We start from the raw sequence: 144,179 nt of genomic DNA, 5'->3' as shown, positions 1-144,179 counted from the left end.
TATGTATATTATGATTTTTCAACACTATTAAGGTAAATACATTGTTTGTTCTCTATTAAAATCTTTCATTTGCTAACTATGCCTATCAGTAGTTAGTGCCTTCCGTAGTTTGAATCTTTTATTTAGCTGGCAGCAGTGGCGCTCGCTGTGTTGCAGTAGTTCGAGTAACCAAGATTTTTGTGAGGTAAGTGATTTGTGAAAGGTATAGGTTAATGTTAGTCAGGGCCATTCTTTTGTAGGGATTTTTGAAAGTCAGATTGCGTTGCGCTAAAAATATTGTGTGTCAGTTTAAGCACAGTCATGTTTAATTTTTCTAAGGGGACGTTTCATATGTCGACCCTTAGCCGAGGATACCTCACTGGAATCTTCTGATTTTTTTCTTGTAGTTTGTGTAATTAGTGTAGCTATTGTTTATTGCTAGCGCGTAATTGTAGAGAGAATCTCCTTTGTAGTTGCGCCAAGTATTTCGCAGCTGCGCTTCCAATTAACTAGATATTATTTTCAGTGCTATGTCAATGTGTTTTCTTATTTTGTTTTTTAAATTGTGGTTTTCTATGTTATTGTGACAATAATGGCGTGTGGAAAACGTAATACTAGGCTCCAAAGTAAACTGAGAAATGACAGTCCAGACGAAAGCAGTGTGTTAGCGCCACCGAGTAATGAATTAACTAATGTTCAAAGTAGTAATTTGGTAATTGTGCATAGGGAAATGGAGCGGGCGGCAAATAATGGTGTAGACAGTGAAACAATTAGTGAACAGGGAAGCATTATCGATCGATCGGTCAGCAACAGTTCGCCTCAGGAATCCGAAATGACAGGACACAATCTTGCAAATACTGTAGATTCAGGTTTTGGGTCCTCACCGTTTTCTCAAATAAGTCAAGATACATTTTCTGCTTGTCAAAATGTGAATGTTGCCGGTGCAACTTCACTGCCGAAAAGCACTGAGGAAATTGTTTCAGACACGAGTGCATTGTTATTACAGTTAATGCAACAAATGGGACAAAGGCTACAAAAGTTAGACACAACGCTTGAACAAAATCAGAAACAAATGGGACAAAATCTTCAAAAGTTAGACACAATGGAACAACATCAGAGACAAACACAGCAACAGTTAGACGCAATGGAACAAAATCTTCACACCACGCATGAACAAACAAGTGAAGATTTAACTACTGAGTTACATAAAATCGAATCTAAATGTCAAAAAGTCTGTAATGACGTAAATACACAAATTTGTGAGCATTTCCAACCTATTTTTTGGCGGCATGAAAATGCATTACAGAATCACGAAGCAGCCATAAAAGAACTGCAAACTATTGTTCATGAAAATCATGAGACCTTGCAAGCTAAAATTGACTCAGTTGCATCTACCGATTCGGTTACGCAACTTGCAAAAACTCAGGAAAACTTAAAGGACACAGTAGATACTCTGAAAATGGTTCAGAAAGACACATGGAGGAAATTAGTTCATTATCAGAGAAAGTAGTTGAACTTTCGGATGAGCTAAATAATTTATCTACGAAGGTAGATGATAATCTGAATGACACAAAACCGGTAGTCTTTAATGACACAGAACAGTGCGAACAAATTAAGAAATTCAAACAAAATCAGAATCAAATTAATACGCAACACCAAAGAGAAATCCGGGAAGTACAAGATCAGCTGACACAGGTAATACAAGAATTACGTATTTCAGAGGACACTCGCGCCCCAATACGGGAAGAGGACATAGAAATACGGAACAGCTACAATATAATAACACAGCGCACCTCGGAAATTATGAAAGAAATTGGCAAGGTGCACCGAATTTTGAAATGGAACCGCCGAAACGGCGTAACAATGACCGATATGTGACTCGCTGACATGATGATTTTGACTAAAAGCTGTTCATTACTACACGTAAATTTAAAACATTTAAGAATTCTGGCAACGACATTCATCCACAAGCGTGGCTTCATCAATTTTCTCATTGTTTTCCTCCCAACTGGTCATTAGAGCACAGATTAGAATTTATGTGTGGCTGTTTAGAGAATGAACCAGCTGTAAGTATGCGATCGGTCATTCACGATTGTCACAGTGAAGGAGAATTTTACCATGCCTTCCTCTCAGCATATTGGCCTCAAGCTACACAAGACCGAGTAAAACATAGCATCATAATGATGAAACATTTCGAACAATCTGAATTTTCCAGTCTTGTGAAATATTTTGAAGACATGTTGCACAAGAATCAGTACCTGTCAAACCCATACAGCCCCTCAGAACTCATCCACATTTGCTTAATCAAATTACCTGAACATTTACGACATATTATTTTGGCAGGACGTTGCAAAGACGACATTGAAGCATTTCAGGGACTCTCACCAGAATTAGAAATTGACACTGACAATCGCGGAACGCGAAAACAGGAACACAACAATTACAGGTCACATCCGTCGCAATTCCGTGATGAAAGAAATAATAACTGGACACGACAAGGCTATTCTCACAACACAAATCATGACCAAAACAGACACCACCCGTATGACAACCGTTGCTAAAGTAGTAATAACTACAGGGAAAGATCACCTCTCCACGGTAGTGACTATCACAGAGACAATCAGGGAAACAGACAATTTGGGAACCAAAATAATTATTATCAAGGGCGACACAATAACTTTAGACGCAACGGTCCAGCGCGCAGTTAGGATTCAGGAAGAAATTCTCCACCACGTGTCTGACAAGGAAGAAACTATATAATCTACCGACATGACGACAGACGATATGATCGTAACGACAGAGCTGAATTGCATCAGAACTGGCGGGATTCAAACAGAGCAGGGCCCTCTCGACAAGGTGAATTTGTAGAAGTTAGGTCTCCAAATCCCAATAACGATGCGCACCAACAAAGACACAATAGGCAATGACTCATACCGCTGGCAGCCACAAAACGTACTTATGAAACTGACGACGCAGCTGCCGTAGCTAGTAATTACGTAAAAATGGAAGACATTAGGGACATCTTACTCCAGGAGCACGACGTAAAACATAACAACATTGCATATCCTGTGATTCACATTACAGTAAATGACGTAAAATTTACGGCAGTACTTGACTCTGGCAGTCCCATTTCAGTAATTAGTGAAACAGCCTTTAGCAAATGCAACAAATCGAACGATTGTCCCACACTTCCGTTACGTAAGATTAAATTACAAGGTGCAATCTTTGGAAAAAGTGTAGATGTACGCCAACAAACCAACTTAGAATTCTTTTGTCAAAGCCACAGCTTCTCTATGAACTTTCTTATTGTTCCATTATTGTCGACGGAAATTATATTGGGAGTAGACTTTTTGAATGAATACTAAGCAATCTTAAACTTTCACGATGCTGAAATAAGTTTAGAGAAAGAAGGTAAGTCAATTGGTTTGAAATTTGAAGATTGGCTCTCAAACCATGACGAGGAAATTAATCGGCTTTAGCTTCTGCTAGACAACAGTTCGGAATTTTCGACGAAACTTGACACTAACAATCACTCTGCAAGTACTGAGAGGGATGATATCGACGGCGTATTTGATACTGATGAGTTAATTCAGAATAAAATTCGAACAATTGAGAACTGTAATGACATTGATAGGCAGGACCTTTTTGAGACCGTAATTCCAGCACGTTATAGGGACCGTGTTCGAACAGAAATACAATCTATGCTCGAGGAAGGCATTATTGAGCCTGCAGTAAGCTCATACAACAATCCATTACATGTTGTTGAGAAGAAAAATGGATCGATCAGGCTTGTCTTAGATTCGAGACAAATCAATACTATCATCAGTCCTGAAACAGACAGGCCGCAAACGATGGAAGAACTTCTTCAAAATTTTAATGGCATAAAAGTTTTGTCTTCTATTGATCTCAAATCCAGCTTTTATCAGATCGAACTTCATCCAGAATGTAGAAAATACACAGATTTCCTTTGTTTCGGCGTTTTTTATCAGTTTCGGAAACTTCCTTTTGGTTTGAACGTTTCTTCGGCAGCACTCATTCGCGGGCTAAATTCCATATTACCTGAGTTCTTAAAACGTCACATCACCTTATATGTGGACGATATTCTGATAGCAGAAGCCTCATGGGAACAACATAATCGCATCCTCAACAGCGTGTTACATATTTTTGCAGAATCTGGAATTACAGTTAACTTGGAAAAATCTGAGTTCGGTAGGACAAAGGTGAAGTTTTTGGTAGATATTATTTCTTCTGAAGGCATTCAGCCGGATCCTGAAAAGTTAGAAGCAATCAGAGCCATTCCAGTTCCATCCACAAAAAAACAAGTCCGCAGTTTTCTAGGATTCGTAAATTTTTACCGTCGTTTTCTGAATATGCAAATTCTTGTTACACCAAAACTTTGTTCTCTCACTGGAAAAAATACTATTTGGAACTGGGACGAACAAGCACAGTTGGAATTCAATTCCTTAAAATAATCGCTACTTAACGCTCCAATACTAGCTCATCCAGATCTGTCACAAGATTTCTGCCTTATTACGGATTCTTCTAAAGTCGGGCTTGGTGCCCATTTATTTCAAGAAGCCATAGAAAATGACACTACTGTTCAGAAAACCATTGCTTTTGCTAGCCGAGTGCTAAAAAAATCTGAAAAAAATTATTCCGTTACTGAAGTAGAAGCTTTAGCTATCGTTTGGGCATTTAACAAATTCCGTTTCTTTCTTACTGGTAAGCACGTAAAAGTATACAGTGATCATCGTGCATTACAATTTCTTATGTCTTCAAAATTAAATCATGACAGGTTAAAACGTTGGGCATTATTTCCGCAAGAATTCCACTTCACCATAGTCTACATTCCCGGCAAGGAAAACATTGTTGCGGACGCACTGTCACGCGCACCGGCTGGGCTTGAGACAAGTAACACAGAAGGCAACCTCGAGAAAAATTTTAGTATTCTTTACATTCAGAAAGTCGCCTTTGAAAACTTCATCTCCACATCTTTAAAGGACATTGCTCATGAACAAGATAAAGATCCGATTTGGAAAGACATCAAAAGTAAATGGCATGAAAAGACACACACTCAGATTCGGCACTATTACCTGGTTAGAAACAACATACTCTTCAAACGCTGCACTGTTGATGACAAGCTATGGGTACTTTGCATTCCAGACGATTTTGTTAATAAGCTGATTTGGTACATTCATTTCAGCTACGCACATTTTGGACCACGAAAATGTTATCATATTCTTCGAACGACTTCTTATTTTAACAATATGGAAAAGAGAATTCGAAGAGTCTTGTCTATTTGTAAACTTCTAATGGATTTTCGTACGTTCTAGTCGCTGTTGAACTTACTTCAAAATTTGTTTCTTTCACACCGTTACGTAATCCCACTGGACGGTCTGTATCCAACGCCTTTGTTAAAAATTTTTTACGTGAAGTTGGACACGTTAGTAAAGTCATTTCAGATAACGGACCGCAATTCAGATCTGCTGTTTGGTCACGCATGCTTCGGAATCATAAAATGAAACCTGTTTTTATTTCATTGTACTCACCACATTGTAACCCGTCTGAACGGATTATGAAAGAAATCAATTAGCTTTGCAGACTTTATTGTCACAGAAAGCATCAGCATTGGGACAGATATTTGCACTTATTTCAAAATGTGCTGAATGAAATGCCTCATGATTCCACTGCTTTACCACCTACTCTTGTACTGAAGAATGAAGAACCACCGAACAGAATCAAAGAGCTTGTACCTTTCCCGAATACACGTAAACTTCGACACAAAGACATAATTGATTTGGCTCTTAAAAATATAAAATCTGCAGCAGACAAAAGGAGAAAACTACACGGTAAAGCAAATGCAAAGAAATTATATATTGGTCAGAAAGTTCTCATTGAAGCTCATTCATTGTCACGTAAGAAGAAACACTTGAGTCACAAACTCTTTCGAGTTTACAATGGACCTTACAGAATCCGACGTATACCACATGATAATTGCGTTGAAGTTGAAACTCTGTGTACTAGGAAGAGTATAGGTTTACACCACATTTCACATGTAAAACAGTTTATTGAAAGAGAATCTACTTTTTAACTTTGTCGTTGCCATAAAACTTTTCACTTCACATTTCTAGTATGCATTGTCAGACTTAGAAACTGTTACCATACAACAATGTTTGAAGTTAAATATCCAATCAAGAACCAAGAGAACTTATTTAAACAGAAATTACTCATACATTGTAATAGTGAACAGAAGTCACAGTGTTATTGTGTGCGTACAGTCTTGCTTGCTAGTTGCACGATTACGTAACGACTATAAGGCTTACATACTTAGAACATATACTGGTACTGCTAATGAGATTTTAATGCAACATTTTGGTTTACATGAAAATACATTTTGGATTTAAAGTACTTTCTGTGAGATACCAGATGACACAGTGGTTAGTTTATGTGACAGCTACACAATTGTATCACGACGCTACTAATGAGTGACAATTTACAATGTTGCTTTTGCGGTGTTTCTGTTTCATATCTGCACAGTTTTTCTGAATTATTCTGGAAAGTAAAACATGTTTCAGTAGTAACTTTTGTGGTATAGCTACAATGACACAGCCTTTTCCGTAGCACAACAATACATTACAGCGCAGTACTTTCTTCATCACGGGAATAAGCGTAATAACTAAGATATCTACACGCAAAGCATTTCACCTTGGTTTATCATTAGGTAAGTACACTGACTTTTGCAGAACTTAGCTTTCGGAGGACGATAACTATGACACTTCCACACAGATGGCTCTGAGCAGTATGGGACTTAACATCTGTGGTCATCAGTCCCCTAGAACTTAGAACTACTTAAACCTAACTAACCTAAGGACATCACACACATCCATGCCCAAGGCAGGACTCGAACCTGCGACCGCAGCAGTCGCGCTGTTCCGGACTGAGCGCCTTAACCGTGAAACCACCGCGGCCGGCTCCACAGAGATTATCTTACAACAAGACGCTCAGTTTAGCGCTACAGTACACGTATTTGAGTGATTAATTTTGTACTTAAAACATTTTTTTTTAAAGATATTTGAAGTACAATGATACAAAGGTTTTCCGTGATACATTTCATTACATTGCTGTAATCTGTAACACCTGAGGGTATAATTACATTAATCCTCAGGGGGGTACACGTTTACTTTGTGTACCATGTGTTTGGCAAGCACAAGGAGCCCTAGCTAATATGGTATTTGCTTATACAACTTTACACATCGGTACCATATTTCTCTAACACACAAATTACACAGCTATTTGATCATTTAACTGAGAGATAAACATTTTTTTACTACATCAGTGACACATGTTTACACAATTACACAGTTGGATAACTTCACACTTATGAAACTGTATTTTGTCTGTACTTTGTGAAAAGTTCATATTTTTTTGGAACCATTGTAAAACTGTGAGAGCTTTGAATGATGTATTTGGTATGGGATCATGGTTTTTAAAGTACGTTTGAGGTAGATGACACTACTGAAATGAGCAGAGAGTTTTTTTTAGGTTTTGACATTATTGGAGGAAGCTACGACGATTTTGAGATTTGGCTGAGTTTTTATGATATTATTATGATGACAATGTGTATTATGCTGTTGAGGTATGTTTATGATCAATAAGCTGATGATATATGAGGAATTTGATTATGCTATGTATTTATTATGATGAAATATTGAAGAAGTGTCGTCGAATATGTATATGTGTAATAAGGTAAGGAATAATGAGTAGTTGTTAGGGACTCTGGTTTGTGAAAAAGGATGTTGGAAACCAAGAATCGTACTTTAAGAGTTATGAAATGTGTGTAAATGCGTGATTGTACCACAATGCTGACGCAAATTTGTTGGACACTGTTATATTTACAAGATTTTGTTTCTACAGATTTGTAACGCAAATATTTCGAGCTGTGAAATTTTATTTGTATCCAACTGTCACTGTAGCGGAAACCGACGTCGTAAATATTTCGGTAGGTCACTGTAAGCACCCAGCTGCGTGACAGTCGCCTGGAAAAAAGCCATTAATGTGTGCCTTTCAGAGGCACAGGTGGAGAAAAAAAAGAGGCCATTATCCTCGCTATTGACATTTCTTTGTAGAAAGCATCGCAAATACGACACACCCAAACTTGAAAAGATATGATTACACTGTGGAGCTCTTAATTTATGATATTTACTAAAATGCCTAGTGAAACGATGAGAAACATTTCATGGCTATTGTCTTGCTAGTTGAGAGAAATGTCATATGGCTTGGTTTGTGTATTTATTTACTCATTTTGTTTAATATCTAGTTTCTAGCTGCACTGCAGCATTGGTTAAAATAAAATTTAATAGATGTACTAATATAGTTATTTTATGCCTACAGATCCAGTCAATAAGAAATTTATGATCTACTTCCAAGAAAACGAGGGCACATAAATAGACATTTCCCTTCACAGGAACTTCATAAATATTTTTTTTACGATTTGGTAACTTTTCTGCTAGTGTAAGTTCTCATGATGCATCACTCTAGTGTTAAGATGTGACATAGGTATTAGACATGGCCATTTTTAGTGTAATATTCTTTCTGCTTGAGCTTTGTCATATTTAGATATAAGTTATTGCATTTGCTGCTGCTGTTTGCCAGGCATAGTGCTCCTGAATTTCACTATGTATTACTCTGTTAAGCCAGTTTTACTACAGATTTATTTTTCGTGTTTGCTGTGCATTGCCTTATATTAGTTGTAATATTGCATTTGCTTTGCTAATTTATGCTGCTTGCTTTGCCAATTTGAATTTTTTTCATTGCTGTTTGTATTAATTGTTTTGTGCAGCTGCATTGCCTCATCCCTTAGTTTAGCATCTGAGCTCAGTAGATTTAATTTAGCTTAAGATGTGGTAGGCTATATAAGAGAACGAGTTGTGATGAATTGGAAGAAATGCATTGAGAAGCTATAAGAAAATGGTTTGGCCAAAAAAGTGTGTTGAAAGAGGATATGAACAAAAAAAGTAGGGTTTAAGGATAACAGGTTTAGGTAGGATTTTCTTGGAAATAAATGATGTAAGATCATGGAAAATAAATAATGAGGTAAGAAATATGTGAACATACAAATACAGGAGGCATGCTTGGATAGGATGGTTTGGTGAAAACAAATGTTGAAATAAGATGAAAGATCTATGGAATGAAGCTTTGGGTTGGACTGCAGTACCAAATGTTACACTGAAAACGAACCCTGTCCTTTCCATTGTGTTATCCCCCTATGTGTTTGTGTACTCTTGTATATTTGTGTTTTTCCTATCTTTATGTGTTTAGCTAATAAGATTTATGTTGTAGAATTTTTCTAATAATATGTTATTTACTTTATAAAGATGTTTAAACATTATTTGTTCTGCTTTGTTTTAATCCTCATGTGTGAAGTTCAGGTTTCGAAAGTTATTCTGATCTTTTATGTATGTACTCATGTCATAATTCCTGTAACACTGATGTATATGTTATTTCGATTCTTTTGTAAAGCCTGTACTACAAATGTTATCTGTATTGTTATGTTCTTTAATGATGTATTTTGTACCTTTGTAATTGTATTCTTATGTTATAAAATTGTAATTGACACCAGTTCATCATATTATTAACTTGTAAGTTCCATTTCACTGCACACGTTTCTGTTGGTCATAGTATATGGACAATATGTGAGAAGTAGGGACTGTTAGTGTTTGCACGTGTGTTAATAATTCAGCGAGGGACTTGATAACAGCATTGCTGGTTCTAAGGACAATTCCAAAAACTTTGTGAGTGCACAAGTGGTGGTTATGGACTTGCTATATTATCTGCAAGACTCTTCAATGGTGATTGTGCACCTGCACAGTCACGACAGATGGCTGCTGGCTATCTCTACAGTGGGTTGGCATCTTTGATGACCCACCAATACCATTATTTCTACAAGGACTGCAGTGGGTCTGCACCTCTGGTGGCCCACCAATACCACAATCTCTACCAGGACTACAGTGGGTCTGCATTTCTGGTGCCTCACCAATACCGTAATCTCTACCAGGACTACAGTGGGTCTACTCTGTGATGACCTGCCTACCAATATTCTTCAAAATTTCGAATGACTCTGCTGTGGGTTTGCTCTGTTGTGACCCATTACTCGTCTGCATGTCGAGAGTCAGTACTGTCTTTCCGTTGGAAGGACAACACTACTTCTTCAAGACTGCATGGAAATCCACTACTTCCATGTGCATTTTCTTTTACTGCTCAGACTTTGAGAAAAACACTGCAATTTTACTGTGATGAATGATCAGGACTGTCTTTATGATGGACTGTGAGAAAATTTTAGCTTTTGACCAACATTGTATCAATAAGTGTGTGCATTTGATATCTTTGTTATTGTAATTACGAAAAATTTTATCAAATCATTATTGGCCACTGCCCGAAACAATTTGTAAAATTTTTTGTGGGGTGCATGGGGACTATGTAAGTAGGCTGTTTATGTTTTCTTATTGGCAACGTTACGTAGCGCTCTGTATGAAAATCACTGACTGTGCTGTGTGCAGTCTGTGGCTAGTTTGCATTGTTGTCTGCCATTGTAGTGTTGGGCAGTGGCAGCTGGATGTGAACAGCGCGTAGCGTTGCGCAGTCGGAGGTGAGCCGCCAGCAGAGGTGGATGTGGGGAGCGAGATGGCGGAGTTTTGAAATTTGTAAGACTGGATGTCATGAACTGCTATGTATATTATGATTTTTCAACACTATTAAGGTAAATACATTGTTTGTTCTCTATTAAAATCTTTCATTTGCTAACTATGCCTATCAGTAGTTAGTGCCTTCCGTAGTTTGAATCTTTTATTTAGCTGGCAGTAGTGGCGCTCGCTGTATTGCAGTAGTTCGAGTAACCAAGATTTTTGTGAGGTGAGTGATTTGTGAAAGGTATAGGTTAATTTTAGTCAGGGCCATTCTTTTGTAGGGATTTTTGAAAGTCAGATTGCGCTGCGCTGAAAATATTGTATAATTGTTCAAAGGGGACGTTTCAAGAGGGAAAAACGACTGCCTGCACCCCTCCGTATGAGCCCTAATTTCTTGTATCGTACCTCTGTGGTCCCTACGCGCAATGTATATTGGCGGAAGCAGAATCGTTCGGCACTCAACTACAAATGGCGGTTCTCTGAATTTTCTCAATGGTGTTTCCCGAAAAGAACGCCGCCTTCCCTGTAGGGATTCCCATTTGTGTTCCGGAAGCATCTCCGTAACACTTATGTGTTGTTCGAACCTAACAGTAGCAAAGTTAGCAGCCCTCCGCTAAATTGCTTTGAAGTCTTCCTCCGATCCGACCTGGTAGGCAAGCCAAACACTCGAGCAGTACTCAAGAATAGGTCGCACGAGCGTCCTATATGCGGTCTCCTCTACAGGTGAACCACACTTTCCCAAAATTCTTCCAATAAACCGAAGTCGACCATTTGCCTTCCCAACCACAGTTTTCACATGCTTGTTCCATCTCATACCGCTTTGCAACGTTTCACCAGATATTTAAACGACCTGAAAGTGTCAAGCAGGACACTAGTAATACTATGCAAGAACATTACATGTTTGTTCCTCCTACTCACCCGCATTAACCTTCATTTTTCCACATTTAGGGCTAACTGCCATTCATCACACCAACTGAAAATTGTGTCTAAGTCGTCTTGTATCTTCCTACAGTTACTCAACTTCGACACCTTACCGTACACCACGGCATCATCAGCAAACAACCGCAGACTGCTTCCCACCATATCTGCCAAATCATTGGTGTACATAGAGAACAACAGCGATCCTATCACATTTCCCTGGAGCACTCCTGACGATACCCTTGTCTATGATGAACACTCGCCGTCGAGGACAACGTACTGGGTTCTATTATTTAAGAAATTTTCGAGCCACTCACATATTTGTGAACTTATTCCATATCCTCGTACCTTCGTAAACAGCCTTCAGTGGGGCCAACTGTCAAATGCTTTCCGGAAATCTAGAAATATGGAATCTGCCTGTTGCCCTTCATCCATAAGTCTCAGTATGTAAGAAAAGAGCAAGCTGAGTTTCGCAAGAGCGATTTTTTCTAAAACCATGCTGATTCGTGGACAAAAGCTTCTTAGCCTCAAGAAAATTTATTATATTCGAAATGAGAATGTGTTCAAGGATTCTGCAGCAAACAGAAGATTGGGATATTGGTCTGTAATTTTGCGGGCCCTTTCTTTACCTTTCTTCTGTACTGGAGTCACCTGCGCTTTTTTCCAGTCGCTTGGGAGTTTGTGCTTGGCGAGAGATTCACGATAAATGCAAGCTAGATAAGGAGCCAATGCCGTAGAGTAGCCTACTCTTTGCAAAATCGAACTGGGACTCCATCCGAAACTGGTGATTTATTTGTTTTCTAATCTTTAAGTTGCTTGTCTACTCCAAATATGCTTATTTCTATGTCGTCCATACGGGAATATGTCCGATGGTCAAATGACGGTATGTTTGTATGCCTGTCCTGCGTGAATGATTTCTCGAAAGTGAAATTTATGACTTCGACTTTTGTTTTACTATCTTCAACTGGTACACCAGACTGGTTAACAAGGGATCGAATGGAAGCCTTAGACCCGCTAAGCATTTTATATACGACCAGAATTGTTTCACATTTTTTTCAACTTTAATCTTCTTTGGTGCTCCAAAAATGTGACAGTGATGTTCGTCTTTTGTTTGCCGTTTCCTTCCCAGAACTGTCATTTAGTGATTTGTAGGTCTTCTAGCACTCCTGTACCAAAAGAGAAAATAAACATTTAAAAAACCACGCAATTACACATTTAAACAAAAGAACAGTAAGCATCTAAAACGGAAAATGAACAATAAAAGCCCTTAAAAACTCAAAATCCTACCAAAACACTTGTAAATATATCACATCCCAGGTACACAGTAGCTGTTCAGTTGTGTAATAAGTAATTGAAAGCATATTAAGGAGTATTATCAAAAACTGGTTATGAGTTAAAAACTTTCTGAAATAGAAACTAGTGGCAAAATTTCCATTTTCGAGACAGAGAAAAGTGTTGAGACGTTAAAGAAACTCAGTTCTTTTGCAAATTTCATACGTTCCGTGGAACGTTTCTTGGCACAAGACGGTGCACGGCCGACGCAGCATGACGTAACCGCATGCACGCTATTTGACTAGTTCTAGAAAATATATAGTAGTTTGTTCACCATAAAATTCTGTAAATTAGTAATTAACAATATGTTGCAAATAGCCTTGATAGACTGAACAGCGCTTAAATATGTAGAACACAAAATATTTGCAGATGCTACACGAAACACAACCTCATGTCTAAAAACAACAAAAATTCTGGAAACTGCTTATTGGGGTTCCTAGTGCGCTTTCCTTCGTGTCATTCTAAAATCACTGGATCGAAATACAGACAAGGAAACATTATGAGTTCTTAGGTACATTATCCCCCAGGAATAACATGCTCTCCTATGTAAGTTGTGCATGTGCGTGTGTACGTGTACGTTACTGAACGGAATGATGTGGTATAATGATGTTTTGCCATTCGTGCACCCAGGTTCATCGCTGAGTAGCCTACACCATCGCAGGCGCTCCGGTCTGTGGTGCAGCGTCAAGGGTAACCGCAGCCATGGTCTCCGAGCTGATAGTCCATGCTGCTGCAAACGTCGTCGAACTGTTCGTGCAGATGGTTGTTGTCTTGCAAACGTCCCCATCTGTTGACTCAGGGATCGAGACGTGGCTGCACGATCCGTTACAGCCATGCGGATAAGATGCCTGTCATCTCGACTGCTAGTGATACGAGGCCGTTGGGATCCAGTACAGCGTTCCGTATTACCCTCTTGAACCCACCGATTCCATATTCTGCTAATAGTCATTGGATCTCGACCAACGCGAGCACCAAATCGCGATAGGCTACAATCCGACCTTTATCAAAGTCGGAAACGAGATGTTACTCATTTCTCCTCCTTACACGAGGCATCACAACAACGTTTCACCAGGGAACGTTCGGTCAACTGCTGTTTGTATATGAGAAATCGGTTCGAGACTTTCCTCATGTCAGTACGTTGTAGGTGTCGCCACCAGCGCCAACCTTGTGTGAATGCTCTGAAAAGCTAATCATTTCAACTTCTTCCTTTCGATAAAATTTCGCGTCTGTAGCACGTCATCTTCGTAGTGTATTAATTTTAATGGCCAGTAGTGAACAACATTTCGCATGCGGCTCCAAGCTCGTCCTCGCTTCCGCAGCAAATTTTTAGTCCGCAGTAGGAAAACTCCATCGCAATTGTATGCAGATATCCTTACCTCGACCTGCTTCTGTCCTTATGGACACTTGAGACCTCCAGGTGAACAATGAAATGCCGCGCATTGTTCTGCGGTGGGAGAGGTTCAACCCTGGGGAAGGGGAGTGTTTTAATGTCGGTGAAGGGCTCAGCAACCGTGTACGTTGCAGTCACACTCATCCGTTGCACCAGCGATCCCAAATTATAGACCTCCCGACACGGGCGCTGGTATTTATTTTGCCGGCTGCCACTCGCCGGGTTTAATGACTCTGAATACGCACGTTGCGGCCATCAGCGCTCCCGTAATGGACGCAGCAGCGACGCAATGCGATCGGATCCACTCTGGTGGCCGTGGCACCGTTTGCTTTTTGCACCGACTGCAATCTGCCCAGGGGCTCTGCCGATAGGCGGGGCTCCAGAATTGGCCAAACACATTTCTGCAAACATCACGATGAGTGAGCACTAAAAAAGAGGCCGCCAGTAGCCTCAGCGGATAAGGCATTTTCTCGGACCTTCAGACTTAGTGTTCTTAGTACATGTTGGACTCTGTGAGATAACAAACTGTGAATGCTCTGCATCTTGTATATAACTGTCACTCACCTTTTGCAGCTGAATATTGGTTTATTTCTTGACTATACAAGTTAAGCATAACATTTTTAGGCATATTGCTGGTTGAGTCATCTTGATGTGAAACAATTTGTTTTGAAATCATGCAGTAAGTCTGTGGCTGAAATGCTTGACAAGTATCAATGCCGTTGTTAAAATCCGCAACAGCCTTTTCTAAGGAAACACCAATGAAGCAGCTACTGGAGGGGAAAAGTTATGAAAGTTAATATAGAAACTGCCTGTTTGTTTGTACTACGTACAATACAGCACCGTAAACCGTGTGTACTTTCACCGGTTACTTTGACCACTCACACAAAGCTTTGCAGCTCTCTGCTAGCTCCCACTTGAGGGTATAGTTTATACTGTTCGGTGGTAAAGTTCCATCTTTGTAAACTAAATGGTGCCATGTAGTGACAATTTCCTTGTGCAACAGTTGGAAATCCTATTGCGACTTATAATTGGGTACCAATAAGAGTGTTAAAACTGGTTGTGCTAAATCCACCGATATCATTTAAATTCAAAGCGATCTTTTTTTCTCCAACCATATCATGTGTGTCACTTAATTCTCAAAGCAGATCACTGTTAAGGTTTCTGTTCACATAAAAATATCTACCACTATATTAGGAATTCTGAGGTCATCTGCATTATTTCAGCCGGCCGTGGTGGCCGAGAGGTTCTAGGTGCTTCAGTCCAGAACCGCTCGACTGCTACGGTCGCAGGTTCGAATCCTGCCTTGGGTATGGATAAGTGTAATGTTCTTAGGTTAGTTAGGTTTAAGTAGTTCTAAGTTTCAGGGGACAAATCACCTCATATGTGAAGTCCCATATAGTACTCAGAGCCATTTGAACCATTTTGCATGGTTTCTCGTGGTTACTTTGATAACTGGTAATTGTTACCCCTGGATAACAGATGCACAACTTATTCAACAATATTGATGCCAATGACAGTGTGCAACTAACCATCGGTATATTGACGAAGGCTCATTTGTAATTGATAATGCGGCTTACAACTAACAAAAATGAATGTCAGTCATGTAGTGGTAAAACTGCAAACTGTTGTGGTTCATGCAGTGATTCTGATGTAACATATAATGCGAAATGTCTCTGGAAATAAGGAAGAAGTTTGTTTGGCAACAAGTGCCAAATATTCTCTCGATAAGTGAAGAACAGATAACCTTAATACTAAGCTATGGATGTTTTGAAACGAAAACTTGTGTGTAAGATGGATGAAAGTGAAGGCATTATTCTCATCCAAATTTGGGGCTATGTGTGTTACCCCTCAATCCTAGTACCCTCCATTACATTTGCAATTTTGATGATGAACACACTGTTTGATTTATATTCCATACAAGGTTCATTCTTTTATGGGTCTTAGTATAGCACTTAAGCGAACTTTAGATCAATGTGTTTATATCTAAGTGATCAAAGATTCATTTTGTTGACCACAAATGGAATGGTAGCTAACAGTTGTGGTGGAATAATAGTCTGGCCAAAGTACCCCCAAACTCATGCTAACTTTGGCCACCTAAATTGTTCTCCATTACTTCCCCTGCGTTTAAAGAAGAACTTATGATACTAATTAGTATGTAATCCTTTCATACAATCCCCTAGATACTCTATGATAAATATCAGAGAAGCTAAAACACAGTCAGTACAACAACACTTGAATCTGTAAAATGGTCTAAATATACCCGAGTTACCTTATTAAATAATACGAAACAAATGTCTTTTATTTGTTTTAAAGTGGAAGATGCTCTGTATAAAAAATGTCGAGTCTGTGGCACAAGCCTGTCACAGGGCTATTGCCTGAGTATAGGCAGAGTACGCCTTTAGTCGCCAAGGCACTAGGAGTGGGAAACTTGAAGCCCACCCCCTCCAGCCCGTAAAGATCTCCGGTACTCAGTTGATACCAGGCTTACTGGACCTGCGACCGTCCTGATGGGTCTCGAATGAGGAAAACTCCCAGTTCCTGTCCAGTATCGAACCCACTTCCTTCAAGACCACAGTCTATTGCTCAACCCACTGGCCCACCACGGCTCCCCAAATGCTCTACGTAGTTATCAGAATCAAAAATGCTCCTATCATAGCACAAAAAGTCCAAATGTCATGGGCAGAGTTAGAGATGCGAAAGAAGGAAACTAGCTTTTCAACTTACTTGGCAGCTTCTAAGCCATTTAAGTCAAAACATCTTGACATATTCGCGCTTTTTTACGTGCTTTTTAGTACCGATATCATTTAATGCTCTGTGTCAAGTAAAGTAACATGTCGTTGCCGTCTCCCCCCCCCCCCCCTCCCTACGTACATGCTCTTCAATCACATGATATCATATATTGTTTACGGGACTGAATTTTGACCACAGGATCGAGGACCTAAGCCTATAAATTTCAGAATGCAGGTGTGCAAACAACTTGCAGCTAAGACAGCTCACTGCGCTGGAGATGAGGGTTAACTCGTAAAAAAGTGCGACTATATCAAAATCTTTTAATTTGAATGTCGTTGAAGTTTCTAGATAAGTCGAAAGCTAGTTCCATTTCTTTTTTTCTCCCTAACTCTGCCCAGGACGTATTCGTCTTTTTGTGCTATGACAGAAGCATTTTCATTCTGGTTCCCTACATTTACTCTGCCATAATTTTGACATTAGACCGCCATACCTTGATAACCGATGTAAATTTTTGTTGACACGATCGACAACTGAACCGATAAAGGTTCTTTTATTGTCTTTCGAACCATGTTCGTCATACCGTGACAATGGATGAAACTTTCAAAAATACAACAGAAGACTTTAACTACATTTATTTATTTATCTTATTACAAAATCTGAACCGGTTCGTACAAGTTTGAAGCATAGAAGTGGAGTGCGTCAAAACTCATAAAAACGTGTTTTTTGCACGTAAAATCCGAATGAAGCTAGATTTTTGAAAGCGAATTTTGACTTTTATTGCAAGAAAGCATTTGTTATCAATCTGTTTCACTTTAAATAGTTTCCACACATTCAGTTCATGTAAGAAGGAATTTTAAGAGCTACTTTTAGCTCTACTTTAAAACATCATATCTCAATAAAGGATAAATATCATTGGATAAAAAAATCTGAGTTTATCCTTTTATCTATCTTACTGCAAAGTTTGAACCGATCCGTACAAGTTTAAAGTACAGAAATAGAACTCTTCAAAAACCATCCAGAAAAATATATTTTGTACGTATTTGCAAGTAAAATCCGAAATGTGCGCATACAAATGGTGCTATTAGCTGAGCACTAATTTCAGCCCAGTTAACATCTTTTGCAAAACTCGTTTATAGATTAACACAATTTGCCTGGGCACCAGCACCTGTTCGTCGTTCGAATCTTGGTTAATACACTGTGACATACACTCCTGGAAATTGAAATAAGAACACCGTGAATTCATTGTCCCAGGAAGGGGAAACTTTATTGACACATTCCTGGGGTCAGATACATCACATGATCACACTGACAGAACCACAGGCACATAGACACAGGCAACAGAGCATGCACAATGTCGGCACTAGTACAGTGTATATCCACCTTTCGCAGCAATGCAGGCTGCTATTCTCCCATGGAGACGATCGTAGAGATGCTGGATGTAGTCCTGTGGAACGGCTTGCCATGCCATTTCCACCTGGCGCCTCAGTTGGACCAGCGTTCGTGCTGGACGTGCAGACCGCTTGAGACGACGCTTCATCCAGTCCCAAACATGCTCAATGGGGGACAGATCCGGAGATCTTGCTGGCCAGGGTAGTTGACTTACACCTTCTAGAGCACGTTGGGTGGCACGGGATACATGCGGACGTGCATTGTCCTGTTGGAACAGCAAGTTCCCTTGCCGGTCTAGGAATGGTAGAACGATGGGTTCGATGACGGTTTGGATGTACCGTGCACTATTCAGTGTCCCCTCGACGATCACCAGTGGTGTACGGCCAGTGTAGGAGATCGCTCCCCACACCATGATGCCGGGTGTTGGCCCTGTGTGCCTCGGTCGTATGCAGTCCTGATTGTGGCGCTCACCTGCACGGCGCCAAACACGCATTCGACCATCATTGGCACCAAGGCAGAAGCGACTCTCATCGCTGAAGACGGCACGTCTCCATTCGTCCCTCCATTCACGCCTGTCGCGACACCACTGGAGGCGGGCTGCACGATGTTGGGGCGTGAGCGGAAGACGGCCTAACGGTGTGCGGGACCGTAGCCCAGCTTCATGGAGACGGTTGCGAATGGTCCTCGCCGATACCCCAGGAGCAACAGTGTCCCTAATTTGCTGGGAAGTGGCGGTGCGGTCCCCTACGGCACTGCATAGGATCCTATGGTCTTGACGTGCATCCGTGCGTCGCTGCGGTCCGGTCCCAGGTCGACGGGCACGTGCACCTTCCGCCGACCACTGGCGACAACATCGATGTACTGTGGAGACCTCACGCCCCACGTGTTGAGCAATTCGGCGGTACGTCCACCCGGCCTCCCGCATGCCCACTATACGCCCTCGCTCAAAGTCCGTCAACTGCACATACGGTTCACGTCCACGCTGTCGCGGCATGCTACCAGTGTTAAAGACTGCGATGGAGCTCCGTATGCCACGGCAAACTGGCTGACACTGACGGCGGCGGTGCACAAATGCTGCGCAGCTAGCGCCATTCGACGGCCAACACCGCGGTTCCTGGTGTGTCCGCTGTGCCGTGCGTGTGATCATTGCTTGTACAGTGTCCGGAGCAAGTATGGTGGGTCTGACACACCGGTGTCAATGTGTTCTTTTTTCCATTTCCAGGAGTGTAGCTACACTAAGACAGATGTCCTAAAGGCTATACCAATGGCTCCTGGTCCGAGAAAAACCAAAAACATATTACCCCATGTTCCTAACTCAGATAGGAACTGAGTACCAAAATTCTCCGGGGGCCCCCAAATTACGATTTTGCACGCGGACTTTTGAAACAGTGGGTCATTGCTTATGTTTATCATCGTTCCAAAGGACTGTATTGTAAAACAACATCTGCAAGAATTATTTTACGAGTTATATTTATGTGTATTAAAATTACTGACCAAACGTCAGGAGATGAGTTGTCTCAAAGATGGGCAATGTATCACGGCCGAATATTTGACTACATGCAACGTATGGCAGGGTTTAAATATGATACCTGAACAGTCTGTTACAGACAACAGGCCAGCACGTCACTAGTTATCCGATTTTAAATGTGGGGTGCTAATAATCGGTGCAAGCAAGACACACGAGTCTTGAGCACAACGTATCAGAAATTACGTAACAAAGTAGACGTTTCCGAGGTTATCAGTTTCTAGGCTAGTGATACGCCTGGTTAAATCCGTAGGACAGAACAGGTAGTTGGAATTGTGGAAAGAGGCCCAAAAATGAGTGGCTGTCAGTTACGCTCGAACACATATAACTTTATTTAGTTGCCCAAACATTACAGCGCAAATTTCCGAGCTTAACTACCGACTGAATATGTCACACAATCTTATGGCCTAAGGGCCAACCTCTTTAATCTTTAAAACGGCTGAAGGCCCATGATTTAAAAACACAACTACAATAAATTCTCAAAAGCAGAAGGCCCAAAGTTTTATCCTTAAATAATTTTAAAAAAGGAGGCTGAAAGCCAAACAATCTAAGACGTAACAAGTAAGGAATTTTAATTTTAAGGCGGCTGAAAGCACATGATTGAAAAACACAATTCAAAAGGCAGAAGGCCCATTATTTAAAACCCAACTAAAAGCATACAAATTAAAACCATCAGTTATGAGCCATTAAAAACACAATCAAACACCAATAAGAAAAGGCAGTATAGGCAGTGGCGCTCAGATGTTTCTGGAGGTCGGTCTGCGCTTAAAATACTAACGTTCACTTAGGTGAGACAGGCAATCTGCCCAACCATCAACAGTCCGACAACAACCCAACCGACAGTCCGTCAACTGACCAATGCTCAAGGTGAGTTGGGCACCACACTTGCACCAAGGTTCCCCTCCGCACTTGCATCCAAATTCCACCAATGTTGACAGCAGATACTGTGGAACCAAACAAAAATGGATCCCAGACAACCCATAAGGGGTGGACGACTCCAAAACCCACGTCGTTTAATGAAACGACCACCTAACTCAAAGGCAGTACGCCGACAACACTTAGATAAACTTGTTTACACTACACACAGCCCCAAGAACATCTGCACGAGGACTACACGATGCCAACGACAGTAACTGTGCAATAACGAGGACGAACCACGAGTCGGCGCGCACTGCCAACCCATAAGCAATCGTCGGCCAAATATATGTCGTCTAACAACACGACCGACCGACGGTCAACCAAAGTCGTTCTCAGTCAAAACATGTGTGTCGGCAATCGTCCGGCAAGTGATGGCTATCCACACCTCCCTGACGCTGCATGCCCCGCTGGTGCTACGTCGCGAGTGGACCAACTGCTACACATGAGCACGGAAACAGCACTACAATTACTGGGTAGTCGACATCACAAGCTACACACAATATCACAAACACTTGGACGAAGAACGCGACCAATGGTAAAAACAATGGCTACGCAGAGACGAGGACGAACCACGAGTTGAGACACAGACATCTCCAACCCATAAACGACCTGCGAGCAGTCCGGTAAGACGACCAACCGACGATCAACCAAGACCGTCCCTATTGAAACCACGTGTGGCGGCAACGGTCGGGCGAGTCATGGCTATCCGAGCCTCACTGCCGCTCCAACCCGACCGCCTCCTGCCGCGTCCCAACTGTCCGACTGCCAGGTGCGAACTCCACTGCTGGCGCGTTGCAACTCACTGCCAGATACGAACTGACTTCAAACACACGACAACCGGGAAGTAATAGCAGTCCAGCAGAGATAGTACGCCAGGGCTTATATCGATAAACGCCGCTGCTGCCGCTCACGGGCAGGGAACGCGGCAACTCAGTGACACCAGTAATTGAAATTAACGTAATGAGGTGGTAGTCCAGTAAAACAGGATTTCAAATGAAATATGGCACGAACACGAGCCACGAACGGCTCAGCTAGATCTTCAGTATCGCAGAGACAATGTTTCCACGTCCGCTAACCGCAGTACATGACGACCAACATGTTTGACAGAGCTAGTTTCTCAGGATGGGGCAGGATAAGGTTACGGTTGTGGATGGGGCCGTAAGCAGTTACTCTGTTTTGCACAACAAATAAGTAACATTTATTTAAAGAAATTAAAATTTTAAAAAAATCTTTTAAAAGAACGCAATTGACTGTATGAAGGCTGAAGGCATTATCACAGAAAAAAAAATCCCACAATTTCTGGGGCCGAAGGCCACCAACAATAACCTCAAGCAACAAATGGCTGAACGCCTGAATTAGAAGTCAGAAGAACAATTCCAAATAGCACATATTAAGATAAATACTTCGTTTTTAAAACAAGCTGTAACACAAAAGAAGTGAAATTATTACTCGGCTTAAGGCCACAAACAATTTCCAATAACAAACAGCTGGAGGCCTGAATTAGAAATCAGGAAAACAATTCCAAATAGCACTTTTAAAATAAATAGCTTGCTTTTAAAACAAGTTTGCTAAAACATCTTACTGTAACACGGCTGAAGGCCTTATCACGAAAGAAGTGAAATTATTGCTCGGCTGAAGGCCACACCAACAATAATTTGAAAATTACAAATATCGTTAAAACAAACATCATCAAGACAAATCTACACAAAAGTCCAAACCCTTCATCTCGGAGGAAGAGAGGAAAAGAAGATCATAAGGAATGAAGAAATAATGGGCCCTAAGAAAAGAACAACGCGCAAAGAAATGATTGATCCAGCATATCCCAAAGAGGGTGAAACGAAAGAAGAATAAACATCACAATCTAAGGAATCAGGACAAGCAGTTCTCAGCAAGTGTTCCAAGGGTCGGCCTGGGAAGGTAAAACAAACATAAGGTAAGGTGAGACAGGCAGAGAAGAGTTGTACTCTCAACTCAAACAAGGGGCAGCTTAAGCGCCGACCGACCGACTAACCAATCCACTTAACGTCCGATCACCGATACAACGGTGGAATATTTTTAGGCAAGGGCGAAGAGACAGCCCATCAACTTCGTCTGACATTGCCATGGAAACAGAAATGGGCCCCAAAGCTCCAAAAAATTTCCCAACGTTTCCCACAACACGTTTTTGTCATTCCAAAAGATGATGCGAAAGCAAGGAGCGCAACAAAAAGAAAAATTCTTGTTGTGATTCTGACTTCGTGTCCCTAGAATAATTAACATAAGACAGAAGAAATAGTCAGGAGCATGATGAGAAAGCAAGAAAAGAGAAATTCATTCCTCATAAAAGGAAGGTGGCATATTAAAAACCACAGATGTCTGAAGTGGAGCAGCAGACGGGACTGACACTGAGTCTTTACTACAACCATTTATATTCAGGGTAGACTGGCTTTTGTTTGGGGTAGTACACGGGACACAGCTATTGTGCAGGCATCGATAGTGAAGTAGATGAAACTGAATTCATCTCTGGATTCTGTACAGAAAATCATTAACGTTCTGACTCTTGTAAACTCATATGCATAATGCTTTTTTGTACATTTTAGGAAATATGATTAGATTTTTATGTTAAACTTGAAAGGTAATATAGTAAAGTGCCTTAAACTACGATAGAGTTGTGAATGTGGTTCCATTCTGCCGCAGGGCTTGGGGGCCACGGATGTTGTCAGCCTTTTTTAATTTTTTTATCGTGTTCGTCTGTGTGCCTCTACATCACATTTCTTTGATTTGCCGTTTGAAGTACAGCGTGTACATTAAGTCCGGAATATTTTCAATTATTTATTACACAAGAAGTAAACATTGTACATATGCCATACATATTGCAACCATTCGATATGTGAACCATGAGTGACTCGGCAGATGTCAACTCGGTAATGGAATTCTTGCCATACCCGTCCCAGCATGGCATCGTCGACTGCGGGTGTCGCTTCCCGTATTCTCTCACGGAACTCTGCGACATCACGCGGTAGCGGGGGTACATGCACCAGATCCTACGTTAAATGAGTCCCTACAGAGAAAAGACACACGAAGTGAGATCTGGTGATCGGGGAGGCCATTTCATGAAACAGCTTTTCCCTCCTGTGGCACGGCCGATCCATCGATGTGGCAGCTCCGTGTTCAGGAACCCACAAATTTCACGATGAAAATGGGGTGGAGCCCCATCCTGCTGAAAGATGAACGGAGAGTCCGATTGCATTTGAGGCATCAGCCATTGTTGCAACATGTCAAAGTAGGAATCAGTGGCAGTGCTCTCGGCGAAGAAGAATGGCCCGTACAAAATGGTTCAAATGGCTCTGAGCACTATGGGACTTAACTTCTGAGGACATCAGACCCCTAGAACTTAGAACTACTTAAAACTAACTAACCTAAGGACATCACACACATCCATGCCCGAGGCAGGATTCGAACCTGCGACCGTAGCGGTCGCGTGGTTCCAGACTGTAGCGCCTAGAACCGCTCGGCCACTCCGGCCGGCTGGCCCGTACAGTTTGCGGCGTGACGAGGTACAGAAAACATTTACCTTTTGGGAATCACTTTCAAATTCAGTGCATTCGTGTGAATGCTTTGTACCCCAGGTTCGACAATTATGCCTGCTCACTTTCCCACTAGTATGAAAAGTGGCTTCCTCGCTAAAAATTAAGCGAGAAAAAATGCCATCCCCATCCTCATTCAATTGTTGCAACTGGGAACAAAACTCAAAATGCCTGTCTTTGTCATCGTCATTGAGCTTCTGCACTAACTCCAATTTGAATGGTTTCATAGACACCTTCTCTCGCAGGACTTTCCACACTGTCATTGGAGCCATTTCTAGTTCACTGCATGCACGACTCAGTTATTTCTTTGGACTCTTTATGAATGTCTCTCGTACGCGCTCCACATTCACTTCATTCACACCGGTACGTCCACTTCTCTTTGCCGGGCACAAGCAAACTGTCGTAACGAATTTGTTGTGCCAGTGGTAAATGGCCTTCCTTATTGGTGACTTCTTACCGTACTTCGTTCCAAACAGCTGTAGCATACTTGTTTTCGTCGAACTCCAACATACAGAAAGCTTGCTCCGCACTTGAACTCGCCATGTTTGTGACAAGCGCTGTCGGCAAATTGCCAAACTACGCTGTGGCGGTATCCATGAAAAAAAAAAAAAAAAAAAAGACTTTCAGGGTTTCTCTTCAAAATGACATATGTATTATATCTGTGCAATGTTTGGTTCTTGTGCAATAAATAATTGAATGTGTTCCCGGACTTTATGTACACACTGTATAGATCATGGGAAACGGAGAAGAGCTTCCAGCTTTTTCGTTGCCATTTTTATCGAAATGTGGTCATTTTAATTTTAGCATTATCGTCCTGCACCCGGTTCCCTTATTTAGTTGGAGTGCCAGCCTTTAGGCTTGTGTAACTTAACGTATAACCGAAATCTCACGGATTCCTTTTAGCACTCATGAGGAGGAGCTCGCACTTTACAGTATTTTGAGTCAATTACCACATTTCGCACTATACGGATATTTTATCCAAATCATTTTGCAATGGGTCTTGATTTTGACGGTAAATGACAGCTTCATCTGCAAACAATCTAAAAGGTCTGTACATACTGCGGAGAAACGATGTTTCTGAATCCATGGTATGTGTCAACAGATCGTTTTCTTTGAGAATTCAGAATGTGCAAACACAGTATATGTTCCAAAATCCGAATACATATCAACGTTACAGATGTGGGTTTGTAATTCAGTTGATTATTCCTATTTCCTTTCTCGAGTACTGACGTGATCTTTACAGTCTTTAGGGATGTTTTGTCTGGCGAGCAGTTGTAAACAGGATGTATGAAAAAGAATCATCCGACTTAGCACGTCTATATTTCTGAAACTAATAAACATAAATAATGAATTTTGTTTTTTGATGAACGGGAAACTCAAAAAAAATTTTCATACCTTTTCATATGTCTTCAATATGCCCCCCTTGAGATGCACGGCATGTGTCAATGCAGTATTCAAATTGTTCCCACAATGTAGAGAGCATGTCTTGGGTTAAAGCGTCCACAACTGCTGTTATGTGAGCTCTCAGTTCATTCATTCTTCTTCGTAATGGAGGCACATAAACAAGAGTCTTTTATGAACCACCACAAGAAACACTCACATACGCGTCAGGTCCGATGACTTGGAGGCCAGTAATGTAAGGCTGAATCATTTGGTCCAGTGCGGGATCCATCGTTCAGTAATCCTTTGATTTAAAAATTCCAACACTTCCAGATGCCAGTGTGGCGGTGCCCCATCCTATTGTTAAATGAAGTCGTTTGAATCAGTCTCCAACTGTGGGAAAAGAAAGTTCTCAATCATATCGAGATACGAGTATGTGCTTCCTGTAACAGTGTTCCCGGCAAAGAAAAATCGGCCATATTCCTTTTCCTGTGAAACTGCACAAAACACATTAAATTTTGGAGAGTCCCCCACATGTTGTACAACTTCATGTGGTTGTTCCACGCCCAAATTCTCACAATATGACAGTTCACCTTTCCATTTAAACTCAATGTTGCTTCGTCACTAAACACTTATAAAGGCACATTTGCATGCCGAGCGTGAGTTTCCGCGGAAACGCGAAATATTAATTAAATAAATAATCAGTGACAAATAAATAAAACCTATGGCACACAACTGCAGCGCTGTGTCGCTGATAAAACAAAAGCACAATTACGTTACTCTTATGTTTGATTAAAAAAAAAGGGGGAGCTCTGGTTGAAGTGGTGCGAGAAGCACGTATTTTATTTTATTGTCTGGCACACCGCCATATTTCATGTTATAGAAGAATACTGCGAGTTGCAACCACACTAGGCACTCGATTCTGTAAAGAATTTATATTTATAAAAGTAAGTAGGATTACGAACTGTAGGCTTATTCATTGAATATATCTGATTTAACTAACTGTGTAACTTTTTTATGTTTAGTAGACAATCACCTCTGTACGAAGTATTGGCATGGCTGGCAAATTATTGTAATATTGAGATTTAGATTATGAGTCCGCACCTACCGCAGCAGTCTTTGGAAACGATTTAATTACGAAGTCCGATTATTCAGTTTTATTTCACGGTCAACTACGAGTAACATTGCCTTTACGATAAAGCCATTGTCAAGCGTCTGATACCGAATAATTAAACGTCCACATTCCAGATAAGCAAATACAATTGCAATCACAATCACCATCGTACAGATAGAATAATCAATATCTAAATAACAATATATATTAATTAATTTATTTATTTTATACACTGAGCGTGGAAGAAAACTGTCATCCTCCATCTTGCCAAGAACGAAATTACAGAATTCCACACGCTGTTGTTTATTGCCTTCACGAGGAGCTTGACGTAGCTGAATTTTGTGTGGTTTCATGTGTAAACGTCGACGCAACACACGCCAGACGGACATCGGGGCCATGTTGAGCTGTCGAGCTGCACGGCGAACGGATTTCTGCGTACTCCTTGCGAAACTACGGCGGAAGCGTCCGAAGTCGTTCTCAGACACTCGCCGACAGCCGGGCGATTTGCCTTTACACAAACAACCTATTTTTCTGAACTGATCGTGTCATCGTCTAGTGCTCTGTGCTGTAGGAGGATGCGCACCATACCCAGTACGAAAGTCACGCTGAACAGTTATTACTGACCCACACTGCGCGAGAAGAAGAACATACGAGTAAAACACTTAAGGGGCTCCTCCGGAACGCCCTATACTTGCAATGTTAAAATAACGCTTATAAATTACATCTTTCCTCACAAAGTATTTGAAGTAGGAAGTTGAACTTTTTACAGATTATTTATTGGAATATGGGCTACAACTTAACACAGGGATTTTACAAAATTTTAGTTCAGTTATTAAATATTATTTTTTTTCAATTGTAATGAAAATTCACAACATTTTTTTGCAATTTTTTATTTATATATTCAAAATTATACAGTTTTTTGGAAAAAGGCTGTGTTAAATTATGCAGAAGGTACTGTGTAACATTTACTGAAAGTTTGAAACAAATATGTTTGGAAGCTCCTTAGAAAATATGTAATTAGTATGAGAAAATAAAAGTTTTGGGAATCGAGCGACAAAGATTGGATTAACTTTTTAGTGCATTCCCGGTCCATAGGATGGATTATCTTCATCCTCTGCAAACTCCTCCTCCAGCTTCCTCTTGTTCCTCCTCCTGTTTACTCTTGCTTGTATTTCTAGACTCTTTACAGCCCTGTCTGCAGCCCGAAGGCGTTCCTTGTCTAAAGCAAGCATCGCTCGTTGTTGTGTTCGTAGATTTTGCTTCCATTTTCTTCAGTTGCAGTTACTGCAACACTGTTCCAAAAGGCGATCATGTATGAACACTTATCACATTTCAGTTGTATTTCGCTAGCAAGTCCTACGTGCTTTATTATGGAGAGTTCCAGACCAACTTCACTACAATGAATACATCTTACACAGTTTGAAAAAATTCCTTTGAGAACCGACATATGAAATATTTCATTCACTTCCGATTCGCCAATAAAACATTCATAGTTTTCACTCATTGAACCAAGCTTCTTCTGTGAAGTATTTTCTTTCCCACTTTGACTGCTATGGGCAGGTGTACTTGAGAGGTTAGGTTCACTCACTTGGTTATCGTCTTTATTGTTTACAGTAATAACACATACCTCTGGCTTTCCAACATTTCTCCTTTTCTTAAAAGCCTTCAGAGGATTTCTCATAACTTTACTTTTACTCATTATTATACTTCAACAAAACAGAGACTCAAGAAACAGAATTAATTACGAATATTTTCGAGATAACGACAGAGTAAATAAACATGAAACAATCGACAATCACACCAGCGATATATATTGAACCACCACAGGTTAGCCACAACACATACTTTATCTCACATCACTAAAATGTACCTGATGAACACGGACGTTAATAATAACACCATTTGACAGCAGTTTAACAGCGCCACAGTGGGTCACGCCCATGTAGAACACATTTAAAAAAAAAATTTAAAAATAGTTGTAGTCTTCGGAATTGAATAAATTGTATATCTATTAAAAGGTAATAGTCTGCAGATTCAGAAAACGCAAAAAAGTAAAAATTGAACTTTTCATGATTTTGAGCCTTTCCGGAGCCCCTTAATGTTTTCCCGACACCATTTTTACTAGAACTTAAGTGTCCGCACACTGCTGCTACCTAGCGGGAACAATGTAAAACTTGAGAGTTTGCTCTTTCCAACAGTAAGTTGTTCACCCACATATCTCAAATAACATAATAGTTACTATTTTTTTAAAATCGGATGATTCTTTTTGATAAACCCTGTATAACTGCTAGCAATAAGTTTGTGACTATTGCAGCGCCATCTATCACAAAGCGAAAATAGTGGTCCAACTAAAACATTCATATTTCTTTACATACTACACCAATATGTAATAAAAATGGAGGTTCCTAATCAAAGAAACGCAATTGATATCCGCTTGACCTATGGCAGCGCCATCTAGCGGGCCAACCATAGCGCCATCAAGCTAGACGATGCATTATGTCATGGACTTAAAAAATATATGGCTGCACAACAGCTTTCGTTTTCAAGCAATGTCTACGAGACTTATATTTTTGAAGCTAAATCAAGGGTATTGCGTCATTATACTAACATAGCAATCATTATCCCTTGCCGGCCGCGGTGGTCTCGCGGTTCTAGGCGCGCAGTCCGGAACCGTGCGACTGCTACGGTCGCAGGTTCGAATCCTGCCTCGGGCATGGATGTGTGTGATGTCCTTAGGTTAGTTAGGTTTAAGTAGTTCTAAGCTCTAGGGGACTAATGACCACAGCAGTTGAGTCCCATAGTGCTCAGAGCCAAAAAAAAAGAGCCATTATCCCTTGCAATACAAAAGATGGATCTATACACTATTCAGTTGTTAAAACGCGAAACCATGTCTACTCAGCAGACAAACACTCAAGAAATTTAGTAATTATTCTAATAAGCACACAAGTAAATGAAAATAAGTGATTTCTGTTTGAAGCACGTACAAATAAACGACCAACGAACGCTGTATTCTCATGTGGTGATTCCGCCTTTCTGAGCTCTAACTGTTGAAACCAAAACAAACGCCTGCGGCGATACAGGCGATACAGCCTAGAGCGTTGTGCAAGCCTGTCATATGCGTCTGTCTGTAGTACCGCGTAATTCCCGCAGGTCAGCCACTACTTCGGTCTGCCGGACTCTGCAACGCGCCGCAGAAGGGAAATTGCAGTTATTGCTGAGTAAAATCGAAAGTAGCTCCGAAGCGGAAGACGCTATTGCGGTCGATTACCGGGATGTGTCTGGAGAGGTGAGCGTACGTCCGCCGGCAGACAAAAGAGGCGGCCGGACACACACAGAGCAACAAGACGGTAGGCGGGCAGCGAGCGGCGGCGGGCGCGCTTTCGCCGCCTGCGTGGCGGTCGGCTCCCGTCGGCAGCCTTCGCCAGCGTTACTCAGCAACGGACGGAACGGCACAGCACCGCGCGGCAGCAGGCAGTACGGACCGAGAAAGCGCGAGCGGCGCGCCGGGACCGCCAGTTGTCGGTAAAAGGCGGAAGGAAGCGCCGGCGAGGGGTCGCGCGAAAGGCGAGGACCGCCCGGTCGTGGAGCAAACGAGACGGCAGAACGCCGCCGCTTACATCCGGCCGCAACATACTCGAGGGGAACAACAATGTGGAGGAAATATCGGACTGGGAACTTAGACAGTGCTTCCCTGACGACTCTACAATTTATCGGGGATAATGGAGAAGGACAAACGTACCAGGTGTTTATGACTAAATTGCAGCTGCTCACAGAAGTCCGGTGTGGGCTTTTATTACATCATGGCAGCGAACCTTGTAGATATTCTAAAGGCGCGTATACACTACGCCAATGAAGGCCAACGAACGGCCACAAGCCGCTTCGTTGGCCGAGATTTGCTTAGCATGTACGACTGGCAAATGGGAGCCATCGAAACGATTGCCCTTGACCGCGGTTCGGTCCGCTGGAGGTAACATCAGAGCGCTTGCTTTTGGTTGGCCTCGGGCCCCACTACTAGGGTGGACACTGTGTCGAATGTCCGTTCGCTCAGTAGCGATTTTGGCGTCTGCATGACGGGTTTGTATTTAAGTTCGCCAGGACAGCTAGTAGTCGCACTAACGATTTTTCACTGACAGCTTTAGTTCTTTAATTTAACAAGAGAATCATCAGAAAATCTATAAGATACACTTCAAACTACAGTAGTTGTCTGCTAAATAAAGGAGCGAAACCAGTTGATAAAACGTATTGATTGTGAGGTCGACTTGTGGCTGCCATAAAAAAATTTCAACAGTCGCTGTTTCCCCTGCAGGCAATTACCGCTCTCGCTAAGGGTGTATATTTGTTGTGTTTAAAAATGCTGCAGTACTGAGTGGAATATGGAATGAGCATTAAAGCTGATAGTGTTTAATAATAAACGAGAATGTTTAAGGACCCCTACCAGCAGTTATTACAAAAATAAGTTGAAAAGATTACACTCTTGTAGCGAAATGAGTGAGCCATTTGGAAGAAATTTGCACGATGTGAAAAAGAAAACGGCGTCTTAATTGACATTTTTTCTCCGTGAGCGACGAAGAAAAACTAAATCTGCTGCATATATAGCTCCTACAAGCGGTGTCGTCTTTGCAAATTTTAGGGCCTACACAATTCAACGCCAGTTCGAAATCTGTAGCTTTCTTTCGGAAAAAATTATTTAGTAGCCCACACTCGAATTCAACTTTATAGTAGACATTAATATTGACCCATGACACTACTCCCTACTTTGTAAATGAGAGGTCTTCGGCCAGCGCCCTTTCTTCTTTCTATGATGATCAATTTCTGTAGTGAAGCAAACACTGCACGTGTGACGACTGCTAAATCCTGTTCTTCCCTCGTAATATCGGCCACTGAAATTGTAATTGAAAAGCTAAATTAAAACAATAACAAAACCGGAGCATCATCGGTGAGTTATCAGAGCCAACTGCGATTCCACATGGCCCAACACCTTGGCCCTAAGCCATTCGCTTGATGAGGATGAGAAGCCGAAATGTAGGAAGATACAAGATGACTTAGACAAAATTTTCAGCCCAAAATGTTGAAAAATGTAAGTTAATGAGAATGAGTAGGATGAGCAAACCTGTAATACTCGGATTCAGTGTTCCTAGTGTCCCGCTTGACACGGTCAAGTTGGACTGTGCGGCTGGTCCCGCTGGAGGTTCGAGTCCTCCCACGGGCATGGGTGTGTGTGGTGTGTGTGTTTGCCCTTAGGATAATTTAGGTTAAGTAGTGTGTAAGCTTAGGGACTGATGACCTTAGCAGTTAAGCTCCATAATATTTCACACACATTTGAATTAGACCACATATAGAACACTGGTGCGACGTATTCTTGAGTATTGCTCGAGTGTTTGGTGTCCGCACCAGGTCGGATTGAAAGACTAAATGGAAGCAATTCAGGGGCAGGTTGTTAGATCTGTTACCTGTAGCTTCGAACAACATGTGTTACGGAAATGGGAATCCCTGGAGGGAACGTTACGTTCTTTTCGAGAAACACTATTGAGAAAATTTAGAGAACTGGCAACTGAAGCTGACGCCGAACGATTCTATTGCCGCCAACATACAATGCGAGTAAGGACCACGAAGATAAGATACGGGAAATTAGGTCTTACATGGAAGCATAGAGAGAGTCGTTTCTCCCTCGCCCTATTTGCGAATGGAGCAGGAGGGGAAATGGTAAGTGATGGCACAGGGTACCGTACGCCACGCACTTTACGGTGGCTTGCAGAAAATCTATGTAGGTGCATTGGTGACCAACTTTCGGCCGAATCCACTGTCTGTTGTTCGTTGGCGTTTGTTGGCCTTATGTGTATCGCCTTAATGCGTTAACGTGAAACTGGTTTACGCTAGAAAAAATAGTTCCAGTTTTGGCCATCAGGTGCAAATATGGCGCAATGCAGTGAATTAGGAACCGGTCGTGGTCAGAAAAGATCAAACAAGTGAGAAAGGCGTAATGTTCATTTTTATTATTGATTTCCACTTTCACAATTTGTTCAGTATGAGTGTCGGAGACGTCGACGAGACGGTGCACAAGGCTAGATTTGCACCTGGTGGCCAAAATTGGATCCCACCATAAATCCATTCCACCTAAACGCATTAGCATATCTACCAAATTTCGTAACCATACTTTAACTACAGCCCACACTGGATCACCGTGAGTAACTGCACTTTAATTATAACCATCAGGTACTTACGCTGACTGGCATGGAGCAACTTGCTCATCTAATAAGGGGTATTAAATCAGTAAACCATCGTTTCATTCGAACCTTGTGTCCACGATCAATATCACGATGAGGTATTATCACACAACGGGAGTGATCGACCCTATTTAAATACGGTAAATTACTGTGTAATTGAGTGTTGACCTAATCTCGTTATATTGCATAGAAATAACATAAGTGTGCTAGACAAGGTGAAAAGAATGAAATTATATTTACTGTGTCCACTCAAAAACAATCAATCGCAGCTTGTTATACTTCCCCCTATACTTTTACTCGGACTTGCAAGAACTAGGATGAAGAAAATTAAACATAATTCTCTAGCACTAAGTACAATTTCCAAAAATATATACTCTTACATACTGACGGATGGTACCCTCTTTCACTTGTAGTCATTTCCTTTCCTGCTCCACTAGCAAATAGAGCGAGGGAGAAACTACTGTCTACATGCTTCCGGATGAGCCTCAGTTTCTGGTATCTTCATGGTACTTATTCGCACTGTATGTTGGCGGCAGTAGAATCGTTCGCCAGTCACCTTCAAACGACGGTCCTCTAAATTTTCTCAACAGTGTTTCTCGAAAAGAACATCGCCTTCCCTCCAGCGATTCACATTTGAGTTCCCGAAGCATCTCTGTAACACTTAGGTATTGTTCGAACCTACAGGTAACATATCCAGCAGCTCGCCTCTGGATTGCTTCGGTGTCTTCCTTCAATATGACCTGGTGCAGATCTCAAACAATCGACCAGTACTCAAGAACAGATCGCATCGGCTTGCTATATGCGGTCCCCTTTACAAGTGAACTACACTTTCCTAGAATTCACCCAATAAACCAAATTCGACCATTCACCTTCCCTACCACAGTTCTCGATGCTCGCAACATTTCGTATCGCTTTGCAACGTAATGCCCCGATATTTAAACGACATGGCTGTGTCAAGCAGGACACTAGTAATACTATATACGAACAATACAGGTTTGTTCTTCCTACTCATCCTCGTTAACTTACGTTTTTACACATTCAGAGCTAGCTACCATTCATCACACAAACTGGAAATTTTGTTTTAGTCGTTTTCTGTCTTCCTAGAGTCACTCAACTTCGACATCTTACCGTATACCACAGCATCCTCAGCAAATAACCACAGATTGCTGCACATCCTGCCCCCCCCCCCCCCCCCAAATCGTTTATAAAAAGAACAACAGCGGTCCCATCACCCTTCCCTGGGGGACTCCTGGCGATACCCTAGTCTCTGGCGAACACTCGCCGTCGAGGACAACATACGGCTTCTATTACTTAAGAAGTCTTCGAGCCACCCATATGTCTATGAACTCACATCGATTCAGCCTTAACGTATTAGCGTACGTACCAAGTTTCGTTGCCATACCATAATTACAGCCCACACTGCAACTCAGTGAGTAACTGCACTTAAATAAAAGCCCCCAGGTACCTGCACTGACTGACATAGAGCAATTTGTATGCATAAGAAGTGTGCACTGAGTTACTTCTTTACACTGACGCACGCAGTTCATGCAGCTTACTTAGTATTGTAAACAAACCAGCTCCACACACTATGCATCAGCTGTCACATTCAAATACTGCAAGGGCTGCGATTATCGACCAGCGAGAACTAAGCACATTTATCTGTTGTGAAGCGATCGTACAGCTGTCTCATGCATTAGTACTGAGAATTTTATGTTCTGGTTGTCGGATGTGCGATATATTTGCAACAACGTGTTCCGGAATTACGTTATCCCATTATTCAGTGGCATAAGACATGGAAACATATCAATGCATCGCAGTACTATACGTACTGACAACCCCGTAATTCTATGTATGTCTTTCTGTAATACAGCGTACCTTAGAGCTATTGTATCACTAGGCGCCGTCAAAAGTAAAAGCGCAGCAGCAAAAATGGATTGTCAAACATAAATCGTTGCGTTGAAATCACATGTTGGCGCTAACATCCTCACAGAACTCAGTTGTAAGGATGTAATGCGTCAACATGAGATTTCAAGGAAGAGTTTTATGCATGACAAGGTATCTTCGCTGCTTTTTTACTTTTAAAGGTACCTAATTTCATGCTAACTTTAAGATGTATTTTACTACAGGACAACAGAGAAAGAATTACATGGTTGCCAGTATTCATAGTATTGCAATGTATTTATTTGTGTTTCCATGTTTTATACCACTTGATAATGCCACAAATAGTCCCGAAACATGTTGTGGTGAATAAATATCCGACAAATGGGGGATAGCATCCTCAGTACTAACGCCCAATTGTTATAGGTTCACTCGCGTGCCGTATAGTGGCGGCTGACTACGCTGTTCGTTTCAGAAAAATATTTATTTACTTCATGAGAAATCACAATCCTCAAAACATGTGTAATGCTCTGAGTAACTGGTAGCATGAGTAACTATAATTTTACTGAATAGTGGAAAATTGTAGGGCGGGATGAGGAGCAAAAACTGCATTTATATGCTGGTACTATTACAAATACAGTGTTGTGGTACAACGACAAATTACAATATTACGACGGGTACTACACTTTGTTTTAAAGAGAAAACCGATACTACGTTACTTCTACAACTGTGAGCCTGGTCAGATTTCGATAATCCTTTCATCTTCCAGCAGGATTCCAAAATAGCGTGGCAAGGATGACGCACGATGGTGATAGCTGACGATTCTGCGTCGAAAACAATGTCTCCAGATGCAGGCTGACAGTTATTGAACTGTATGAAAATAAACGTAAATTAATTATAAACTACGGCGTGCACACACTTTATCCGACATGTAAACGTCACTGCAGATATTCGGATTTATGTTATGACATGTTGGACATGCCTGTCATCATTGGCGATGATGTGGCGCAGACGAATAGCGAAATTCTGCGTGACCAGCTGAAGTGTCGGAACATCGACCCTGTCGATGACCTTCTGAACGGCTTTTTCAGCTCAGAAATGGTTTTGGAGTTCTTGCTATACACCTTGACTTTAAAATAGCCCCACAAAAAGGAGTCTCATGCGTTCAGATCCGGAGAATATGGCGACCAATCAAGGCCCATGCCAGTGGCCTTTGGGTATCCCAGAGCCAGAATGCGGTCCCCAAAGCGCTCCTCCAGGAGATCAAACACTCTCCTGCTTCGATGGGGTCGATCTCCGTCTTGCATGAACCACATCTTGTCGAAATTAGGGTCACTTTGGATAATGGGAATGAAATCATCTTCCAAAACCTTTATGTTCCGTTCGGTAGTCACCGTGCCATCAAGGAATACCGCAATGATTATTCCTTGACTGGTTATTGCACACCACACAGTCACCAGTTGAGGGTGAAGAGACTTCCGACTACGAAATGCGGTTTCTCAGTCATCCAAATGCACCAATTTTGTTTACTGACGAACACATCCGAATGAATGAACTTGCATAGTTAACTGAACACTGCAGATGGGAAATGATTTGACAGTTCACTGCGGCTACGTGTTACTGGGAGGCCAGCTCTGTTGCTGCCTCTTGATTCTGATAGGAGTCCACCGCGCTGATTAGTTGTTTTTGAAGGGTTTGTTGACGGGCCTGACTGCCGACATTCACCGTAATTTTTTTTTGAGGTTGTACCTATTGCTACGATTAAAAAAACCAAACCATTTCTTAATATTTTGGTATTTTTCTTGTCTTTTGCTGTTGGTCCCATAGATGAGACAGAAACTGTAATTTCTCGGTGTGTCGAAAGTGACTGACGAAGTGAGCTGTGTGGACGACTATCCATATGGCGGCGCATCTTTTGCAGGCAGGGTATGGGTTAAAGTCTGCGGCCGTGACTATTGTTGCGGCGAAAAGGTTCGGAGGGGTTCTGTTTATCAAGCTGAGTATAAATTTACTGGTTTCCCGAACATCTGCGACCGTTCGACATGGAAATCTGTGTGCCGATGCGTCTAGTCACTCCACGTATCGCAGGGATGTGCCCTCATCAAGTGCATGCCTGCTAATTTTTCATTGGTCCATATCATCCTGTTAACAATCCTGTATGACGTGCTACAGACTTCTGGTGATGAAAAAACTCTCTGGGATATTTTGCCGTATGATGTTCCACGAGTATTGTGGAAATTTCGACTCAATGGCTTTCTTGAGTGGACTGTCTCTGACTCCGTCATATATTTTCATTGCCGTCTTGTCTCTGGGATTGTGGGTGGTTCCAATTATGTAGCTCTTCTGCATATAGTATTGTCACATGCAGCCGAGTGTAAATGGAATCCTTGTGTGGTCCATAAGAGCTGATTCGGACTCTCGTCTTCATTTGTCGAATAAGTGAGCTGTCGGACTGGCCGAGATGTTGTCTGTGATATTGGATGCCCTGTAGATCAGCAGAAAATGGCGCTTCGACAAGAAATCTATTACACAAAGGATCTACCGCCACCGCCCCTCCGCTCAGAAATTTTCCGTGCACAGTCATACACATGTGGCAAATCAATGAACAAGTAGGTGTAATTGTGATTTATACCTATGTATTTCAAGATGACGATGTTTGGGCCATGATATGCTCGAATACGAATGACATCTGACTTTTTGTAGCGACGTGGCAGATTTATCTATATCTGTTGCTATAAACGCTGGCGGAGGTTCGAGTCCTCCCTCGGGCATGGGCGTGTGTGTTTGTCCTTAGGATAATTTACGTTAAGTAGTGTGTAAACTTAGGGACTGATGACCTTAGCAGTTAAGTCCCATAAGATTTCACACACATTTGAACATTTTTTGCTATAAACGCACTTGAGAATGGGCCGTGCGCGAAACTGGTACTACATAACAAAGTAATTTGAAGTATCCTGGTGAAACTGTCCAGATTTCTTGACGATACGGCGCCCACCCAGTAACAAACAAGGACGTTAAGTAGGTGAATAAATTGAAACAGTTATCGAAAAATTTTAGCTGTGTAGACAGCATAGACAGTACATACCGGAGCAAGGCGGGGAGCGCATATTTATACACTCCTGGAAATTGAAATAAGAACACCGTGAATTCATTGTCCCAGGAAGGGGAAACTTTATTGACACATTCCTGGGGTCAGATACATCACATGATCACACTGACAGAACCACAGGCACATAGACACAGGCAACAGAGCATGCACAATGTCGGCACTAGTACAGTGTATATCCACCTTTCGCAGCAATGCAGGCTGCTATTCTCCCATGGAGACGATCGTAGAGATGCTGGATGTAGTCCTGTGGAACGGCTTGCCATGCCATTTCCACCTGGCGCCTCAGTTGGACCAGCGTTCGTGCTGGACGTGCAGACCGCGTGAGACGACGCTTCATCCAGTCCCAAACATGCTCAATGGGGGACAGATCCGGAGATCTTGCTGGCCAGGGTAGTTGACTTACACCTTCTAGAGCACGTTGGGTGGCACGGGATACATGCGGACGTGCATTGTCCTGTTGGAACAGCAAGTTCCCTTGCCGGTCTAGGAATGGTAGAACGATGGGTTCGATGACGGTTTGGATGTACCGTGCACTATTCAGTGTCCCCTCGACGATCACCAGTGGTGCACGGCCAGTGTAGGAGATCGCTCCCCACACCATGATGCCGGGTGTTGGCCCTGTGTGCCACGGTCGTATGCAGTCCTGATTGTGGCGCTCACCTGCACGGCGCCAAACACGCATACGACCATCATTGGCACCAAGGCAGAAGCGACTCTCATCGCTGAAGACGACACGTCTCCATTCGTCCCTCCATTCACGCCTGTCGCGACACCACTGGAGGCGGGCCGCACGATGTTGGGGCGTGAGCGGAAGACGGCCTAACGGTGTGCGGGACCGTAGCCCAGCTTCATGGAGACGGTTGCGAATGGTCCTCGCCGATACCCCAGGAGCAACAGTGTCCCTAATTTGCTGGGAAGTGGCAGTGCGGTCCCCTACGGCACTGCGTAGGATCCTACGGCCTTGGCGTGCATCCGTGCGTCGCTGCGGTCCGGTCCCAGGTCGACGGGCACGTGCACCTTCCGCCGACCACTGGCGACAACATCGATGTACTGTGGAGACCTCACGCCCCACGTGTTGAGCAATTCGGCGGTACGTCTACCCGGCCTCCCGCATGCCCACTATACGCCCTCGCTCAAAGTCCGTCAACTGCACATACGGTTCACGTCCACGCTGTCGCGGCATGCTACCAGTGTTAAAGACTGCGATGGAGCTCCGTATGCCACGGCAAACTGGCTGACACTGACGGCGGCGGTGCACAAATGCTGCGCAGCTAGCGCCATTCGACGGCCAACACCGCGGTTCCTGGTGTGTCCGCTGTGCCGTGCGTGTGATCATTGCTTGTACAGCCCTCTCGCAGTGTCCGGAGCAAGTATGGTGGGTCTGACACACCGGTGTCAATGTGTTCTTTTTTCCATTTCCAGGAGTGTATATCAAATAAAATTTAAAACGATTAGTGCTAGAGGCGTTAGTAAGATACATACAACTGAAAGTATGTATGTCTGAAAATATATTGTACACTAGAAGATGTTGAAAGAAATACTTTTTATATATTTCTGATACGAGGCAAAATCTGTAGATTGAAAAACAAATGGTTCCAAATGGCTCTGAGTACTATGGGATTTAACATCTGAGGTCATCAGTCCCCTAGAACTTAGAACTACTTAAACCTAACTAACCTAAGGACATCACACACATCCATGCCAGAGGCAGGATTCGAACCTGCGACGTAGCGGTCGCGCGGTTCCAGACTGAAGCGCCTAGAACCGCTCGGCCACACCGACCGGCCATTTAAAAACAGATATTAAATTTAATAAATGTAAAAGCTATAAATCAGATCATTCCACGCGCGGTAAAAGAACGTAGTACATTATAGAAGACAAAATTTAAAAGCATGAAAACAATTTCAAAAGCGCTTGTTGGCTGCATCGTTATAGCTGAATCGGAAAGGCATTACACGAAAAGTGATTCGTCGCATCGCAGCTACCACCAAACTTTATACGTAATACCATATACTGTCAGAACCTTACATAGAAATTAAAGATTAAACAAAAAGAGTGAAAGCATGAGATGTAAATGTGACTCGAATAAAAATTTAAGAAAATAAATAGTGGTACAAACGACGACTAAGCACGTAGGATTAGGCGATGCACTGTAGGTGACGTCAAAAGTTGGGTGAACTCAAGCTGACCATTGTCGGCAGTAGCGGCAGACCGGCCGGCGCGGCGGTGGAGGCGGTCCATTAGCTTGTGTTGACATCAGAGGGCCGCGAAGTTGTTATCGGCGTGAAGCAGAGTTTCCGGTGGAGGCAATTACGATGAGCGATCATGTGCATAAACAGCATCTATACGTGCTCTGACACACCAGATCCCTCCGTACGTCCAAACAAGTGATGAGACGGTACTATCACTGTTAACCCAGACAGTTAACGTGGTTATTTTTCCGTTTGGCATTTAATACACGTTTTTGTTTAGGAAAATCTATTGCTACACTGTTGTTTACATTTTCTCATTTTTAGACCTGATGTTGACTGGAAAGCGGAAACTGGTAATTAATGTTAATAAAATATTACCGGCCGGTGTGGCCGAGCGGTTCTAGGCGCTTCAGTCTGGAACCGAGCGCCCGCTAAGGTCGCAGGTTCGAATCCTGCTTCGGGCATGGATGTGTGTGATGTCCTTAGGTTAACAAACTGCCTATTGGCTTCTGTCTCGGGTTCTTCGGCCGACGTTCATCTAATGATTTTTCTGACATTTCGCCAGCACGAGTGGCTGGCATTGTCAAAGCTTCACCCTCCATTGCCAGTGGTAAACTGGAGCCGAGCTCGCGGCCGCCGACTATATGTACCTTAAGGCTTTCCTCTTTCTTGTTGAAACTGTTCGCGTGTTTTTGTATTTCTACAGCTTCTCTAAACAAGCGCGTGTGATAGTGCTTCTCTACAGCCAGACCTCAAGGTAAACGGATCCTGGCTTCCCGTACTGCAGCGAACGACCGTCGCATGTAGCAAGAGGAGAACCACACCGGAAATGACCGCGGAGAAGCCCTCGGAGTTTGGCGCGCCAGGTACATATAGTCTGCGGCCGCGAGCTCGGCTCCAGTTCACCACCTGCAATGGAGGGTGTAGCTTTGACAATGCCAGCCACTCGTGCTGGCGAAACGTCAGAAAAATCATTAGATGAACGTCGGCCGAAGAGCCCGAGACAGAAGCCAATACGCAGTTTGTCAACAAGTGGCCACGAAAGCCTTAACAATTTTGTGTCCTTAGGTTACTTAGGTTTAAGTAGTTCTAAGTTCTAGAGGACTGATGACCTCAGATGTTAAGTCCCATAGTGCTCAGAGCCGTTTGAACCATTTGAACTAATAAAATATTATGTGACCAAAAGACAGACTTTTATAATGTAATACAGATCTCTGTTGCCTCCGGCCTAATGTCATTAAAAACCATGCATAGCAACCCGAAATCTCAACCCAGCTTCTAATAATATGTTCTCGAGGGCTCGGGGTGCCATACTGTTTGTAACCCCTGCCCGTCTTTCAGCAGTTCTCATTTAACTACTCGTCAGAACCAGTCGAACAACCCCACTATCTTCTTGTGGTGTAATATTTCGTCTAGAGGGACCCACGTCTACATTTGTTACTACTGTAACGAATGAAACTATAGGAAAATTTGGAGCACAATCGTAGATCACGACTGCATCAGGTTCACAGCCAGATAGCAGGTGCTGGTCAATAAACAGCGTGATCAACTCCTGTGTCGTCAGACCACGAGCGCCGAAATCAGGCCGCAAGCCTCGGACATCGTCCGCAGCCGGCCGTCGCTTGATCAACACCCCTCAACAGCAACAACACTTGCGTGACAGTTCCCGGCGTCAGTTCCCTTGGGCCACCATTGGAGAAACCAGTTCGGCTGGATTGACTTCCAGGTGTCGACGTGTGCTGTCTATTATGCCGGACCCTGGTGGGTACCCTGTTCCAGACGGCTCCGAGTGACACCAAAAGTCACGCTTTCCGCAATCGTCAGCGCATGGAATCAGTATTTAACCACAGTCGTATCAGCCGGTCAGATGTTCGGCCAGTTGGGCAGCAAGTAACGCCCAGTCTGTATCCCTCTGCGCAGTCGCCTAACTCTACCACCACCTGGCTGTCATGGAGGGACCTCTGCCTCTTTGCCCAGCCCGCGCAGCCTACATTGCTCCAGCCGCTGCCTTCTCGGGGTCGCTCACCATCGCCAGAGTCAGGCAGCATTCCGGAGTCGACCCAAATCAACACCGTGACCTTCCGCCAAGGCGGCCGACGTCACCCGGTGCCCACTTCTCGCCACAGTCGGGTCACGTGAGGCGTCTGCTCCGTCGCCGAGTAGCGCGCCGTGTTCAAATGGTTCAAATGGCTCTGAGCACTATGGGACTTAACTGCTGAGGTCATCAGTCCCCTAGAACTTAGAACTACTTAAACCTAAGTAACCTAAGAACATCACACACATCCATGCCCGAGGCAGGATTCGAACTTGCGACCGTAGCGGTCACGCGGTTCCAGACTGTAGCGCTTAGAACCGCTCGGCCACTCCGGCCGGCAGCGCGCCGTGTCTTCGCTCCACTGTGTAAGCCACTCGCCTGTATGTCCCCGGCCGCTACAGCGTCGAATATTACGTGCAGAGAAGTATATAGAGAAGTTGCAGCACTAGAAAATTGTAGCGAAATGCAGGAAGATCTACTGCTGATAGGCACTTGGTGCAGGGAGTGGCAACTGACCCTTAACATAGACAAATGTAATGTATTGCGAATACATAGAAAGAAGGATCCTTTATTGTATGATTATATGATAGCGGAACAAACACTGGCAGCAGTTACTTCTGTAGAATATCTGGGAGTATGCGTACGGAACGATTTGAAATTGAATGGTCATATAAAATTAATTGTTGCTAAGGCGAGTGCCAGGTTGAGATTCATTCTTTAGAAAATGTAGTCCATCAACAAAGGAGATGGCTTACAAAACGCTCGTTCGACCTATACTTGAGTATCATCAGTGTGGGTTCCGTACCAGGTCGGGTTGACAGAGGAGATAGAGAAGATCCAATGAAGAGCGGCGCGTTTCGACACAGGGTTATTTGGTAAACGTGATAGCGTTACGGAGATGTTTAGCAAACTCAAGTGGCAGACTCTGGAAGAGAGGCGCTCTGGATCGCGGTGTAGCTTGCTGTCGAGGTTTCGAGAGGGTGCGTTTCTGGATGAGGTATCGAATATATTGCTTTCCCCTACTTATACTAGGAATAGTGAAAGACTCCGTATATCTCTTTTCAGAGATGGTTGCGACACCTTGGCCGTTCAGTACAGCACGTCAAATCAAACACGTTCCAATCGTCTAAATTTCCAAACTGTTATTCTAGTGGGCTACCAGTTTCGGCGGTATATTACGCCATCTTCAGGCCCCCTGACAGACGTGTAGGAAGATTTCTACCTTTGATCCAGTAGCCGTAGATTTTTGAGACAGCGATCACTTCAAACACTACTCTGATGTCTGAAATGATTGCTCTCTCAAAATCCTACGGATTCCAATCTTTGAATGCTAACCCCTCCTTTGTATGGACCAAAGGCGGGAATCTTCCTACATGCCGGTCAGAGGGCCTGATGATGGCTGGAAGTGGAATCAAAGCTGTATAAATTAGTGAGAAAGTAATAAAGAAGTACTGCATCCTCACACGGACCCGCCTTTGCTGTTGTCCACAACTCCCATCCTCGGCAGAGAACCCAAACCAGAAACAACCAAACATTTTTCGTATCACATCACAATGTTGTCCTGGTTATCCATCGGCACCAGTCGTTCTGCAGTCACTACACCCGAGCCAATAGTCTGTGTGGTCTGCCTGCATATTGCTCCTGCGACACTCACACCAATGTCTGCATGATGGCGTTAAGCTGCGCGTGAACATTCTCTTAGCATGGTGTTGGCAAATGGTTCAAATGGCTCTGAGCGCTATGGGACTTAACTTCTGAGGTCATCAGTGCTTTAGAATTTAGAACTACTTGAACCTAACTAAACTAAGAAATCACACACATCCATGCCCGAGGCAGGATTCGAACCTGAGACGGTAGCGGTCATGTGGTTCCAGACTGTAGCGCCTAGAATCACTCGGCCAACCCGGCCGGCCCTTAAACAGTTCACATTAAAGCAAAGTCGAGAATAGTTCCCTTGAAAAGTGCACACAAGACTCTCGAACCAATCATTTCACTATGTGCTCTGTCTCTAATGACCAGATCGACTGGACGACCCTGGATGACCCTGATCTTCCTCCTTCCCTCAGATAAGGAATCATCTTCAGTAAATAACAGAATATATTTGACTTGAATGTAATCTCGCACGGAAGTGAAACGTGGAAGACAAACTGTTCTTTACGATAAGATATTGCAGTGCCTGTGTTATTCTGATTACGATGCATGAATGTCCAAAGGAACGGGCACTGCAGCGACTGCAGTGGTTATGAAATACGTGAAATGAATTCGCAGTTACGGATAAGGACAACCATCAGCTGTAGAACGGAATGATGATAATGGAAATTTGTGTCGGACCGGAAGTCGAACCCCGACTTCCAGCTTGTCGCAATCGGTCGCCGGACCATTTCGCTATCCGTGCACGACTCATTTTAACACCCAAACTGCCATAAGTCGTCGACCAGATGTCTACGACCTGGACTCGTACATTCATTATGTATATTCCCGTACAGATCAAACGTTGTACTAAATGCAAATGTCTTGTGACTAGGGCCTCCCGTCGGGTAGACCGTTTGCCGGGTGCAATTCTTTCGATCTGACGACACTTCGCTGACTTGCGAGGCGATGGAGATAAAATGATGATTATTGGGACAACACAACACCCAGTCCCTGAGCGGAGAAAAATCTCCGACCTAGCCGGGAATCGAATCGGGGTCCTTAGAAGTGACAGTCTGTGGCGCTGAAGACTTTTTTTTTTCTTCTTCGTTGTTGATCGTTGGGTTTGGTCGTCACATGACATCCATTAAAGTTCGTTTGTTGGTCCACTCAGTTTTTTTTATTTTTTTATTATAGAGGCCAACCGGCTCTCTGACCGAACACGCTGAGCTACTGTGCCGGCTCAGCTACTGGGGGGTGGACAACGTTTTACTTGAAAGTCGCTTGCCTGGTATCGGCAGATAAATACGATGTCCCGAAACACGAACATGCATGCATGTCCGAAGGAACTTTTCATCGTAATCAGAATAACACAGGCACTAGAACATCGTATTTATCTGCCGATACCGGGCAAGCGAGTTTCAAGTACAATGTCTGGGAATGTATATAATGGATGTACGAGTACATGTCGTAGACGCATGGTTGACGACGTATGGAAGTTTGGATCTGGCCAGGAGTCGTGCACGTATAGCCAAATGATCAGCGACCCCTCGCGATAAGCGGGAAAAGCGTGTTCGAGTCCCGATCCTCCACAACCTTTCTTTGTCGTTATTCCATTCTACAGCTGATGATTGTCGTTATACGCAACTGCGAGGTCATTTAAAACAGTTCTTTGGTTGGAGAATAAAAGCAATCGGACTAGCAAATTAAAATTCCATGCATAGACTGCAGTTACACAACATCACAATGGCCGGTCGATGTGGCCGAGCGGTTCTAGGCGCTTCAGTTTGTAACCGCGCGACCGTTACGGTCGCAGGTTCGAATCCTGCCTCGGGCATCGATGTGTGTAATGTCCTTAGGTTAGTTGGGTTTAAGTAGTTCTAAGTACTAGGGGACTGATGACCTCAAGGCGCTGCAGTCTGGAACCGCAAGACCGCTACGGTCGCAGGTTCGAATCCTGCCTTGGGCATGGATGTTTGTGCTGTCCTTAGGTTAGTTAGGTTTAACTAGTTCTAAGTTCTAGGGGACTAATGACCTCAGTAGTTGAGTCCCATAGTGCTCAGAGCCATTTGAACCATTTTTGAACTGATGACCTCAGATGTTAAGTCCCATAGTGCTCAGAGCCATTTGAGCCTACATCACAAAGGGCCGTGCTGAAATAGAGCTGTGACTGGGAATTATGGACTTCTGATGAAAGCACTAACCCGGGTGATCATTGTCTGCTAAAAGGGTGGCGAGCTGGGGAGAGGACCTATTTTTCCGGTTTGGACTGGCACACCGATCGTATTTGTGTGGATTGGACAGGCACACCGATCGTACTCCTGGTTCATGGTGTGAGGAGCCATCGGGAATGATTTAAGGTCATCGCTGGTAATAACCGAGGGAATTCTGACGCACAACAGTGAGTCATACATTGCGTCCTCTTGTGTTTACTCTCAAGAAGCAGAATCGTGCAGGTATTTTTCAGTGTGACGATTCCCATCCATAATGTGGCACAGTCTCTATTAGTTGTTTGCGTGATGAAGTACTCCCGTGACCAGTAAGATCTGCACGTCTGAACCCGATAGACCATACATGGGACCATATCCAACGTCAGCTACGAACCAATGCCAGTGCTGACACGTCGCACCTTTATCAGAAGAGGAGACAACGGTTTTATGACACTTTCCAACTGAAAAAGTACCTGCATCCAGGACAGAGGGGAGCAGTGTCTTACTGATAAGTAAGAAAAGAGAGAAACACACTTATAAGTGAGTTGACTCTGCCAAGTTCTTTGTAAACTTTTCTCGATGTATTGATCACTGAAATAGCGTCACGTATCTTTCTACCCATGAAATCTCATTTAGTTTCCTCCTCACCATCTGGATAATTCAGTTTTTTTTAGATAGTGAACCCCGCTACTGCTTAAATTTTGAATAAAAGTCATCATCAATGGCGGCCCAGAGATTTCCGTCATAAGAAGTCATCCCCGTCCTGCCAAAGTGTTTGTGAAAGAGGGTGGAGGAGTAGGAAGAGATTCAGGGCACTCTCTTTCTCTTGGGGTGCTCAACTGCCTATACAAGGTGAGAAGGTCAGCAACAATCAAGGGTTTGAAGATGCTGAAGGCAATCTAAACCACAGTATTAAAGACACAGAGCAGTTGTTTTTTAATTTTTATTTCTGCGACAATGATTTTATATCAGCTGGCCTGCCTCATGTATCGTTATATCCAAATGATTTATACATGTTAAACTACACTCAGATCCGATGATGGCACCTTTAGTGTGTTGAAACCGGTCATCCAGTAAACAGTGTATAAGCGATCTTGGCTTTTGAATTATTTCTACAACATAGTGATCGCCCCACAACACACTATGTGTTCACTGCAAAAGACACACAACATGTATCCACAAGCCGTGTGGTCTGTAACTGAGAAAAGTGTCATGATGATCTCTCCATTGGCAAAAGATTCTGGACTAGTCCCCGTTCAGATCTCCGTGAGGTGACCGACAAGGAGACGAGGATGGAACAATGAACGACAGGATAACATTCTGCAAGTCAGGGCATGGAACTCGGAAGTTTGAACGTAGTAGGAAAGCTAGAAAATCTGAAAAAGGAAATGCAAAGGCTCAGTCTAGATACAGTGTGGGTCAGGGAAGTGAAAAGAAAAGAAAGTAAGCATTTCTAGTAAGACGAATAATGGACAACATCAACAGCAGCAGGAAAAGGTATCACAGGGGATGGATTTGTTATGAATAGGGAAGTAGGGCAGAAAGTAAATTACTGTAAACAGACCAGTGATAGGGTTGTTCTCATTAGATTCGGCAGCAAACCAGACAACGATAGTTCAGGTATGCATGCCAACGTCGAAAGCAGCAGATGAAGAGATAGAAATGAGAATATTGAACGGGGAATTCAGTACGTAAAGTGAGCTGAAAATCTAATAGTCGTAGGACACTCGAGTGAGGTTGTTAGGGGAAGGAGAAGAAGAAAGTGATACGGAAAAAAGTGTGCTTGGCAGCAGGAACGAGAGAGGAGAAAGGTTGAGATGCGCAATAAATTTCATATGGTAATAGCTGATAGTCTGTCCAAGAATCACAGGAGGAGGAGGTATTTTTGTAAAGGAGATTTTGAAATAAGATATTGGGTTGTAAAGCGTACCCAGACGCAAATATAGACTCAGATTACTATTTAATAATGATGAAAAGTAGACTGAATTTCAAGAGGGTCGTCCGAAAACAGTGTCGAAGGAAGCGGGATACTAAAATACTGTGAAACGACGAGAATCGTTTGAAGTTCGTTGAAGATGTGAAGACTGAGACAAGGAAGACTAGGAGTCGTCATCTCAGCTGAAGAGGAGTGGATGTCTCTGAAAAGGGCAATCACAGAGAGACACAGATACAAGGAAGGTAACTGTGAACAAACCTTGGATAACAGATGAAATACGTCGACTGATCGATGAAAGAAAAAGTACACAATCTTCAGGGAAAGAGGGAAATATAACAATGAAAATCCCTTAGGAATGAAATAAATAGCAAATGCTGGACAGCCACGGTGAAATGGCGGCAGGAAAGACGTGAAGAAAGCGAAAAAGAAATGACATTCGGGAGGAATGATTCAGCGTTTAGAAAAGTCAAAACATCCCCCGTTGAAACTAAAAGGAAAGGTGGTAATACGAACATTGTAATGGGAACCTCACTGTTAAACGCATGAGAGAGAGCATATACACTCCTGGAAATTGAAATAAGAACACCGTGAATTCATTGTCCCAGGAAGGGGAAACTTTATTGACACATTCCTGGGGTCAGATACATCACATGATCACACTGACAGAACCACAGGCACATAGACACAGGCAACAGAGCATGCACAATGTCGGCACTAGTACAGTGTATATCCACCTTTCGCAGCAATGCAGGCTGCTATTCTCCCATGGAGACGATCGTAGAGATGCTGGATGTAGTCCTGTGGAACGGCTTGCCATGCCATTTCCACCTGGCGCCTCAGTTGGACCAGCGTTCGTGCTGGGTGTGCAGACCGCGTGAGACGACGCTTCATCCAGTCCCAAACATGCTCAATGGGGGACAGATCCGGAGATCTTGCTGGCCAGGGTAGTTGACTTACACCATCTAGAGCACGTTGGGTGGCAAGGGATACATGCGGACGTGCATTGTCCTGTTGGAACAGCAAGTTCCCTTGCCGGTCTAGGAATGGTAGAACGATGGGTTCGATGACGGTTTGGATGTACCGTGCACTATTCAGTGTCCCCTCGACGATCACCAGTGGTGTACGGCCAGTGTAGGAGATCGCTCCCCACACCATGATGCCGGGTGTTGGCCCTGTGTGCCTCGGTCGTATGCAGTCCTGATTGTGGCGCTCACCTGCACGGCGCCAAACACGCATACGACCATCATTGGCACCAAGGCAGAAGCGACTCTCATCGCTGAAGACGACACGTCTCCATTCGTCCCTCCATTCACGCCTGTCGCGACACCACTGGAGGCGGGCTGCGCGATGTTGGGGCGTGAGTGGAAGACGGCCTAACGGTGTGCGGGACCGTAGCCCAGCTTCATGGAGACGGTTGCGAATGGTCCTCGCCTATACCCCAGGAGCAACAGTGTCCCTAATTTGCTGGGAAGTGGCGGTGCGGTCCCCTACGGCACTGCGTAGGATCCTACGGTCTTGGCGTGCATCCGTGCGTCGCTGCGGTCCGGTCCCAGGTCGACGGGCACGTGCATCTTCCGCCGACCACTGGCGACAACATCGATGTACTGTGGAGGCCTCACGCCCCACGTGTTGAGCAATTCGGCGGTACGTCCACCCGGCCTCCCGCATGCCCACTATACGCCCTCGCTCAAAGTCCGTCAACTGCACATACGGTTCACGTCCACGCTGTCGCGGCATGCTACCAGTGTTAAAGACTGCGATGGAGCTCCGTATGCCACGGCAAACTGGCTGACACTGACGGCGGCGGTGCACAAATGCTGCGCAGCTAGCGCCATTCGACGGCCAACACCGCGGTTCCTGGTGTGTCCGCTGTGCCGTGCGTGTGATCATTGCTTGTACAGCCCTCTCGCAGTGTCCGGAGCAAGTATGGTGGGTCTGACACACCGGTGTCAATGTGTTCTTTTTTCCATTTCCAGGAGTGTATGTGAAAGGGTACATTGAAGCGCTCTATGAGGCGAAGGACGTGTCTGACGACGTTTTAGAAGAAGTAGGAGACGTTAGGGATGAGATATGGATCCAGAATTAGGGTCAGATAACATTCCCACAGAACTTTTAAAATCATTGATGGAAGTGGCAACCACACGACTTTTTAGATTGGTGTTTAGAATCTATGAGACTGGTGACGTATCATGAGAGTCTCGAAGAAACATCAGTCACATAATTGCGAACATAGTAAGGGCAGTAAGTACAGAAACAATGGCACATCAACTTAACCCCTCAAGCATCTAAGCTGTCGACAAGAATAACAGACAGAAAAATGGAAAAGAAAATTGAGGAGTAGTTAGATGACGATCACTTTGGACTGAAGACATATAAAGGCAGCTGAGGGAGTTCTGACGTCGTGACTGACAATGGAAGCAAGAGTGAATAAAAAAAGCATGACACATTCATACGATTTGTCAACCTGGAGAAGACGTCCGACAATGTAAAAAGGTGCCAGATGTTCGAAATTCTATGAAAAATAGGGTAAGGTATACAGCTATAGTGAAAGACGGGTAATAAACAATATGTAGAAGAACCAGGAGGAAACAATAAGACTGGAAGACCAAGAACGAGGTCTAAGAGTGTAAGACAGTGATTTAGTCTTTTCCTCCCACTGTTCAATTTACACTCCAGAGAAGCAATGACGGAAATAGAGGAAAGGTTCGGAAGCAGAAATAAAACTGAAACTGCAATGATATCAATGATAACAGCATTGCAGTCCTCAGTGAATGTAACAAAGAACTGCAGGATCTCTTGAATGGTATGAACAGTATAATGAATACAGAATATGGATTGAAAGTAAATCGGAGAAAGACAAGTTAATGAGATGTAGGATAAATGAGGATAACGAGAAAGTTACCATCAAAATTAGCATTTACGCATTAGAGGAAGTTAAGGAATCGTGCTACCTTGCAAGCAAACCCACCCATGAAGGACGAAGTAAGAAGGAGATAAAAAACATACCAGCAAGGGCGAAGAGGGCATTCCTGGCTAAGAGAAGCCTACTGGTACCAAACATTGGGTTTGTTACGCTAGCGAATCACGGACAATGGGAAAACCGTAATGTGGACTGATAAGATAGGGAATGAGGAGTTGCTCCGCAGAATCGGCGAAGTGAGTAACACATGGAAGACAAAAAAGAAGATGGTACAGAATGATGGGACATTTGTTAAGTCATCAGAAAATAACCTCCATGGCAGTAGAGGAAACCGTGGGAGTAGACAGACATTTGAATACATCCAACAAATAATCAAATACTTAAGGTGCAGGTGCTATACTGAGACGAAGAAGTTACAGAAGGAATTCGTGGCCCGCTTATAACTGCAGAGAGTAGCATGTTCTCTGTGATTTTCGCACGGTTGGAGGACAGTTTTCTTTAGCTCGTTAACTCGGGTGAGATGCGACTTCCATTGCGATTTCTGTCCTGCCGTTAATGAATGTTGCTTTGCGATATTTTGAAAATCACTGAAGAAAATGACTGGAAGAAAGCGGCTAAGTGGGGCTCAGTATTGGTCCTTGGCAAAAGAAAAAATTAAAAGGTAAGAAGAAGCACTGATCAAAGATCCGCGCGTTGACGTTTCTATAAAATCCTCAAAGAACTTATGTAGAGAACAAACACTTTCCCCTAGCGAAATTCTAGAAGACCACACTGAAAAACTTACTCCAAATGACGAAAAAACATTTCCCAAAATGAAAATGTTGAGGAAAATTTCGCACTCAGTGCTGATCCCTTTTTTTGGACAAAAAATTGCTGATAAAACAATGTACTACATGGCAATGAACTGGATAAAACACGATAAAAACGGTGATGTTTCAAATTCAAAACATTTAGGGTGTTAGTACAATACTCTATCGTATGATCTTTTTTTTTTTTTCAGAGAAAACTACCAAACAATGAAATTATTAGTAGAGACGATTTAGTGTTTCAGAAAGTCGGGGAACATTATTTTGTGCACGAACTACTCTGCGGGAACATCTGACAAGGCAGAACTTCGTTTTTTCTCGTACTCGAAGCATACAGAGGTAATTGCAGCTCATGAAAACAGTTCAGGCTACTGAGACTTCGTTCCCCGTTTTAAAAACAGAAGCTGATAAGGACAGATGGAAAACCGTTCGCACAATTCGAAAATGAAGTTAGATACTGAAGTACTATGTTTCAAAGAGTTATTGGTTGTGATGAAACTTATTTTTCCCGAGGACTACCTTTCCGTGGTTTTGATGAAGCACTTGGAAGTGTTCATAATGGTAACTTTTTAATTTTCATGTAACTTATGGCTGAATTTGATCAATTTCTTGCTGACCACAACGTAGCAATACAAGAATTCTGGAAAGGGAAAAAAGTCATACCTGCCTTTTTCAACGTGTGAGGAAGTAAGCAAAATCATGGGGAAGAGAGTAGTTGAAGAAATAGTGGCGAAAATTATTGCATGTAAATATTACTCTGATATTGCACACCATAATCAAATAAGCTGTGTCTTACATTATATCAAGAAACTGCGATTATCAGAAGAGCGATTTGTTGCAATTATATCCAATCCAGAACATGGTGGCCAGGACCTGCCAGATGCATTAATCCATTTGCTTGAGAGACGTGGCTTCAACATACCCAAATCTAAACGACGCTACATCGAATACGTCAGGTATTTACTCTGGCGTGCAAGCTAGAATTAAAGTTGTGACTCCTTACACTTACTATACTCCTTGTACAGCGCACACACTTAATTTCGTGGTTTCAAGTGCAGATAACGTTGTAAACTTCAAACTTTTTCTTTCTCGACATTTATCAAGAAATATTTAATTCTTTCAGTGGTTCTAGCCAGCAATGGAACTATTTAAGCACATTTTTAGTAAAGACCACTTGACTGTTAAATCCATGTCCACAACTCGATTGTCTTCTAGAGAAAAATCGTACAGAAGCTTGATCAAAAATGGCTTGGCAGTCTCAGAGCACTGTTGTCAATCATTGCGAAAAAAAGTGAAAAGCCTTTGTTCAGATATGAAGCTAGATTTGTCATGAAGAAATTGTGTAGTTTTCAGACATCTTTTAGGACTGCAATTTGGGATTCAATTCTTGAAAGATCTACTGTTTTAAGTAAGCAATTGCTAGCAGTAGATACGGACGTACCCACTGTTCTGAAGTTGTACAGTTCCTTAGTTGGTTTCTTGGAAGGAATGAAAATGCGATATAAAGTTGTCAAGAATGTAGGTCAGAATTTTTTTTAATTTTGTGTAATATTGCTAAAATTCAACAAAGGGAAGTTCAGGGTAAGGAATACAATAGGGAAAAAAATAATGTTTTGATGTGTGTGATTCAGAGACTGAAGAATCTGATGAATCAGGTTAGAGGTAGACATCCTCCCTTTTGATTCTGGATAGATTGCCCGAAGAACTTATAAGGACTTCAATTAACCATTTATGTTTTTGTCAGGCCTGAAGAAGCTAAGTCAACTGGAAACCAGGAATTGTTGCCCAGGAACAGCATCTCTACAGCTCAGATCTTGAAAACTTAGTATTTGTACTTGAATGTTTTCACTTCAAAACCTACATCTGTTATATAAAGAATGAAAAGAATCATACCCTTTTCTAGAACTGTGCAAGATGCTAGCAGGTAGACAAAGTGTACTCAAATTAGGTATCACTTCTAATACGCTTCAGTAGGTGGTGGTGGTGGTGGTTAGTGTTTAACGTCCCGTCGACAACGAGGTCATTAGAGACGGAGCGCAAGCTCGGGTTAGGGAAGGATTGGGAAGGAAATCGGCCGTGCCCTTTCAAAGGAACCATCCCGGCATTTGCCTGAAACGATTTAGGGAAATCACGGAAAACCTAAATCAGGATGGCCGGAGACGGGATTGAACCATCGTCCTCCCGAATGCGAGTCCAGTGACACTTCAGTAATCCTGCTTCCAGTTGCTCAACAGAAAGATAATTTTCTGCTCTATGACATATAAATAATTATTTAAGGACATCACAAAAACAGGATCGTATCAGTTATACTGGTGTCCTTGATATCGAATTTGACATAACAGTGAAACAGAGGAATGAAGATATCATAAAATTGTTTGTAAATGAAAGGGAAGTGAAAGCTCCTTGTCATTTACTTCATCAGCGTGGTAACTTGCTAAATGTAATTTAAGTCGTTTGTATTGTTTCTATTTTATTTTAATGAAAGTGCATGCATAGTGCTTGCATTGATATTTATTTTGTGAAAATATATTAGCTTTTTATATTTGTAATATTTCTAAACGGATTGTTTTAGGTTTGCAACTCATAGTTAAGTATTACAGAGAAAAAAAATTTGCTCACATGTTAGGCCAACTTTAATAAATATCTGTATTTTAAGCGTGGCGAAGGGGCGGAAGAGTGCTTTCTTCTTTTTTCTTTCTGTCAACACATTAACATTTCCATCATCTCTAGACGTCTCCATTGTTATGGGTGGCACAGCACTTTTCGAAACATAAAGAGCTCCATTTTCCTGTACGTTAGGTCCTGATTATCTCAAACATACGTGGCAGCCTGAAAGGCGTGGATGAAGGCAAATAGGTGGATGCAGTGTTTCTGGATTTCTGAAAAGCATTTGACTCAGTACCACACCTGTGCTCATTTAGAAAAGTGTAATAATGCGGAGCAATGTGACTGAATTGACAATTTTTTGGTAGGAAGAAGACAGCATATTACTTTGAATAGAGAGCTATCGACATATGTAGAAGTTACTTCGCACGTGCCTCAGCTTGCTTTTCGTGTTCTATTTTAATGACCTGGCAGACAATACTATTTGCAACTCAATCTTTTTGGCTATAGTGTAGTTCTCTATAATGAAGCACTATCTACAAATAGCTGCAAAAATATACAGATTTTTATCATATTTTAGTGGGGCAAAAGTATGCAGCTTGCTTTAAATGTTCAGCGTTGTAAAATTGTGCATTTTACAAAACGCAGAACCGTAGTATGCTATAACAGCAATATGAGTGGGACAATTTGGATCAATACTTAAATGCGACAGTTTGTGAGAATATAAAATGGAATGATCACAAGAGCAGAATTATGGGCAGATCAGGTAGCAGACCTAACAGGAGATTGGAAAAATGCTGCAAGTCTTCAAAGGAGATCGTAAATGAAAAAATCGTGCAATCCATCCTGTGTGTGGACCCTACCAGACAGAATTAGCAGGGCTATTGAACGGGAACAAGGAAGAACAGCATAAAACAGGGTCAGAACAATCCCGTGGAATACCTGAAATGTATTCGCAGTTGCAAATACGGACAACCATCGACTGTATGACTGAATGACGGGAATGCATTTATGTCCAAAGGAACATTGCATATTACTTCTTAACAACATAGGCACTGCAATATCGTATTTATTCGCCGATACCAGACAGCGACTTTCACTTAAAATGTCCTCCACCTGTACGACAATTACATGATATGTGTTCGAGTACGGGTTGTGATGCAGGAATGACGACACATGGAAGTTTCGGTCCGACTGTGAACCGTGCACGGATAACCTTAGCGTTAAGGCGACGGTTCGCCTAAAGCGGGAAATCCGGGTTCGAGCCCCGATCCGGCACCAATTTTCACAGTCGTCATTTCGTTATACAACCGATGGTTATTCATATTCCCAGTGCGAATACATTTCATGTATTTCATGACGGCTATAGTCACCGTAAAGCCTTTTCTTTCGGACATGCAAGAGTGCTTAGCTTAGAGCACGGAGGAAGTAAGAGGCATGGTGACTGAAAGCCGACGGCGGTGCGTGTAATATGTCTCAGGTGGCCAGATACGTGAAGTGTTAACGTAGCTACTTCGTCAATGGTAAATCTGCAAAAGGTACTAATATCCGCAAAAGTTGTGGGCCCATCATCTCGGTCGAGCATTACCTTATTGTGCGTCAGTATGACATTTCTCATCTTTATGGATAAAGGCTTCTGTCCCTTAGACACTACAGCCTTTGACTTAGAGAGTAAATGGTTGCTTGACTGTGTTGTGCCAAATAGATGCAAGAAGTGGGTCTTGTCACTAATTACGGAGTTAATTGATGCACATTGGCGTCTGGTTATTGATTAATTATGCTGGAGTGTGGTGTCAAGTGGCTGCAGTCCAAGTTATTTTCATTCAACAAAATTGTTGTTATTTCTGGTCTCTGATATCAAACTGTTTGATACATCAGCTGACATTGCCTTGTATTTATGTGCACTGAGGTAGACGGATGGAGCTTATAGTTGGGCGAGATGTGTTATGGAGCAGTGGTAGTGACACAACCAGACGTTACAAAAAGTGAAGCAATCGTTCATTTATAACTGTAGCAAAACAACTGTTAGTGAACTTTAAGATCATTTGGTTACCATTGAGTCTTCCAGATGTCCTAAGTATATTCGTTTGTTTATTTCCGCAAGTTTAAAGATATGGATGTTGATTTTATTATGTTTATTTTGCTTTATGAGTAAGTACGGAAAGAAGACAACTGATTTCTGGTTTAGTAATATTTAGGTAACTGAAATTTTGTAAGGAAGAACAATGACTGAAAGACTTGTCTAGAGGGTACAGTGTTTAAGACGTCAAGTTGTAAATTTTATTATCAGTATTGTTGTGGTTGCAACATTACATTTTTTTAAATATTGACTCCCTTAAGGAAATAATTTCACTGGAAGTGTTTACACTGTATTAGGTAACTGAATTATTGAGTATTGCTGTTGGGTTATCAGTGGTCAAGTTTGGTGTGACTTTGTAATTTTAAAATAAATGTTTAAAGTGTTAAGGTTGTCCCTACTCAACAATCGCCCCATCCTTTTTCATTGCGGCCCAGATACCTCTAAACACAAAAATAGTTCTAAATTACTCAGAAAAAAAACAGACCAACTTTTCTGATGCCAAAGGGTACGTTGAACTGATAACGACGAAGTACAAAAAGAATCTTGCGAAAAGTAGGACTCACATACTGTTCGCACTTCAGCATGTAACTTTTCTAAGTGGACTGCAAGAGATGACTTAAACGACATATTCTTCAAGTGGGACTAAGGTACATGAAGTATCTTGCTATAGTCCTTCCTAGACTGTACAAGGAAGATGAAAATGAAAGGAGATGTCTTCTAATTTGCATCCTAGCAAGTTCGCCAGGAAAGACCAGTCCCCACATAGATAAACCTGCATGCACGCTACTGTAGAAAGTCTAGTCCGAGTGAATCGCACGGTACAGTACTTGCTATGCATGATTCACGACCAGCAGCTGCACGCAGAAAAATTGCGAGAAAGCTACACGAGCTCTAGAGCCAGAGAGGGTGACTGAACAAAACGCAGGCAGTTTTCTTATCGCGTTCCAACACTTTCACATCTCCATCGTCTCTCGTCATCTCATTTGTAGCTTGAAGAGCACTTTCCGAGAGCAAAATTTCCCTGCACCCTCGGTTCTAATTATCTGAAACATATGTGTCACAAAAATGTGGGTAAATCTAGGTTCGTAACACTCTTGTTATTGCTATGTAGTGGACCGCAAATTGTGGAAATTTCTAATATAGCATAGTCGATTCGAGACAGTCATTCCAAATTGCCTTTCAAAGCACACGACGCCTTTGGTTCTTAACAGACAGACAAGTTCAATCTGATCAAAAGTATTCGGAAATACGATGTAAAGCGCGACTGAGCACTAGATGTCAAAAGTGGCGGACGCGCCAATATAAAAGGCAGAATGGGTCGGAGAGCTCAGTGACTCCGAAAGTAGACTAGTCGTTGAATGTCGCCAGAGTAATAAATCCATCAAGGACATTCAAACCCTTCTAAAGCTACCCACATCGACTATTGGTGATGTGACTGTGAAGGGCAAAAGTGAAGTGACAACCTCAGCTGAACCAAAACCAGCAGACCTCGTGTACTGATGAACAGGTGCCATCGAACACTAGAAAGGTGGTTGTACATATTCGCATAAAATTAGGAGAAGGAATCCTTCGTAATTTCCAAAGCCCTGCCACTAGTACAACTATCACAGTGACGAAGCACAGGCAGTCAAAAAGAATAGGTTACAATGGAAGAACAGCTCCTAGTTAGTGGTACGTTTCTGCGTTCATTGTAAAGCGACAGTTGAGGTGGTGTAAAGAATGGGGCCACTGAGCAGTAGACGGCTGGTAACGGGTGATTTGGAGAGACTAATCTCATCTCACCCTGTGGGAGTCCGATAGAAAAGTCTCAATTTGGTGACTGCCTGGAGAACGCTACCTGCCTTGGTGTGTAGTAAAAATGAAATGTTCGTATGACATCGTTGGCCGGGAAGTCTTAGTCGGGTTTGGCTGCCAGGTTCAAGTCTTATTTCAATCGGTGCCACATTGGGCGACTTTCTGCCGATGATGAGGACAATACAACACCGAGTCCCATAGCAGAGTGGCAGGTTATATAGATTTACGTGAGTTTGAACGTGTTGTTACAGGCGGCGCACGAGCATCTCCGAGGTAGCGATGAAGTGGGAACTTTCCCGTACGACCACTTCATGAGTGCACCGTGAATATCAGGAATCCGGTAAAACATCAAATCTCCGACATAGCTGCGGCCGGAAAAAGATCCTGCAAGAACGGGATCAACGACGACTGGAGAGAATCGTTCAACGTGACAGAGTTGCGACCCTTCCGCCAATTGATGCAGATTTCAGTGTTGGGCCATCAACAACAGTCGACATCCGAACCACTCAACGAAACATCATCGATATGGGCTTTCTGAGCCGAAGGCCCACTCATGTACACTTGATGACTCACAACATAAAGCTTTACACCTCGCCTGGGCCTGTGAACAACGACACTGGACTGTTGACGACTGGAGGCATGTTTCCTGATCGAACGAGTTCCGTTTCAAATTCTATCGAGCGGATGGACGTGTCCGGGTATGGAGACAGCCTCATGAATTCCATGGACTCTGCATGTCAGCAAGGGATTGTTCAAGCCGTTGGAAACTCTGTAATGGTGTGGGACGTGTGCAGTTGGAGTGATATGGGACCCCTGATACGTCTAGATACGACCCCGACAGGTAACACGTATGTAAGCATCCTGTCTGATCACTTGCAACCATTCATGACCACTGCTCATTCAGACGGACTTGGGCATTTCCAGCAGGACAATGCGAGACTCCACACGTCCTGAATTGCTACAGAGTGGCTCCAGGAACGCTCTTCTGAGTTTAAACACTATCGCTGGCCACCAAACTCCCTAGACATGAACACTATTGAGCATATCAGGGATGCCTTGCGTCTGTTCAGAAGAGATCTCCATCCCCTCGTACTCTTTCGTTTTTATGGACAGCCCTGCAGGATTCACGGTGTCGGTTCCCTCTAGCACTACTTCAGACATTAGGCGAGTCCACGCCACGGCATGCTGCGGCACTTCTGCGAGCTCGCGAGTGTCCTACACGATATCAGGCAGGTGTACCAGTTTCTTTTACTCTTCAGTGTATAGGGTCATGCTAACGGGAAAAGTGCCAGCGAAGGCATGGATCATGTCCACAAGTTAGCCACGACCATGAATCCTGTACCACGCGGGTAACAGGCTCTTTTTAATGTAGTCTTATATGGTGATGTATTACCACCCGCCTGGTTAGCCAAGCGCGCTAACGCGCTGCTTCCTGGACTCGGGTAGGCGCGCCGGCCCGGGATCGAATACGCCCGGCGGATTAACGACGAGGGCCGGTGTGCCGGCCAGCCTGGATGTGGTTTTTAGGCGGTTTTCCACGTCGCCCTAGGTAAATACCGGGCTGGTCCCAACGTCCCGCCTCAGTTGCACCGCTCGCAGACATCTGAACACTTCTGCACTATTCCATGGATTACACTACTCGCAGACAGTTGGGGTGCACTAATTCCTTCCCGGGGGGTATGGGGTCGCGGTAGGAAGGGCATCTGGCCACCCCTTCAACTAACATTGCCACATCCGATTACACATGCCGACCCTGCGTCTCTGTGGGAAAAACGGCACAAGCAAAGGAAAGAAAGAAAAGAAAGATGGTGATGTATTACCGGTATTTGTACACTCCTGGAAATTGAAATAAGAACACCGTGAATTCATTGTCCCAGGAAGGGGAAACTTTATTGACACATTCCTGGAGTCAGATACATCACATGATCACACTGACAGAACCACAGGCACATCGACACAGGCAACAGAGCATGCACAATGTCGGCACTAGTACAGTGTATATCCACCTTTCGCAGCAATGCAGGCTGCTATTCTCCCATGGAGACGATCGTAGAGATGCTGGATGTAGTCCTGTGGAACGGCTTGCCATGCCATTTCCACCTGGCGCCTCAGTTGGACCAGCGTTCGTGCTGGACGTGCAGACCGCGTGAGACGACGCTTCATCCAGTCCCAAAAATGCTCAATGAGGGACAGATCCGGAGATCTTGCTGGCCAGGGTAGTTGACTTACACCTTCTAGAGCACGTTGGGTGGCACGGGATACATGCGGACGTGCATTGTCCTGTTGGAACAGCAAGTTCCCTTGCCGGTCTAGGAATGGTAGAACGATGGGTTCGATGACGGTTTGGATGTACCGTGCACTATTCAGTGTCCCCTCGACGATCACCAGTGGTGTACGGCCAGTGTAGGAGATCGCTCCCCACACCATGATGCCGGGTGTTGGCCCTGTGTGCCTCGGTCGTATGCAGTCCTGATTGTGGCGCTCACCTGCACGGCGCCAAACACGAATACGACCATCATTGGCAACAAGGCAGAAGCGACTCTCATCGCTGAAGACGACACGTCTCCATTCGTCCCTCCATTCACGCCTGTCGCGACACCACTGGAGGCGGGCTGCACGATGTTGGGGCGTGAGCGGAAGACGGCCTAACGGTGTGCGGGACCGTAGCCCAGCTTCATGGAGACGGTTGCGAATGGTCCTCGCCGATACCCCAGGAGCAACAGTGTCCCTAATTTGCTGGGAAGTGGCGGTGCGGTCTCCTACGGCACTGCGTAGGATCCTACGGTCTTGGCGTGCATCCGCGCGTCGCCGCGGTCCGGTCCCAGGTCGACGGGCACGTGCACCTTCCGCCGACCACTGGCGACAACATCGATGTACTGTGGAGACCTCACGCCCCACGTGTTGAGCAATTCGGCGGTACGTCCACCCGGCCTCCCGCATGCCCACTATACGCCCTCGCTCAAAGTCCGTCAACTGCACATACGGTTCACGTCCACGCTGTCGCGGCATGCTACCAGTGTTAAAGACTGCGATGGAGCTTCGTATGCCACGGCAAACTGGCTGACACTGACGGCGGCGGTGCACAAATGCTGCGCAGCTAGCGCCATTCGACGGCCAACACCGCGGTTCCTGATGTGTCCGCTGTGCCGTGCGTGTGATCATTGCTTGTACAGTCCTCTCGCAGTGTCTGGAGCAAGTAAGGTGGGTTTGACACACCGGTGTCAATGTGTTCTTTTTTCCATTTCCAGGAGTGTATCTACTTGCAATTTTATGCACATGTGATCAATGCAGAAATAAGGGTTTGACTTCGAATGCGTCACTCGCACCATGGATGATGATTCCATCGGATGACGCTCAGCATGCTGCTGTGAGTTTATTTATTGCGCAACTGTGGGTTTGTTACCAAAGGTTACACTAATAACGTAATACGAAAAAGATGTAACTCTTTTATGTCTTTCACCTTATTTTACTCTAGACAGTATGTGGATACCATACATTAAAAAATAACATATTTATGGTTTTACCATTGACTCCCTGTAGTTCTTGGTACTGTACCCTGCAATAAAAATACAGGGTAGTGTAGTGGAGAGCGCGCTACGTCATCATCTCCTGGTGTTGTAAGATTCATTTGGACGCTACGTTATTCTGTAACACAAAATTCTTAAGATTTCCTGTAGTATAAAATTATTTTCGTTTGGATACTACATTATTTTGTAAAAAAATTGTTAACTTTTCCTATAATGTAAAACAGATTTTTTTTATTTTTAAAAAGTTATGAGTCAATGACCATGCCTTCTTAGAAAACTAATGGGCAGCCATATGCACATGAGCGGTATGCATGACGGCGACACATACCAAGGTGACCTCTTGACTGCTGCAAGTAATATTTGTCAGTTTGTTTGTTTCACCCAGCTGCTACAATAGGCGCATAGGCTGAAACACGGTATTGCACATAAAACCGGTATGCCTCACGCCAAAGATTCAATGAACAATGAACCAATTAAAAAAGAATAGATAATGAAACGTTAAATAAAATCGTAGTTACCTGTTTATGAGAGACGCTGGGAGTGGAGTCCATGAGCACCCAAGCATAGCTAACTTCGTATAATGACGTTACCAACGTGTCACTGTAATTCTACTGGCGTGATGTTGATTTCTGTGTAATGTTCCGTTTAAGATCGTCTGTTGTGCGATGATTGTCGGCATACACGTTGCATTTTAGTGTACCCGAAAAAAAAGGCGCATGATGTTAAGTCCTGGGATCAAGGGCGCCAGAGGCCTCTGCTGACAAGTCTGTTTTCAGGCAACACGTTGGTGAGGTGTGCCATACTTTGGTTGGATGTGTGAGCGGTTGCTCCATCTTTTTGGAATATTACATACAGCTTCTGTGCGTCTGTTAATTGTGCATAGAAAGAGTCAAAGGACTCCAGATACCTAGAACTCTTTAAGGTATAATTGAATAGTATGGGGCCAATAATATGCATACCAGACAACGCATGTCAAACACCTATCTTCTCTGAGTGGAGATGTTCTTCATGCATAATATGTGAGTTGTCCTGCTACTAGCATCTGCAATTCTGGTAGTTTACATAACCTGACAAGTTAAATCTAACATGAAATAAGGCAAACGGTCCAAGTAACCGTTAGGAATTGATGTTAATAGCCAGTTACAATAACGAACTCTTTTTTTTCTGATCCTCTGCACATTCTGAACGGATCCTACAGGCCTCGATATCTAGTGCAGATCTTGAATAGTGGTGGACCTTGGGAGTCTCCTATGAGGACACTTCGCCTGAAATATTTCTTTACATTCTTTCATGGAACCTGTGTTTATGTAACACTCCACTTTATCATTTCGCTATTCTAATGCAGGCTGCCCAATTTCTGCAACAACTCAACAGTACAAGCTTCTCACAACAACTCCACCAAACTTTCCGATGAAATGCAGTGGAGCCACTTCAGAATCAGTTCGACTAGATATGATTAACCGGTACGTGAGGCGTGCCGTTTTTATGTGGTTCACCTCATACCAGTGGGAGCACTCGCTCCCCAGAATTTAACTTTCTGTACAGAAGCTATTCGTGCCTTTTCGCATCATATTGTATGACTACTTACGGTTAATAACAAGGTATTTATGTCTACAAGCATATAAGTACCTGTAATATGGACATGCATACTGTATGTAAACAATATTTTACGACAACTTGAAAATTTTAGGTGTGTCGTTTTAGGATGGGTGTGTCAGCCCGAAACTGGTAACCACTGCAGCAAAAATTGTACAGTCACGTTCAGAAAAAACCAGAACAGCTTGAACGACTAGAGATAAGACATTCGTATTCGAAGGACATGAACATTAGAATGTTCTGCAGAAATGATTAGCATTTGAACCATGTCGGACCACAGCTTCAAGCTCAACATTGATATCGCGGCGCAACACCACCTATCGGTAAAATTTGCCTGCAGCTCGCTATAAACCGAAGGTAATGGATCAGTGTAACTTGAACAGGCATGCAGGATGCCTCACAGATCGTATTGTGAAATCAGTGAATTTCAAAGACAGCGCATTATTGGAATGAGAGAATGTGATACATCCATCTTCGACATTGCTGCTCGTTTCGACGAATGTGCAGAAACATGCTAGACGGCATAAACATGCTAGACGGCAGTGCTATACGGAACAACGTCACTCTTTAAATGAATGGCATCAGATGGTGTTCTGGACAAATCCAGGCTCTGTTTGTATGAAAATAGTGACCGGGGGAGCGGCATCACAGTCACTGCATTCGCACGATACATACGGCACCAACTCAAGACCTTACACAACCACAAATCACAGTTGGTGCGTGTCCAGGGCACTAAGACCAGTGTGACCTTCGTGAATGAAATCCTGCCACCAGCAGCCATACCTTCCTACACAATATCCCAGACACTATTTTTCAGCAAGACAATGCACGACTACATGTTGTTGCACGAACACGTGGCTAGTTTTTGTCACAGTATGTCAGATTTTTGCCCTGGTCCGCCACATAACCAGACTCGTCGGAAATCTAAAACGTGTAAACTTGGAAATTGGTGGTAAGGACTATGGGACCAAACTGCTGAGGTCATCGGTCCATAGGTTTACGCACTATTCAATCTAACCTAAACTAACTTACGCTAAGGACAACACACATCCATGCTCGAGGGAGGACTCGAACCTCCGACGGGGAGAACCGCACGAACCGTGACAATACGCCCAAGACCGCACGGCCGAAAATGTGTGGGATACGGTGAATCGACGGGTGCAGTGGTGTGACCCAATGCCAACTGTCACACATTTTGGAATCAGATGAATGCAGCATCGATGGCTACACCACAGGACGCCATTCGTACCTTATGCCCGTGGATGCCATCACGCATGGAACAAGTTGAAGGGCACTTGGTGGGCGCTGTGCCTGCTAGGCAACAGGACACACGCTGAACCGAGGTGACTGAAATGCTAATCATTTCTGCGGAACATGTCCTGTGAATATGAACGTCCTATCTCTAGTCGTACAAGGCGTTCTGTTTCCTCTGAACGTGGCTCTAAGTCAGCGCGGCTGAGACAGACGAAATAAAAAAATTATCCAATTTCCTCAGTATTCAGTACTCGTCCTCTGCTGATATTTCGGGTGGGCGAACGGTCCAGCCACGTTCTGAACCATAAGACTCGTGTAATACTGATGGTTCAGCTTTTTTTTCTTCAGTGTTATTTCAGCCTCTTCGTCCTATGTGTTTGGAGAGTTGTTTGCCAGTGGTATGACATTTGATCTTCAACCAAAAGCTTTAAGATACACACAAAAACAAGATAAGTATGATTAAAACGTAAAATAATTTGAAACTGTTATTAAAGTAGATAAAAAGATGGATTTCGATCGTATTTACCATAACATTAAAACGTCGTTTTCCTTTGATTTTAAACTGAAATCGGAAGTCTGAAGGGAAAAGAGAGAAATGAAAATATATATTTAATCTTAAGAGATACTAGCATATATGGATATAGGAACACAGACTAAAGCTGGCGTGTCTATTTTGATAAACAACAGGTGGAAAGAAAAAATAAAGAACTGGGAGGAGTTTAATGAGAGGTTCTTCAAATTGAAGATTGAAATGTTTGGTAGTGAAGTGGCTATAATAGCAGCTTAGCAGTATGCTCCCTGTGACGAAGTTACATCGCTGTTTATTTTCGGGGAACTTGAACCATAGGGTTGGGTCTCCATTAAATAAGAATGTGGCTGGGAAAGAAAACACTGAATAGCAGTGGAAGTAGATTAACTGAATTATTTTATCAAGTGCAATGTCAAATTAAGAATGGTTCTTTCCGTTATTAGGAAATACATAAGTATACATTGCCTCAACCAACTAGGTATTTAAGGACAGTTATAAGTTTGGTAATTGCCAAGCGAGGTGTTAGAGTTTCGAGCGCAAGCAAGGTGAACACATATTGTGTTGGAAAAGCCACTATCCCCCTAAGATCTAAATATGTAGAGCGAGGACAGGACGAAAGACTCAGTATCAAAATTCCACGGGTAATGCACGGCTTTTGCAGCACTAGATTATATGAGATCTGTACTAGAGATTAATTGAGGAAACTCAACTTTTGCGTCATTATATGAGGATTTAAATAATGTGTACTGGGAGCTGCCTTGGAGGCTCTTGGAAGGGATGGAGGAAACCGGAGAGAGCCGAGTAGGTGACAGGCCTTAAGAGGAATTGTTATATCCTAGCCAGTAATGCCACCCGAGCCCGCTGCCAAAAAGGTTGGCAGCATCAAAGTCCGGACGCCGTCCGCATAAGCAGCGCCAGTGAGACAGGAAATCGCCGCAAGTCTGCGCGCGCCACCGCTGGCTTCTGGTTTCTTAAGCGCTCGAGTCGCGAGCGCTAGGACAGTTCTGTATTCGCCGCTCAGTTGGATACTCGCCACCGAATTGTGTACTTGCTAGTCAGTTGTGTGTTCATCGCAGCAGAGTTGTTGTTTGTCGTCAGCCGACGCTGACCTAGCCGCTCCGACTCGAACTAGACAGATTTCTGTAGACACGGAGTTCACTACTGTTTCTGTATCTTCGTTAATAAAGATAAGTACCGACTTTTATTTAATCAGAGTGTTTGGGTTTTCATCTTTCTGTTCACTGTTCCAGCGGACCGGTCGGCCCGCTATTAAAAGTGTGGCGGTGACTTCGTAAGCCGTTTCTACAGCGAATTGTTTGTCGCTACGAACACCGCCACAAAAGGAATAACTGTAGAAAAGAAGACCACTTACTGGCAATGGTTAATCTCTAAAAGGCTGGGAGATAGGAATCACTACAACACAATTAAGAGAGAAGTAAAAGAGCTAAAGAGGAATCGAGGGAGAGGAAATGTATCAATGTAGAACATTCAGTTGGATACAACAAGGCATCAGAAGTGAAGAAGAGTTATAGTTAATAGGATAAATAAATATCGGGACAGATTTTATCATCTTGGAGGGAGAGACGGTAGGAGTCTAAACTGTGCAGGGAGGGGGGGGAGGCTTGTGGGTGGGTGGGTGTGTGTCTAGATGCAGCGACAGTGGGAAGTGTTGGTATAGGCGAGGCGGCATAACAGTATTGGTAGTCGGAGGAGAAGTAATGAGGTGGTTGGACTATAGGGTTAGGAAAATGTAGGCTGTGTGGATGTGTTCGATCTGGGTGATGAGAGGCGCCATGCAGCCCTTCACGATCTTGCTACAGCGAATGCGGACGCACGTCATCACAGCTGCAGAAATGTCACTCGGCCGACAGAGGTACGAGCATGTAGTACTGACACTCTCTATAACGGACGTATAGACACATATTTCAGTTTATAAGCTCTAGGCGTTAGGGCCACGGGTACTGTGCCGTTGCGTATGAGAGCTGACTGTTTCAAGTACAGGATTCCACATTTTATACAAGTTAAAACGGTCATCGCGTAATGGTAAATCGTTCGCCAGACGGACTGCATTGGCGTTTTTAACACTTTCAACACTGCCCTCTTTACACCAGGCACTTGGCTGTGAACTGGCATATTTAATGGATGTTTGAAATTAGATTGCAAAGAACAGAAAAATGATAGGAATATTGTTCTTGCATCATTGAAAAGGAAAACGTAAGAGCTTTACATGAATGTGAGTTTATTTTACAATGTAAAATACAAATGGGTGTTATAATTAAAAAAAGAAAACACAAAAATGTCGTGTATAAAAAGTTTTACATGATCTCTCTCTTGAGTAATGCCATTATTACTGTATCTAAATTTAAAACAATATATCACTGGACTGTCTAACTGCAGATACCTGTAAACTAGAGTAATTTAATAGTTCAGATGTAGTTAGCCTTTGTGTGAAAATCCTGGATACATTGTGGGACGCAAAGGACAACGCCACAGTCATTGCACCACCATCTACTTTCCTTCCTGATGCGCTTACCCATCTCTTTCTACCCCTTGTCTGAACATACTTTGCAATACCTATTCACCTTGTTTGCAGTGGGTGGGATCTTCTCTGGAAAGTGCCTTGCAAATGTCCTCTCAATTTGTGAGGATGAAGCGGCTTGTTCCTGAAAAATACTCCCGCCCTTTTCAGCCAGTTTCTTCCCCACTTTGTGAATAAAGTCTACTAGGGATACATTCTTTCTAGTCTTCTCTTTATATACAATAAAACTGTTGACAGTTGACATGATAAGCAAGTGGAAAAACAGCTTTTTCCACCACTTCAAAGTTTTTCGGACAAACGGACGATAGCTGGAGAACTGATCTGCTCTGTCAACCTCAGCTTTATTCTTAGTGTAATCAATAATAACGTCTGGCTTTACAATTTATGCTATTCCACCTTTGGCGCTCCCTTGAACACTAGTGCTGGTAGACTTATGCTTTGTGGAAAGACAAAAAACATCTCGTTTTGACTTCCACTTCACTGCCAAGAGATGTTGTTTCCTTTGAAAAACTATCTTCTTTTTGTTAGTTTTAGTGTTTTGAATATTCGTCGCAAACCTTTCCTGTTTTTCATTACAGTTCCCACTCCAAGAGCTTTATTTTCCCAAAACATGTCCAAAAGGGATGGACTGGTGTAGTACTTATCCATATAAATGCAACGTCCTTTGCGAAAGTACTGTGAACACAACCTTTTTACAAGGCCCTCGATGCTATTGTCAACACTGCCTGCAGAACCTGTATATACATCACAGTTTAGCGTATAACCAGTTGATGAACCGCAGAGAGCATACAATTTTATTCCATATTTACTGGGTTTGTTTTTCATGTATGCTCTGAAGCTTGTTCTACCACGAAAGGGACACATTGCCTCATCTATTGTCAGATTCATACCTGGACGAAAACTGATTTTGCTTTTTTCACAAAGAAATCAAACACAGGCCTCACTTTGTGAAGTGGGTCGTGCTTTCCTACGCCTCTGCTAAAGAACGTAGCATTGTCATTCAAGTGTAACATCGACAATGTAGCGCAAAATCGATCGCGACTCAACAATTTACTCGCAAATCCTGTCTGCGAAAACGGGTCTGTTGACCAATAACCACTGATTTTCGGCAATTTGGCGACGCACATATGCAAAATAATACTGAGAGATAAGTAAATCTCTTTCAATATTACTGCAGGCCACTTACGCAAAAAACAGTTTATTTTCAGGCTACCTTTGCGTTTCATTGCCGTAATAACGTTACCAGCGTACCGATTCGTTTCACTTTTGATGAGCCGAATAAGGTCGTCATCAAAGAAATAACTAAAATATTGAAGCTCCTCAGTGGCATCTGAAAAATGCGATGCTACGCCGACTGCTTCCTGGAAATCCGGCAGTACTGGCTGATCGTCTAGTTCCGACCAATCTTGCTCTTTGTGCTCAGTGATTTTCGCCTGGAGAGTACGAATCCTCTTTGTCAGAATCGTCAATTTCAGATCCTGCATCTCCACAAAGAATATATAAGATCTCTGCCTCCGCCAACTCGCTGCGCAATATTTTCACGATCGTAAACACCTGTGAATGAACTGCAGGTAACTTCGTCTTTGCAGTGCTCACAACAGCTCCCAGGATGAGATAGCCGATAAGTTCTTGCCTTCTGCGGAAGAAGAATGAAATACCTTCACATTAGTTGACGAAACTGCTTCGGAGACCCGCTAAACGCGCTTACGGAGCCAAATAAAGGCTCGCCCGTACGGTATACGGGCGCCGTCGCCAACGTCAGGGCGGCCGCGCCCGTATGGCGTACGGGCACCGTGCTGTAAGTGTTAATAGATCAGTACCAGGTGGGTGGTGTAGGCGTTAGACAGTATGATATTTTCGCAGTCCATGGTGTGGCCTGGATCAGTGCAGTGTCGGCCACCACTGATTTGTCAGGTTGAAGCAGACGGGTGTAACGTCGACGTTTCACGCAACCGTCTCGAACGGTTCTTGTTCCGACCTAGGAAAGTACACACTGACGGAGAATATTGTACAGGGTTGAAGAAATAAAAATTTCACAGGTAATATTTACAATGGGACTGAGGCAGGACTGACCCTTGTTAATCAACATTACATAAAATGGTACAAATTGTGGCGTCACAACTAGTGCGCGATCGCCCATTTGTCTATTAAAAGTTTCACTTCAGAATGTATGTGGGCTGCAATGTAAGCCGGTAGAGTATGATACGGTCAGTAACGGACGAGTTGTTTCCTGTAGACTGACGTCACGATCATCTGTTGCAGCTGCGCATGTGAAACCAGTGGAGTAGCGCTGGCAGGCCACTTACTTTATACAAAACTAAAAATATTATTAATAACTAATAAAGGAATAACCTGAGGAACGTCATATTTCATATACATCCTTTGTTGTGAAAACAAACAATATGTCAAAGTCTGAGATCAAAAATAGTTGTATTTTGGAAGTTAGTAAAATTCCATAAAAAAACATAATTTTCCGACAGTCAAGAATTTAAATAAATACAGTGATGTAATAGTTCACCTTCAGTGACTATGTACGATGATCTGATAACACTTTCAGTGTTCATATATAAATTTGGAAAGATTTTAGTTTCAGAAAACCTCTGTGACTTTTCCATAATAATAATTATAAGAATTCAAAGTAAATATGTGTATTGTGTGTTAGGGAGCGTGTGAATGAGAATGCTTGCGTGAGAGTATGTGGGACGTTCGGCATTATTAAAAATCATTCATGCAATTCTCTAAAGGAACTGGCAAGTGTTCTGACTCTGTAACGTGGGAACGAATCCACTAGTGGTTCCCCTACTAGTGAATGTCGGATGTCCAAGCATGTATGCTTATGTATAAGACAGCCAGAACATTCGCGACTACATAATAAATTTCCAGATGTAGAGTAAAGCTTGTAGTTCATTTTGTTTTGTTTATTTAATTAGAGAGTTTTGTGTTACTTAATTTGATGACGTCAATGAGCCTAGAGAAGTGGTTGGTGCTTGCTAGATTTTGGCGCGAGCCGAGCCCTAGAAGTGAGTTCTCATTGGTCGTAAGTGCTGACAGTCAATGAGAAGCGAGACAGTTGGCCGCCTAGCGAGGAGATATAGTTTTGAGTGTGGGAGAGTGAGAGGGGAGCCGCGAGCTAGCTTTGATTGGAGGCAGTTATGCTGGATGTGACTTTTCGCATTATGTATAAGATGAAGTCTTGGGATGACTTCCGCGTTATGGTCCAGTGTTAATGGTATCTGGTAGTCACCAGAAACTGTTTATGAAAACTTTAGTGTGTTGTGATAATTCGTTCCGACGAAAATCACGAGTGAACTTTGAATTATATAGCGTGGCGGTACTGAGTAAATTCTTACTGAGTATTTTATGGCGAGCATAAACTTTTCCTAAAGACAACCACTGAATATCGTGTGCAGAAGTAATTGACCGATCATTGACTGTGTTACAAGTAATTGGTTTAGGAATTTGGGAAGGTAAAAGTTCTGGCTGTTTTAGGTATGGTGATAACTGTGAGCAGAAACTTTAGTAATTTTCGTAAATGTGGGCTGATGATCTTGCTTAACGGCAATAAAGATCTATTGAAGGTTTAAGTTTGAACTTCATGTTTAAAGTACGAGTGACATCCCCTTTCCGAATCATTTCTTTAAAGTACATAGAAAATTTTCAGCAAGTTTTACTTATAGCGGCCTCCGGCGTGTAGCTATGAGGTTACAGTATCCTCAACAATGCTTCTCTGTGATCTCGTAAGTAGCTGCAGTCAGGAGTTTACGTGGGAAGATCTACCGCTGTAAAGAGGTAGGTGAACAAAAATTATAAAAGAAATTGCATTGCGGTAGCAACGTATAATCTGTCGAAACTGGTGCATCGCACGCACGCGCGTAAAAAATCCGTCGCAAAATGGCCACCGTTGATGGCCGCGCAGCGCTACGCACGCTCTATCAAGCTGTGAAACACGTGAAGTTTCCCTGTCTGACGGATAGCAGCAACAATGCGTCCAGTATTCTACTGTAATTCCTCCATTGTGTGACCTTTGTTTGAGTACGCGTGACCCTCCAATGTGCCCCACAGGTGAAAATCAGGAGATCAGGTGCTCGAGATGGCCAGGAAATAGCACTGCTTCTGCTTACTGTCCTTTGCTCAGGAAATGTCTCACACATCCACGACAAGGTTTCAAAACGATATGTACCGTTGCTCTGTCTTGCTGAAAATATCCACTAATGGCACACGTAGCTCAGTCTTGCTCATAGAACACTATTAAGTTGCATAAAGGAAGTGAGTTGTATTTAACCTGATTACATCAGTGGATAACTGTCTCATTTAAAGACAATTGCCAACATAATAGTAATAACTTTTGGCTTTTCAATCTAAGTGACCTTGACTTTAGAATGTTTCTCTCAATCGTTCGATTCTCACTGCCCGCCTATTTCTCTTTTTCCGTATATTTATCTATTCATTCATCCCTCTAGCGATCACTGAGCAAGGTGGCGCAGCGATAAGGTATTCGGGAGGGCGGAGGTTAAAATCCCCGTCCGAGCATACAGATTTAGTTTTTCCGTTTGTTTACGTAAATAAACTGCGTAACAGAATCAAAGGATTACTTTTACGAGAACTTATAATTATTTCCCATTGTGCTGCTTAAGTTTGAAATGTAGCTCAAAAGTGCCTACAACCTTCCTCTGTAATGATGAGAATGTCCAGAGCCCTACGACATCACCCTCGAACTCGGCGCTGCTTCATGGAACAAGATGTCGATGTTGTGACTTGGCGAGACAGCCAAGCCACTACGATGTAGCCGAAAGGCACGCGTTTAAGCTCACGCAGGATGGCGTGAGGTCTGGAAAATGACAAGGTCTTTACAGTAGCAAAAATATTACGTAGCTTCTGGAATACTTTAATCCATAATTGGCGAACATCGGTCTGACGGTACATGCATCACAAGATAAATAGCAAACGATAATGGCGCCTTGCTAGGTCGGAGCAAATGACGTAGCTGAAGGCTATGCTAATTATCGTCTCGGCAAATGAGAGGGTAATTTGTCAGTGAACCATCCCTAGCAAAGTCGGCTGTACAACTGGGGCGAGTGCTAGGAAGTCTCTCTCGACCTGCCGTGTGTCGGCGCTCGGTCTGCAATCACTGACAGTGGCGACACGCGGGTCCGACGTATACTAACGGACCGCGGCCGATTTAAAGGCTACCACCTAGCAAGTGTGGTGTCTGGCGGTGACACCACAGTCGACGCTTGCGAAAAAAGAGTTCGAGTGAGAAGTAAGATGAGTTGATGGTGCCACATTGGCACCAAATTTCACCGCAGTTGTGCTCAACACCACCGTGTCATGTGATGTGGAGGTCGTCGTACCCCTTCTTAACCACACCACTCCTTTTGACGCCACCTCGATAGAAGTCAGAACCGCGAGCCCAAGCATTGAAATCACGCAGTTTTCTTATTTGCGGCTGAGGAAAACATTTCAGAAATGCCGCCGCTCAGAAATGACACGAAAAGGCCTCAGGGCGTGGCATAAAGGGCGTTAATGAAACTACCCCTTCCCTTGAGACGTTGATGCCCACTTATTTCGTGGTCGAAAACGACATTTAACAGTGCGATGAACAACAGGATGAAGTTCTTGAAAATCTTTGACATTGTTGACACCCCATGGACGCTTCAACCCTTCTCTGAGGACCTGGTGCGCAACCAACAAGGAGGAACGTAATCCTTTGGAGTATACTGCGACTGGTATAGCTATAAGGGACCGTTCAAAACCATTAAACGAAATTTGAATGTGATCTGAAGGAACAAATGGTGCTTATGCTTTTCCAGCACTCCTATTTTGCGCCCTTTGGTGGCGTGATAATGGAAGGGTATAACACTGACATATTGACACTTGCGTGAATAAAGCGGCAAAGGGTCCCTCCAAGACCCCCCATTTCGGTAACTCCCTCAGTGCCACCCGTCCACGTTTGTTGGGCACTTTAAAAAATGTATCCGTACAGAGAAATCCATTGCCGAGTCTCCTTGCCTGCAGGTAGGACACCAATCGACACCTCTCCGTTCCGGCATGCCTACTAGCAGGTAACCTAGGAATTTGTCACTTTTTTTTAGGTACAGGTGACAGTTATTGAGCTATATGAAATAAAATTGTCACAACTCCTGAACGGTTTGCGTTAATACTTTCAAACTGCATTGTTGGCCGCGGGGCATGATGGGAATTAATATGCGCATGCGTTGTTGGCTTAGCGACGAATTTCACTTTCGTTTGGATGGGGTCGTCAATAAGCAAAATTGGCGCATTTGGCTGAGAATCCACATTTCGCGGTCGAGAAGCTTCTTCACCCTCAATGGGCGACTGTGTGGTGTGCAAAGTGCAGTCACGGAATAATCGATGAAATATTCCTTGATGAAACGGTGACTACCGAATGGTACGTGAAGATTTTGGAAGATGATTTCATCCTCTGAAGTGACCCTAATTTTGACAAGATGTGGTTCATTCAACACGAAGCTAGATCCCATTCAGGAAGGAGGGTGTTTGATGTCCTGGAGGACCACTTTTGGGACCACACTCTAGCTCTGGGGTACCCAGAAGCCGCTAACATCGACCTCGATGGGCCGCCATATTCTCGGGATCTGAACACATGCGACTCCTTTTTGTGGGGCATTATTCAAGACAAGGTGTACAGGAAAACCCCAAAACCGTTGCTGAGCTGGAAACAGCCATTCAGGAAGTCATCGGCAGCATCGATGTTCCGACACTTCAGCGGGTCATGCAGAATTTCGCCATTCGTCTGCGCCACATCATCGCTAATGATGGCAGGCATATCGAACATTTAATAACCTAACTCCGAGTATCTGTAGTGACGTTTACACGTTGGCTAAAGTGAGTGCACGACGTAGTTCGCAAGAAATTTAAGTTTTCTTTGCCACATAGTTCAATAATTGTCGCCCTGCACATTTTTGAAGTTCTCAATAAAAGTGGCCAGGTTGCACTGACAGATGCGTCGATACCTCGCTGTCTGATGCGTCGCTGAGCCCGATGGTGAAGTTGAAGGGCGCCACTCTTTCGCTCCATTGCAGAGGGAGCTTTTAGGAACCTTTACGCTAAATTTCAAAGTTATACGTGGCAATGGGAAGTAATTATGTTGTTTCGAAAAGCTATCTTTTAATCGTGTTGATAAGAGTAGGCTAAGGCAAATGTCAGGATGGTCCGTTTGTAATGATCAGCTCCGATTCCCTTTCCCGTCCTCTTACTGGCCAGTACTTCTGCTAATAACAGCGTCGTCGACGGACACTATGCTGTAATCTTTTGTCTATTTGTCTCTCTCTCCACCATTTCTCTCTCCCTCTCTCTCTCTCAGTTTATATTGTTGGCATGAACGATGGGGAGATGTGTACACGCGATCATTAACGCAAGGAAATTCCTTGACGGCATACGCATAACGGAGTTACGGAGTTATTACTTGTTTAATAGCTTCTCGTAAGCTGTAACTTGCCTTGCTTGGTCGTTGCATCTGCTTTTAACGCCATCATGTGAAGACGTCCGACGGAGCGCGGCTCCAACATCAAAAGCAAGGCTTAATGGTTGCAATTTACAGGGATGCGTAAGTGCTTGAGCTTTTCTTTCTACGAGATAACAGCTATATACGGCATTTAGCAACTACTACGTGCTCCCAGTGTAACATTCTCCCTGCTCAGACATTGAAATCTTACACAAAGAATTACAGATCGTTTGCCTGGAAACGTAAGGATCCTGCGTTCCATTCCACTAAATGCAGTAAGTTTCATCTAAAGTAATATTAGCCACAATGGATGTCCTTCGACACTCTTGGACTGCAGTGTAAGAAAGAATTAATGAGTAGATGCAGCAGCCAATAATATTAAATTAATGGAACCTAATTTTCAATAACTGCTTCTTGTATTTAACCACCAATGTTCATTTATCGTGAGAAATTAAAATTTGTGTGAGACCAGACTCGAGATTGGACCTCCTGTTCATCGCCTGCAGTCAGCTGAATCCTCCGCCACTGTTACGTGCTCAGAGACTTTGCACGCAACACTAGCCCACAAATATCGGATAAACTGATTTGGATTTTACAGGAACGTGATTGCAAAATATTATAAACTTTTCGTAGTGCAACAACCACTTAGTTAATCACTGTACATCACTAACTTCCGGCTACTGAAAAATGTAATACTTGTGCACATCACTTCGCTGTATGGTGTCAACAACGCTACAATCAGCAGGGCTTACCTCCTGAATCCCCGATATCGCGAGCTCCAAGCAATCCACGAAATTGTTTCTACGTTGAGAGCTTTCTGCCAGTCAGCCATGAGGTGCAGGATTACTGGATTTTCGTTCAAACTTGGGTATTCTTTTAGGCATTACGTAGAAACATTTATCTGCTAAGTATTGCTATGTCGCACTACTTTTTGCATTGTTACACTACTGGTCATTATAATTGTTGCACCACGAAGATGACATGTTACAGACGCGAAATTTAACCGACACGAAGAAGATGCTGTGATATGCAGATGATTAGCTTTTCAGAGCATTCACACAAAGTTGTTGTGATGCTTCGTGTAAGGAGGAGAAATGCGTACCATCACGTTTCCGACTTTGATAAAGGTCGGATTGTAGCCTGTCGCGATTGTGGTTTATCGTATCGCGACATTGCTGCTCGCGTTGGTCGAGATCCGATGACTGTTAACAGAATATGGAATCGATAGGTTCAGGAGGGAAATACGGAACGCCGGGCTGGATCCCAACGGCATCGTAACACTAGCAGTCGAGATGACAGGTATCTTATCCGCATGACTGTAACGGATCGTGCAGCCACGCCTCGATCCCTGAGTCAACAGATGGGGACGTTTCCAAGACAACAACCACCTGCACGAACAGTTCGACGACGTTTGCAGCAGCCTGGACTATCAGCTCGGAAACCATGGCTGCGGTTACCCTTGACGCTGCATCACAGACAGGAGCGCCTGCGGTGAACCTGGGGGCACGAATGGCAAAACGTGATTTTTTCGGATGAATCCAGGTTCTGCTTACAGCATCATCATGGTCGCATCCGTGTTTGGCGACATCGCGGTGAATGCACATTGGAAATGTGTATTCGTCATCGCCATACTGGCGTATCACCCGGCGTGATGGTATAGGATGCCATTGGTAACACGTCTCGGTCACCTCTTGTTCGCACTGACGGCACTTTGAACAGTGGACGTTACATTTCAGATGTGTTACTACCCGTGGCTCTACCCTTCATTCGATCTCTGCGAAACCCTACATTTCAGTAGGATAATGCACGATCGCATATTGCAGGTCGTGTACAGGCCATTCTGGATACAGAAAATGTTCGTCCGACTGTTGCCCTAGCCAGCACATTCTCCAGATCTCTCACCAATTGAAAACGTCTGGTCAATGGTGGCCGAGCAACCGGCTCGTCACACTACGCCAGTGACTAGTCTTGTTGAACTGTGGTAACGTGTTGAAGCTACATGGGCAGCTGTACCTGTAGACGCCATCCAATCTCTGTTTGACTCAATGCCCAGGCGTATGAAGGCTGTTATTACAGCCAGAGGTTGTTCTTCTGGGTACTGGTTTCTCAGGATCTATGCACCCAAATTGCTTGAAAATGTAATCACTTGTCAGTTCTAGTATAATTTATTTGTCCAATGAATTTCCGTTTACCATCTGCATTTCTTCTTGGTGTAGCAATTTTAATGGCCAGTAGTGTATCTTCACCTAAATGTTACTAGGAGAATATCATGTCAGAGCAGCGTTTCAAACACTCTGGCAAGTCATGCAGTCTCCAATTTCAACGTTCAGAATGCATTATGAATCTACACAACAGCCCACTCCGAGTGGACTGGGATATACCGATGCCTGTAATTAAAGAGCAGCTGCTCCCAGAGGTCTTGTGTGCGATGTAATTATTGTATGGTAGCGAAACTTGGTAGTTATGTTAACACGTTAATCGTAACCGATTTACGCTGTAAAAAGAATTAGTTCCACTGTTGGCCACTAGGTACAAATCTGGGCCTATGAATGCAAGAAAGACGAATAGAAGCGTTTCACATGTAATGGCTTAGGAACGCAACGCGCACAGAAATCGTCAGACGAAGTTAGAAAGGCATAATGTTGATTTCCATAGCTTACAGAAAGATTCATACCTAAAGGCTGGAAAATTGCTCAAGTCACATCAATATCCAAAAATTAATCACCGCTTACACGACATGCTGCAGCCGTAAAATGACGTGATCAACCGTTGCTGGCAATTCCGGTGGAATTTGAGCAATGTATCCCTGTATGCTGGATTTTAAATGGGGTAGAACCAAATGTGTCCCTGGGAAATCCGTTCTTTTAGATATTTCCAGAGCCGAAACGCAAAGGACTCAGATCAGCTGATATTTCAGGTGATCCATCTGCTAAACCTTTGGGGATTACAAGTTCGTGGAATGCGGCATCAAGCAGATCTTTCACTGGGGAAGCGACATAAGGTGTTGTCCCGTCTTGCATTAAAACTGTGGTTTCCACACAGTTGAGCTCTTTCAAAGTAGGGATCTCATGCCTTACAAGGAGGTCTCGATAACTTGCAGGCGTCACGGCACTCCTGACAAATCCTCTGGCTGTATTCTCTTCAAAAAAGAACGGACCGAGGATAAAGGTGCTTGTGAGTCCACATCATACGGTTACATACGATCAGTGTAATGGCTCTTCGCGCCCAAGACACGATTTAACGGTACCCCGAGAGCAGCAGTTCTATGTATTCACTACATCGTGTAGTATAAACTGTGCTTCGTCATTCAGTAGACTATTGCCCGTCCACATGTCATCGATAAATGATAGAAACCGAAGACCAAATTCAGAACGTTGCTGCGGATCGTCAGGTTTCACATGCTGCACCGTCTGGGTCTTGTACGTGTACCAGTGTAAAAAAGAGCGCATACATACCAGTTCTGTTGATCGTGGCACGCACAATTCTCGTGACACTGCGCGGTCGATGGCACTACCCGAAGCATGTGCTAAGTGGCCAGTTACAGCAACACCAACTTCATGAATAACCATTAAAATTCATTTGGAAAACCTTCAGCTGTCTTTCATTTTGTACAGTGTTGCTAGTTTCGTTCATAGAAAATTTTCGAGCTACCATGCACAAATGCAGGGAATGTTAATATGGTATAACATTCCTGCCATTTGTTACTGCTAAGATTAAAAATGGTCTACAATCAAAACTAATAGCACTGTACAAAATAAAAGACAGCTGAATTTCACCATGAATTTTAAAGATTATTTAGCAGCTGACATTTCCCACCAATGTGCAGCAACAACAAATGTAGTGGGAATAGGTAGAAGGCACTATATTAAGACTCGACCAAGCCTTCCAAGTGATTTATTGTTTCCAACTACAGTGCCCCCATTTCTCTCGGTCTGCGTTACTGGGTCCCGCAATTCTGAGGTCACCACTTCATTGTCTGTAAAACGGTTTGGCGCGGAATGGCTGCCTCAGCGACCTATGCACGCACTGTGTGTCAGCCTTGCACACCAGTGGGGTTGTGGCATCGTCAGGATGCTGGCAGTTTACTCGGCGGTCTGCATCCCTGCTGACTCAGCGCCGCTTGGTGCGAGCCGTAGGCTGCCAGATGCGTGCTTCTCGTCAGCATGGCTGAGATTGTGGCGACAACAAGTGCTCACGATTCGGCATTCGAATCTGTGGCCCTCACCTCGGGATGCCTCCGGCGTGTGTTGGAAGCCAGGATGCCTGCCCGTGGTAGCGAGCAGTGGAGTGGCCCGCCGCTGGCTGGCTACGAACCCAGCGTCAGCCTCACGGGGTCGAACCAGTAACCCCCCATGGACTGGAACGCTGGCGCCCCATCTGCTGCTGCATGTAGCTGGTGGTATGACACGCCCTGCCGTCCTGGAGAGCTGCCACACTTGAATGAACCTCGTTAAAAACCCGCACCTATTTATACCCGGCTGGGAGCCTCTGTTTTGCCATATGCGCCACTTCACGTCACGTTCACATAACACACTAGCTTGGCCAGTGGGCCCCTTTTGCCTGTGATTTGCGACATGCAAAACTACTACGTACACTCTTTCAGCAATTTGACAGCACTGTGGCCTCTAATTCTACTTCGCAACTGTTGGTATGCGTAAGTCACTACAATCCATAGCGCACCTGGCTGTAAATTGTGTTCAGAATATTGCACAAAACGAACTTTCCCTATAACAGTGGTGCCGCTACAATACATATCGTCAGTATCTTCCACTGGTATAGGACGCCTGCCTCCTTCATTATCATCTTCTTTAAATTATTTAATGACATCGGGCCTCTCGTCAGACCTTTCAGTCGGTAATGTTCTCTCGGTGCATCGCTGTAGTTGCTGCCGTTCACACAAAACAGTTTCACTAACTGCACACGGTGTCTCTTCTCGATAACCATACTGTTCACTCACGCTATGACTTATTGAAGGACGCATGGATGCCATACCGTCAAACATACAGTGGTGACCATAAATGGAACTACCTTTTTTCCAGCGTAAATCGGTTCTGTATTAACTCATTAGCATCTCCCCCAAATTCTACCGCCATATGATAATTATATTAAAATCCATGGAAAAGAAATGAAAGCTGTGAGGTTCGCCGATAACATTGTAATTCTGTCAGAGACAGAAAAGGACTTGGAAGAGCAGCCGAACGGAATGGACAGTGTCTTGAAAGGAGTGTAAAAGATGAACATCAACAAAAGCAAAACGAGGATAATGGAATGTAGTCGAATTAAGTCGGGTGATGCTGAGGGAATTAGATTAGGAAATGAGACACTTAAAGTAGTAAAGGAGGTTTGCTATTTGGGGAACAAAATAACTGATGATGGTCGAAGTAGAGAGGATATAAAATGTAGACTGGCAATGGCAAGGAAAGCGTTTCTGAAGAAGAGAAATTTGTTAACATCGAGTATAGATTTAAACGTCAGGAAGTCATTTCTGAAAGTATTTGTATGGAGTGTACCCATGTATGGAAGTGAAACGTGGACGATAAATAGTTTAGACAAGAAGAGAATAGAAGCTTTCGAAAAGTGGTGCTACAGAAGAATGCTGAAGATTAGATGGGTAGATCACATAACTAATGAGGAGGTATTGAATAGAATTGGGGAGAAGAGGAGCTTGTGGCACAAGTTGACTAGAAGAAGGGATCGGTTGGTAGGACATGTTCTGAGAGATCGAGGGGTCACGAATTTAGTATTGGAGGGCAGCGTGGAGGGTAAAAATCGTAGAGGGAGACCAAGAGATGAATACACTAAGCAGATTCAGAAGGATGTAGGCTGCAGTAGGTACTGGGAGATGAAGAAGCTTGCACAGGATAGAGTGGCATGGAGAGCTGCATCAAACCAGTCTCAGGACTGAAGACCTCAACAACAACGATAATTACAGGCCTCAGTGGACCTCTGTGAGTAGCTACACATTAACTATAATCATCTGGTACAAGGCTACCAGATCACGAATACTCATATTTGCAAATAGGGATATTCAGCCGACAAATAATTGTTACAATTCATGGTGAACCTTCTGCTGCCCTCTATTTTGCAAAATTCGCTTCGCTACTAGTTTCGGTGAAAAGCTTGGTAATAGTTTGATAGTAGCGAAGCGAATTATGCAATATAAAGGACAGCTGAAGGTCCACCATGTATTTTAACTATCAGATCACGGTTCTACACAAAGATAAACGTTTCTAGGTCATGGGACCCCGATTCTATGCTCGTTAACAGCTAAGATTGTGAAACAAGAATCAGTCATCTGTTGCTTCGGATTTAAAAAAATCGTAAAATTACTGGACCAAATTAAATACAAACTGTATAATTGTACTTCCTGACACTGGTGCTACACAATGTTGCCACAGGCTGAGTGCTATGTTACAACATCGTCGAAACTAAGATACAAATGCTAACCTATTTTGGAACTTAAACGAATACTTGTTCTATAATTTATGTGATATCTGGATTGCAGGGCCCTAATGATTGTTAATGAGAAGTTTCAGTGCCTTGAATGGATCATCCACGCCAAAGATAACACACAGCCTGATAGTTAGATGAAAAGAAACTCTCAAACCAGATATCCACATCTACATCTACATCCATACTCCGCAAGCCACCTGACGGTGGCCTCTATCGGTTTTCCTTTCTATTCCAGTCTCGTATTATTCGTGGAAAGAAAGATTGTCGATATGCCTCTGTGTGGGCTCTAATCTCTCTGATTTTTTCCTCATGGTCTCTTCGCGAGATATATGTAGGAGGGAGCAATATACTGCTTGTCTCCTCGGTGAATGTATGTTCTCGAAACTTTAACAAAAGCCCGTGCCGAGCTACTGAGCGTCTCTTTTGCAGTCTTCCACTGGAGTTTATCTATCATCTCCTTTAGGCTTTTGCGACAACGAAATGATCCCGTAACGAAGCGCGCTGCTCTCCGTTGGACCGAGCGAGGTGACGCAGTGGTTAGCACACTGGACTCGCATTTGGGAGGACGACGGCTCAATCCCGTCTCCGACCATCCTGATTTAGGTTTTCCGTGATTCCCCTAAATCGCTTCAGGCAAATGCCGGGATGGTTCCTTTGAAAGGGCACGGCCGATTTCTTTCCCCATCCTTCCCTCACCCGAGCTTGCGCTCTGTCTCTAATGACCTCGTTGTCGGCGGGACGTTAAACACTAATCTCCTCCTTCGCCTCCTCTCCGTTGTATCTTCTCTCTCTCTTCTATCAACCCAGTCTGGTACGGATCCCACACCGGTGAGCAGTATTCAATCAGTGGGCGAACAAGTGTACTTCCTTTGTTTTCGGACTGCCTTTCCTTAGGATTCTTCCAATGAATCTCAGTCTGGCATCTGCTTCACCGACGATTAATTTTATATGGTCATTCCATTTTAATTCACTCCTAATGCCTACTCCAAGATAATTTATGGAATTAACTGCTTCCAGTTGCTGACCTGCTATATTGTAGCTAAATGATAAAGGATCTTTCTTTCTTTGTATTCGCAGCACATTACACTTGTCTACATCGAGATTCAATTGCCATTCCCTGCACCATGCGTCAATTCGTTGCAGATCCTCCTGCATTTAAGTACAATTTTAAATTGTTACAACCTCTCAATATACTACAGCATCATCCGCAAAAAGCCTCAGTGAACTTCTGATGTTATCCACAAGGTCATTTATATATATACTGTGAATAGCAACGGTCCGAGGACACTCCCCTGCGGCACACCTGAAATCACTCTTACTTCGGAAGACTTCTCTCCATTGAGAATGACGTGCTGCTTTCTGTTATCTAGGAACTCTTCAATCCAATCACACAATTGGTCTGATAGTCCATACGCTCTTATTTTGTTCGTTAAATGACCATCTTAACATAAGAAAGTGGTACAAGAACAGCATGAAGGAGACGGTCAGGATGTAATGCATCATTTAAAGGGCGAGTGAATCTCAAAGAGAACGCGGAAGTGTGGGCTTCCAGCGCTTATCTCGCAATTTTTTTTTCTTCATTGATTTTCAATTCCCCCCGAAGGGGGCGGGCTGGCAGCAGCTTACTACGCTGCTCTACAGCCTACAGACTTTTTTTAAAAAAAGGAAGAAGAAAGAAAGAAGAAAAAACAGGCGATAAAATGGTGACTGAAATCGGAAAATGGCGTAAAAATGCGGAAAGTTAAAACAGAACCTGGAGTAGGGGGAAAAACAAGGAGGGAGGAGAGGAAAAAACGAAAAGGGGGGGGGGAACCAAGGAGGGAGAGGACTAATAAAGGGGGAGAAGGGCAGACACGATACGGAATGAGAGGAGGCAGAGGAGGGAAATGTAAAAGGACTCGGGGGAGAGAAGGGGGCAAAGAGAGGGGAGGTGTGGAGGAAAGAGGATGGAAGGACGGTAGAGGGAGCCCAGGAAAAGGACAAAGGAAAGGAGGGGAGTGAGGATCAGAGTTGATATGATGGATAAATGGAGGGAGAGAGGGCATCATCCGGGAGGGGGAGTTGATGGAAGCCACCTTGGGAAAGGAGATGTAGGGTGTAGAGATGGAGGGTAGGGGGGACACAACGGTGAAGCGTGGCAGGGGGTGGGGATTAGAGAGGAGAGGAGCAACCAGGGGGTGAGGGGGTTTCATCTCGCAAGTCCTCTCTGCGGCCTCATATAAACTCCAAATCTCTAGAGCAATCGTGCACAGAGTCCTTCGCAAATGTTTACCGTTGTACCTACACCGACCGCAAATGTTGAAAGCATTTGAACCTACAACAAATGCAGTGCTGTAGATATTTATAACGCGGTATCGACGTCTTCTTAGTCGACCGCACTCGGTGCTATGGACGCCGCTGTCATCCCCCTCAGAAGACATTTACATCTGCAGTCTCGAGTCGCTGCTAGAGACCGCTTGCCAGACGTCACCAGGTAGCGAGCGCTACACACGCCGCGAGAGGGCGTGGTATTCGCGTCACCGCACGACCTGCAACTGCGCCGGCCGGAGTGGCCGAGCGGTTAAAGGCGCTACAGTCTGGAACCGCATGACTGCTACGGTCGCAGGTTCGAATCCTGCCTCGGGCATGGATGTGTGTGATATCCTTAGGTTAATTAGGTTTAAGTTGTTCTAAGTTCTAGGGGACTTATGACCACAGCAGTTGAGTCCCATAGTGCTCAGAGCCATTTGAACCATTTGAACCTGCAACTGCGGTTGCTGAGCCGTGCACGGCTGGTGTTCATTCCGTTTATTGTCATTTTCTTTTACGGTACTGCCACCTCGTTTTCTTATTACATTCACTGGCGTCACTGACGTCTGCCTTACTTGCCCGTGAGTGGCAGCAGCAGCGCTTATCGATAAGTGCACTGTCATACCATTTCTGGAGCGACTGATAATATGCGGGTCGTCGTGTGTTGGGAGGTCAGTTGGACCAGGAGGGCGGTCGGTATGCAGCAGCAGTGCAGTTGGGGACGGAGCCCCAGTAAGGTCCACACAGCCAGTACCAGTGGGGAAGACTGCTGGTTGATCGTTCGGTCGGTCGTCTCATCAGCCGACGTCTGTTTGGTCCTTTGACCGTTTCTGGCGTCGTGGCAGTCGGTCGGTTGGCGCAGAGCAGCGAGGAGGTCCCAGTCGCACGGCGGCGGGCTGGAGCCACTGGCGGCGTGCACGAGCGGTTGGAGTGGTTGTAAGCTCCCCCTCACTTATCGCCCTTAATGACAGTGAAAAATTAATCCGCGTGCACCTAACGGAAATTTGGGAAAAGCAATCGTCACCGAAGTTAATTTGTCGGTAAAGAGGGAGGAAAGGGTTACATCTAAATGAAAAGAAAAATGCAAATGAAACTGATGGAAATTAATTTTGAGAAAAGGGTAAAATTAATAAAGAAAGTAAATGTGTGGCCGTTACGTTAACAGTTAATTGGCCTTAATTAGATATTTGAGATTTGGGGAAAATTACGGTCGCCAGTCCTATGGACAACTACTATAATAACTGAAAATGAAAGATTAATGCACATATAATTAGCACTAAAAGCGTGGCAACTGAAGGTTGATACGTGCTGTGTGAAAACTGAATGTTTGTCAGAAGTAATAAATTTCGCTACACTCTGACTTCATTTATCAAAAGAATTAATAAAACCGGAAAATTCAAATTTAGGGACTGAAATTAATAGTGAACTTTGTTCCTGAAGCACTACGAAATTCAGTAAAATAAGGTTAGTCTTGGGCTACCTTAACAATCATTTCAAAAGCTACTTGAATCTACACAATTTAGAAATAAGAGATTTAACTTTGAACCTAAATTAAATGATTCTGAACAATTAACAATAGTAAAATTTAGTACATATCAAGCTGAGCTGCAGACACAGGTAAGCTAAAATATGGTAACAAAACTCGCACTCTTAATTTGTGCTTGTGTAATCTAAATATTGTAGCCAGCTATGAGTACTTTAACTGAACTTTGAAATTAACACAGTGAAATGAAATGATATTACTTTAATGCTGGCGTTTCAATTTCAACGACACTCGGGTTCATTCCGGAAAAGGAAGGGATCTTGCTTGGTAATGCAATTGGGACAATGAGCAACAAATGTTCATGCTAAGTTGCTGTAATTTTAGTTATGAAAATGGAACAGTTTCAAAAGCTGAGGTCTGCCATACAGTTCTAAAACTTTACGTGCTACCAGTCTTCCTTGTTGGTTGATTGAAGGTTTGAAGTCGTCGATCGAGGAGGTGGCGACAGTCACTCATTGTCGGCCGTCGCTGTTGCAGAAGCTGGATGTTGGCGCGCCTTCTTCTCGACACGGTCTCCAGCCGAAACGGGCTCTTGATGTGTGCCAGCTAACGCTTCCCGTCCGCGACACCATGTCAGAAACTAACATAGCAAGTCGAGCGCAATTACATGCTGCCAAACCCCGAAAGCGCGGCAACTCGCGGGAGCATCACACAACACACCTGCTCCACCGCCCTCCTCCAGCCAGACTCAGCTCTGCCCGCGCTCCACGCGGCAGAGTTCAAACTACCAAAAATCCTAAACACTCTGGTTCTCCACACGACCTATCGATGTATTCGTTCGATAGGATAGTTTTCCCTAGGCCAGACCCAGCGTAAAATACATATAATATTCACAAAACAAACCAATTATACATCGACATAAATGCATATATATATATATATATACAAATAGAAAAACAATTACAATACACAAAGATACAGAAATGTTATATCTTCAGGTAACAAAATAAGGAAAAATATTCGCAGTGCAATAGATGGAAATAGGAGGATATGCATTTCCGGCGTTACATGGTGAGGCGCTTCTTGCGAGGGTTACGAAGTTCGTCGCCCACCGTTGTTGGACTCTAAAGCTGAGTTCTCACTCAATTTACTGTCAAGCCTCAACTGCTATCACTTCTCTTCGTTTGATTCTGGTTGTTGCCTTCTGCGAGATTCGCGCAAGCAACAACGTAAGTGCATTGAAGCCAGCTAGAATTGCAGCTGTGTAGTTGGATGGAGTTTAACCTAATTTAATTCACTCCTTCGTTAGTGAAGTGTACCAGCGGCATCTTCTGCCTTGTGCCCATTAGGGTTCCGGTTACCTGCCTTGGGAGTTGACGTAAGTTTTGGCGGTGTATTTTCCTCGTCGTGTTGTTGCTGTCCAGCACGGCGTGTAGATCGACAGCTGAGGTGTGTTGGTAGTTTTGGGGTGTTTATTCTGACTTGGCTGGATTGGGCACCAGTATCCAGAACGTTGAGCTGTTGACGTCTTGTTGTCGTTTTGCTCGTCGAGTGGAGCAGAAATAATTTGGTTGGCTGGTTTGTCGGCTGGCCTTCGGATGAGTTACCTTCCGATTAAGAGGTTGTTGGTCTGGATGCCTGTCTCACCTAAATGTGCGTTAGTGCTACCTTCCCAGCCCGATCCTTGGAAACTTCTGAGTGCCGCTCTTTGTGTTTTACATAGTGATTTACTTGTAGTTTTAAGTACTCTGTGTGGCTTTCAGCCGAGTTTTGGCTTATTAAAATTGTACGCTTTTTTCTCTTTACGCCTTAAGCCGTGAAATTGTTTTCTCCATGATGTGTCGCCTTTAGCCGAGTTTTAATCTCTCTTAAATTAAAATTACAAAGTTTTTGTCATGCCCTTAGGTCATAAGATTGTTATTCTTTAGTATGTGGCCTTCAGCCGAGTTTAATCTCTCTTAAATTAAAAATTAAAAATTTTGTGTTGCCCTTAAGTCATAAGATTGTTATTCTTTAGTACGTAGTCTTCAGCCGAGTTTTAATCTCTCTTAAACTAAAAATTTAAAATCTTGGTCTTGCCTTAAGTTATAACATCGTTATTCATTAGTACGAGGCCGTCAGCCGAATTTGCATGGAATGTTTTAAGCTAAGGCCCGCAGTCTGTTAAATTGAAAGCCTTCTTCCTAGGCTTTAAGCCGTTAAATTGTTTGGTTGATATGCGGCCTTCAGCTGGGTTTCAGCCTATTTACAAGTAACACTGAAAAATCTTTGTTGTGTCCTTAAGCTGTAACACTGTTCTTCCTTAATGTGTGGCCTTCAGCCTATTTTTATTGAAGTAAAGAAAATTTTGAAAGATTGAAACTTGCAGAAGAGCTCCTGTACCTCAATTCCTTCCTTAGGCCTTAGGTCCTAGGTGTTCGTATGTGGCTTTCAGCCGATTTGAATCAAATCAAAGGAGTTCTTTCGTTAAAACCTTGAGAGTTTTTAATTCTTGCTTATGTTATTGTGGTTTTAACTAATAAAATTTATACGTTGAGTGTAACTGACAGCAACTTATTTTGGCCCCTTTCCACAAATATAACCTCACCCGCTCTGTCCTGCTAGTCCAGGGATTTCAGTTGCACCGCGCGTCGTTTTAATCCATCGCCTCATATTACCTCATATTTTCCTCAGATTAACTTCAGATGATCGTCAGACTATTCTCCGTCCACACCGAGCGCACGAACGACAGTGCAAAAAAAAAAAATGGTTCGAATCGCTCTGAGCACTATGGGACTTAACATCTGTGGTCATCACTCCCCTAGAACTTAGAACTACTTAAACCTAACCTAAGGACATCACACACATCCATGCCAGAGGCAGGATTCGAACCTTCGACGGTAGCAGTCGAACGACAGTGCAGTGAGATCATTCAAACGTAGGACGAAGTCAGTGAAACTACACGAATCCTGCTCGATGCTAGTGCTATTGCTGCTGGAGTGTTCATTGACAACCAGTGAAACGTCCCCTTTGAACAATTTTATACTCGAGACTTCCCCTTTAGAACAATTATACACGACTGTGCTTAACCTGACACACAATATTTTGTTAGCGCAACGCAATCTGACTTTCAAAATTCCCTACAAAAGAATGGCCCTGACTAACATTAAACTATACCTTTCACAAATCACTTACCTCACAAAAATCTTCGCTGCCCAAGCTACTGCAATACAGCGAGCGCCACTACTGCCAGCTAAATAAAAGATTCAAACTATGGAAGGCACTAACTACTGATAGGGATAGTTAGCAAATGAAAGATATTAGTAGAGAACAAACAATGTATTTACCTTGATATCATCATATATAAATATAGCAGTTCATGACAAATTACAAATCTCCGCCATCTCTCTCCCCACATCCACCACTGCTGGCGGCTCACCTCCAACTGCCCAACGCTACGCGCTGTTCACAGCCAGCTGCCTAACACTACAATGGCGAGTATTACAACAACGCAAAGCAGCCACAGACTGCACACAGCACAGCCAGTGATTTTCATACAGAGGTGGCGTTACCAATAAAAAACCTAAGCAGCCTACTTACATAGCCCCCATGTTCCCCACAAAAAATTTTACAAAATATTTTTGGGCAGTGGCCAATAATGATTTGATAAAATTTTTCATAAATACAATAACAAAGAAATCAAATGCACACACTTATTGATACAATGTTGGTCAAAAGCTAAAATTCCTGATCATTCATTACGGTAAAATATAGTGTTTTTCTCAAAGTCTGAGCAGTAGAAGAAAATGCACACGGAAGTAGTGGATTTCCATGCAGTCTTGAAGAAGTAGTGTTGTCCTTCCAACGGAAAGACAGTGCTGACTCTCGACATGCAGACAAGTAATGGGTCACAACAGAGCAAACCCACAGCAGAGTCATTCGAAGTTCTGAAGAATATTGGTAGGTAGGTCATCACAGAGCAGACCCACTGTAGTCCTGGTAGAGATTGTGGTATTGGTGGGCCACCAGAGGTGCAGACCCACTGTAGTCCTTGTAGAGATGGCCAGCAGCCATCTGTTGTGATTGTGCAGGTGCACATTCACCATCGAAGAGTCTTGCGGAGAATATAGCAAGTCCATAAACCACAACTTGTGCACTCACAAAGTTTCTGAAATTGTCCTTAGAACCAGCAATGCTGTTATCCAGTCCCTTGCTGAATCATTAACACACGTGCAAACACTATCAGTCCCTACTTCTCACATATTGTCCATATACTATGACCAACAGAAACGTGTGCAGTGAAATGGAACTTACAAGTTAATAATATCATGAACTGGTGACAATTACAATTTTATAACATAAGAATACAATAAAGGTACAAAATACATCATTAAAAAACATAACAATATAGATAACATTTGTAGTAAAACAGGCGTTACAAAAGAATAGAAATAGACATATATGTCAGTGTTACAGGAATTATGACATAAGTAGATACATAAAATATCAGAATAACTTTTGGAACATCAACTTTATACATGAGCACTTAAACAGAATGAATAATGTCTAACATCTTTACAAAGTAAATAACATATTATTAATGCCAATTATATTTGAGGATAACAGTATTCCTCATCATAGTGAATGTAGCTTAATATTAAAAGAAGAAAAAATTCTATGAAACTACACAGAGACAGGAAGAAAACAAATACACAAGGGTACACACACATATAGTGGGATAACACCAATAGGAAAGGACAGGGTTCGTTTTCAGTGTAACATTTGGTACTGCAGTCCAATCCAAAACTTCATATATCTTACCTCTTATTTCGTCCTTTGTTTCCACCAAAAAAATTCTATCTAAGCATGCTTTCTGTATTTATATGTTCACACACTTCTTACCTCAACATTTATTTCCAAGAAAATCCTACCTAAACCTGTTTTCTGTACTTTTTTTTTCGTATAACTTCTCAATGCATCTCTTCCAATTCATTGCAACTCATTCTCTTAGAGGCTACCCCCTCTTAAGCTAACTTAAATCTACTGAGCTCAGATGCTAAACTAAGGAACGAGGCAATGCAGCAGCACATAAAACAATTAATATAGACAGCAATGAAAAAAAATGGAAAATCGCAAAGCAAGCTACAGTATAAATTAGCAAAAGTCAAATTCAATAACACTATGCCTGGCAAACAGCAGCAACTTATACCTAAACATGACATAGCGCAAGCAGAAAAAATATTACACTAAAATGGCCATGTCTAATACCTATGTCACATCTTAACATTAGAGTGATGCATCACAATTTATTCTACAAAAGAAATTACCAAGTACTTGAAAAGAAAATTATGAATGCAGTTACTGGTATTAGTCCCTTCTTATTGTTCTCTCCATTCCAACAGCTCCTTTTTCGAAGAATGTGGATCAGAAAATAATTATTTAATAAATCTGTTGACAGAAAGTGTTCACATTAGCAAATGCATTTAATTTTATTTTATGAAACCAATGCTGCAACACAGCTGGAAAACAGATGTCAAATGAAATAAGCAATTATGCAAACCAAAGCATAAAAACATCATTCAATAGCTATGTGGCATTTCGTAAGTTAGTAGAAATTCTCTCAACTCTCTTAGAAAGACGCTTGTCATAATCAGGTGTGCAGATGTAAAAATATTTCTCGTCATTTCATTAGGCATTTCAGTAAATATCATAAATTACGAGCTCCACATTATACTTTCAACAAGGAAATGTCAATACCGAGGATAATGGCCTTCCCTTTTTTTTTCTACCTGTGCTTCCGGAAAGGCTAATGGCTTTTTTTTCGGGCGGCTGTCGTCCAGGTGGGTGCCCGCGACGCATTATGTGCAGGTGGTCACTTAACTTTCTTACGGAAATATTTACGACACCAGCTTCCGCTACGGTGACAGTCTCACATAAAAATATTTCACAGGTCAAGAATTAGCGTTGCAAATCTGTAGAAACAAAATGCTATTGATATAACAGTGTCCAAAAAATTTTCATCTGCATTGTAATACATTCACGAATATACACACACATTTCATAACTCTTAAAGTACGTTTCTTGGTTTCCAACATCCTTTTCATAAATCAGAGTCCCTAAACACTACTCATTATTCCTTACCTCATTATACATATACATATTCGTCGACACTTCTTCAATATTTCATCATGAGAAATACGTAGCATAATAAACATTCCTCAACAACATAATACACATCGTCGTCGTAATAATAACATCATAACACCTCAGTCAAATCTCAAAATCGTCGTAACTTCCTCCAATAATTTCTAAGCCTAAAAAAATTCTCTGCTCATGTCAAAAGTGTCAGCTGCCTCAAACGTACTTTAAAAATCATGATCTCATACCAAATACATCATTCAAAGCTCTCATAGTATCACAATGATTCCAAAAAAAATATGAACAGTTTTCAAAGTACAGACAAAATACAGTTTCATAAGTGTGAAGTTATCCAACTGTATAATTGCGTAAACATGTGTCACTGATGTAGTAAAATAAATGTTTGTCTCTCTCAGTTAAATAATCAGATAGCTGTGTAATTTGTGTGTTAGAGAAATAAGGTACCGATGTGCAAAGTTGTATAAGCAAATACCATATTAGCTAGGGTTCCTTGTGGTTGCCACACACATGGTACACAAAGTAGGCGTGTACCCCCCTGAGGATTTATGTAATTATACCCTCAGGTGTTACAGATTACAGCAATGAAATGAAATATATCACGGAAAACTTTCTTTGTAATTCAAAAATCTTTAAAATTAAATGTTTTAAGTATAAAATTGATCACTGAAATGCGTGTCCTGTAGCGCTAAATGTGCATCTTGTTGTAAGATAATCTCTGTGGAAGTGTCGTAGTTATTTTCCTCCGAAAGCTAAGTTCTGCAGAAGCCAATGTACTTACCTCATGATAAACAAAAGTGAAATGCTTTGCGTATAGATATCGTAGTTATTATGCTTATTGGCGTGATGAAGAAAGTACTGTACAGTAACGTATTGTTGTGCCACGAAAAAGCTGTCTCATTGTTGCTATACCACAAAAGTTACTACTAAAACATGTTTTTCTTTCCAGAAGAATTCAGAAAACTGTGCAGATATAAAACAGATACACCGCAAAAGTAACATTGTAAATTGTCACTCATTAGTAGCGTCGTGATAAAAATCGTGTAGCTGTCACATAAACTAACCTCTGTGTCATCTGGTATCTCTCAGAAAGCACTTTAAATACAGAATGTATTTTCAGGTAACCAAAATGTTGCATTAAAATCTCATTAGCAGTACTGGTAAATGTTCTAAGTATGTGAGCCTTATAGTCGTTACGTAATCGTACAACTAACAAGCAAGAATGTACACACACAATAACACTGTGACGTCTGTTCACTATAACAATGCATTCGTCATTTCTGTTTAAATAAGTTCTCTTGGTTCTGGATTGGATATTTAACTTCAAACATTGTTGAATGTTAACAGATTCTAAGTCTGACAAAGCATATTAGTAATGTGAAGCGAAAAATTTTATGACAAAGACTAAGTTAAAAAGCAGATTATCTTTCAATAAACGGTTTTACATGTGAAATGTGGTGTAAACCTTTACTCTTCCTAGTACGCAGAGTTTCAACTTCAACGCAATTATCATGTGGTATACGTCGGATTCTGTAAGGTCCATTGTAAACTAGAAAGAATTTGTGACTCAAGTGTTTCTTCTTATGTGACAATGAATGAGCTTTAATGAGAACTTTCTGACCAATATACAACTTCTTTGCATTTGCTTTACCGTGTAGTTTTCTCCTTTTGTCTGCTGCAGATTTTATATTTTTAAGAGCCAAATCAATTATGTCTTTGTGTCGAAGTTTACGTGTATTCGGGAAAGGTACAAGCTCTCTGATTCTGTTCGGTGGTTCTTCATTCTTCAGTACAAGAGTAGGTGGTAAAGCAGTGGAGTCGTGAGGCATTTCATTCATCACGTTTTGAAATAAGTGTAAATATCTGTCCCAATGCTGATGCTTTCTGTGACAATAAAGTCTACAAAGCTTATTGATTTCTTTCATAATCCGTTCGGAGGGGTTACAATGTGGTGAGTACAATGAAATAAAAACAGGTTTGATTTTATGGTTGCGAAGCATGCGTGACCAAACAGCAGATCTGAATTGCGGTCCGTTATCTGAAATGACTTTACTAACGTGTCCAACTTCACGTAAGAAATTTTTAACAAAGGCGTTGGATACAGACCGTCCAGTGGCTTTACGTAACGGTGTGAAAGAAACAAATTTTGAAGTAAGTTCAACAGCGACTAGAACGTACGAAAATCCATTAGATGTTCTGACAAGCGCTCCCAAGAGATCAACAGCCGCAAATTCTTTTAATTTAGAAGGAATAATAGGAAACAACGGAGCACGATGTGAGACAGTGGATGGTTTCGCCTTTTGACAAAGTTTACAAATAGACAAGACTCTTCGAATTCGCTTTTCCATATTGTTAAAATAACAAGTCGTTCGAAGAATATGATAACATTTTCGTGGGCCAAAATGTGCGTAGCTGAAATGAATGTACCAAATGAGCTTATTAACAAAATCGTCAGGAATGCAAAGTACCCATAGCTTGTCATCAACAGTGCAGCGTTTGAAGAGTATGTTGTTTCTAACCAGGTAATAATGCCGAATCTGTGTGTGTGTCTTTTCATGCCATTTGCTCTTGATGTCTTTCCAAATCGGATCTTTATCTTGTTCATGAGCAATGTCCTTTAAAGATGTGGTGATGAAGTTTTCAAAGGCGACTTTCTGAATGTAAAGAATACTGAAATTTTTCTCGAGGTTGCCTTCTGTGTTACTTTTCTCAAGCCCAGCCGGTGCGCGTGACAGTGCGTCCGCAACAATGTTCTCCTTACCGGGAATGTAGATTATTGTGAAGCGGAATTCTTGCAGAAACAATGCCCAACGTTTTAAGCTATCATGATTTAATTTTGAAGACATAAGAAATTGTAATGCACGATGATCACTGTATACTTTTACGTGCTTACCAGAAAGAAAGAAACGGAATTTGTTAAATGCCCAAACGATAGCTAAAGCTTCTAATTCAGTAATGGAATAATTTTTTTCAGATTTTGTTAGCACTCGGCTAGCAAAAGCAATGGTTTTCTGAATGGTAGTGTCATTTTCTGTGGCTTCTTGAAATAAATGGGCACCAAGACCGACTTTAGAAGAATCCGTGCTAAGGCAGAAATCTTGTGACAGATCTGGATGAGCTAAGATTGGCGCGTGAAGTAACGCTTCTTTCAAAGAATCGAATTCCAACTGTGCTTGTTCGTCCCAGTTCCAAATAGTATTTTTTCCAGTGAGAGAACAAAGTTTTGGTGTAACAAGAATTTGCATATTCAGAAAACGACGGTAAAAATTTACGAGACCTAGAAAACTGCGGACTTGTCTTTTTGTGGATGGAACTGGAATGGCTCTGATTGCTTCTAACTTTTCAGGATCCGGCTGAATGCCTTCAGAAGAAATAATATGTCCCAAAAACTTCACCTTTGTCCTACCGAATTCAGACTTTTCCAAGTTAACTGTAATTCCAGATTCTGCAAAAATACGTAACAAACTGTTGAGGATGCGATTATGTAGTTCCCATGAAGCTTCTGCTATTAGAATATCGTCCACATATAAGGTGATGTGACGTTTTAAGAACTCAGGTAATATCGAATTTAGCCCGTGAATGAATGCTGCTGAAGAAATGTTCAAACCAAAAGGAAGTTTCCGAAACTGATAACAAACGCCGAAACAAAGGAAAGCTGTGTATTTTCTACATTCTGGATGAAGTTCGATCTGATAAAAGCTGGATCTGAGATCAATGGAAGACAACACTTTTACACCATTAAAATTTTGAAGAAGTTCTTCCATCGTCTGCGGCCTGTCTGTTTCAGGAATAATGATAGTATTGATTTGTCTCGAATCTAAGACAAGCCTGATCGGTCCATTTTTCTTCTCAACAACATGTAATGGATTGTTGTATGAGCTTACTGCAGGCTCAATAATGCCCTCGTCGAGCATAGATTGTATTTCTGTTCTAACACGGTCCCTATAATGTGCTGGAATTACATATGGTCTAACACAAAATTTAGTATGCTCACGAATACGAAATTGGTATTGAAATCCCTTGATTGTTCCTGTTTTATGAGTAAAAACTGTGGAATGTGCTTGTAAAATCTCAAAAAGGTCCTGCCTATCAGTGTCATTACAATTCTCAATTGTTTGAATTTTATTCTGAATTAACTCATTAATTTCAAATATGCCGTCGATGTCATCCCTGTCAGTACTTGCAGAGTGATTGTTAGTGTCTAGTTCCGTAGAAAATTCCGAACTGTTGTCTAACAGAACGTAAAGCCGATTAATTTCCTCATCATGGTTTGAGAGCCAATCTTCAAATTTCAAAGCTATTGACTTACCTTCTTTTTCTAAAGTTATTTCAGCATCGTGAAAGTTTAAGATTGCTTTGAATTCATTCAAAAAGTCTACTCCCAATATAATTTCCGTCGACAATAATGGTACAATAAGAAAGTTCGTAGAGAAGCTGTGGCTTTGACAAAAGAATTCTAAGTTGGTTTGTTGGCGTACATCTACACTTTTTCCAAAGATTGCACCTTGTAATTTAATCTTACGTAACGGAAGTGTGGGGCAATCGTTCGATTTGTTGCATTTGCTAAAGGCTGTTTCACTGATTACTGAAATGGGACTGCCAGAGTCAAGTACTGCCATAAATTTTACGTCATTTACTGTAATGTGAATCACAGGATATGCAATGTTGTTATGTTTTATGTCGTGTTCCTGGAGTAAGATGTCCCTAATGTCTTCCATTTTTACGTAATTACTAGCTACGGCAGCTGCGTCGTCAGTTTCATAAGTATGTTTTGTGGCTGCCAGCGGTGTGAGTCATTGCCTATTGTCTCTTTGTTGGCGCGCGTCGTTATTGGGGTTTGGAGACCTAACTTCTACAAATTCGCCTTGACGAGAGGGCCCTGCTCTGTTTGAATCCCGCCAGTTCTGATGCAATTCAGGTCTGTCGTTACGATCATATCGTCTGTCGTCATGTCGGTAGATTCCATAGTTTCTTTCTTGTCGGTCACATGGTGGAGAATTTCTCCCTGAGTCGTAACTGCGCGCTGGTCCGTTGAGTCTAAAGTTATTCTGTCTCCTTTGATAGTATTTATTTTGGTTCCCGTATTGTCTGTTTATCTTATTATCTCTGTGATAGTCATTACCACGGAGAGGTGATCTTTCCCTGTAGTTATTACTACTCTGCCAACGGTTGTCATACGGGTGGTGTCTGTTTTGGTTACGATTTGTGTTGTGAGAATAGCCTTGTCGTGTAAAGTTATTACTTCTTTCATCGCGGAATTGCGACGGATGTGACCTGTAATTGCTGTGTTCCTGGTTTCGCGTTCCGCGATTGTCAGTGTCAATTTCTAATTCTTGTAAGAGTCCCTGAAATGCTTCAATGTCGTCTTTGCAACGTCCTGCCAAAATAATATGTCGTAAATGTGCAGGCAGTTTGATTAAGCAAATGCGGATGAGTTCTGAGGGGCTGTATGGGTTTGAAAGATACTGATTCTTATGCAACATGTCTTCAAAATATTTCATAAGACTGGAAAATTCAGATTGTTCGAAACGTTTCATCATTATGATGCTATGTTTTACACGGTCTTGTGTGGCTTGAGACCAATATGCTGAGAGGAAGGCATGGTAAAACTCTCCTTCACTGTGGCAATCGTGAATTACCGATCGCATTCTTACAGCTGGTTCATTCTCCAAGTAGCCACACATAAATTCTAATCTGTGTTCCAACGGCCAGTTGGGAGGAAAACAATGAGAGAATTGATGGAGCCACGCTTGTGGATGAATGTCGTTGGCAGAATTCTTAAACGTTTTGAATTTACGTGTAGTAATGAACAGTTTATAGTCAAAATCATCATGTCGGCGAGTCGCATATCGGTCATTGTTAGGTCGTGTCGGCCGTTCCATCTCAAAATTCGGTGCACATTGCCAATTTCTTTCATAACTTCCGAAATGCCCTGTGTTATTATTTTGCGGCTTTTCCGTATTTCTAAGTCCCTCTTCCGTGTTGGAGCGCGAGTGTCCTCTGAAATGCGTAATTCTTGTACTACTTGTGCCAACTGATCTTGTACTTCCCGGATTTCTCTTTTGTACTGTGTATTGATTTGATTTTGATTTTGTTTGAATTTTCTTATTTGTTCATACTCTTCTGTGTCAGTGAAGGCTACGGGTCTTGTGTCATTCAGATCATCATCTACCTTTGTAGATAAGTTAGTGACCTGATCCGAAAGTTCGGCTACTTTCTCCGATAGTGTACTTATTTCCTCCATGTGTCTTTCTGAACCAATTTTCAGGGTATCTACTGTGTCCTTTAAGTTTTCCTGAGTTCTTGCAAGTTGCGTAACCGAATCGGTAGATGCAACTGAGTCAATTTTAGCCCACAAGGTCTCATGATTTTCATGAACAATTCTTTGCAGTTCTTTTATGGCTGCTTCGTGATTCTGTAATGGATTTTCATGCCGCGAAAAAATAGGCTGAAAATGCTCACAAATTTGTGTTTTTACGTCATTACACACTTTTTGACATTTCGATTCAATGTTATGTAACTCAGTAGTTAAATCTTCACGTGTTTGTTCAAGTGTGGTGTCTAACTTCCGAAGATTTTGTTCCATTGTGTCTAACTGTTGCAGCTTTTGCTGTGTTTGTGTCTGATTTTGTTCCACTGTGTCTAACTGTTGCTGTGTTTGTCTCTGATTTTGTTCCATTTGTTGCATTAGTTGTAATAACAATGCATTAGTGTCTGGAATCTGTTCCTCTACTCTTTTCGGCAGTGCATTTGCACCGGCAACATTCACATTTTGACAAGCTGAAAATGTGTCTTGACTTATTTGAGAAAACGGTGAGGACGCAAAACCTGAATCTACAGTATTTGCAAAATTGTGTCTTGTCATTTCGGATTCCTGAGGCGAGCTGTTGCCGACCGATCGATCGATAATGCTTCCCTGTTCACTACCTGTTTCACTGTCTACACCATTATTTGACGCCTGCTCCATTTCCCTGTGCACAGTTACCAAATTACTACTTTGAACATTAGTTAATTCATTACTCGGCGGCGCCGATAAGCTACGCTCGTCGTCACTATTATTTCTCAATTTAGTTTGGAGCCTAGTGTTACGTTTTTCACACGCCATTATTGTCACAATATTTCACACGATAACACAGAAAATCACAATTTGAATAGCAAAAATAAGAGAACACATTAATATAGCACTGAAAATAATATCTAGTTAATTGCAGCTGCGAAATACTTGGTGCAAATCTACATGCATGCCACAACTGTTTTACAGTACAACAATGAAAGACTGCAACTACAAAGGAGATTCTCTCTACAGTTACGCACTAGCAATAAACAAAAGCTACACTAAATACACAAACTACAAGAAAAAATCAGAAGACTCCAGTGAGGTATCCTGGCAGGGTCGCCATATGAAACGTCCCCTTTGAACAATTTTATACTCGAGACTTCCCCTTTAGAACAATTATACACGACTGTGCTTAACCTGACACACAATATTTTGTTAGCGCAACGCAATCTGACTTTCAAAATTCCCTACAAAAGAATGGCCCTGACTAACATTAAACTATACCTTTCACAAATCACTTACCTCACAAAAATCTTCGCTGCCCAAGCTACTGCAATACAGCGAGCGCCACTACTGCCAGCTAAATAAAAGATTCAAACTATGGATGGCACTAACTACTGATAGGGATAGTTAGCAAATGAAAGATATTAGTAGAGAACAAACAATGTATTTACCTTGATATCATCATATATAAATATAGCAGTTCATGACAAATTAAAAATCTCCGCCATCTCTCTCCCCACATCCACCACTGCTGGCGGCTCACCTCCAACTGCCCAACGCTACGCGCTGTTCACAGCCAGCTGCCTAACACTACAATGGCGAGTATTACAACAATGCAAAGCAGCCACAGACTGCACACAGCACAGCCAGTGATTTTCATACAAAGGTGGCGTTACCAATAAAAAACCTAAGCAGCCTACTTACACCAGTACTAGTTGGACAGGGAGGGAGACGCCAAGAAAGTAAATCATACAAAGTTACGAACGTTTTCTATCGAATATAATGTACACTCCTGGAAATGGAAAAAAGAACACATTGACACCGGTGTGTCAGACCCACCATACTTGCTCCGGACACTGCGAGAGGGCTGTACAAGCAATGATCACACGCACGGCACAGCGGACACACCAGGAACCGCGGTGTTGGCCGTCGAATGGCGCTAGCTGCGCAGCATTTGTGCACCGCCGCCGTCAGTGTCAGCCAGTTTGCCGTGGCATACGGAGCTCCATCGCAGTCTTTAACACTGGTAGCATGCCGCGACAGCGTGGACGTGAACCGTATATGCAGTTGACAGACTTTGAGCGAGGGCGTATAGTGGGCATGTGGGAGGCCGGGTGGACGTACCGCCGAATTGCTCAACACGTGGGGCGTGAGGTCTCCACAGTACATCGATGTTGTCGCCAGTGGTCGGCGGAAGGTGCACGTGCCCGTCGACCTGGGACCGGACCGCAGCGACGCACGGATGCACGCCAAGACCGTAGGATCCTACGCAGTGCCGTAGGGGATCGCACCGCCACTTCCCAGCAAATTAGGGACACTGTTGCTCCTGGGGTATCGGCGAGGACCATTCGCAACCGTCTCCATGAAGCTGGGCTACGGTCCCGCACACCGTTAGGCCGTCTTCCGCTCACGCCCCAACATCGTGCAGCCCGCCTCCAGTGGTGTCGCGACAGGCGTGAATGGAGGGACGAATGGAGACGTGTCGTCTTCAGCGATGAGAGTCGCTTCTGCCTTGGTGCCAATGATGGTCGTATGCGTGTTTGGCGCCGTGCAGGTGAGCGCCACAATCAGGACTGCATACGACCGAGGCACACAGGGCCAACACCCGGCATCATGGTGTGGGGAGCGATCTCCTACACTGGCCGTACACCACTGGTGATCGTCGAGGGGACACTGAATAGTGCACGGTACATCCAAACCGTCATCGAACCCATCGTTCTACCATTCCTAGACCGGCAAGGGAACTTGCTGTTCCAACAGGACAATGCACGTCCGCATGTATCCCGTGCCACCCAACGTGCTCTAGAAGGTGTAAGTCAACTACCCTGGCCAGCAAGATCTCCGGATCTGTCCCCATTGAGCATGTTTGGGACTGGATGAAGCGTCGTCTCACGCGGTCTGCACGTCCAGCACGAACGCTGGTCCAACTGAGGCGCCAGGTGGAAATGGCATGGCAAGCCGTTCCACAGGACTACATCCAGCATCTCTACGATCGTCTCCATGGGAGAATAGCAGCCTGCATTGCTGCGAAAGGTGGATATACACTGTACTAGTGCCGACATTGTGCATGCTCTGTTGCCTGTGTCTATGTGCCTGTGGTTCTGTCAGTGTGATCATGTGATGTATCTGACCCCAGGAATGTGTCAATAAAGTTTCCCCTTCCTGGGACAATGAATTCACGGTGTTCTTATTTCAATTTCCAGGAGTGTATATAAATACAATTACGTTGGAATCTTTCTGCATCGTCTGATGTGTTCTACAGCGTTCAGTCACCCCATTATACAGACCGACACAACACTTAAGCATCTGACACGTTCACGCCGGCGCTGACTCCTGCTGTGGGACGGCGTGTGTATCATGCTTTCCTTCATCCTGCGGCACTGCCTTTCCGGTTTCAAATGCACTAGTCCACTATTTTAATGTACTTACCTTATATTCTGAAAGTGGCGTAAGTCCTCGCTTTTGAAAATAACGTGAGGTCACGTAAAATAATTTACTCTAAGCGAGCCGTGGGGGAGTCGTTGCGCCAGTGATTCTCTTATTTTGTAGGGGCGGTAATCCCGTTCATTCTGTATGCGCGTTTTCCTCTTCTGTCCGCCATTTAAGCGCGGCGCTTCCGGCTACGGTTCTCTTGGTTTTCCGCTCTGGGGTCCCAGTGGCCGTGCTTGCCCGTTGCTTGGGCATATGTTGTGTTGGCGAGTCTTGGAGTGACCGTTACCGAGGAGCGTTGGTTGCTCGAGGTGCTGAGTTATGGTTTGAGGAGTGTGTTGGCGGCGGGCTGGTGGTGATGGTCTGCAATGCACAAGCAAGTGTGTATATTGTACTACTACCTGTACTACCTATGTATGCTGTGTGGATTCTCCTCGTTTGCTGCTACTAACGGTGGGCATCTGCTATTTCTTTGAAGTTGTGTTTTGTGATCAATCTGATCGTAATTTGTCTTCACAGCCGGAAACAGTGATCTGTATGTGATTATCCCCACCGTGGCGGGAAAAGGCAATTCACTCTTGGTTCCGTTATATGTTGAGTAGTGGTGTTAAGAGTGTAAAGCACTGCTCAGTGACGGAAGCACTAGACTGTTAGAAGAAAGGCGAAGGCACCAGAGAGGTAGTACTGATGTTGCGGCTGATGATGGGAGCGAGACTGAAGGAAAGTCAATACGCGTTCATGGGATTTGTCTACACGCAAAAAGCGTTCAACTGTGTCATATGATGTAAGATGTTCAAAATTCTGAACCAAATAGGGGTAATACATGGGGGGAGGGTAATATACAATACGTACAAGAATCAAGAGGGAACAAGAAAAGGGGAAGGTCAAGGACACAGTTCTCAGATTAAAGAGGGTGTAAGAAATAGATTAAGTCTTCCGCCCCTACTACTCAATCTATACGTCAAAGAAACATTGACATAAATAAAAGTTCAAGAGTGGGATTAAGATTCACGGTGAAAGGATATAAATGACAATATTCGCTGATGACACTGCTATCCTCAGTGAATGGAATGAACAGTCTGATGAGTACAGAACATGGACTAATAGTAAATCGAACAAAGACGAGACTAATGAGAAGTAGCAGAATTGAAAACAGCCAGGGGCTTAACATCAGAACGGGAATCACGGAATAGACAGAGGCAGCAAAATAATCAATGACGGACGGAGCAAGGAAGTCATTAAAAGCAGGCTACCACTAGCAAAGAGAGCATTCCTGGCCAAGAGAAGTGTAATAGTATCAAACACAGGGCTTAATTTGATGTAGAAATTCTTGACAATCTATGTTTCCAGCACAGCAGTGTACGGTAGTGAAACATGGACCGTGGGGAAACTGTAAAAAGAAGAGAATCGAAATGTTTGAGATGTGGTGCTACAGAAGGATGCAGAAAATGAGGAGGACTGATAAGAAGCGCACAGAAGCACACTGTTTTACAAACAGCGGTACGGCCTGCAAGAAGGTACGGTACCAGACGTGCGTCCCGGAGTTGAGGCACGGCGTTCAGGAACACCTGCTACGACGATCACCAAATAAACGAAGTGAACTCGTGTCATAATTACGTTTTACCACCAACGAGGGGCAGGAAAATACACATTCTTTTCAGTTGTGTGGCTACGTGTCGATCAAGACAAACAGTCTGCATAAGATTCAAATTGGTCTTCAGGCCTCCTTCAAAAGTCCGGCTGTTACTGATATCAGATAAAACTGCTGCGTGTCTCAGAACCAGTGGAATATGAGTGAGGATAATTTTGCACCAAACAATGCGCACTATGGAACAACTCAGGAAGAAGCATAAGAGACGTTTTCGCTTACGCTGTCCTCAAAAATCCACTTTAGCTGCACATCGCCTAGAAAATGATCACCAGCTCAAATTTGTAGAAAATAACAGCCTCTGGGAGGGTGCAGTTAAAGAAACCATTGAAAGAAATATCATTGAAAACACTCTTAATAAAGACGGCGCGGCATCGAATACAGCAATGACGAATTTGAAGAGGGCGCATCGAAAGCTGAGTCAACTTACGTCAATATGTGGCGATTCCACATGCATCAGTGACCTCACAGCCAGCAGCTATTGTATATGTTGCGGTGTGAAGTCGAGCGCCGGCACGCCAATCGGGAAGGAGACAGCAGAGATAGCTGTGAAGCAGACGTCAGCCAATTGCACGCTGACTGTTCCTGTTGTGGACTGGCAAGACAGCCAATCCACTAGGACGGGAGGCCGAAGGGCACGCGTTTAAGCTCACGCAGGATGGCGTGAGGTCTGGAAAATGACAAGGTCTTTAGAGTAGCAAAAATAGTACGTAGCTTCTGGAATACTTAACTTTAATCCATAATTGCTGAACATCGGTCTGACGGTACATGCATCACATGATAAATAGCAATTGATAATGGCGCCTTGCTAGGTCGTAGCAAATGACGTAGCTGAAGGCTATGCTAACTATCGTCTCGGCAAATGAGAGCGTAATTTGTCAGTGAACCATCGCTAGCAAAGTCGGCTGTACAACTGGGGCGAGTGCTAGGAAGTCTCTCTAGACCTGCCGTGTGGCGGCGCTCGGTCTGCAATCACTGATAGTGGCGACACGCGGGTCCGACGTATACTAACGGACCGCGGCCGATTTAAAGGCTACCACCTAGCAAGTGTGGTGTCTGGCGGTGACACCACAGTTCCCTCTTCAGGACATTACTACAACAGTGGCTTCTATGCAAAGAGAACATAAGCGCCGCAGCTCAGTCGAATAGAAGCTTCAAGACTAGCGACCTGAATAGAAGCGTCAACGGTATTGCTTCACTTGTATTAGAATTGTTTTACTGAAGAAGCTTGTTCATTTCTCCTTGCAACACGTTTATGTGATTCTCAGAGTTAAGTATTGTCAGTTACTTTTTTTGTAATAAAACTGATTAATTCGATTTATTTGAATTGTTGTCTAGCAGTCCGAGAAAGCAGGTTTCCTAGACACCTGACATTTGACGATTAGGCAGGATTCAACAGTATACGTTTTATTTAGTTATCGTTTATTTAGCATGACCAGATAAGAGCCTTAAAGCCCTCACTTACATCAGACCAGGTACATGCGCAAGAAACATTACAAAAATCCACAAAACAATAATTAGTATTAATAACAAGAACAACAATAATAATAAGAAGAATAACAACCTGCTTCTGGGGCCAAGGCCAGGTCAACATCGTACATGGTACATGGTAGTGAACCGGAAATACCCAGCGACTGGCAAAAAGTACACAATACATTTAGCGGATTCGCCCATGTGTCAGCAATGCTTCATGCTGGACATGGACGACCACCGGCTGGTCTGCGGCGAGGCGTTGGCTGTCTCGTCTCCAGCAAGGAAGATAACAGCGTTCATGCAGCGCACGATATATGCAGCAATATCTTACGTCATAGTATTTTTTTCCAGAGGAAACGTATTTTCCGCGTCATAAGACGAACGCAGTGGCGTGGTTCACAGGTATGACGGTCCATTACATGTATAGAGACACACGTCTGAGCGTACTGGATTACTGGAAATACTTGCAAGATGGCGGCATAAAACTGTTACGGCTACGAAAGTACAAGGACTGGTATGCAAATTTCCCAGGAACGGATCTTGCAGACACGCCATACACTTGGGCTGTGCCGGGCGCGCAAAGATGAGCGGTGGTGCTGTCGTTGTGGAACCGACCAAGTAAAGTGATCCGCTAAGGAAAACTATGCGAGTATGCGACGCACGAAGAACTAACACTTGCACAGTTAGCAAAGGAATGTTTCTTTCAATTTTGTTTTAATATCTATAAACACATTTTTAAGGGATCTAGAGGTAGCCCCACTTTCACTTTTTTGTTATTTCAAGCTGCATTCTAGGACGGCAGCGAGGTTCCTTCCAGGACAGTTATAATGTAAACGAACGTACTATGTTTTTGCGAATGATAAAGTTTTCTGTCTCTCCTACCTTCCGTAAAACAAAATAAAAAATAAATAAATAAAAAAAGTCGGTAGAACACTTGCCCGCAAAACGCGAAGGTTCAGAGTTCGACTCTCGGTCCGGCTTTTTAAATAAATAAATAATAAAAAAAAGATCGCTAAAGCGCGTTTGTGCGGTGGCACTCGACCCGAGGGTAAACCAATTCGAATACTGTTGAGGGAAAAATTATTTTGCAATTATTTGATCGGCAACGGGTGGAGATGTGATGGCGTGAAGTTCATGACCACTAGACATTGCGCGAATGTCCTTGTTTAAATACCAAATCTCTCCGCAGTGACTCATGAAATGAGGGCTTTTGACACTGTCGGGGCTTTACGGCCCCCTTGGTGCTATCGGGTTTCAGTCTCTTTCTTCTCTCATCGTCATACAACACAAACAATACACTATACACACACACACACACACACACACACACACACACACACACACAAACACACACATAATATATGCATGTAGTTTTACAAAAAGTTGCAATGGAGCACGTTGCAAATAAACAAACAATAACAACATTTGGTTTTAATAATAATGAACGACATTAAGATAACATTGATTTGTTTAGCACATTAGAAGCTGTGTTTAGTCTTGTCAGGAGAGGGAGGGCTAATGCAAGAGGGAACAGCATAATTTCATTTAGAGAAATCTGTAGTCCCGGGGGAGATAACTGTGTTGGGGATGGGAGTGTTGAGGTCTATGAGCTGCAGAGATGTGTATGGAAGAGATAGGTACTGTGACAGAATGTGTGCCGTACACTCTTTTGAAACTGACATGAATTTAATGTCTCTGGTATTTTGAGGCAGATTGTTCCAATGTCTGCTTCCTGATATAGAGAATTATTTTCAGAAGGCCGCAATGTTACGTAACGGTACCGAGAGTATTTCACTTCATTAAGAACGAGTAGCTCTGCTGTGCTGTTCAGACAGTATTGTAGGAGTTGAAGACAAATAGGGAACACAAAGATAAAGACGACGGAAGAGCAAACACAGTCTATGATTGTTTCAACGCTAATCGGCACGGAGCCATGATAACTGTTCGTAGACGGGAGCGATACGATCGAAATACCGTACGTCACACATGCATAGCTCCCAGGGAGTCATCGCGAGTTCCAGCTTTTTCATCCAGCGAGAGCTGTCATATGGAAGTCCTTAGACAACAGTCCAAACGTAATCAAGTATGGAGTTAGGGGAGATCCTTTTTTATATTTTCGTAGTGAATAACGTGAAGCCGATACCTTTTTACAGATGGCAGTTGTGCGTTTAAGCAATGGTCCATAATATTATTTCTGTGCAGTTTAGCATTAAGGGTGGGATAGATTCTCTGAAATAGATTCAAGTGTTTGTGAATTCCTAAGTGACCAAACTGCTGCGGTCATCGGTCCCTAGACCTACACACTGCTTACACTAACTTAAACTAACTTATGCTAAGAACAACACACACACCGATGCCCGAGGGAGGACTCGAACCTCCGGCGAGAGGAGCAGCGCAATCCGTGACATGACGCCTCAAACCGCACGGCCACTCCGAGCGGCGGCGTGGCCGATATATGATCCGCGCCCTCTCTGACAAGGCAAGTACGAGGGTGAGTCAAATGAAAACCTTAAATATTTGTAAATATTATTTATTGTGCAGAAGTGGTACAAAGCTGTATCACTTTTCAACATAATCTCCCCCACGCTCAATACAAGTTCAAAAAATGGCTCTGAGCACTATGGGACTCAACATCTTAGGTCATAAGTCCCCTAGAACTTAGAACTACTTAAACCTAACTAACCTAAGGACATCACACACACCCATGCCCGAGGCAGGATTCGAACCTGCGACCGTAGCATCAATACAAGTGCTCCAGCGCTTACAAAGTGTATAAAGTCCTTTAGAAAAAAATTCTTTTCGTAGTCTGCGCAACCACTCATGCACCGCGTGGCGTACCTCTTCATCAGAACGGAACTTCTTTCCTCCCATTGCGTCTTTGAGTGGTCCAAACAAATGGAAATCACTTGGGGCATGGTCTGGTGAGTATGTTGGATGAGGAAGACACTCAAAATGCAAGTCTGTGATTGTTGCAACTGTTGTACGGGCAGTGTGGGGCCTTGGATTGTCATATTGCAAAAGGACACCTGCTGACAGCAATCCACGTCGCTTTGATTTTATTGCAGGCCGCAGATGAGTTTTTAGGAGATCTGTGTATGATGCACTGGTGACAGTATTCCCTCTAGGCGTGTAATGCTCCAAAGTGACGCCTTTTTCGTCCCAAAAGAGAGTCAGCATAACCTTCCCTGCTGATGGTTCTGTTCGAAACTTCTTTAGTATTGGTGATGAGGAATGGCGCCATTCCCTGCTCGCTCTCTTCGTTTCTGGTTGGTGGAAGTGAACCCAGTTTTCGTCCCCAGTAACGATTCTTGCAAGGAAACCATCACCTTCTCGTTCAAAGCGTCGAAGACGTTCTTCACAAGCATCAACACGTCGTTCTCTCATTTCAGGAGTCAGCTGCCGTGGCACCCACCTTGCAGATATTTTGTGAAACTGGAGCACATCGTGCACAATGTGGTGTGCTGACCCATGACTGATCTGTAAACATGCTGCAATGTCATTCAGTGTCACTCGGCAGTTTTCCTTCACTACGGCTTCAACTACTGCAGTGTTCTGTGGAGTCACAACTCGTTGTGCCTGACCTGGACGAGGAGCATCTTCCACTGAAGTCACACTCTTTGAGAACTTTCTACTCCATTCGTAGACTTGCTGCTGTGACAAACATGCATCACCGTACTGAACCTTCATTCGTCGATGAATTTCAATAGGTTTCACATCTTCACTACGCAAAAACCGAATAACAGAACGCTATTCTCCCCTGGTGCAAGTCGCAAGTGGGGCGGCCATCCTATAATCATACGGCGACGGTATGTGTGCATTTGCACTATGCTGCCAACCACAGCGCATTCTGCATGCTATCTGTAGCACTCTTACCAACTTACAGGATAACGGCGCGAAATTTCGATTTGTTATTACAAATTTAAGGTTTTCATTTGACTCAACCTCGTATGTTGGCATTTATATGCTGGATAGCTGTGCGCAGGTCTGTTGGGCTTACACTTAGGTATAACTGAAGGTTTGCAGGGTATAAGCGATATTCGCAATGGGAGAGAAAAGTCGACACACCATTAACACGTAAGGAGAAAAGTAATGGGCGCAATACTGATCATTGTGGTAACTCTGATGCTACATCCCTCCGTTGTGGCCTTTTTCTTCCGATCACCTCACGCTGTTGGCGAGATGTAAGGTGAAGAAAAATTTTGAGTTGTGAGTTTAGCGTGCAGAATGTGAAAGTCGTCGGTGTCGAAAGCTTTGCTGAAATGCAAAAAATTCATTACAGTGCCATCTTTCTTGTGTACCAGCCTGTTTCAGATCGTCTGTCCACATAACTGTGTACCAGAAGCCCATCAGCAGGCATTCCGCTTGACAATCACCAAGGAGTAGTTGGTGTTGAGCTGCAAGACTCTACATGGACGATTATGTCGCCGAGAGGACGGGACACGAGCAGAACAGGTGAGAACAGCCGAGCCGGATGTGTGTGCCTCGGCCAGTTCCCACCACACGGTAGCCAGCCGGCAGGCCGTGTCTGATCTGGCGGTGTTCCAGGCGCGTGAGGGGGCGCGGGCAGCGAGCCGCTACTGACTCACGGCAGCCTGGAGAAAGTCCGCAGGACCCCGGGCCAGCTTACGCAACTCGCCGCGGGCAGAGGCTGCGAGGCGCCTCCGGCCAATTGATTGCATCCTTCATGTGTCTGTCCGCGAGACCTGTAGCTACTATGCCGTGAAGGAACCATGCGTGAGACACCCAGAACACGGGAGCTTTCGAGGGGGGCACTACCACAGTCTAACACATATAGTCACGAGTCTCCTGCACATTTCTGGTATACACTATGACAGCAGCGCTCCAAGCGGACAAAAGGCTACACTTCTGAATACGATATCTGACGAGTGCGACAGAGTCTTTTACATTGATTTGTAACATAGTTTTCACAGTAGGGAGCGCACATAGTGCCATAAACTTATAATGAATAAAATAATAATAAATGACACCAGTTTTTGATTTATTTCATATCCTAAAGACACCAGGAGGTATGAAACGGCAAATTACAGAACATTTTATTTACGATTCTCTTGTAACCCACAGAAATATAATGAAGAAAGTTGTTTTATGTTAAGAATAAAAATGGACAGTAAACAGCAGAAGACCTGTCCTTTGGCAGAAAGACGTCGTATATCTACTCAGCAACATGAAGTTTTGTTCACTACACTTCCAACCAAATCAGTGAATTTCGAACGTAGGAAACCTGTGTGGAATGAAATACATTATTTAACGTACAAAATTAGCCATCACATCTGTACGCGAAGGGGAATCCGTACGGACGTGATATACGTCATTAGTAACAAAACAGTTTCCAACACAGAGGGCACCAATTCCACACTCGTTGCTCGTACATCTGAGCGACAAGCGGCAAAAATCTTCAAGACATTCTCTCTTGAAGCAATTTATAATAATTACGCAAACCCTCAACCAAATGTCCGTACGATCGTGTTGTGCACGGAAGACGGCATTCGGATCAATGGACAGCCATGCCAACGATAACGTCAGGGCACGTATGAAGCGAGGTAGTGTTTGCCGGGTAGCCCCAAATCCACAGTCGCTGTGTACACAGTCACTAACGATGCAGCATGGGGCAGAGATGATGCCCACCAGACTCTCTGCGCTGGAGCGCCAGTCGCAAATTGATGTGGCCCGATGGCTTAGTGTAAGTTGTGTTGTTTCCCGGATGTGACGACAGTGTATAACGACCGAAATGATATCCCGAAGCCCGGGGCTGGGCCGACCACGAGTGACTTCAGAAGGGAAGATTATTATTTGGCTATAAGGGCACGACAGACCTGCCTTGGTACTGCAAGGCAACTGGCATGTCAGCACGCAGCATCCACTGGACATGTATCGAGGCAAACTGTGCAGAAGGCCTCGGCAGAGTGGCCTTTATTGTTGGACACCTGCTGTGTGTCTACCTCTGACGTGTCTCCACAGAAGGGAACACCTGGGCGGTCTAACAGTGGGCCAAGGTTGTTATCACAGATGAGTCTCCACTTAGACTGGATTCGCATTTGGAGAGACCTTGGAACATGATTTCGGGACCCAAACATCGTGCGAAGAGACCGATATCGAGGAGAATCTCTAATGGTGTGGGCAGGGATTTGTTGACCATTCAAACCCTTCTTCATAAAACTGTATGGGTGAATCGGCAAGGTTTAACTGGTGTCAAGTATCGTGACGAGATCTTGGGACCTCATGTGCTGTTGTTGCGAGGTGTTACGGGCCCAGACTTCGTACTGATGATCGATGATGCTCGACCTCACAGACATGTTTTATTGGAAACGAAAGATATTGCACTCATGGCGTGGCCTACTCGCACTCCCGATCTGAATCCCTAGAGCATGTCTGCGCTGCGCTAGGGAGACGGCTTGCATCACGTCAGCATCCACCAACCGCTCTCCAAGACTGCGAGCAGCTCTATGGGAAGAATGGGCGTTATTACCTCAACATGATAGTGATGACATCATTTACAGCACACCCCGTCATTGTCAGCAACGACCAGTCAGCTAGCCCTTTTCATACGAACTGAAAAGTTGTTCAGCGAGAGCTTATACTAGTGATGCACGTAGATGATAATCGGACAGAGCCAAGTCTGGAGAAAAAGCCGCGTGCCCTAGTATTTCCCAACTCAACACCTCGATCGTTTTCCTGACCCGTTTTTCTGTGTGTGATGGGGCGTTATCACCGATCAGTATGACTGTGTTGCTTGATTCCATATTCCGGTCGTTTTTCAAGTAATTCTCGATTTAAATCGATCATTTGCTATTGGTAGCGATCAGTGTTAACAGCTTCGCCAGGTTTTAGCAGCCCATAACAGATGACACCCTTCTGATCCCACCAAAGACAGAGCATTGCCTTCTTTCCAAAGTGATTTGCTTTCGCAGTGGATATCGATGGTTTGCATGGTTTCACCCATTATTTACGACGCTTAGGATTCTCAAAATATATCCATTTTTTATCACCTATCACTATGCCATGGAGAAACGACTTTCCTTCATACATGGCGAGCAGCATTTCACAAGTGGTATTCGATTTGCTTGCTGTCTTTCATTCAGTTCATGTGGAACCCATTTACCCACTTTCTGCACCTTTTCCATAGCTTTCAATCGAAGAGAAACGGCTTTCTCCGTCACATTCAGTTGTTCCGCGAATTTCTGTTGAGTTTGAGTATCATCTTCATCCAATAAGGCCTGCAATTGGTTGTCTTCGAAATTTTTTGGTGATTTCCCGCTCTCGTTGTTTCTCACATCAAAGTTCCACTTTTTTGAACCACTCGAAACACTGTATCTTCCCAAGAGCATGTTCGCCGAAAGCTTCGACAAGCGCTCGATGCGATTCTGCAGCAGTTTTCTTCAAATGATAACAGTAAACCAATGTTCGGAGGCACAAAACTCGACATTTTTACGGCAATGAAACAGATACCGATGTATGGAACTTGGGTTACTGTGTGTTGACATTTGTTGTCAGTCGTTATAGGAAGCAGGTGGTACTGCAGACGCGGTCTCAAGGGCCCTACATTGATCGCTAGCACCATACATATGGAAATTCCCATTTGACACTTCTACACCTGGTACAGTATTTTCTACAGTTTATTGATCATTTAGTATTTACAGAGAGAAAATAGGAAAACTCATTTTTTGTCGCGTACTGCCATCAGCGACTTCGTGGGAATCGATCATTACTTTCCTGTGTAGTCTTTTATCTCACTACTGCTCATTAAATCTTTCTAACTTTTACAGTTCATCAAACAACTGTTTGCTTTTAGATAAGCCCGGCAGCTAAAATACGCAAATAATAAACTAAAACAACCATTCGACCGTTTTCGGAGTCAAACACAGGTGTTTACTCGGTTTCAATAGGGCGGACTTCGCTCATAGGCACTAAATTTTTGTGTATGGATTCGAGCTGAGTTTCCGTTCTGTATACTCCCTATTCTGTGATACTGCCTTGCGTCCGTTGCGCGGTGCACGTTTCTAGCCGTCGTTCGAGTTGACGACGGAGCATCCATACACGACCATCGACCACGTGTAGCGAGGAACGTGATTTACCAGACCATGCGACCCTTTCCATTGATCCACGTTCCAATCTCAATGATTTCGCGCCCACTATAATCGTAATTGACGATGTCGTTAGGTCAACAGCGGAGCACGTTAGGGGTCGCTTGCTGCGGAGACCCATTTTCAACAATTTATGCGAATTGTTAGCACCAACGAGTCACATAGAGCGGCTAACACACAAGTTTCAACTTTCGGCAACCAACGTTAATTTTGCCACCATTTCCACGGTGGTGAGAATATTAAGAGGAATCCAAGAACCTAAAATCAGGCCTTATCAGTTTCCAGTTTTGATTAAGTCTATGGGCACTGACGGATCCTGATAATTTCTATTTTTTATGCAGTAAAACTATTATTATATTCTCAGGATGGAATTTCATTCTTTTGGTGCCTAGCACATCTGTTTATGATGATCACAGTTACGGTTTTCCATATCCAGAAACAGCTTAAAGCACGATATGCCATTACAGACAGAGACTATGTTCCTGAAGAAGCATAAAAAGCAACTTAGTGTGCGATACAAAAGAATAATGGTGCAGTTGGACACTTGTACTGCTGGTGTGAAGAAAAGATTATGTAATTCATTTTCTGATATGTTACATAGCGAAAACGTAACGAATCTAGTGAAGGAGCTTCTGGAACTTGTAGTGGTAAAGTACCATAATATTCTCAGTAAATAAAAAAACTAGCTGAGAACACAGATTTTTATTTTGCAAAGGCATATGAATACTTAGGAAAGCTGTGAAATTATCTCACCCAAGAATAATTCACTGCAAACGCTGAGAAACTCCTTTGTTTATAAACAGTGATCATCTTTTCGCAGCAGCTGCATTTGCAGAAGAAGCACATTGTGTGAAACAATAATCTGCAGCACATTCTTTTTTTTAGCCGCAGAATAAGTCATTGGCCTAAATCTAAATCTTTTCGGCTGACAGGTAAATATGCAAGGCAACTATACACCGAGCTTATTTTGTGTATAGGTCAGTGAAAGTATTACAAAATCAGTTACGTAAGTGAAAACACTGTTTAAATGAAATGCCAATGAAAACATTACAAATATGAAAAGGCAAGGAATTATTTTATTTTCTTGTAATTCATCATTGTTATTATTTAACTACTTTTAAACATATTATCATCAACAGTGAAGTGGGTTTGGAGGCTGTAACTGTATACGGAAAGTGGTAATTGACTCTAAATAATGAGAAGTGTGAAGTCATCCACAAGAGTACTGAAACTAATCTGTTAAATTTCGGTCACACGGTAAATCATACAAATCTAAAGGCTGGATTTTAACTACGAACTTAAGGATTACAATTACGAAAGACTTAAATTCGAACCATCACGTAGGTAATTTTGTGAGGAAAGCTGACGAAAGACTGCGATTTGTTGGCAGAACATTTAGAAGGTGCAACACTTCTAGTAAAGAGACTGCCTACACTCCGCTTATCCGTCCTCCGCCGGAATATCGCTGTGCAGTATGGGATCTTTATCGTGTAGCATTGACGGATTACATGGAAAAAGGTCAAAGAACAGCAGGTAGTTCTTCATTATCGTGAAACAGAGGAGAGTGTGTGACGGATATGATACGAGGTGGCAATAGGGTGGCAATCATTAAAACAAAGGCGTATTTCGTTCCGGCGAGATCTTTTTCACGAAATTTCAAGATAAATAAGATAAATCAGAGCTCTCACGGAAAGTCTGAAGTGTTAGTTTCTTCCGCGCGCTGTTCGTGAATGGAATAATGGAGAATTTTTGTGAAGCTGGCTGGATAAACCCTCTGCCAGGCACTTAACTGTGAACTGCATAGTTACGTAGATGTACGTATAGATATGCTTGAATTACAAATGAAAGTACAGAATTTCTGAGCCAGTCACCATTTTTGTTAGTTAACTACTCGATTTTACTACATAATCTGAAATTGCATTGCTTTACGTTCGGTTTACGACCAACAGAGATTTGAGTAGGTAGAAATGTTTTGAGTCGAGTTACAGTTTTATCCGCATCGAAAAGTTTAATCACATTTCGAGTAAAACTGTATTTGTTGATGCCAGTCTACATAGAAAATACCGATGTGTCCCATTGTTTGACAAAAAATAAAGCTAGAATTAGAGTCTTGTAGTTAAAAGTAATTTCATGGGGACGGGACAAAGCGGACGGCGGCCTTTGATTACAGAAAAACGGCCAACGTGGATTCAACTTGACTCACACATGGCGGACATACAGCCAGTCTGTGAAACTGAAACTCGTCAGTGAGCATCGAACTATCTATGCCTGTAGTATCATTGTACTCTGTCGCTAGATGTGCCACAGATCGCGGCCTGCCCGGCTTTACAGAGGGGGCGGCCCTCTGACCTCCACGTTCTATGATGAGGTGTCGACGTCTGACACTTCTGCTCGTAGTTTCACCTTCCTTCAATCATTCTCCATTGACGCTCAGTACTTCTGTAGCCGACCAGCATCGCCGTTTCCGAGATGATCTTTCTTAGGCACCGGGCCATAACGATACCCCCTTTGTCAAAGACCCTTGATTTCATTTGCAGCCAGAATCGTCGTTGTAATGGCTCTCCATTATTTCTCTGCTCCGCTTGTACTTTCCCTACGACACAACGTCCCAAAAGCCATCAGGCAGACGTGTCGTAACGTTTTGCCCATGAGTGAATATCAATTTCTCAAATTCACGTATGATTTTTGGAGAATAAAGTATCATCAAAACTAAGAAGGGGGGGGGGGGGGGGGGGGCAACAACGTTGGGATCACGGATTTACCTCAAACTTAAGTAGGCCATTAAGACAACATAATGTGCACGTACGAGTGGTAAGTTGCACTACTCTAGAAATAACGAGAAATCGCAAGAGAAGTTATACGCGTCTATTGCATGTACACTGTGTGATCAAAAGTATCCGGGCACCCCCAAAAACATACGTTTTTCATATTAGGTGCATTTTGCTGCTACCTACGACCAGGTTGTCCATATCAGCGACCTCAGTAGTCATTAGACATAGTGAGAGAGCAGAATGGGGTACTTCGCGGAACTCATGGACTTCGAACGTGGTCAGGTGATTGGGTGTCACTTGTGTCGCACGTCTGTACGTGAGATTTCCACACTCCTAAACATCCCTAGCTCCACTGTTTCCGATGTGATAGTAAAGTGGAAACGTGAAGGGACACGTACAGCACAAAAGCGTACAGGCCGCCCTTGTCTGCTGACTGACAGAAGAGGGTCTTAATGAGTAATAGGCAGACATCTATCCAGACCATCACACAGGAATTCCAAACTGCATCAGAATCCACTGCAAGTACTATGACAGTAGGCGGGAAGTGAAAAAAACTGTATTTCTCGGTCGAGCGGCTGCTCATAAGCCACACATCACGCCGGTAAATGCCAAACGATGACTCGCTTAGTTTAAGGAGCGTAAACATTGGACGATTGAACAGTGAAAAAACGTTGTGTGGAGTGACGAATCACAGTACACAATGCGGTGATCCGATGTCAGTGTGTGAATAAGGCGCATGCCTGATGGACGTCATCTGCCAGCGTGTGTAGTGAAAACAGTAAAATTCGGAGGCGGTGGTGTTATGGTGTGGTCGTGTTTTTCATGGAGTTGGCTTGCACCACTTGTTGTTTTGTGTGGCACTATCACAGCACCGGCTACATTGATGTTTTAAGCATCTTCGTGCTCTCCACTGTTGAACAGCAATTCGGGGATGGTGACTGCACCTCTCAACACGATCGAGCACCTGTTCATAATACACGGCCTGTGGCGGACTGGCTACACGACAGTAACATCCCTGTAATTGGCTGGCCTGCACAGAGTCCTGACTTGAATCCTATAGTACACCTTTGGGATGTTTTGGAACGCCAACTTCGTGCGAGGCCTCACCGACCGACATCGATACCTCTCCTCGGTGAAGCACTCCATGAAGAACAGGCTGCCATTCCCCAAGAAACCTTTCAGCACCTGACTGAACGTGTGCCTGCGGAGTGGAAGCTGTCATCAAGGCTAAGGATGGGCCAACACCATATTGAATTCCAGTATTATCGATGGAGGGCGCCATGCAGTTGTAAGTTATTCTCAGCCAGGTGTCCGGATACTTTTGATCACACAGTATATCTGTGCGTAGGTGCTGGACATTAGAGTTCATTGTGGTTAAGTGGTTAGCGTTCGAGCTGCATATGACGAACGTGTACGAGGCGACGGTTCGACTTCCACTCAAACCTTTAGTTTTGTAGTACAAGTGTAAGTTCTGTGATATTCAAAAAATTTGGACCTACACTGTTGCTCATATTTTCGGACGTTTGCTTTTCTGATGCTACATTTCTATCTTTTAGATGGCATATGTCAAGAATATGACTTAAACATAACGACAGAAAAATTAAGTTTTAAGGAAAAAGAGTCAAACGGACCAAAATGTGTTGCTTATGAAATATTACAACAAGTTCAATATTTTAACTATCTAGGATATGATATTAGGTATGAATTTGATAGAGATACTCAGAACAAACCAGTAAATTATCTGTCAGTCAATAGGCGCACGAAAAACGCACAGACAGACATTTTATAAGATCATGATTGTTCATTCGTTCTTGCATAGAAAAGAGTCATGGATCACAGGAAAGTTACGCACAAAGAGATTTGACCTTAGGCGTCAGAAATATATCAGGGAAGTTATTGCACGTAGTAGATTAGACAGGACTGAGGACGACGATGTTGAACTGATGTAAACTAGGTAATAAAATCTATGAAAACAGACCAAAATGCGATGGATACACAACGGGATGAGAACCAAAAATTACTTCTCAGAATCATAGGATACAAACCTAATGTAAGAAGAAGTCAATAAAGATCAAGGAAAAGTTGGGTACAGCAAAAGGCAAACGCGTAAAACTTGAAATATAGGAGAAGAAGAAGCTGACGTTAGATTAGGTTAGGAAGAAGAAGTAGAAGGAGGAGGATAATAAGAAGATATTTCTCTGAATTTCAGTTTATAAGAAGTTATGCTAAACAGATGCACTAACCATAAGCACTGATATAAACGAATTGTTATTGTCATATTAAAATACTTTATTGTAATTAACTAATTTGTTTAACTGTCTCTAAAATTTATTGTTATTATTATTATTATTATTAAAACCGAAGAAACCTATGGCTTGTTAAAGTAGTGGTATGTGAAGCTATATTTGTGGTGGGCGGAGAGGATAGCGGGGAGGGGGGGGGGGAGGAAAATATAGTGACAAACTGTTTCCCTCTGAAGAACAGATTCCAGGTCACTACTTGCATGCAGATTAGCTTGCTCCTTAGATGATACAGAGCGCTAATGAAGTCATTATATTGACATCACGATCAGCTAACTAGAGGTGGCATCCATTTGCAGGCGATTCCGAAAATATCGAACTTTAGTTTATCTAACTTTAGTAAGGATTTCTTCGATACTGTGGTGAAACTTAGGCTGCACCAGAAGATATCTGAATGGAATTAATATGTCGTTCGTTAGCCCTCAGATCTAAAGATTAAGGAATGACAAATATTTTGAGAAGAAAGGATGTTAACACCTAACTCACTGCAAGAGTTTTCCTCTGTATCGAATGTTTTCTAATATATTATTTTTATTATCTTTATATTTGTTTGGTATCTGTACTAGATTAAGCAAAAGCCTTAAAACGTAAACGCCTGCGTGTAATTACCAGATATTACGCATAGTAATGGTTGTCATTTCTTATAAAAGCATAAGAAAACAATTTCAAACGTATTGTTGAGGAATCGCCAGAAAAATAAATGCTTCCTGCCTCACTGATATTTCGTCCTCTGCTCCTGTGGAAGCGGTGAAGTTAATGACGCAAAGTGCACAAAAAAGGAACTCACTGAGGAACTTTAATTCTGTCGTTTCTATAAAGAAAGGACTGTAAATACTTTGTTTCAAACTGTTTCTTACCTTCCCATCTGAACGAAGAACTGTAAGCATCACATTAATATTGGTAATTTCGAAGAAATTTGCTTAATTGTACTGCTACATGTGTAATACTAATACAAAAAAGTAGTTTAATTTTTAAAACCAATCTTGGCTGTTTTCAACTATCAGTGAAAAAAACTTTAACTGTCGGTTCCTGTTCGCACAGTGCGTATGACAGAAACTTGTGACACAGATGTCGGTTTCAATACGTAACATAGCAGAGATAGCAGCGAGTGCAGTCTGTACGTATCTACGGTATTACCATCTTATGCATTACTCCCGCACTGCTCAGTCAGCTGCAAGTGACAGTTAGCAATAAGTAATCCGGAAGAAAACCCGCGCAAGTGGTCTCGGCTTGACCTGATCTTGCAGACAGCGTGTCTAATGCTGATAACGTGTTTCTTCGCTCTCGGAAAGTCTCCGATACAATTTCACATCCTCACCTTTAAAAAAAAAAAAAAGAAAAAAAAGAAAAAAAAACAATCTTATGGAATATCGGAAAAAGCGTGGTATTTAACTGAATACTCATCTTGAATTGATAGTTTATGGTGTTGTGCGTAGGAACGCATTCACAGAAATGAAAGTAGCGAACAACGCACTTTAAGGACTTCCGGTAGGATCGTTACTGTCCAAGATCTACGTAAGAGACTTGAAAGATAACGTTTATAGCTTTCCGAGGCAGTTCGCAGTCATCTCCCTGCGCTAGTGAGTAGCTTCATTAGAAAGTTGTTTCAGAATTTGAAAAGGTATAAAACGATAAACGCACGGCGTAAAACTGACAGATGACCCCTTACGCAAATAAATTAACATAATGCATGATAATAAACGAACAGACTTGGCAGCGGTTGAGTACACAACCGGTGATCGGCGTTTGCAATCAATCACAGTTGTATACAATTACGAGTTAGAAGCGATTTTAAGCGAAACGAACACTTAAAACTAGCAGTAACAAAGACAACCGCCACAGTCAGTCCTGTTGGAAGAATCTAAGATTTGTGTAACCCATCCCTATTCTGGAACGTTTCCCACGGTGGTCTAACTGGAAACAAAAGAAGAGGTTTTTTTAAGGAATACACGGCCATGTGACTGTGTGTTTCTGCATAATTCCTGTGTACAATCTACATTTCGGCTTTCACGCCATTACTGGGTACAATGACCTTAGGTCATTAGCACATTTTTCTGTGTACTGTGGAGGATATGTGATTTCACGCCATTATCGAGTACAATGTTCTTAGACTGTCAATGTCATTTTACTGTGTACTCTGTAGAATGACATATACACAGTTCATATTTGCTTAACACAATGCAAGTGGTAAAAAATTAAAGTCTTTCAGGAATGCAGCATATTATCGTGCAAATACATCATATCTGGGAAACTCAGAACAAAGCAGGTAAACACAAGAGTTAGCGTGTTAAAGCGTCAGCTTTCGGGACTGGTATGTGTGCTGGACTATGTTCGTATCCGCGCCGGTGTGAAACCCAGTGTAGATGCATACCGGGCTGTTACCCACGTCCCAATTCAGGTATCATCATCATCAGTTATCTGCTATATTAGCAGGTCCTGTGCCTCTCCATTTTCTGTGGTCCATTGCTTCCTTCTTAAGGCTGCTGTATGTTGTACCGTCCATCATGTCATCCAGTATCTGGAATCTCTTCCTTCCTCGCTTCCTTTTCCCTTCTACATAACCTTCTAAAACTGTTTTTATCAGTCCGTCATTCTTTCTTAATATATGCCCAATCCAATTTCTTTTTCTTCTCTTTATTACATCTAGTAACTGTCTTTTCTCTCCCACTCTTCTCAGTACCTCTTCATTTTTTACTCTGTCCATCCAACTTATTCTTTCCGTCTTCCGCCATGTCCAGATCTCAAAAGCCTCCAGCCTTTCTCTGTCTTTTTTCCTCATAGTCCATGTTTCAGCGTCATATAGAAGAACACTCCATACAAGACATTTTATGAGTCTCTTTCTGAGTTCTCTGTCCACACCGCTGCAGAATATTCTCCTTTTCTTATAAAACGCCTCTTTTGCCATTGCTATCCTTGTTTTAATTTCTGTGTTGCACTTCCAGTCGGTGTCTATCCTGCTTCCAAGATACTTAAAATTTTGCACCTGGTCTAGTGTTTCTCCATTCAGCACAATTTTTATTTTCTTATTTCCTCCTATTGCCAATACTTTTGTTTTATTTGTGTTAATTTTCATTCCATATTTTTTTCCGTTAGTTGCAATGGTGTCCACCAAATCCTGTAATTCTTTTTTCCCTGTGGCTAGAAGGACCATGTCATCAGCAAATCTCAAGCACCCTACTCTTCTTCCTCCAATTTCTACTCCTTTGTCATCTAATGAGCATTGGTCAATCATATTTTCCAAGTACAGGTTGAAAAGAGTAGGTGATAAACAGCATCCTTGTCTTACTCCTTTCCCTAGTCTGATACAGTTTGTACTTTGTCCTCTCACTTTAACTGAAACTTTTTGATTAAGGTACAATGAGTTTATAAGTCTTCTGGTTTTCCAGTCCACTCTCTTTTCCCTCATAATAGTCGCCAGCTTGTCCCAAACCACATTGTCAAATGCCTTTTCTAAATCGATGAAGCACATATATAGGTCTCTTCCTTTTTCAGTAAACCTTTCTCCGAAGATTCGTAGGAGCCCTATTGCATCTCTGGTGCCCGTATTCCGTCTAAAGCCAAACTGCTCCTCGCCGAGATTCTCCCCTATTACTTTTACAAGTCTTTTATTAATTATTCTTAACATCATTTTGGCTGCATGTGAAATGAGGCTACATTTCTTGGTTCCTTATTTTTTCGGTAATGGAATCATTATTGTTGTCCAAAAGTCCTCAGGCCATTCACCACTGTCATATATTTTATTACATAACCTCAATATTTCTCTTATTCCATTGCGGTTCAAGCATTTTAGTATTTCTCCCAGTATTGTATCTGTACCTACTGCTTTGCCATTTTTCATTCATTTTCCCAATTCAGGTATGCACTATGCAAACATTTAGAAGACTTTCGCAGACTTGCACACTTCATGACAACCACTCCTATCTCGTATATACGTAATAAATTACACTAACGTAAGACTTTTTCTGTTTTGCACATGTTCATTCTGTTATTAAGTTTTGTGATAGATTTTCAGACTTTTGAGAGCAGTTTCATTGTCTTTTGAGGCTGCTCCACTTCCCTTTCCTTTATAGAGTATTTGTTTGAAGCTAGTAATCTACCAAAGACGAGGACACTGAATGAAGGTAAATAGATTCGTCATTGCATGGTCGTCCCATATTTCTGCGTATTCGTTGTGTTTGTTTGTTGTTTGTTTGACAGATAAATCAGAAAGTTTGGGGTTTAAACACGCCAGGATCCAGTACGATCCTTGCATGTGCGGTGAACGATTTATCCGCCCAAGTGGCAAAAGGCGGTGATTGAAATCTTGTCCCATATGCTAACTTAAATAATATTCCTCCCGCCCCGCCCACCTTCCCACGGTTCTAGTAACAACAACGCTCACGACCGTTCCTTTAATGAAGGAATATGGCACACTTAGGACAGACACCTTTGCATTCAGAGACTGCTGCTTAGGTTTTTCTTTTTAACAATGTTAACTAAGGACTTTTCCACGTAGCGATACTGCCTGAAGTTCCCTCATATAACATAGAGGTTTACCAACAGGTCAAATTAAGATACACTCCTCCTTCAATAGACTGCAATTCACAAAATTCTATTGGTCATTAATGTGTAAGACAATCAGCATCTGACCTATTACACTTCCGTAGGGTAAATCATATTTCAATACATGGTCTTTAAATGACTCTCTATGCAGGATAAAATGCTACGTTGTGCTAATCGGGAAATTATAGATTCAGTCGCATACCTAGCTAGATAAAAAAATCCTTCGATTTGGTACTGTATCAAAAGTTAATTTTTTTACAGTTTTATTGGATCAGGCTATACATGTCGGACCCTGTGCTTCCATCATCGGATGGAAATCGTCTTAATACATTGCTTACCGCTGCTCGTGTGTGAAAAGGTTACATGATAGATTTTGTAACTGGCGAATAACATAACGGGAAAAATATCGTAAAATTTCCTAAAAATCCAGGAAGAACAATTTTAACGCTTTAATGCCAGTTGACATTTGTTTATCTATTCTGTTCAAAAATGGTTCAAATGGCTCTAAGCACTATGGGACTTAACATCTGAGGTCATCAGTCCCCTAGGCTTAGAACTACTTAAACCTAACTAACCTAGGGCCATCACACACATCCATGCCTGAGGCAGGACTTCAACCTGCGACCGTAGCAGCAGCACGGTTCCGGACTGAAGCGCCTAGAACCGCCCGGCCACAGCGGACAGCTTTATCTATTCTGTAATCAGACATCACGTCAGCCAACACGCACACTTGTCTGTAAATTTCAAAACACTTCACAGATGCAGATTAATGTGCTATTACCAAATATGAGCTTATTATGGAGTTTCAAATATCAGAGTTTTAAATAAACTGACATACCTAAGGAAATAATTTTAAAATGAGTCTTTAAAATTACTAAAACAGCTGTGGAAGTACATCGTATTGAAGCAAATAGCAAGACCAGAAATCTGTTAGAATAAGTGGAAATACAGAATGAGATTTTCACTCTGCAGTGGAGTGTGCGCAGATGTGAAACTTCCTGGCAGATTAAAACTGTGTGCCGGACGGAGACTCGAACTCGGGACCTTTGCCTTTCGCGGGCAAGTGCTCTACCAACTGAGCTACCCATGCAAGACTCACGCTCCATCCTCACAGCTTTAATTCCGCCAGTACCTAGTCTCCTACGTTCCAAACTTCGCAGAATTCTCCTGCGAACCAGTTGGTTGAGCATTTCCCGCGAAAGGCAAAGGTCCCGAGTTCGAGTCTCGGTCCGGCACACAGTTTTAATCTGCCAGGAAGTTTCATATCAGTGGAAATACATCTCCATTAAAATCAGAAAGCCCGAATCTATGCTAAATGAACAGACAGATTTGGCTAGGCATATTCATAATGTATTACGACGATTAGCACTTGGTGGTAACGTCATACATCGTTCCAGAGTTGGTGTGCTACACGATGACTTCGTCGTGCATTAGACTACAGAACCCTCTTGTCTTCCGGCTGTCTCTTAAAAGCCTTGGCCTTTTGCTATCCCAAATACAGACGCAAGTCTATCTACAACGCCACTTAAATTAAACGTTGCTTCATTTGAAAAAGCTGCTTTCTGTAGCAAATTTTCATTCCCTCCAATATGGGTGGCGCAGTGGTTAGCACACTGCACTGGCATTCGGCAAGACGACGGTTCAAACTTGCGTCAGACCATCCTGACTTAGGTGTTCCGTGATTTCCCTAAATTTCTTCAGGCGAATGCAGGAATGGTTACTGTGAAGGGGCACTCTTGACTTCCTTCCCCATCCGATAGGACCGATGGCCTCGGTGTTTGGTCCCCTTCCCAAAATCAACCAAGCAACAAATATCAATACACCCTGAGGAAGGCGCCTTGCAACAGTCACCGAAACGTCGGAATTTTACAGATGACAATGCGGCCACAAACCCAGAAGAATTTTATTGGCTTAACTCACTTATTTGAATGGTGGTCGTGTAAATAATGTGAGCATGTTTTTGACTATCTTTGTAGACATTGAAAGGCGTCTGCTGATTTACTTCTTAGAAGCTGTACCCCTCTAAAAAAAAAAGATTCCACCACCTCCTTTACAAATTGGAGGTTTCCCGATGGGTTCCCTTTGAGTTGCTCTGAACCTTGGTTGCACCGCGATTGTCGTCACTGCAAGCCTCACAATACATTGAGCTTTTTCCTGCACGGATGCAGCAATGTTATGCTTTAATCGGTTATGATTCTCATACTGATATATTCTGTAACTGAATCGTACCATAATGGTGCATCACGGGGGTGGAACTCGTATAGTGACGTCCTGCAATACGACCTTGGTTCGCTTTGTGGCCGCTTAGAGCGCTGCAAGTTTATCATCCATCTTAGCAGCTTTTGATGAAATCAGAATTCAGCTGTATGACATTTTCTCTCGGAATGACCATGAATTTCTGTTTTGAATGTTGTTTCTTCTTGTCGCTGTGTGCACTCATTTCACAGTGGTGTCTAGAGTATGGAAGTAGGTGTACTTGAGTATGCTTTGTAGTGTTAGTGACTAGAACATTCTTCCTTGCAAACGCAAAAATGCGACAGTAGTTACGGAAATGTATCAACACGTTATTAATAAGTACTTTAACAGCTGCTATAAACAATACACTTTAGCAGAAATCAATGTACTAGACTCATTCGCTCCAATGAAAATTTCAGAGGCCTCCATTAAATGTGGGAATGTACGAAAAACGGGAGCGATAAAAAAAAAGAAGAAACACGTAGAATATGAGCAATATACTTAAAATGCTTTAAAATCGACGAGCACTTCACATATATATTCGCAACCATAACAGACAGGTATGAGTCCTCAGAATACCATGAGTCCTCAGAAACTGCCTTCTGTTTTATCTGAAACAAGAACAAATAGGGAATCGTTTGTTCCACCCAACATCATGGATATGAGCAAAAGTTAGAATACGAGCAAAATCGTTGCAATCCAGTTCAAAGGTTGTGATCAGGAACACAATGCGATGAAACCAGCTTCTGTGTCATGTCATGTCACGTGATTTTTAAGTTTTGACATTTGTTAAAGCACAGTTATGTCTACATGATAATGGTCACACGATCGAAACTCTAATTTTCTAATAAATAATTTTACAATCAAGGCTTCCATGGTGTCATTTACAAAATTTTATATAACTGTGAACCCCAGCTAACACAAGTTGTTCTTAGTATTTCATTAAGGTTTCCCAAATGTATTACTTCGTAAGGTCACAAACACGTTTCCAGGTACACATTTTACCACCAGATTACCAGGCCTACCCATAAAGTATAAATGAAAAATATTATCATTTAATGTTTCGAAAGTCGAGAATTCGGATTTTTGTGCCATATTTTCCCGTATTCGAAGTTCACTATCAGACCAGTAACTGCTTTGCTGTCATTCTCTGGTCCGTATCATAGCATAGGCCTTGCAATTCTTCTGATTTGGTGGTCTGTGTGACGCATAGTCCCAGCTATCCCTAAAATCGAAACCCCGGAATCGTACTGTGATTACCAAACAATGCAAGTATTACCTGTCGTACTGAAAGATGTATTGTTCACAACCAAATTACTGAACAATTACATGAATTCAGCTTATATGTCAGATATCAGTTCGGCTTTCTGAACATTATAGCACAAACGCTGCACTAATTAAGGGAATTCAAGATATCAAATGTGCCATGGACAACCGTGAATCCCAATATTGACAATTCAAAAGTTCATCATCGCTTTTGATCTTATCCACTTTGCCCTCCTGTTCAGAAAAATGCGATGGCTAAATTTTTCAGGCCGGCCAGCGTGGCCGAGCGGTTCTAGGCGCTTCAGTCTGGAACCGCACGACCACGAAGGTCGCAGGTTCGAATCCTCCCTCGAGCATGGATGTGTGTGATGTCCTTAGGTTAGTTAGGTTTAAGTAGTTCTAAGTTCTAGGGGACTGGTGACCTCAGAAGTTAAGTCCCATAGTGCTCAGAGCCATTTGCACCATTTAAATTTTTCAGATAGTGCATTGAAGTGCTTTGAAAGATACTTGAAAAACAAACGGCAATGTATTGTCTGTAGGAATGAAAGGTCGCCGTGGAAGTGTGTCTCGTAAAGAGTGCCACTGGGGTCAGTACTCGGTCCAGTTTTGTTTTCCTTGCATCGCAATGACACTTCTCGGTTCAATCCATATGTAAACATCATATCTATGTCGATGACGTCTAGCTTCATGTAAGTGTCTGACGTGTAGATTTCCATACTACGATTGTCGAAATGAATGACGATCTGTCTGTCACAGTTGCTACTAAACTGTGCAGTGAGAGAGAAACTTTTACGAATGTAAACCAAGTTTGTGTTCTATATAAACTTTCAAACAACCAAGTAACTATAAAAATACTGTGTTCATAACGTGAGCAAGATGCTGAGAAAATTACTGCTTCCCTTGTTTTTACGATGAATATCACCGCACCTCGTATAAATCATCAACTGTAATATAATAGAAATATAAAGTTTTGTATACGAAGTTCTCATATACGCCAAACACTCCCTCCCTGGAAATTTATTTGCAATCGCAAATTTTGCTTTGCGTTTCTTTTTCACGCTTTATATGAGAATAATAATAAATGCAGTACATTGAGTATTACTTCGATGTATTTGCAGTGTACGTAAAGTAAAAATTGAAAACAAAGAATGAGAAACGTCGCATAAGAATTCGATGCCATGACCTCCCTATCACTTTTCTGTACCCTTTCCAATGCGCCTAACTCTACCTGGAAACTACTCTAATATAGATGGCTCATGCCTCACCAGACCTGTGCTAAAAATGTTATTTGTTCTAAACACTTGGCCATCTGGAGCTCCCAGACTGTCACCTTTCTTTGTGACCAAGCCCTGCAACACTATAAAGTGAGCGCTAAAGCCGGAACCTAAATTAAACGCAAAAAAGTCGCAAATAACCTTAGTATCCCAACAGAAATTGATAAGTTCAGAACTTCGTTAACAACTGCCTCCTGTTTGACTCTACGTTATTCCAGAGTTATACCAGAAAACAGTGAAGAACTTCGGTGTAACTTCGGAAGATCATCTCAACTGGGCAGAAAATACTGTCACGACGTGAAAGAAGACTTCCGCTTGCCTTTATGCCCTCAGAAATTTTCGTGACGTTCCCCCAAGTGAATGCGAAAAGTAAACAGATGCAATCACTCGTTCTGTTGAACTTCCACTACTGTGACGTAATTGAACTCGGCATTGGTAGTGAAATCACTAGACGATTAGAACATTAATATGTGCGACAATCCCAGTTATTGATAGGCGAAGTTAGGTTCGTTGCAGCTAATCTACTTACGGAACTACCATACGATATAGTAGTTCCTCACGTCAGAGTTTAAATACATGCCATCACATCATAACCCAAACACGAAGTCCCACTTGTCTAGTTTCCTAGCTGTGTGCATTCATAAAACAGAAACATTCGCAAACTCCTTCGCTGTCGCCAGTGTCTGCAGCTGGAACAAGTTGCCCTGCATTCTGCGCACAGTTCAATGCCATGCTACGCTTAAGAAGAAGCTGAAGCATTTTCTTCTGTCACCCCAAAAGCTGATGTACATTGTCAATTTTCACACTGTCAAAAAAATAAGGCCTATGGGTTTGTCTTAGCCACACTTCTCTCTCTCTTCCTTTCTGCATGACTGACACAACATCCTTTTCTCCTATATTCTATATATAGCTGTATGTTGTATATACAATTGTGTGTTATCACGTTTCTCATTCCCTCCTTCTGCCAACGCTTTTTCTCACGACCATTGATGCTAGCGCTCGTACACTGGCGGAAGAAATAGTGCACTTGGAAAGACGACGTCGATTTTGATGTGATGACGGCATATACCACTTAGGAAGTAGCATATGTATTGATAACGGTTTCAACGTCGTCCACCAACAGATAGCGTAGTGGCATAGTTACCAGAGTGCCATCTGTGTCTACTCTTTAATAGGGGAATTCTCAGAGCCAGAAGGCTCAGTGTGGTGCAAACGTCTGAAGCAAGCAGGCGACCGTACCACGGAGATGCACTCGGGCTCCCTACAGCCAGCTGAGCGCGAAAGGGGTCAAGCTGTTGCCTCCCGAATGGCCGGATAGTCCTTTCGGAGGATTGCCGCACAAGTTGGACGTGCTGCGTCAGTTGTGCAACGATGCTGTTATTAGTGGTCACGTGAGTATTCACACTCCCATAGACGAGATTCTGAACGTCCACGCAGCACAGACGCCCGCCAGGATCGTCGTAACTCAAAGACAGCAGTGGCAGATCATGTAGCTACCAGAGCACAGACGAGAGGGCTTATGAGCCCAGACGTGTCAGTACGAACTGTTGCGAACCGGTTATTAGCAGTCGGACTACGGGCACGCACGCCTCTAGCGCGTCTTCTACTCACGCCACGGTGTCGGCCTGCATGGCTCTACTTGTCCCATCAGAGGATCACTTGGAAGGTGGAGTGTTGCGCCGTGGTGTTCAGCGATGAAAACAAATTCTGCCTGCTTGTAAGTGATGGTTGTTTGCATGTACGACGTAGACCTAGCGAGCGCTGTCTCATAGGGTGTATTTGTCCAAGACACTCTGGCCCCGCCCTAGTCTTCTTGGTCTGGGGTGCGATAAGCTACGCCGGCCGGTGTGGCCGAGCGGTTCTAGGCACTACAGTCTGGAACTGCGCAACCGCTACGGTCGCAGGTTCGAATCCTTTGTCGGGAATGGATGTGTGTGATGTCCTTAGGTTAGTTACGTTTAAGCAGTTCTAAGTTCTAGGGGACTGATGACCTCAGAAGTTAAATCTCATAGTGCTCAGAGCCATTTGAACCATTTTTGCGATAAGCTACAACTCTCGTTCAACTTTGTTGCTTCTGGAAGGGACGCTAACCAGCGCTCGGTACGTGCAACATTTGGTATATGTACTGGATTAAGCAAAAGCCTTAAAACGTAAACGCCTGCGTGTAATTACCAGATATTACGTATAGTAATGGTTGTCATTTCTTATAAAGGCGTAAGAAAACAATTTCAGACGTATTGTTGAGGAATCGCCAGAAAAATAAATGCTTCCTGCCTCACTGATATTTCGTCCTCTGCTCCTGTGGAAGCGGTGAAGTAAATGACGCAAAGTGCACAAAAAAGGAACTCTCTGAAGAACTGGAATTCTGTCGCTTCTATAAAGAAAGGACTGTCAATACTTTGTTTCAAACTGTTTCTTGCCTTCCCATCTGAACGAAGAACTGTAAGCATCACATTAATATTGGTAATTTCGAAGAAATTTTGTTAATTGTACTGCTACATGTGTAATACTAATACAAAAAAGTAGTTTAATTTTTAAAACCAATCTTGGCTGTTTTCAACTATCAGTGAAAAAAACTTTAACTGTCGGTTCCTGTTCGCACAGTGCGTATGACAGAAACTTGTGACACAGATGTCGGTTTCAATACGTAACATAGCAGAGATAGCAGCGAGTGCAGTCTGTACGTATCTACGGTATTACCATCTTATGCATTACTCCCGCACTGCTCAGTCAGCTGCAAGTGACAGTTAGCAATAAGTAATCCGGAAGAAAACCCGCGCAAGTGGTCTCGGCTTGACCTGATCTTGCAGACAGCGTGTCTAATGCTGATAACGTGTTTCTTCGCTCTCGGAAAGTCTCCGATACAATTTCACATCCTATCCTTTAAAAAAAAAAAAAAAAAAAAAAAGAAAAAAAAACCAATCTTATGGAATATCGGAAAAAGCGTGGTATTTAACTGAATACTCATCTTGAATTGATAGTTTATGGTGTTGTGCGTAGGCACGCATTCACAGAAATGAAAGTAGCGAACAACGCACTTTAAGGACTTCCGGTAGGATCGTTACTGTCCAAGATCTACGTAAGAGACTTGAAAGATAACGTTCATAGCTTTCCGAGGCAGTTCGCAGTCATCTCCCTGCGCTAGTGAGTAGCTTCATTAGAAAGTTGTTTCAGAATTTGAAAAGGTATAAAACGATAAACGCACGGTGTAAAACTGGCAGATGACCCCTTACGCAAATAAATTAACATAATGCATGATAATAAACGAACAGACATGGCAGCGGTTGAGTACACAACCGGTGATCGGCGTTTGCAATCAATCACAGTTGTATACAATTACGAGTTAGAAGCGATTTTAAGCGAAACGAACACATAAAACTAGCAGTAACAAAGACAACCGCCACAGTCAGTCCTGTTTGAAGAATCTAAGATTTGTGTAACCCATCCCTATTCTGGAACGTTTCCCACAGTGGTCTAACTGGAAACAAAAGAAGAGGTTCTTTTAAGGAATACACGGCCATGTGACTGTATGTTTCTGCATAATTCCTGTGTACAATCTACATTTCGGCTTTCACGCCATGATTGGGTACAATGACCTTACGTCATTAACACATTTTTCTGTGTACTGTGCAGGATAAGTGATTTCACGCCATTATCGAGTACAATGTTCTTAGACTGTCAATGTCATTTTACTGTGTACTCTGTAGAATGACATATACACAGTTCATATTTGCTTAACACAATACAAGTGGTAAAAAATTAAAGTCTTTCAGGAATGCAGCATATTAACGTGCAAATACTTCATATCTGGGAAACTCAGAACAAAGCAGGTAAACACAAGAGTTAGCGTGTTAAAGCGTCAGCTTTCGGGACTGGTATGTGTGCTGGACTATGTTCGTATCCGCGCAGGTGTGAAACCCAGTGTAGATGCATACCGGGCTGTTACCCACGTCCCAATTCAGGTATCATCATCTTCAGTTATCTGCTATATTATCAGGTCCTGTGCCTCTCCATTTTCTGTGGTCCATTGCTTCCTTCTTAAGGCTGCTGTATGTTGTACCGTCCATCATGTCATCCAGTATCTGGAATCTCTTCCTTCCTCGCTTCCTTTTCCCTTCTACATAACCTTCTAAAACTGTTTTTATCAGTCCGTCATTCTTTCTTAATATATGCCCAATCCAATTTCTTTTTCTTCTCTTTATTACATCTAGTAACTGTCTTTTCTCTCCCACTCTTCTCAGTACCTCTTCATTTTTTACTCTGTCCATCCAACTTATTCTTTCCGTCTTCCGCCATGTCCAGATCTCAAAAGCCTCCAGCCTTTGTCTTTTTTCCTCATAGTCCATGTTTCAGCGCCATATAGAAGAACACTCCATACAAGACATTTTATGAGTCTCTTTCTGAGTTCTCTGTCCACACCGCTGCAGAAGATTCTCCTTTTCTTATAAAACGCCTCTTTTGCCATTGCTATCCTTGTTTTAATTTCTGTGTTGCACTTCCAGTCGGTGTCTATCCTGCATCCAAGATACTTAAAATTTTGTACCTGTTCTAGTGTTTCTCCATTCAGCACAATTTTTATTTTCTTATTTCCTCCTATTGCCAATACTTTTGTTTTATTTGTGTTAATTTTCATTCCATATTTTTTTCCGTTAGTTGCAATGGTGTCCACCAAATCCTGTAATTCTTTTTCCCCTGTGGCTTGAAGGACCATGTCATCAGCAAATCTCAAGCACCCTACTCTTCTTCCTCCAATTTCTACTCCTTTGTCATCTAATGAGCATTGGTCAATCATATTTTCCAAGTACAGGTTGAAAAGAGTAGGTGATAAACAGCATCCTTGTCTTACTCCTTTCCCTAGTCTGATCCAGTTTGTACTTTCTCCTCTCACTTTAACTGAAACTTTTTGATTAAGGTACAATGAGTTTATAAGTCTTCTGGTTTTCCAGTCCACTCTCTTTTCCCTCATAATAGTCGCCAGCTTGTCCCAAACCACATTGTCAAATGCCTTTTCTAAATCGATGAAGCACATATATAGGTCTCTTCCTTTTTCAATAAACCTTTCTCCGAAGATTCGTAGGAGCCCTATTGCATCTCTGGTGCCCGTATTCCGTCTAAAGCCAAACTGCTCCTCGCCGAGATTCTCCCCTATTACTTTTACAAGTCTTTTATTAATTATTCTTAACATCATTTTGGCTGCATGTGAAATGAGGCTGCATTTCTTGGTTCCTTATTTTTTCGGTAATGGAATCATTATTGTTGTCAAAAAGTCCTCAGGCCATTCACCACTGTCATATATTTTATTACATAACCTCAATATTTCTCTTATTCCATTGTGGTTCAAGCATTTTAGTATTTCTCCCGGTATTGTATCTGTACCTACTGCTTTGCCATTTTTCATTCATTTTCCCAATTCAGGTATACACTATGCAAACATTTAGAAGACTTTCTCAGACTTGCACACTTCATGACAACCACTCCTATCTCGTGTATACGTAATAAATTACACTAACGTAAGACTTTTTCTGTTTTGCACATGTTCATTCTGTTATTAAGTTCTGTAATAGATTTTCAGACTTTTGAGAGCAGTTTCATTGTCTTTTGAGACTGCTCCACTTCCCTTTCCTTTATAGAGTATTTGTTTGAAGCTAGTAATCTACCAAAGACGAGGACACTGAATGAAGGTAAATAAATTCGTCATTGCATGGTCGTCCCATATTTCTGCGTATTCGTTGTGTTTCTTTGTTGTTTGTTTGACAGATAAATCAGAAAGTTTGGGGTTTAAACACGCCAGGATCCAGTACGATCCTTGCATGTGCGGTGAACGATTTATCCGCCCAAGTGGCAAAAGGCGGTGATTGAAATCTTGTCCCATATGCTAACATAAATAATATTCCTCCCGCCCCGCCCACCTTCCACGGTTCTCGTGACAACAACGCTCACGACCGTTCCGTTAATGAAGGAATATGGCACACTTAGGACAGACATCTTTGCATTCAGAGACTGCTGCTTAGGTTTTTCTTTTTAACAATGTTAACTAAGGACTTTTCCACGTAGCGATACTGCCTGAAGTTCCCTCATATAACATAGAGGTTTACCAACAGGTCAAATTAAGATACACTCTTCCTTCAATAGACTGCAACTCACAAAATTCTATTGGTCATTAATGTGTAAGACAATCAGCATCTGACCTATTACACTTCCTTAGGGCAAATCATATTTCAATTCATGGTCTTTAAATGACTCTCTATGCAGGATAAAATGTTGCGTCGTGCCAATCGGGAAGTTATAGATTCAGTCGCATACCTAGCTAGATAAAAAAATCCTTCGATTTGGTACTGTATCAAAAGTTAATTTTTTTACAGTTTTATTGGATCAGGCTATACATGTCGGACCCTGTGCTTCCATCATCGGATGGAAATCGTCTTAATACATTGCTTACCGCTGCTCGTGTGTGAAAAGGTTACATGATAGATTTTGTAACTGGCGAATAACATAACGGGAAAAATATCGTGAAACTACCGAAAAATCCAGGAAGAACAATTTTAACGCTTTAATGCCAGTTGACATTTGTAAATATATTATGTTCAAAAATGGTTCAAATGGCTCTATGCACTATGGGATTTAACATCTGAGGTCATCAGTCCCCTAGGCTTAGAACTACTTAATCCTAACTCACCTAGGGCCATCACACACATCCATGCCCGAGGCAGGACTTCAACCTGCGACTGTAACAGCAGCACGGTTCCGGACTGAAGCGCCTAGAACCGCTCGGCCACAGCGGACGGCTTTATCTATTCTGTAATCAGACATCACGTCAGCCAACACGGACACTTGTCCGTAAATTTCAAAAAACTTCACAGATGCAGATTAATGTGATATTACCAAAGATGAGCTTATTATGGAGTTTCAAATATCAGAGTTTTAAATAAACTGAGATACCTAAGGAAATAATTTTAAAATGAGTCTTTAAAATTACTAAAACAGCTATGGTAGTACATCGTATTGAAGCAAATAGCAAGACCCGAAATCTGTTAGAATAAGTGGAAATACAGAATGAGATTTTCACTCTGCAGCGGAGTGTGCGCTGATATGAAACTTCCTGGCAGATTAAAACTGTGTGCCGGACGGAGACTCGAACTCGGGACCTTTGCCTTTCGCGGGCAAGTGCTCTACCAACTGAGCTATCCATGCACGACTCACGCTCCATCCTCACAGCTTTAATTCCGCCAGTACCTAGTCTCCTACCTTCCAAACTTCGCAGAATTCTCCTGCGAACCAGTTGGTTGAGCACTTGCCCGCGAAAGGCAAAGGTCCCGAGTTCGAGTCTCGGTCCGGCACACAGTTTTAATCTGCCAGGAAGTTTCATATCTGCGCACACTCCGCTGCAGAGTGAAAATCTCATTCTCGAAACATCCCCCATGCTGTGGCTAAGCCATGTCTCCGCAATATCCTTTCTTTCAGGAGTGTTAGTTCTGCAAGGTTCGCAGGAGAGTTTCTGTAAAGTTTGGAAGGTAGGAGACGACGTACTGGCAGAAGTAAAGCTGTGAGGACGGGGCGTGAGTCATGCTTGGGTAGCTCAGTTGGTAGAGCACTTGCCCGCGAAAGGCAAAGGTCCCGAGTTCGAGTCTCGGTCCGGCACACAGTTTTAATCTGCCAGGAAGTTTCATATCAGTGGAAATACATCTCCATTAAAATCAGAAAGCCTGAATCTATGCTAAATGAACAGACAGATTTGGCTTGGCATATTCATAATGTATTACGACGATTAGCACTTGGTGGTAACGTCATACATCGTTCCAGAGTTGGTGTGCTACACGATGACTTCGTCGTGCATTAGACTACAGAACCCTCTTGTCTTCCGGCTGTCTCTTAAAAGCCTTGGCTTTTTGCTATCCCAAATACAGACGCAAGTCTATCTACAACGCCACTTCAATTAAACGTTGCTTCATTCGAAAAAGCTGCTTTCCGTAGGAAATTTTCATTCCCTCCAATATGGGTGGCGCAGTGGTTAGCACACTGCACTGGCATTCGGCAAGACGACGGTTCAAACCTGCGTCAGACCATCCTGACTTAGGTGTTCCGTGATTTCCCTAAATCTCTTCAGGGAAATGCAGGGATGGTTACTGTGAAGGGGCACTGTTGACTTCCTTCCCCATCCGATAAGACCGATGGCCTCGGTGTTTGGTCCCCTTCCCAAAATCAACCAAGCAACAAATATCAATACAACCTGAGGAAGGCGCCTTGCAACAGTCACCGAAACGTCGGAATTTTACTGATGACAATGCGGCCACAAACCCAGAAGAATTTTATTGGCTTAACTCACTTATTTGAATGGTGGTCGTGTAAATAATGTGAGCATGTTTTTGACTATCTCTGTAGACATTGAAAGGCGTCTGCTGATTTACTTCTTAGCAGCTGTACCCCTCTCTAAAAAAAAAAGATTCCACCACTTCCTTTACAAAGTGGAGGTTTCCCGATGGGTTCCCTTTGAGTTGCTCTGAACCTTGGTTGCACCGCGATTGTCGTCACTGCAAGCCTCACAATACATTGAGCTTTATCCTGGACGGATGCAGCAATGTTATGCTTTAATCGGTTATGATTCTCATACTGATATATTCTGTAACTGAATCGTACCATAATGGTGCATCACGGGGGTGAAACTCATATAGTGACGTCCTGCAATACGACCTTGGTTCGCTGTGTGGCCGCTTAGAGCGCTGCAAGTTTATCATCCATCTTAGCAGCTTTTATTGGAATCAGAATTCAGCTGTATGACATTTTCTCTCGGAATGACCATGTAATTCTGTTTTGAATGTTGTTTCTTCTTGCCACTGTGTGCACTCATTTCACAGTGGTGTCTAGAGTATGGAAGTAGGTGTACTTGAGTATGCTTTGTAGTGTTAGTGACTAGAACATTCTTCCATGCAAACGCAAAAATGCGACAGTAGTTACGGAAATGTATCAACACGTTATTAATAAGTACTTTAACAGCTGCTATAAACAATACACTTTAGCAGAAATCAATGTACTAGACTCATTCGCTCCAATGAAAATTTCAGAGGCCTCCATTAAATGTGGGAATGTACGAAAAACGGGAGCGATAAAAAAAAAGAAGAAACACGTAGAATATGATCAATATACTTAAAATGCTTTAAAATCGACGAGCACTTCACATATAGATTCGCAACCATAACAGACAGGTATGAGTCCTCAGAATACCATGAGTCCTCAGAAACTGCCTTCTGTTTTATCTGAAACAAGAACAAATAGGGAATCGTTTGTTCCACCCAACATCATGGATATGAGCAAAAGTTAGAATACGAGCAAAATCTTTGCAATCCAGTTCAAAGGTTGTGATCAGGAACACAATGCGATAAAACCAGCTTCTGTTTCATGTCATGTCACGTGATTTTTAAGTTTTGACATTTGTTAAAGCACAGTTATGTCTACATGATAATGGTCACACGATCGAAACTCCAATTTTCTAATAAATAATTTTACAATCGAGGCTTCCATGGTGTCATTTGCAAAATTTTATATAACTGTGAACCCCAGCTAACACAAGTTGTTCTTAGTATTTCATGAAGATTTCCCAAATGTATTACTTCGTAAGGTCACAAACACGTTTCCAGGTACACATTTTACCACCAGATTACCAGACCTACCCATAAAGTATAAATGAAAAATATTACCATTTAATGTTTCGAAAGTCGAGAATTCGAATTTTTGTGCCATATTTTCCCGTATTCGAAGTTCACTATCAGACCAGTAACTGCGTTGCTGTCATTCTCTGGTCCGTATCATAGCATAGGCCTTGCAATTCTTCTGATTTGGTGGTCTGTGTGACGCATAGTCCCAGCTATCCCTAAAATCGAAACCCCGGAATCGTACTGTGATTACCAAACAATGCAAATATTGCCTGTCGTACTGAAAGATGTATTGTTCACAACCAAATTACTGAACAATTACATGAATTCAGCTTATATGTCAGATATCAGTTCGGCCTTCTAAACACTATAGCACAAACGCTGCACTAATTAAGGTAATTCAAGATATCAAATGTGCCATGGACAACCGTGAATCCCAATATTGACAATTCAAGAGTTCATCATCGCTTTTGATCCTATCCACTTTGCCCTCCTGTTCAGAAAAATGCGATGGCTAAATTTTTCAGGCCTGCCAGCGTGGCCGAGCGGTTCTAGGCGCTTCAGTCTGGAACGGCACGACCACTACAGTCGCAGGTTCGAATCCTGCCTCGGGCATGGATGTGTGGGATGTCCTTAGGTTAGTTAGGTTTAAGTAGTTCTAAGTTCTAGGGTACTGGTGACCTCAGAAGTTAAGTCCCATAGTGCTCAGAGCCAATTGCACCATTTAAATTTTTCAGATAGTGCATTGAAGTGCTTTGAAAGGTACTTGAAAAACAAACGGCAATGTATTGTCTGTAGGAATGAAAGGTCGCCGTGGAAGTGTGTCCTGTAAAGAGTGCCACAGGGGTCAGTACCCGGTCCAGTTTTGTTTTCCTTGCATCGCAATGACACTTCTCGGTTCAATCCATATGTAAACATCATATCTATGTCGATGACGTCTAGCTTCATGTAAGTGTCTGACGTGTAGATTTCCATACTACGATTGTCGAAATGAATGACGACCTGTCTGTCACAGTTGCTACTAAACTGTGCAGTGGGAGAGAAACTTTTACGAATGTAAACCAAGTTTGTGTTCTATATAAACTTTCAAACAATCAAGTAACTATAAAAATACTGTTTTCATAACGTGAGCAAGATGCTGAGAAAATTACTGCTTCCCTTGTTTTTACGATTAATACCACCGCACCTCATATAAATCATCAACTGTAATATAATAGAAATATAAAGTTTTGTATACGAAGTTCTCATATACGCCTAACACTCCCTCCCTGGAAATTTATGTGCAATCGCAAATTTTGCTTTGCGTTTCTTTTTCACGCTTTATATGAGAATAATAATAAATGCAGTACATCGAGTATTACTTCGATGTATTTGCAGTGTACGTAAAGTAAAAATTGAAAACAAAGAATGAGAAACATCGCATAGGAATTCGATGCCATGACCTCCCTATCAGTTTTCTGTACCCTTTCCAATGTGCCTAACTGTGCCTGGAAACTACTCTAACATAGATGGCTCATGCCTGTGCTAAAAATGTTATTTCTTCTAAACACTTGGCCATCTGGAGCTCCCAAGCCCTGCAACACTATAAAGTGAGCGCTAAAGCCGGAACCTAAATTAAACGCAAAAAAGTTCTCAAATAACCTTAGTATCCCAACAGAAATTGATAAGTTCAGAACTTCGTTAACAACTGCCTCCTGTTTGACTCTACGTTATTCCAGAGTTATACCAGAAAACAGTGAAGAACTTCGGTGTAACTTCGGAAGATCATCTCAACTGGGCAGAAAACACTGTCACGACGTGAAAGAAGACTTCCGCTTGCCTTTATGCCCTCAGAAAGTTTCGTGACGTTCCCCCAAGTGAATGCGAAAAGTAAACAGATGCAATCACTCGTTCTGTTGAACTTCCACTACTGTGACGTAATTGAACGCGGCATGGGTAGTGAAATCACTAGACGATTAGAACATTAATTTGTGCGACAATGCCAGGTATTGATAGGCGAAGTTAGGTTCGTTGCAGCTAGTCTACTTACGGAACTACCATACGATATAGTAGTTCCTCACGTCAGAGTTTAAATACATGTCATCACATCATAACCCAAACACAAAGTCCCACTTGTCTAGTTTCCTAGGCGAGTGCATTCATGAAACAGAAACATTCGCAAACTCCTTCGCTGTCGCCAGTGTCTGCAGCTGGAACAAGTTGCCCTGCATTCTGCGCACAGTTCAATGCCATGCTACGCTTAAGAAGAAGCTGAAGCATTTTCTTCTGTCACCCCAAAAACTGATGTACATTGTCAATTTTCACACTGTCAAAAAAATAAGGCCTATGGGTTTGTCTTATCTAAGCCACACTTCTCTCTCTCTTCCTTTCTGCATTACTGACACAACATCCTTTTCTCTTATATTCTATATATATAGCTGTGTGTTTTATATATAATTGTGTGTTATCACGTTTCTCATTCCCTCCTTCTGCCAACGCTTTTTCTCACGACCATTGATGCTAGCGCTCGTACACTGGCGGAAGAAATAGTACACTTGGAAAGACGACGTCGATTTTGATGTGATGACGGCATGTACCACTTGGGAAGTAGCAGATGTACTGATAACGGTTTCAACGTCGTCCACCAACAGATAGCGTAGTGGCATAGTTACCAGAGTGCCATCTGTGTCTACTCTTTAATAGGGAATTCTCACAGTCAGAAGGCTCAGTGTGGTGCAAACGTCTGAAGCAAGCAGGCGACCATGCCACGGAGATGCACTCGGGCTCCCTACAGCCAGCTGAGCGCGAAAGGGGTCAAGCTGTTGCCTCCCGAATGGCAGGATAGTCCTTTCGGAGGATTGCCGCACAAGTTGGACGTGCTGCGTCAGTTGTGCAACGATGCTGTTATTAGTGGTCACGTGAGTATTCACACTCCCATAGACGAGATTCTGAACGTCCACGCAGCACAGACGCCCGCCAGGATCGTCGTAACTCAAAGACAGCAGTGGCAGATCATGTAGCTACCAGAGCACAGATGAGAGGGCTTATGAGCCCAGACGTGTCAGTACGAACTGTTGCGAACCGGTTATTAGCAGTCGGAATACGGGCACGCACGCCTCTAGTGCGTCTTCTACTCACGCCACGGTGTCGGCCTGCATGGCTCTACTTATCCCATCAGATGATCACTTGGAAGGTGGAGTGTTGCGCCGTGGTGTTCAGCGATGAAAACAGATTCTGCCTGCTTGCAAGTGATGGTTGTTTGCATGTACGACGTAGACCTAGCTAGCGCTGTCTCATAAGGTGTATTTGTCCAAGACACTCTGGCCCCGCCCTAGTCTTCTTGGTCTGGGGTGCGATAAGCTACGCCGGCCGTTGTGGCCGAGCGGTTCTAGGCACTACAGTCTGGAACTGCGCAACCGCTACGGTCGCAGGTTCGAATCCTGCGTCGGGCATGGATGTGTGTGATGTCCTTAGGTTAGTTACGTTTAAGCAGTTCTAAGTTCTAGGGGACTGATGACCTCAGAAGTTAAATCTCATAGTGCTCAGAGCCATTTGAACCATTTTTGCGACAAGCTACAACTCTCGTTCAACTTTGTTGCTTCTGGAAGGGACGCTAACCAGCGCTCGGTACGTGTAACATGTTGTCAGAACCGTTATTTTTGTGTTCTTGCAAGAGGAAAGTGATGTGTTGTTCCAACAGGATAATGCTCGCCCACACACTGTCCGTCAAACTCAATGTGCTCTGAAAGACGAGCAGCGATTTCCCTGGCCAGAACGATCTCCGGACTTGTCTCCAATTGAGTCCGTGTTGGATGCGACGAGACGTGAGTCGTGCATCTCGTCAACCAACAACTCACAGAACTACGTGAACAGGTTGAGCAAGCGTCGGGTGACGTATCCCAGGTCAGTATCCACTATCTGTTCGATCGAATGGGTGCCAGTCAGCGCCTGGATTGCCGCCCGTCGAGGCTACACCACGCACAAATACAGGTGGTTCAGAGTGGGTGAATACCTGGTACCTTAGGAACGCTTGTGCTATTGCTTTGTGAATGTAATCATTTCATGTACGCACTGTAGCAACAATAGATCTTGAGTGAAATTAAAAATCTCCAAATGTGTATACTACTTTTTTCCGACAGTGCAACTAAAACATGCCTTTATAAAAGACATCATATTTACGCCAGTGACTGTAATACTTTCTTTATTTCACGATTGCAATTTCGGCCTTAGGCCATTATCAAGTCCAGTTTTTTTGTGGCTTTAAGCCATGTCAACTTAAAATGGGCTGACACATTTATATGTCGTTGTCATTACTATTAAATACATTCATGACGCAATTTGTAACAGCGTCATGAATGTATTTAATAGTAATCAGTTGTTCCACATGTTGCTTGCTTCTACGATTCTGCGCAGAACCTCCTCAATCTTTACCTTATCAGTCCACCTAATTTTCAACATTCGTCTATAGCACCACATCTCAAATGCTTCGATTCTCTTCTGTTCCGGTTTTCCCACAGTCCATGTTTCTCTACCATACAATGCTGTACTCCAGACGTACATTCTCAGAAATTTCTTCCTTAAGTTAACGCCTACGTTTGACACTAGTAGACTTCTCTTGGCCAGGAATGCCCTTTTCGCCATTGTCAGTCTGCCTTTGATATCCTCATTGTTCCGTCCGTCATTGGTTGTTTTACTGCCTAGGTAGCAGACTTTCTTAACTTCATCTTCTTTGTTTCTCACTGTTCTCATTTCTTCTACTTCTCATTACTTTCACCTTTCTTCGATTTACTCTCAGTCCATATTGTGCACCCATTAGACTGTTCATTCCATTCAGCATAACATGTAATTCTTCTTCACTTTCACTCAGGATAGCAATGTCATCAGCGAATCGTATCATTGATATCCTTTCACCTTGAATTTTAATTCCACTCCTGAACCTTTCTTTTATTTTCATCATTGCTTCTTCGATGTACAGATTGAACAGTAGGAGCGAAAGACAACATCCCTGTACATACGAATAATAAAAGCACTGACCCAAAAAATAACAGGCCAGTGTCCTCAATATCGGTTTCCTACAGAATTCTTCAGCGTATTGTCAGTTTGAATATAATAAATTTCATTGAGACCGTTTTAGAAAGCACTAGATCGAATGTCAGCTGCCCCTGTCCTCACACGATATCATGAGAATGGCGTGGATGAAAGCCAACAGACAGATTCCATATTCCTAGATTTCCGGAAAGTGTTTGAGACAATGTTGCACTGCAGATTGTTAACAAAGAAACGAACGCATTAGCTTTCCAGGTATATGATTGTCTCGAAGACTTCTTAAGCAATAGATTTTAGTACTCTGTCCTCAACTGCGAGTGTTCATCATACACAAGGATATCGTCAGAGGCGCCCAAGGGTCTGATGGACAGGTGAGCAGCAATCTGAGGCTATTTGATGATGATGCTGTGGTGTATGGGAAGGGATTGTCGTAGATTGATTGCAGGGGAATGCAAGACGACTTAGGCAAAAATTTCTTGTTGGTGTGATGAATGCCAGCTCGCTTTAAATGTAGAATAAAATGACAATCCTATAATGTTCGAATATATCATTAGGAGTGTGCTGCTTGACAATCACGTCATTTAAATATCTGGGCAAAGCGCTGCAAAGAGATATGAAATAGAAAGAGGAAGTAAGGACCGTCGTAGGGAAGGCGAACAGTCGACTTCCGGTTATTTAGGGATTCTAGGAAAGCGAGGTTCATCAGTAAAAGTGACCTCGTATAGAACTTCCGGGAGACGCATTCGCTAGTACTTCTCGAGTGTTGTTGGTGCACTGTAGGTTGGATTGCAGGAAGATATCGAAGCAATTCTGTGTTCGACTGCTACATGTTTAGGATCGATCAACAGGCTAGTATTATAGAGATGCTTCATGCACCCCAGTTGGAAACCCTGGAGGTAAGATGACGTTCTTTTCGAGAAGCGCTATCGAGAAAATTTAGAGAACAGTCATTTGAAGCTGACGGTGGAACGATTCTACTGCCGTCAACGTACATCTCGCGCAAGTACCACGAAGATAAAGTAAGAGAAATTAGGTCTAGTATGGAGGTGTATAGGCAGTGATTTTCCCTCGCTCTATTTGCATGTGGCACAGGAGAGAAAATGACTATTAGAGGTTGTATGTTGTATGTTAACCGTGGACCTAGAAACGACGGAGAGGCTCCGTCCCCGCCGCAGCCGCAGTGGTCCACAACCCCACGACGACTACCGCAGTCCACTTCACCCCTCCGCCGCCCCACACCGAATCCAGGGTTATTGTGCTGTTCGGCCCCCGGTGGACCCCCCCCCCCCCCCCAGGGAACGTCTCACACCATACGAGTATAACCCATATGTTTGCGTGGTAGTGTAATGGTGGTGTACGCGTACGTGGAGAACTTGTTTGCGCAGCAATCGCCGACATAGTGTAACTGAGGCGGAATAAGGGGACCCGAGACAGATGGAAAACCGCCTAAAAACCATCCACAGACTGGCCGGTTCACCGGACCTCGACACAAGTCCGCCGGGGACCAGGCGCTCCTTCCTGCCCGGAAAGCCGTGAGTTAGACCGCACGGCCAACCGGGCAGGCTACTATTAGAGGTACTTACTCTACGTCTCCGCCACGAAGAAGGGGATTGGAGAGAGGGCGTGGTAGCCCTGGTCAGTAAACTAAAAAAATAATGGAAACAATATGAATTTTCACATATTGAGAAATTAGAATGAGCGATCCGTGTTACTTGGTAAAAACTTTCTACAGCGAAACTAAATGAGTTTGTCAACAGGATATAGACATGAGGCATAAGCAAATAGTAAAAGCTGTTTGGAGTCTTTATGATTAAGGCTCGCTGTCGAAGACCAGTAGTATATTGTTGTTCCTGAGAGGTCAGCTAGGCCGTTATCCATCAGGAGAGAGGGGCAGGTAGGGTCACAGTGAGTGGCGGCTGTCCTCTAATTGAAGACACACAGACGTCCGGCAGATCCGTCTCGGACAGAATGAGGTGCCCCAGATAAGTCAGTCGCTCCTCTGGAGGCATTCCCAAAGCGTGCACGGCACGGAGAGGGAGAGGGAGCGCCGCCTCTGAGAATGTCCTCGACGGCGGCACCGAAAGCGCCGCCTAATTAAACGATCTCGCAATTAGCCGCGCCGGGAAGCAGCGCTCTACTGCTAGGTGAGGCAACCCACACTCCTGCATCTCCGCCGCCATCTTAATTACGTCGGTCCCGGCCAGGCCGGGCCAGCGGACAGCCATTGTCCGCTAAGCTGCCGGCCGCTGCAAATTAACCGCGACCCTCACCAGCACTCACTTCCCACCCAAGGACCGGCATAATTACGCAAATACAGTAATGACGTGTGAAAGACGCGTGCCGTTATAGCGCGACTTATTGTCTGAGAATGACGACATTCTTCCGTCTATGCTCATCGCCATGCCCGACGAGAGGGGCAGTGGGTTCAGTGGTGAGGCAGGGGAGAGGGGGAGGGGAGGCCAAATCCCCGGGGCCGAAGTCTCATGGGGGGGGGGGGGGGGGCAAGTCTCTCAAGGTTCCGATCCCACATGCTGGCGAATATCGGACTGAAATGAAGTG

Source organism: Schistocerca piceifrons, chromosome 4 (genome assembly GCF_021461385.2).
Source record: "Schistocerca piceifrons isolate TAMUIC-IGC-003096 chromosome 4, iqSchPice1.1, whole genome shotgun sequence".
In the NCBI taxonomy this organism is placed as follows: Eukaryota; Metazoa; Arthropoda; class Insecta; order Orthoptera; family Acrididae; genus Schistocerca; species Schistocerca piceifrons.
This window is presented reverse-complemented; position numbering follows the sequence as displayed.